Below are 144,179 nucleotides of genomic sequence, written 5' to 3'. Positions count from 1 at the left end.
CAGAGAGGATTATAGGGACAAAACTTCCTTCCATGGACTCTATGTACGCACAGCGCTGTAGGAAACGAGCAGAGGGAATCATCAGAGACTCACTCCACCCAGCTCACTCTCTGCTCAGACACAAACACTGCACGTACAACCTGAGACACAGCAGAGCGGACTGTATCATCACACATAAAACTCGCTTTTTCAGCAGCTTCTTCCCTGCCACAGTCAGACTGATGACAAAACAATAACTCCTGAACTTTTGCAAAAAATAACCAAACACTACCTCACTTTAATTACATGTGCAATAGTTGACTTAATATTAACTGTGAAATAGGACGATGTGCCATATACCCTCCTGTACAATGTGCAATTTCCTGATAAATGTGTAGTTCTCGGATAAATGTGCAATAGTTTATCAGTGCAATATTCCCAATACTCTCTCTTTCTCCCTCTCTCCTGTTCTCTCTCTCCTGCTCTCGTTCTCTCTCCTGCTGATGTTCAGGAACATGATGCTCCTTCATTTAAACTCTTTGAGCTCCTTTTCTATCTGACAGTCCCGACAAGAGAAATCATCTAAACCGGATCTCCATTCTTCAGAAGCCTGATAAGAAAATAAATGAAAACTGACCTCAGAGTCTCCAGTTTACAGTTTGGACTCTCCAGTCCAGCAGACAGATGCTTCACTCCTGAATCCTCCAGGTTGTTTCCACTCAGGTCCAGATGTTTCAGATGGGAGGGGTTGGACTTCAGAGCTGAGGCCACGACTTCACAGTGATTCTCTGAGAGCCCACAGTTAGAAAAGCTGTCATGAGACAAATAAATAAAATCTGCTATAAGGGAAGAAGACATTTCTATAAACATTCTATAAATTGATCAATGGACAGTTGGACACATCCTGTTGGACATTTTGTCTCCACATCAGTGGTTCAGCTCATCTCTTCTGACTGTGTTTGACAGGAAACAATCATTCTCATCATCTCTCGCAGACCTTTGTTTAGTTGAATGTGCAGATGAATGGAGACAACACTGAGTTACATTGAGGCTTCCAGACTGTCCACAGTCTGTCAGTGGATCTGATCTAGGGTTGCCAACTCCCTGAAAAATAAATAAGGAACACCTCATTGGCAGGGCCGGCCGACCCGGTTGCCTTCACCCTTCCCGGCGTGGTAAATTTTTTTTAGCCCTTTTTTGCGTATGTGAAACAATTTTTAACTATTTAATGCAAAGCTGAAGTGAATTAGATTCATATTTCTGAGTGATATGAACATATGGAAAACAAATTATTATTCAACTTTCAATTTTTAACACAAAATAACAAAATTAACAGAATAAAATAAATATCTTTCTTAAACAGAAACCTGTCCTGCTGAACTTAAAACTGTATAAATTAATATAAAACAATAGAAAGCAGAACATTCCTCTTGTAATAGTGCAATAAGAAAAGTGCAAACAGAAAGTGTGAGGAAAAGTTGCTGCTTTGTTGTCTTCTGGTATCTTCTTCATATGCAACAGTACCTCGACCAATGAGATGAGCGGGATTCCCGCTGTCAGCTCATTGGTCACAGAGCAGGAGACGACCTGGGAATAAGTTTACCATAAATGTTCATATAAAGCGTCCTGTTATTCATTCATTCCACTGACATTTTACACACTATTTTGGATTCTCACGGTAATACAGGACAAAGTGCATCCTGTTTCAGCTCAGTATGGGACGCGTACTTTTGTTTTGCTGTCTGCCATCACCTTCAGTCCACAAGTGGAACATTTAGTCTTTCGTCCAACACAAATGAAACCCATCACTTGACAACCTCAGACCTGGAGATCATTCAGTATGAACATGGTGAAATATTTCCATGTGGAGGACACAGGACTGGCTCAACTTTAGTTGTTCAGCACAAACACAATGAACAAACAATCAGGTTGAATTCTTTTCACCATCAAGTCATCACAAAGATGTTCTCAGGGTTTTATCTGTCAAACTAAACTCTGACCTTTGTGTGTTTCAGATCTGTTTAACAAGTCAGACTTCTACCGTTCTGCTCTTATATATTCAGACCTCTGAGCATTTCCTGCTTCAACTCTTCTCTACAGCAACAAGACAGGAAACAAATATAAAGATGTAAAAACAAGACCATGTGACTCGACTTCTCTCCTTAAAATGAAACGTTGAACTCAGTCAATAAAATGCTCCATTGATGGGTCAGTCTCTGTGTGGGATGATCAGTAGTTTACGGTGGCTCATGTTGATCTTAGCAAGCTTTAGAAAGATGTTGATGTGGAGCCACTTCACTGACTTCAGGATTATTCTGTACTCTAGAAACAGCTTTCAATATCCTCTCATCATTGTAACTTGAGGCCTCAGAGGCTGCTTCAGCTAAACTAACTTACCGATGGAGAGAATAATAAGACAGAGAAATAGAAAGAAAGAGTCAATAACTAGAAGAACAGCTGGAGAACATCTCGGACTAAATATAACTGACTGTGACTCTGTTAATGATCACATCAGGACTCACCGAGCCTTTCTGCAGTTCCTCACGACTGGGATCAGTCTCTGTCGTCCCTCCTTTGATGTGTTGTACTGATCCAGATCCAACTCATTCAGAACCTCCTTTGACATCTGCAGCATGTAGGCCAGAGCTGAGCAGTGGATCTCAGAGAGTTTCTTCTTTGATATGTTCTCTGACTTCAGGAACTCTTGGATCTCCTGATAAACTGAGAGGTCGTTCATCTCCATCAGACAATGGAAGATGTTGATGGTTCTGTCAGGAGAGATTTTATCAGTGTTCATCTTCTTCAGGTTGTTGATGGCTCTCTGGATGATTTCTGGATTGTTCTCTCTCTGACCCAGCAGGCGACTTAAGAGTCTCCAGGAGGACACTGTGTGACCCAGCAGGCCTCCTAAGAGTCTCTGGTTGGACTCCAGAGAGAGGCCATGAAGGAAGCGAACTAACAGGTCCAGGTGACCATTTTTACTCTCCAGAGATTTAACCACGACTCTGTTCAGAAATTCATCCAAAGGTGAGTTATTGTAGTTTCTTCTCAGGAAGTCCTTCAGCACCTCTGTCTTCCTGTTGGTGTAACAGTGGATCATGTAGACTGCAGCCAGAAACTCCTGAACGCTCAGATGGACGAAGCAGAACACCTTGTCCTGGTACAGTCCTCTCTCCTCTTTAAAGATCTGTGTCAACACTCCTGAGTACACTGAGGCTGCTCTGATATCGATGCCACACTCTGTCAGGTCTGATTCGTAGAAGATCAGGTTTCCTTTCAGCAGCTGATCAAAAGCCAGTTTTCCCAGAGACTCAATCATCTTCCTGCTCTCTGGACTCCAGTGTGGATCTGTCTCAGCTCCTCCATCATACTTGACCTTCTTCACTTTGGTCTGAACCACCAGGAAGTGGATGTACATCTCAGTCAGGGTCTTGGGCAGCTCTCCTCCCTCTCTGGTTTCCAACACATCCTCCAGAACTGCAGCAGTGATCCAGCAGAAGACTGGGATGTGACACATGATGTGGAGGCTTCGTGATGTCTTGATGTGGGAGATGATCCTACTGGCCCGCTCCTCATCTCTGAATCTCTTCCTGAAGTACTCCTCCTTCTGGGGGTCAGTGAACCCTCTGACCTCTGTCACCATGTCAACACACTCAGGAGGGATCTGATTTGCTGCTGCAGGTCGTGTGGTTATCCAGAGGCGAGCAGAGGGAAGCAGTTTCCCCTTGATGAGGTTTGTCAGCAGCACATCCACTGAGGTGTACTCTGTAACATCAGTCAGGATCTCAGTGTTGTGGAAGTCCAGAGGAAGTCGACACTCATCCAGACCGTCAAAGATGAACACAACCTGGAACTCTTCAAAGCTGCAGATTCCTGCTTCTTTGGTTTCAGGAAAGAAGTGATGAACAAGTTCCACCAAGCTGAACTTTCTCTCTTTCAACACATTCAGCTCTCTGAAAGTCAATGGAAATATGAAGAGGATGTCCTGGTTGGCTTTGTCTTCAGCCCAGTCCAGAGTGAACTTCTGTGTTAAAACTGTTTTCCCAATGCCAGCCACTCCCTTTGTCATCACTCTTCTGATTGGTCCAAGTCTTCCAGGTGAGGCTTTAAAAAGGTCTTCTTGTCTGATGCTTGTTTCTGGTCTGTGTGGTTTCCTGGATGCTGTTTCAATCTGTATGACCTCATGTTCATCATTGACCTCTGCAGTTCCTCCCTCTGTAATGTAGAGCTCTGTGTAGATCTCATTCAGAAGTGTTGAGTTTCCTGCTTTAGCAATCCCCTCAAACACACACTGGAACTTCTCCTTCAGAGCAGACTTAACTTTACGTCCACAAACTGGAGCAACAACTCCTGAATGAAGAAACAAGAAATAAGATGAATGAATAAACTCTCCAGTAAATATTTCACATGTAATTGCTCTAAAGAATGAGTGCGTGAATATATCTTGGTTCATCTCTGGAGACATTAGTAAATGTCCCATTTCTCCAGCAGCTTCAATGTTTAGAGAAATCCTCTTACTGCTCTGCAGACAGTCAGCCAGCTCCTCCTGCTTCATTCTCCTCAGGAAGTTCATTGTGATCTTCACAAATAAATCTCTGCTGCTCCTCCTCTGCTCTTCATCCTCACCCTCCAACACCTCCTCATCCTCCCTCTGACTCTCAGAGCATTCTGGGTAATCTGGACTCAGAACCTTCTGCATCTTCTTCAGCTCCTTCTTCACAAAAGTGATGATGTTGTCCTCCAGCAGCTGGAACAGAATACCATATGAATGACACAAGCAGACTGAAATCATGGAGACAAGCATCAGATCCATGTTGGACACACTGACAATCCACTGGTCTACAAAGTGCAGCATGGAGATGATGGAAAGTAGTTGTTGTACATGTACAGACCAGAAAGATGGAGTCCAGCTGTGTCTGATGCTGCTGGGCAGACTGACCACTGGGAACCTCTGAGCTCTGCTGGTGGACTCTGTGGACCAATCATCAACAATTAGCTCTCATCATGTCTGTCCACACAGAGACAAACACAAGGTAAATGTCCCTGGAGTGATATGTGGATGTGAAGAGTGAATCAGATGAGTCTCTGTAGTGGTAAAGGTTTACTAGTCCTGCTGATCCCACTGACCATCAACAGCTCAGTCTGCAGCTGTTTCATAAAGCTTTGCCTCCCTGATGAATCAGCTGAAGAAGGAACCCAGAGCCAGAGACTGAAGACTGTAAAACGTCCACCAGTCCACAGTGAGTGACTGACAGGCCATTATCAGCCACACAGAAAACAAACCAGACAGAAACATTGAGAAACCTCAGACTCTCTGACTGATCATGTTAGAGATGATAATCTTAGCGAGGCACATGTTCTTCACCTCAGAGCCATCAGCTGTTTCTTTGTCTCCTCCAACATATTTCACTATTTTAACTTTGGACACTTAGAAACAAAGTGTCTACACAAAATAGCGTGGATGTCTCATCCTGAGTTTATCTTCTCTACGACTCAAACAAGGTCTTCAGGTCAGGACTCAGCTGTCCACCTACACCTGAAGGACAAGGGACAACAATGTCCACATGTTCTGAACATCTGAGGAGTCTCTGGACATTAATGGATCATCAGAGAACCACCAGGTTCATCAGAACAGGTTCCTCCAGGTCCAGGTCCAGGTCCAGGTCCAGGTGAGTATCAGGTCATTAACAGACTCTCGTCATGTGACCTTCAGGTGATAAAAACCTAAACTCCCCACCAGTCATTTAGAGCTGAACACTTGGAGGAAACGTCTTCTAGTCCAGACGTCTTTGTCTCAGTTTAGTTTCTGGACATAACAATGTTCACTCTTTCAGGAATAAACCAAAGGTCACGATTGTCCATGAAGACTAGAACGTTGATGAACCAGGAGTTTTTATTCTCCAGCTCCACTTCCTCTGCAGCGTTACAGCTGATGAGTTTCATCTGAGTCTCTACCATGAAGAAGACCTGCAGGCCGAGGCCTCAGACGTGGAACTGCTGACTCTCTTCCTCAATGTTTCATACTAATGTGCAGACTGTGTCTATATGAACTCTGGTTAGCTTAGCATTAGTTTAGCTCCTCCTCTCCTCAGACACATCTCATCTTCTCTCTCTCAGGTCCACAGTCAAACACAATGAAGACTTGTCTCCATGGAAACAGACTGAACAGCTGATTAAAGACTGAAGACACTACTCTGCTTCAAAGATCAGTCTCTTATCTGTCTCCTCCTCTAAGGCCTGACACTTACTGTGTCGGCCATTTTAGAAGATCTTTGTAAAAGAAGCAAGAATTCAGCAAGTTACTCAAACCATGTGACTTGTATAAAGTTAGTGATTGTTCTACTGTATATCTATATGTTGTCTATCTTCTTCTTCCAGTGTGTCTGTGTTGTTTTAGATCAAAATCTGTTTATCTTCTGAGGAAACATCTACAACATCTAAGCAGCAGAGATGAAACAGACATGAGCAAGTCAACGTTTATTTATCCTCAGCTCCTCAAGTCAGACAGATTTACTGACACTTTACCTTTTTGGACCAGAACCACGTCCTCCTTTAAACTCTTCAGTAATTCCCTTGGACCAGTCGCTCTTCAAGGACACACAGCTGGCTCCAGATCCTGATCCAGATCCAGGTCCTGGTCCAGGAGAGTCTGGTCTCTGCGGCTGGATCCTGAAACTAAACCACCACAGATAAATGTGCATGTTGGATAAAAACTGATGATAATAAATTCAAAGCAGAGACGTCAGAAGTAAAAGGATGAAACAAACGCATTGTATAAACTCAGTGACGCAAGAGTGATGAACCAGCTTTAACCCAAAGAGGAAGAGAGATGAAAGTAAGACCATCAGCTCCTTATGTAAGACACATTTACTGACACTTTACCTCTCTGAAAGAGAATCATGTTCTTCTTCAAAATGTTCAAAAGTGTCCATTGACTGGTCGCTCTTAATGGACACACCACTGGATCCAGATCCAGATTCAGATTCAGATCCAGGTCCAGGTCTAGGTCTAGGTCCAGGTCCAGGTCCCTCCAGTCTGTCCTCTCTCTGGTCCATGCTGCTGAAACACTAATCATTCATGTTGTAAACAGATCAGCTGATCCTCCACTGATTGGCTCTTATTCATCAGCTGCTGTACTTCTACTATCCGTCCACCAGATGGAGCCATGGAGGACACACATGATGCGTTCACTGACACTGAGACTTTCAACAAACTCAGGTCCATCATGATCAACGTATATATTTTATACTATCTTCCAGTTCATAGACTTCTATATTTTATACAGACATTAAATATCTTGTATATATTTTTAGACACATTCTTCATATACTAGTAAACCTTCTGTTCATTTATTCCTTTTGTATTCTGTCTTGTAACATGTTGTGGTGTCTTGTCAGCAGATATGTAGCACAGTGGGACCTGGGGGGTATTCCAGAAAGCAGGTTTAACAAACACTGAGATAAAACTTAACCTCTGGGTTGTCTGAACCTGAGGCGACTAAACCCGAGCTGTCGGTTCCAAAACACCGGTTAGCAATCAGTTCAATCAACCCCGGATTGTTTAACCCAGAGTTGTGCGCGATCATGGCGAAGTTATAAAGGCATCATCTATTGAGAGTCGAAACCATGAGTAAAAATGGCAAAGCGCAGAGCAGCCTATTTTTCTGAAGCGGAGCAGCAAGTTCTGCTCGAGGCGTACGAGGAGGAAAGAGCGATAATCACGAAAAAAGCAATAGGCTACTTGCGCGTCTGCCAAGGAACGAGATCTTGCTTGGCAGAGAATTGCCGACCGCGTAAATGCGTAAGTTTAGTAGGATATAGCACACTAATGTGTCAGAAGCACAATAATTCAGTAGATATTAGGCTACATATTAACTGCTTTGTATGAGACTTTCTTATACTATAGACTACCTTGTCATATATTGTATTATTTTTAATTAGATGTAACCCGACTGCCCTCAAGAGAACGTGGCCGCAGGTCAAAACAAAATATAAAAACATTGTCCAAGTTGGTAAGATATATCTGGGTGCATCATCTTAGACATCACTTATCCAGTATTATATTCTTGAATTGCCATATTGCAACAAGTTACGTTCATTTCAAAGCCAATAGGAAGAAAGCAGAGGAGAGGAGGACTGGTTCTGGGCCAGCGGTGTCCCCCCTCACCCCTGTGGAGGAGTTGGCCATCAGTATCAATCGAGGGCGTCCGATGATGGAGGGGATTTCTGGGGGCACGTCATCGGAGCCTTCAACCTCCCAGGAGGAGCAAAATGAACAAGTGCAATGTATTTACCCTAATAGGCCCACGCCTAAATCACGTATGTCTAATTTGTGTAGCCTTGCATGTTCGAAAATGACCAATTTATAGCCAATATTACCGTTCATATAAATAATAGGAGGATGAAGAGACATTCTCAGCAGTCACGGAGGAATCAAATTAAAGATCGAGGTAAAGAAATGGGCTGTGCAGAGACTAGAGCATAGTTGCTTCATGTTTTCTGTCAGTGCATGAGAACACTGGATCAGAACATTTGCTCTATAATGAAGTGTTTTCTCTTTTCAGGCCATGAAACACGCAATGGGCAAATAAATGTGTGAAACAGTCTTACGTGCATTTATTTTATTTTTTTGGTTGAAGTGATTGTGACAGATTTCATCACGCATTCTTTGACCATCTCTGATGTCAAGTTGCTGAATGTGTTCCTATCTGCTCCTCAATAGCAGGAACTAATTCATTGCGCAACGTTGCAATGTTGTGCAATAAGTTATCGCACGCGCAACAATTACGATGAGCGAATCCACGATGCGTAACGTTCGAAATGTGGGGATGGAGAATGTTGTTTAAATAAATTAAAGATTCCGCAGAAAAACAGTAGTGCTCTGGCAAAAACTCATCAGGAAAAGAAAGGATATTAAGTCGTGGTCTTATACCCTCTCACGGTGAATAGCCCGAATGATTTGTGCTTCAATGTCAATTGGATCTTCCTCAAAAAGGAAACGTCATTGTGTGACAAGTGTGGAAACAGCGGTCTGGCTGAACGTGCCCTTAAATACCCGAACATAACCTGAACAAAACCTACCCCTACCAGGTTAAGTTCAGAGCCTATGTTACTATAGTTACTTACATAGCCTGATCATTTTTGAGCGTTCTGGAACCGAAATCCCAGGTTTACCGCTAACTCAGGGTTTACATACCCAGTTAAGTTCAGAGCCTATGTTACCATAGTTACTTACATAGCCTGATCATATTTGAGCGTTCTGGAACCGAAATCCCAGGTTTACCGCTAACTCAGGGTTTACATACCCAGTTAAGTTCAGAGCCTATGTTACCATAGTTACTTACATAGCCTGATCATATTTGAGCGTTCTGGAACCGAAATCCCAGGTTTACCGCTAACTCTGGGTTTACATACCCAGAGTTAGCGGTAAACCTGCTTTCTGGAATACCCCCCAGGAGAAACACAATCTCACACTAATATGTTTTCATTCATATACTGAGGAGGTGACAAGAAACACCACTTGAGTCTTTAATAGATTTACCTTCTAGATAGAAAACTCTAGATATCAGACATAGATTTACATATCAACACAACATATCTCATGTCCATTCCATGTTTTAAACTCTTCTATATTCCTGATAGAAATGTGTATATCATGTACAAAGCATCTCTACGTTGAACTGGAGTAAAAGTACTTAGTTACTTTCAGCGCTTCCCGTTAGAAAAGCAGATCAAACTTCTAGAGACAGATTTCAAATCAAAGACTGTGTCATGGATGGAAATAATCAAATAAGTTGAAATCATATTTAGGAAGCAGGTCTGGCGCTGATCACGCAGAGACTAGAAATGGCGGATCAGTTTCATACTAGTCCTCCTCCAGACTCTGGACTTTCAGCTCTGACTCAGATTAACGTGAATTTATGGAGCTGCAGATTTCTGCTGCTTCTGTTGGAGCTAAGCTGCTGACATCTGATGTTAACCAAGAAAACATTCAAAACTGCTTCATTACCTTCAGACGGAGTTTGACACGGAGAGAAAAATATCTGCGACACGATCCTGGTGAAAGAGAAACTAAACTGAAACCAGGAAACTATCTGCCAGGAATGCGGCTTAGTATTTTCAGGATAAACCTGTATGGTGAAGAACCTGCCAAAGCTGCTTTTCCAGTCACTGCTGCTCCAAAAGACGGGCTGGTCCTGGATTTGAACCTGGGACCTCTCCCACCAGAAGAGAAACCCTAAACTCCCACCAGTCATTTAGAGTTGAAGACTTGAAGAAAACGTCTTCTAGTCCACATTAGGGGTTGTACCGACTAGTGGACTTTACTGCTGTACCATGACTCTTTAGGCATCATGTGGACTAGTCACTGATCACATGACAATAACAACATGGACGCCTCCTAGAAGACAGGTGAGGAGCCCAGTGGGTCATTGGTTCATCAAGTGTGTGGAAATACTTCAGGAAAGATGAAGCCCATACTACCGTGACATGTCAGTCCTGAAATACAACTAAAGTACTACTGCAACAAAGACATGCTAAGGCTAACGCTAGCAGAGGAACGGTCCAAATCCTCTGGACAGCAGTCAGTTAACAACTTGACCAAATGTCCTGTGGTAACAGAGAGAAGGAGGCTGCACATCAACTATTTGATAAAGTTATTAGACCTTTAGCTGCTACACTATTTAGTTTTTAGTTTAGTTTAGTTTATTTCGAACATGTGCGGGTAACATAACAAAGTAAACTGAAAACAAACAAATCCAATAAGAATAGTCAAAACAACAATAAGAATAGTCAAAACAACAATAAGAATAGTCAAAACAAAAATAATAATGTGAACCCAACACATATGCTTATTGAACCTACCCCTTTTCCACTACTCAATTAACAGTATTTTCTCTCCATATATATATATTTACATAAAAAAATAAAAGAATTAGAGAAATAAATAAATAAATAAATAAATTCATTTTGATTAAATAAACAAATACATAAATCATTTATGAAAACACTGATTGTTAAAGCCCTTCTTCCTCCCTGTACCTTGTGAAAACCATGTGTTTGTAGCGCTTTTTAAACTGGATCATGCTTGGACATTGCTTGAGCTCCACACCCAGTCTGTTCCACAGCCTCACTCCACAAACTGAAACACAAAAACTTCTTAATGTTGTGCGTACCCGCTGATGTTTTAAGTTGAACTCGCCCCTCAGATTGTAACCCCCAACTCTGTGAAAAAACTATTTTTGAATATTTCCAGGATGTAGATTGTTTATTGCTTTGTACACGCTTTGTGCTGTTTGGAAATGAACCATCAAACAATACGCTGTGGAGTACTATTAAATGCTACTGATGGTGCTGAGGTACTGCATGTTTTTATACAGGCTACACCTATCTGTAGAGCACAGTATTGATAAACTCATGTGTTTATGTTCAGTTCTGAATCTTTAATCCCAGGACATTAGTCCATCAGTTCATCAGCTTCTTTCTGATCTGGGTCGATTTCCTCCTGATTTTACAATTAAAACATTTAGACACAGAAATGAGTTCAATTCTCTGGTTGATCAGCATCAAACCAGGAGAACGTTTTCCTTCTGAGATTTGATTATTCTGAATAAAATACATGAATAGAAATACTGATGATTAGAAAAGACTTGAATTAATCACTAAATGCTTCTAAGTTGCTGCTAAAATGATGAATTCTTAGTTCCAGTTAATGAGCAGCTTGTTTAGACGCTGGCGTCCACACAGCAGGGGGCGCTGCAGATAGAGGTTTAGACTTTCTTTGGCTCTAAAGCATCAACCTGGCTCAGCACTTACCTGTTCTGCAGCCCTTTTTAGATTTGGAACCAAAATCAAGCATGACTTTTGACCTTTACCAGCTTTGTCCAATGAAAATGGACTAAAATCACAAAGTAGAAACTGAATTTAACAGGAATGAAAATGGTTGATAAAGATAAAGCTTCTTAAAGAAAGTGAAAACTAAAACGCTGAGGGCGCTGAAGGACGAGTTCAAACAACATTTCTCTAGTGAGTGTGATAAAAAAGTGTTTGTAAGGATGTAAACATGATCAGCTTTAGTGGTTTTAAGATCATGTTGATATAGAAAGAGACGTGTAGATTTGAAGAGCTTATTTCTATGAAGGTTTAATTGTGACATATTTAAGGAGATGTTAGATCTAGTTTGTTTTTAACGCTGTAATCTGCTGTAGTTTAGTTCAGACACTGGATGATGAGTCTGTGAAGAGAAAGAACATTTAGCTTGGTTTATGGTGGAGGAGGAGGAGGAGGAGGAGGAAGAGGAAGAGGATTAGGAGGAGGAAGAAGAGGAGGAGGAGGAGGAAGAGGAGGAAGAGGAGGAGGAAGAGGAGGAAGAGGAAGGGAAAGAGGAGGAGGAGGAAGAGGCGGAAGGGAAAGGGGAGGAGGAAGAGGAAGAGGAAGAGGAAGAAGAGGAGGAGGAGGAGGAAGAGGAGGAGGAAGAGGAGGAAGAGGGAGAGGATGAAGAGGAGGAGGAGGAGGAGGAAGGAGAGGAGGAACAGGATGAAGAGTCCTGATGAAGAGCACACACCTTCAAATCATTGACCTTAAAGAAGAAGTGCACATTTTCTACCAGTTTGTGGTGTCGTCTCCAGCTTTGAGTGAAGTGTGTTTGATGTCTAGATTAATTATTAAAGATAAAAATGAAAATGTTAAAGATGACTGGTTGTTTATTCAAAGACAAAACTTCTGCAAGTTTCATTTTCTCAGTCAGAGCGAGTAGAAACTGTAGAAATGTTTTGTCCAGGAAGCTGTAAAATGAGAAGTGATCACCTGTCATCACCTGTCAACCATCTTTTCTTCTATTTAATAAAACATAGATGTAGACTTTAAATCACTTTGTTTTCTTTAACATCTGAACCGACACTGAGCAAAGTCAAACCCATGAGCTTCTAGAAGATGACCTACTATAATATATGGTTTTTATATCATACTATACTAGGATGGTTTTCTATTTCCTCCTTTACATTTCAAACTAATAACTAATACAGAATGTTGTTTTTGAAGACATAGACACAGATTGCACATTAACCCTCTGGAGTCGATGGTGCGTTCAAATCACATGAGCGATTTCAGACGACGAAGCATCACGATGCAGCGTCGTTCAGTCTCCGTTTCAACTTTTGTAGAAAGTGCCGACTTCAAACTATAGACCAGTTTTTAAATTGTGTTGAGATGTGTCTCCCTCTGGTGGTGAAACGATGAACTGCATGAAGTCAGTTTAATGATCCAAACACAGAGAAACTATGATGATCACTGCCCTCCAGTGGTCACTGTCACTAACTACAACTGTCCACATCCCATAATACTGATATTCATTGACTGCAGTATTTTAGCTCTAATGTTCATCAGGCTGATAATGAACACATATTATTACACTGATAGACTGACTGATGAGTGTTCACTGCCCTCTGGTGGCCACGCAGAGGAACTGCAGCTAAACAGCACATGAGTAACAGCAGATATGCTTAAACTACAACCAGGTGATACACTGTAAAAAATAACACCAGGAGCCATGCTGTAAAACAAGTGATTACTAGGAGATACACTCATATAAATGACTAAATGGAGACAGACAGTAGAAGAAAACAACCTGGAGATACGCTCTAAAAAATGACCACAAGGAGGAACACTGTACAAAATGTCCACCAGGATATACACTGTAAAATATGACCACCAGAAGATGTGGTGACAACAGTCACTAAGGTACTAATAGAAGCACACAGAACATTGATTTGTGACCAAGTGTTGAATTTAATATCAAAAGAAAAAAAATGTATTTTGAATAGATTCTTAGTTCATTAGTGTATGGTACCAAACCATTGGAGCATGTTGGAGCCCATTTGGATCCAGTTCTCTGTGTCTTAACAGTACTCACAGTTCCTGGGATGCAGAGTGCTGTTAGATATAGTTTGGTAAACCCTCCTTCAGCAGTGTCCCGTCACTGTGGTGTAGAAACATGTCCTCAGGCTCCGTCCACGTTCAGAAGCATCCAGTAGGTTCTCAGTAGCTTGGTGCATGAAGTATTTCCCAACAACAAGTCTCTCATACTGTTAGCATGAGGAGCTAACTAGCATCAGTCCTCAGTGTGGTCACGGTTTAGCATCAATTAAGTAGAATTCCAGACAGAAAAGGCTCCACTGAACTTCCAGTCTCTCCAACAAACAAATACACTAAGTGGTTCAGGCAGACACGGAACTAAATCACACTAACTTAAATAAATATAGATTATTGAACTAAGTTTTAGAGGTGACTTTCTGTCTCGCTCCGTCTCTTTCCTCTCAGTCCCACCCACCTGGTTCCCAGGTAGGTTAACTTGAACATCACTGATTGGCTAATCAAACAGATTGACACCTTTCCATACCATTAACGCCACAAGAAAATGGTGCGTTCAGGAACCATGTTGAACATACATGTTCATACATGTTGACATATATGATCATCTGACCTCGTCCATGAATGACCTGCAGTGATGTATTTGTGGATGTAACTGAAGAAGACTCATTCCAGCTCCAGCATGGATCTGATGGAGTCTCTGGTCTGACTGTGAGCTTTACAGTCGACAGCTTCATGTTTTATCTTCAGCTGCTTTTAAATCATCTTTTAGTCTCTAAACTCACCTGTTCCTACAGTTCACCACCAGTTCTACAAACAGGAAACACTCACCAACCAATAACCAATGACAGATAAAGCAGCTGCTGCTCGCTCCAACACAATAAATATGTGGATGTAACAGGAGTAAAAACATCTGGAATCTACTGTTTCTACAGAGACAAGAGAAGACATGGAACAAACATCTACACAACAACAGGAAGGACTGTTGATGCTGGCAGGTTGACATGTGTCTGAATCATTCATGAGGGACTGGACTTGATTTGTTGGAGCTCTGTGAAGAGTTGAAGTGCAGCTCTGTTGATGGTCTTAAATGGAGACCATGTGGATGAAGCTCTCCTCTCCACCTCCCAGTAACATGGTCCAGTCAGAGTCTGCTTCAACCTCTGGATCATCAGGACACAGCTCATCCTCTCACAACACACAACTACCACCTCCACCTGTAGAGAGGAGGAGAAAGAAGAGAGGAGGTAAAGGAGTGTTCCCAGAGTCTCCCTTCATCATCACATCCAGTAGAAAGAGCAGCAGGGACTTCAGTCCTGTTCAGAGCAGCAGTGGAGCAGCTGTGGAGCTCAGCCAGCTTCCTTTCAGCTTCATGTTAACGTGTTGGAGTGAACACACACAGACCTGCAGAGACTTTTAGCATCAAGTCTGTTTCCTCTGCAGATTTCACTAATAAACTGCTGAGAGTCCTGAACGCTTCATTACTGCACCAACACTTTAGTGATGGATTTACTGCTGCTCCATTTAAACAAAGATCAGCTGACTTATAAACATGGAGGCTGTCATTGAAGAGATCTGATCAAACTAATGACACATGTGATGACTCTGTTCATGGTTACTAAATGTAATGCTGGTTCTGTCATGTGCAGGCTTCAGTCAGACTGATCTCAGAGCTGTGATCAGTTGTTGATCAGATTTGATGAATGACCACCACTGTCTCTATACATCTTGGAAGACTGTCAGCTGGAATCCAGCTTTATTTCCTGGACACATCAACACAACAACAACAGTCGTCTTCACATCAACTCAAACACATGATCACAACAAGCTTCTGGCTCATCTGATTAGCTGACTGTTGTCTCTCTCTCTGTCTTTCTGTCCAATCCTGAAGCTTGTCTCCATTCTCCTCTCACAGCTTCACTGAGAAGCTGCAGGTTTACAGGAAACACTGGATCTTTGATACTAACTGTGTTTAGGACAATACTGATGACAGCAGCATGGACTGACTGGAACCCTCTACTCACGTCAGAGTCTTCAGTTTATAGTCTGGACTCTCCTCAAGATCAAGAAGCTGCTTCACATCTGAATCCTTCAGGTTGTTGATTCTCAGGTCCAGATGTTTCAGATGGGAGGGGTTGGACTTCAGAGCTGAGACCAGAGAATCACAGCTGATCTCTGACATACTGCAGCTCCACAATCTGAACAAAGAATAAAAGATGAAATGATTGATGATCAATCAGATGTGTTGAGGTTTTAAATGTGTCCTCATCAATGTGTGTGTTGACCAGGAATGAAGCTCAATATTATACAGTTATTTAAATGAGTCTGTATTTGTCTTCATTTTGAGGAACAATAAAGTTTTACATAAAATACATTAAATTCAGTTGGTGATTAAACATATCAGATAGGGCTGGGAGATATATCACATTAAAACATATATGGATATATGTTTTAACGTGATACGGTATTTAAACTACTTCTGCTTCGGTCAAGGACCAAATTTTGAATTCAGAGGTGGGGGGACACAAGTATTTTTAATAAAACTCTAATCTTTCAGTTGACTGTGTTTTCTAGTAGTTCTTCTAGTTTTCTATTGCTACTTTTAAGTTTAATGTTCCCTTTTTTGGTTTGACTGGTTGTAAAGCATGTAGCAAAACATTATCATCCAATTCTGTGTTTCACCTTGTTAGTCAACTTCACTCCAACTCAGTACCACCAATTTTACACTTATTTATGGAATATATGGTAAACAGAGCTCATTTACTATGGAAGCCCATTTCCGCCACTTGATGAAAAAAAATTATGAGATACAAAGTCATAATTATGAGATAGCTAAGTCAAAATTATGAGATGCACTCTTGCTGTGTCTTAAAGTCATACTACATTTTTGATGTGATGGGGTTTGTGTGAATCGGTCCAGCTCCTGTCATAATAATTAAGTGGCCTAAGTGATAAATCAGTGGATCACACAATGTTGTTCGGGATTTCTATTATATGTCCTGATAATGTCGCAATAATTCGGGGATCGCTGATGGTTTTGAACGCCTCGAGCCATATCATCTTCCTGGAGAAGCCATCTATGCACCCACTAACACATATGCCGTAAGGCTTCAACTTGTCATATCCGTCCACATGCCAAACATAATTCGGACCACGGCTGACGTAAATGCGCCGTCGTAAACGGTTGCGGGCACGGAGATCGACCCCATTTGGGTCCAGCAGTCTCATTATCTGGCGCACGGTTTCCCTGTCAGTAATCAGTCCGGCCATCCAACATTTCTGGTGCATCCAGCGGTACCCGTGCTGTTTGCCTGATGTTTGCAGCTGCTGAGATATAAAGGAGGCCACCTCTGCTTCATCTGCTTTGTTTTTTCTCCGCCATAGCTGGTTCCTCAGCACTTCCTGTTCCTGTTTGATCTGCTGTTGGTCTGCTGAACTAGGTAACTCAAATCTGCAAATATCTCGGCAATCCTTTTATATTTCATGCCAAAAGCTCACTTGAACTTAAAAACAAGTGGAAGAAAATCTTGCAAGAGTAACATTGAAAGGTTTGGGACTCTTTTTGGGACTTGTGTTTGTTGTTGGGCCTAGGCCTAAGACATAATGGCTGGTGGTAGGGGGAGAGACAAAGACAATGAGCAAATTGTATCAGTGACACAATTGCATGAACTCCTAGAACAACAAAAGGCTTTTTTATAAAGAACTTCTACAGCAGCAAGAGAGCAATTTTAAAGTTTGTGTTTTCACCATTATGGACACAGCCAATAAAAGAATAGATGATTTGTTAAAAGAACAGCAGGAATTACGGACAAGCCTGCAATTCACACAAAAGGAGGTGGATGACCTTAAAGCCATCAACAAGGGAATTCAGCTAAACTACAAATCACAAGAATCAGACATAGACCGACTGGCAGAATCCATGCTGGTATTGGACTCAAAAGCTGACTTCCTTGACGGCCAGGCAAGGCGAAATAATGTAATCATCGATGGCATTGTTGAGACAGAAAATGAAAACAACGTTGTCTCTGAGGAAAAAGTCTTGACACTTTTCAAGGATAAATTAGACTTGGACCCTAAGACAATTGGAGTCGAACATGCCATGCGGGCTGGAAAGATGAACAACTCGGGAGAAAGCAATCAAGGCAGACCACGTCCGATTATTGTGAGATTCCACCGAGCAAGGGACAGAGACATGGTTTTAAGGAATGCGAGAAAGCTGAAGGGGACAAGGGTCTTTATTAATGAGGACTATCCTGAGGCTGTGCGACAGAAAAGGAAAGAACTCCTGCCTAAAATGAGAGAAGCCAGAGAGAGGGGAGACATTGCCTAAGGCTAGACAGCAACACTTATCTGAAATGATTAATAAGAATATCAACAACACTCGCACTCTGTTTGCTTTGGTTGATAAGCTTACAACCCCCCCAAAAGAGATAGTTTCAGAACTTTCTTCCACAGAAAAATGCAATGAATTTGCTTGCTTTTTCAATGAAAAAATCACATCTATAAGACAAAATATCGACACAAATCGTCGAAATAATGTAATGACACCATCCTTAAACCCACCTAGGAATAAATCAGCTATGATGTCAGAATTTAATACAATTGAGCAAATAACCATAGAGCACACAGTTCAGCATCTTAAACCATCGACATACTGTCTTGACACAATGCCATCTGACTTTTTTAAAACTATTGTAAGCTCTGTCCAAACAGATCTGCAGCAAATAATAAATTGCTCACTTCAATCAGGCACGTTTCCTAAAGCCCTAAAAGTAGCTGCCATCAAACCACTCTTAAAAAAGACAACGCTGGATGCTTCCATGTTAACCAACTACAGACCTATCTCAAATCTCCCTTTTATAGCCAAGATCATTGACAAAGTGGTTTTTAATCAACTTAGCAACTTTTTAAACTCCAGTGGACTCTTTGATAAATTTCAATCAGGCTTTCGACCTCACCACAGTACAGAAACAGCTCTCATTAGAGTGTTGAATGATATAAGGTTGAACACTGACTCAGGCAAGGTGTCAGTTCTGGTCCTGTTGGATCTCAGTGCTGCTTTCGACACTGTAGACCACAGTATACTGCTGAACAGGTTGGAAACCTGGGCAGGACTCAGCGGAACAGTACTACATTGGTTCAGGTCCTACTTGGAGGAGCGGAGTTATTTTGTGACCATTGGAAGCTATCAATCCGATCCAGTGGCTATGACATATGGAGTTCCTCAGGGGTCAGTTCTTGGACCCCTTCTGTTCAGCCTATATATGTTGCCTTTGGGTCAAATTCTCCAGAATTCAAATGTCAACTATCATAGTTATGCAGATGACACACAGATATATCTTGCATTGTCTCCAGACGACTGCAGTCAAATAGAGTCGTTGTGTCACTGTTTACAGAAAGTCAAAAATTGGATGAACCAAAACTTCCTGCAGTTAAATCAAGAAAAAACTGAGGTCATTGTTTTTGGCAATAAAGAGAAGAGGGTTACTGTCAGTAAACACCTTGAGTCACTGTCTCTAGAAACTAAAAACCAGGTCCGAAACCTTGGCGTGCCGATAGACTCAGATCTGACCTTCAACAGTCATATCAAATCAATCACCAAAACAGCCTTTTATCAACTTAAGAACATATCCAGAATTAAGGGCTTTATGTCGCAAACAGATCAGGAGAAGCTGATTCATGCTTTCATTTCCAATAGACTTGACTACTGTAACGGTCTTCTGACTGGACTCCCCCAAAAAAGTATCAAACAGCTGCAGCTCATCCAGAACGCTGCAGCTCGAGTTTTAACCAGAACAAAGAAATCAGAGCATATCACCCCAGTTCTTAAGTCTTTACATTGGCTCCCAGTCAGCTACAGAATAGATTTTAAAGTTCTGCTACTGGTTTACAAATCACTGAATGGTTTAGGTCCAGAATACATGAATGACATGTTAGCAATGTATAAACCCAGTCGAGCTCTGAGATCGACTGACTCAGGTCAGATAGTGGAGCACAGAGTTAAAACCAAACACGGTGAAGCAGCATTTAGCTGTTACGCTGCACACAATTGGAACAAACTACCAGCAGAGCTGAAATCAGCCCCAACTGTAAGCACTTTTAAATCCAAGTTAAAAACATTTCTTTTTTCATGTGCATATGGCTGAGCCCTTTTAAATCATTTTAAATCGTAATCTTGGATTTACACTGTAAGTCCTCTTAATCGTTTTAATATATGTACATATATAATGCACTTTTCTTTTTCTTTTTTTTCTTTTTTTTCTTTTTTCTTTTTTTCTTTTTCTTTGCTCTTGCTTTTAACTGTGTGTTCTAATTTGTTCTGTTTTTATGTAAAGCACATTGAGTTGCCTCTTGGTATGAAATGCGCTATATAAATAAAAATGCCTTGCCTTGCCTTGCCTTGCCTATCTGCGATATGACAAACTTATCATTCGGCAAGGAGAAAGAAGAGCATCAACAGACTGATATGTATGGACACAAAACATTTTGATTTTGCTTTTTACATTTTATTGATGTTATCTACTGCAGAGTTACCAAAGAAAAGCTTGAAGGTGGCACACTTGAATATTTGTAGTTTGAGAAACAAAATTAATGACTTGTATGATTTTGTAACTGCTAACTCTGTTCACATTATTGCCATTTCTGAGACACATCTTGACGATACTTTTAGTAATGGAACTGTGTTAATGTCTGGGTTTAACATATATCGAAGAGACAGAAATTGTCATGGTGGTGGAGTAGCTTTTTATGTTCAAGATCATATTCCAGCAAAAATAAGGGACGATATTATGCCAAATGAAACTGAAGTACTGTGGCTGCAAGTCAAATTACCACATCAAAAAGATATACTGGTAGGCTGTTGTTACAGACCTGCAAACGTAAACATCAGCTACATTGAAGATATAAGTGACATGATTGACAAAGTATGTGACTTAAACATGGAGGTCATTCTGACAGGTGACCTTAATGTAGATTGGCTATTATCCAACTGTCCCTTAAAGCAGAGGCTCATGAACATAACCAATATATGTGGTCTACAACAAATGGTAAATCAGCCGACCAGAGTAGGTTTTAACAACAAAGGTATCACATCCTCTTGCATTGATCACATTTACATAAACAGAACTGGGTCTTACTCAAAAGCCGTATCAGTCCCTATAGGCTTTAGTGATCACAATGTTGTAGTCATTGCAAGGAAGGGTAGTATACCAAAAGTTAAGCCTAGAGTTATTCTGACAAGATCTTATAAAAGGTTCTCTGAGGAGGCCTTTGTGGAGGATATAAGTAAAATAAACTGGTCAAATGTTTTCAGGGAAGATGAACCAGATGCGGCACTACAAGCATTTCTGTCTGAGTTTGTACCAGTGATTGATTCACATGCCCCTGTGAGGAAAATGACAGTTAAAACTTTTGGAGCTCCATGGGTTGATGATGAATTGAAACAACATATGTGTCAGAGGAATGAGGCAAAGACTAGAGCAAACAAGACTGGGAGTGAAACCGACAGAAAGAATTACTGTAAGCTGAGGAATTTTGTTACCAAACTTAACTTGAAGAAAAAGAAAGCATATTTGACTCCACAGTTGAGTAAATTTAGCAATGATGGGAAAAAGCTATGGAGGATACTAAACAACATCATGGGGAGAAAAACATCTTTACAACCAAGCTATATTGAAAATGACGGGACTTTCATCACTAAATCAAGGGACATTGCCAACTATCTCAATGAATACTTCATTAAAAAAGTGGATAATTTGAGAAGGGAGCAGGTATCAGGGGGAAACAATGGCTCCATTCTTAATATACAACAGCTAATGAAAAATTATTCATGTTCCTTTCAATTTAACAAAGTGAAGGAAGATATAGTGAGCAAGATAATTAAGTCATGTTGCAAAGATGAAGAAGCAGGCATTGATTGTATAGATGGAAAATTGCTCAGAATGGTGGTTGGTTATGTCTCTGCCCCCGTCTGTCATATTTTTAATACTAGCTTGGAGAAATGTACCTTTCCCAAAGAATGGAAGGTGGCTAAAATCATCCCAATACTAAAGGACAAGAAAAAAAGTTTTACAACATCAAATAGTAGACCCATTAGCTTGTTATCAGCACTTAGTAAGATCTTTGAGAAGTTGGTATTTGATCAAATGCAACATTACTTCTCTGCAAATAACCTGATAACTGAGTTCCAACACGCATACAGGAAAGGACATTCTACATGTACTGCTCTTACTCAGATGACAGATGAGTGGCTGACAGAAATTGACCATCAAAACATCTGTGGTGCTGTCCTATTAGATTTTACTGCAGCATTTGATGTAATTGACCATGGCCTACTTCTCCAAAAGCTGGAAAGCTATGGTTTACAACCCCCAGCAATTGACTGGTTGAAGAGCTATCTGACACTAAGGTCACAAAAAGTATTTTTCAATGGTAGTTTTTCAGACAGTGTAAGTGTTGAGTGTGGTGTACCACAAGGAAGCTGCTTGGGCCCACTAATGTTCTCAATCTTTACTAATGATCTACCTTTAGCTCTACACAATACGAGGGTAGTAATGTATGCAGATGATACAACTGTGTATACAGCTGCAAAAACACCTGCAGACCTGGCTAACTCCTTGAATAGGGTGTTAGGAATCATAGAGGGTTGGGTAAAACAAAATAGACTGGTCCTAAATATAGCAAAAAAAAAAAGTATTGTATTTGGCTCTAATCATTCCTTAAGTCTTGAGCCAGTGCTTAATCTCTCTATTAACAAAACACCAATAGAACAGGTAAGGAAGTTAAGCTACTAGGTGTCATCCTAGACAGTAGACTGTCCTGGTCTAAACAAATTGACCAGACAGTGAAAAAAATGAGTAGTGGAATAGCCTTACTTAGACGCAGTAGCACATTTCTAACAACAGATTTAAAAAAGAAGGGAACAGAGACATTGGTTCTTTCTCAGATGGAATATTGCAGTATTATATGGTCAAATGCCACCAAAGAACATCTAGCTAAACTTCAGCGGGTCCAGAACAAAGCAGCACGACTTGTTCTTAGATGTCCATACAAGACAAATATTAACTACATGCACTAACACTTAAACTGGTTGAAAGTTGAAGATAGGCTGAATGCATCCATATTAACATCAACCTGGACAATCTTAAACAACAAAACACCATTGAGTCAATATAATCTGTTCTGCAAAAGTTCTAATACCCATAATCATAACACAAGGTATGCAGCTGCGGGGCGATTTACTGTACCTAAGGCTAATTCCAACTCCTTTCAACGCACAGTCAGATATAGAGCAATTGCAGCATGGAACAAGTTGCCAGCTTTTTTAACTAAAATAGATAAAAAACATGCGTTCAAAAAACACATGAAAAAACACCTTAGTCAATCATACATAACAGCTATGATCTGAGCAGTAGGGGGTATATATGTAAGAGAAGGTTTTTTTTTTGTGTATATATCTTGTGTAGGTGAATATGTAGACGTGTGTGTGTGTGTGTGTGCGCGTGGGTGTGTGTGTGTGTGTGTGTGTGTGTGTTTGTGTGTGTGAGCGAGCTTCTGTATACGCATATGTATGGAGTCTTGTCAATCTAAGGTTTGTTGATGTGATGTAATGAATTTTAAAATTATTTATTATTTGTCTGTATTGTCGGACCCCAGGAAGAATAGCTGGGACGTAAGCCCCAGCTAATGGGGATCCTATAAACAATAAACAATAAACTTCCTCTCCAGCGTCCGAAGGCTTAACGTAATATTGTGTCTTTCTTCCAGTAAGGTTAAAATCTCCCTATTTGTGAATCCACGTCTGAAGTAGTCCTCAATAATGGCATCCATTTTCGTTTTTGCCTAAGTATGACTTTAAGACACAGCAAAAGTGTATCTCATACCTATGACTTAGTATCTCATAATTATGACTTAGTATCTCATAATTATGACTTAGCTATCTCATAATTATGACTTAGCTATCTCATAATTAGGACTTAGTTATCTCATAATTATGACTTAGTATCTCATAATTATGACTTAGCTATCTCATAATTTCGACTTAGTATCTCATAATTATGAATTAGCTATCTCATAATTTTGACTTAGTATCTCATAATTATGACTTAGCTATCTCATAATTATGACTTAGTATCTCATAATTATGACTTAGTATCTCATAATTTTGACTTAGTATCTCATAATTATGACTTAGCTATCTCATAATTATGACTTAGTGTCTCATATTTTTTTTCATCAAGTGGCGGAAATGGGCTTCCATAATTTACAAAGCACCACCCAGTGGTGGGCAGGTCAAACTGGCATCACAGGTGGAGAGAAACTGAATCAAAATGTCCATTATTCAGTGGAAGTAGTCAAGTACTACATTTGATTTGAAATTAGTGTCAGAGAGAAGTTCTATTTATCAGCACTTTCAATCAAACTAATAGACTTTAAAGATTATTGAGAGCTTTGTAAATGATGAGGAGGATCTTGAAGTGGATATGCTGCTTTATTGGAACCAGTGAAGGTGTTGCAGGATGGCTGGAACGCATTTCTTTGAGGACCTTCCACTTTGACTTGTAAAGAAGTCTCTTATGTCCACTTTTCTTTTTTTAGACATCCTGGCTACGCCTTATTACCAAACACACATACACACGGACACCGATTCAAAGGTTAATGTAAATGAAAGCTCTGATATTACAATCCTTCTAGCTGACGTGACCCAGGCAGAACAAAGGAACAATTTACAGTAGCAGATTAACAAGGACTCCTGACCGCAGACTAGCAGACCCGTGTGACAGCAAGGTGGAGTGACAGCGGGGACGGCCAATCACACAAGAGACGGCAGAGCCAATGGAGGAGCTTGTGGGCGGGGCTAAACTAAGGGAAACAGGCTTCAGCTTGAGCGGCCGTGCAAAAAACTGCAGTTCATCGAGTGACCGCTTGAGGCTGGCTCCAAAAGGGAGCAGATTTTCTTACGGGGTGGCCACAGTTTTTGAGGTACACCGATAAGAAATATATAAAAACGTAGGGATTTTTGTTTGCTTTCAGATGGTGTTGGTTTGATTTGTGTGGGACGTACGGTTTGGACTGTAGCTTCCTCCGATTGAGGAGTGCGCCGACCAGTTTTCTAATTTTTCCCCATGTATGTGTATGTGGAATTTCAGACCCGTTTCTCGTCCCAAAATAAATTTCCCTCCTCGCCTTTCTCAATTGATTGTGGCCACAATTTTCACAGTACGTGCGTGGAAATACACAAAATCGTAGAGGACAAGCGGCTGACACTGACGATGTGTTGGTTTTCCCGATAGGGCTTGTAGTTTTTGATTTATGATCCCTAATCCAAGGGTCCAGTTTTTTTGGACCTCCCTCTCACTCAGGCAGAGGTGAGAGGGAGAAGGAGACTCCAGCAGCAGGTGGCCCTGGTAGCCATGACAACCGGACCCTAACGAGCTTACACACGCTTACACATGCAGCAGAAGAGGAGCACATTCACACAGACACAGAGTGCCAAAACATTATGACCCCTCAACCCATTACAGGACTATAGTAGGGAGGCAGAATCTGACACTATGACCCCCCCACTCCAACACCCCCCACTATAGCATTACAGACACAGACTGACAAAACATTAGGCAATCTCACATCATTACATTCACTACAGTAGGGAGGCAGAACCCCAATGAAGCAATGAATTAGCCTTAGGCTAGCCTTCCAGCATAGCTCCGGTATGTTAGCGAGGCTAGCCGTGGCTGCTAACCGTGAGCTAACCGTGAGCTAACCCGTGGACCGAGAAGGAAGGAGGCCCTTCTCAGTGTCTCTCTCTCAGCCAGGCCTACTTCATCCTCGTCATCCTGGTCCTTTGGTTTGTTGTACCCTCCAACATGCATGACATCAAACTCACACCCATCCAGTCACGGCACCAGCAGCATTTGGCACAGTCAAAATTTCCACAGGAATTTTCTAGTTTAATGTTATTTCTTTATTTTCATGATTATTTACGTTGTAGATTCTCACTGAAGACATCAACACTATGAATGAACACATGGAATTATGTAGTAAACAAAAATGTGTGAAATAACTAAATATGATTCATATCTTAGAGTCCTCAGAGTAGACACCCTTTGCTCTGATTACTGCTTTACACACTCTTGACGTTCTCTGGATGAGCTTCATGAGGTCGTCACCTGAAATGGTTTACCAACAGTCTTGAAGGAGTTCCCAGAGATGCTGAGCACTTGTTGGCCCTTTTGCCTTCTCTCTGTGGTCCATCTCATCCCTGAACCATCTGACTGGGTTTAGGTCAGGTGACTGTGGAGGCCAGGTCATCTGGTGCAGCTCCATCACTCTCCTTCTTGGTCAAATAGCCCTTACACAGCCTGGAGGTGTGTTTGGAGTCATTGTCCTGTGTCCTGGTTCAGTGTGCCTTCAGTTTTGAATAAATCCCCAACAGTGTCACCATCAAAGCCCCCCCACACCATCACACCTCCTCCTCCATGCTTCATGGTTGGAACCATTCATGTAGAGACCATCCCTTCACCTTTTCTGGGTCGCACAAAGACACAGCAGCTGGAACCAAAGATCTCAAAGTTGGACTCATCAGACCAAAGCACAGATTTCCACTGGTCTAATGTCCATTCCTTGTGTTTCTTGGTCCAAACAAATCTCTTCTGCTTGTTGTTTTTCCTTAGTGGTGGTTTTCTAGCAGCTATTTGACCATAAAGGCCTGATTGGTGCAGTCTCCTCTGAACAGTTGATGTAGAGATGTGTCTGCGACTAGAACTCTGTGTGCCATTGATCTGGGCTCTAATCTGAGGTGATGTTAACTTGTGATTTCTGAGGCTGGTGACTCGGATGAACTTATCCTCAGCAGCAGAGGTGACTCTTGGTCTTCCTTTCCTGGGGCGGTTTTTGTAAAGTTTTTGTAATTTTCTGGACTAACTGACCATCAGTTCTTAAAGTAATGATGGACTGTTGTTTCTCTTTACTCAGCTGATTGGTTCTTGTCATAATATGAATTCTAACAGTTGTCAAAAAGGGCTGTCAGCTGTGTACCAACCTGACTGATGGTCCCAACCCCATTAAGAAGGCAAGAAATTCCACAAATGAACTGTGACAAGCCACACCTGTGAAGTGAAAACCATTTCAGGTGACTACATCATTGAGAGAAGTCCAAGGGTACCAGGAAATCGTGCCCTGATAAAAGTTCCATGACGTTTGAAATGAAAAGTGTGATTAGAGACAAGAGACGATTAATAACGTCACTCACCACCAAGTGGTCAGGAGTGTGAACTGCAATCTGTCAAAATGACAGATGGGCTTCAGATTTCTCCATCACAGTTATAAAAAAACGGTCAATGACGGAAAATATTCAGCTAACGCGACCCCTGGTTGTATGTAGATAGTGCCATAAACAAGATACAGCCAAGGGTGGAAGCACTACAAATCTTTTTCACCACCTAAAACAGTGGCACAAACTGCAGTACGAAGAGTGTGTGAAACTGCACGCTGCAGAAGCCCCAGTCGTAAGCCATCCACAACCTGAAAAAGCTCCCTATCAGGATATATATCGTATATCGATATTCAGCCTAAATATATCAGGATAAGACTTTTGGTCCATATCGCCCAGCCCTAATATCAGATCTACAACAGTAACAGACAGTGAACTCACCCCAGAGTGTCCAGTCTACAGTCTGGACTCTCCAGAAAACCACACAGCTGCTTCACTCCTGAATCCTTCAGGTTGTTGGAACCCAGGTCCAGGTCTTTCAGATGGGAGGGGTTGGACTTCAGAGCTGAGACCAGAGAATCACAGCTGATCTCTGACAAACTGCAGCTCCACAATCTGAATAAAGAATAAAAGATGAAATGATTGATGATCAATCAGATGTGTTGAGATTTTAAATGTGTCCTCATTAATGTGTGTGTTGACCAGGAATGAATATCAGCAATGGAATCAGCAGCGCATTACATACCACCATCTATCCAAAACATTATCACAGAGTTTATAACAAAGTATTAGTTTGTATTATTTACATTTATATTTGATTTATAAACTCACTTCAGACCAACTAGTCGGGGGTCTCTGTACTGTCTGCGGTTGCGCACTAACCGCTTTTAGCCTGTACCAAAGACTTATTGGACCAAAGATGTTTAAATGTTTAAAATAATCTTAAATTAAAAATATATATTAATATCTACGTGGTCCTCTGTTGAGTTCAGTGTTGTAACTAAATGAGAAGTGAGTTATATCAGTAAAGATTAATTTTCCTTAAAGGAAAGATATAGCTCACTTGGCCCAAAGCCCAGATTTCCCATTTTCCCGGTGACACTTAAAGGCACCGTGCATTTGTGGATCTGTGGATCTGAGCAGCGTGAAAATAGTCTCAAAACTCCGTGTGCGTGCGCAGCCTGATCTGTCTGTATCTGCCGATCCGTATGCGTAGGCTTAGACACTCGTAAGCCAGGAAGTCTTTTGAAAACGAAAAGGATGAGCTTTGTGAAGTTGAACCATCTGATTTGTGAATTTGCAAAACAATCACACACGTTCAGATAGCCAGGTACGCATTGTGAATGTCATGTTTCACGTGTGGATCATGGAACATGCATTTGACCATTTTGAGACTAATTTCTCTCCATAAATGAAGCTCAACATTACACAGTTATTTAAATGAGTTTGTATTTGTCTTCACTTAGAGGAACAATAAAGTTTTATTTAAAATAAATTAGATTCAGTTGGTGATTAAACATATCAGGGCCCGTATTCCTAAAGATTCTAAGAATCCTCTAAGAGAGCTCCTATCTTAGCCTAAAAATTCCTAGCTAGGAGTCTTAGCTTAGGAGTGATTCCAGAAAATTCTTAGAGAACTCTTAGCAAGGAATGGACAGAAACTCTTATCTTAGTGAGGAGGTGTGGTTGACCCCGTTGCTAGGTATGAGTCATCATTTCAAGAGGTGTGATTGGTTGATCCTAAAAGCTAGATAAAAATACACTTTTGGTGATAATTGGCCTAGAATGGACGTCAAATTAATAGACTTAATAACAGAATCTAATCTCTATGAAGACTGTATAATTATAAATAATACTTTACATAAAAATAAATAAATAGTACGCTATACTTTAAAAAGTATCCTATAAAATGTGTGATTAAACTCAGGCCACTACCACAGTATTCACATGCTGATAGTTCTATTTATTTGCTTTCATTCATTTACCACACTGGTAACATTTTGCACTTCACCTATTTGGTATTAACGAGGGTAAAATGGCTCAGCTTTCATCAATTTCTGTGATTGCTAACCGGCCTAGAAGAAGCAGTGTTGGTTGATGTTCAAATCTTCCAAAAACCGAACAGCAGTGGAGAAGAAATGAAGTAGGAAACCCAACTGGACAGAGGAACAGTTTGCGTCTGGATCAACTGGTCAATGAGAATTAAAGTGTTTACAGACGTAGATTTGGCCCCAAGTCATCACTGCTGCATTGTTGCATTTTTCCTGTTGCTAAATACTTCAGTGTTGTGATGGCTTTATTTCCGATGATACAGTAGTCCCTCGCTATAACGCGGTTCACCTTTCGCAGCCTCGCGGATTTTTTTAGTGCAATTTTGCATGCTTTTTTTTTTTTTCTTTTTCTTTTACAGTGCATTGTTTTTTGCGTCCTGATTGGCTAAGGGACTGTAGCCCATTGTCAATCAATCTCCTCCGTACGGTGTCTCTTGTACAGTACAGAATGCGTTCAGCTTGCCAAATTTACATATACAGTATCTTTGATCGCTGGCAGTGTGACTGAAGTGCGGTATGTTTGCAAGTTATTGAGAAAAGTGTATAAAGTGTGTAGTGAGGGGTTTTGCAACCTTAAAACATTTATAATCATTGTAAAACATAAAGCTGACTACTTCGCGGATTTCGCCTATTGCGGGTTATTTTTAGAACGTAACTCCCGCGATAAACGAGGGACTACTGTATTGCGATTGTAACAAGCTTGATTGTCATTCAGTGTTTGGAGAATATCTCTCCTGTCTCTTCTTTCAGCCATTTTCTCCTCTGCTTAGGAAATTCCTAAGCCTCCTAAAAGTCCTCCTCCCTGCTCTTAGCAGATCTCACCTTAGGAGCACTCTTAAGAGCTAAGATTCTTTAGGAATAGCTTTTATCTTTACTAGGAGCTACTCCTAACTTTGAGAGGGAAACGTCATGATTCTAAGAATTTTCTTAGAATTTGGCCACTAGGAGTAACTCTTAGCGCTAAGAATCTTTAGGAATACGGGCCCAGATCTACAACAGTAACAGACAGTGAACTCACCCCAGAGTCTCCAGTCTACAGTCTGGACTCTCCAGAAAACCACACAGCTGCTTCACTCCTGAATCCTTCAGGTTGTTGTTACCCAGGTTCAGATGTTTCAGATGGGAGGGGTTGGACTTCAGAGCTGAGACCAGAGAATCACAGCTGATCTCTGACAAATTGCAGCAATACAATCTGAATAAAGAATAAAAGATGAAATGACTGATGATCAATCAGATGTGTTGAGGTTTTAAATGTGTCCTGATCAATGAGCTGTTCTCTAAAATGAGTAGAGTGACTTTGTCCTTGTGTTATTGTGGATCTTCATCATGTCAGCCTTCTACAGACATCAACACGTCAGCACAACATTCAGACAACTATTCATGTCAACACAGATCAACAAGATGCTGCTGACCTCATTACAGGATCAATATCTCCTCCTCACACATGTTGGACTACAAACTGTTGATTAGTTCTTTGATTCCAGGACCTTCTTCTTCCTGGATTTGGTGTCTCAGGAGGTTTGTGTCATTCAAATGTTAAAGGACAAGTTGACATGTTCAAGTGTGTCTTCCAACAACAGTCACATGTCATATGGACATTACAGAGTTCTTCAGATTCCTGCTGTCCACACTGACTGTGAAGTGGTCTCTTCCTAACACAACTCCACTGTTCAGCTGACACTAATATGAAGCTTCAGCAGTCTGACTGACACTAATCAAAGTTCCTCTTTGTGTTCCTGTCCCTCCACTGCAGCTCAGCAGGAAACACTGTGGAAACACAGAGATACTGACTGGATGTGCTGAAGAACAAGATGAGCTGAAGATCAACTTTACAATCATTCATCCACACAACAACACTGTGGATGTTGTCCTCCATCTTGTCTCACTGGAGTCAGACTAGAAGGGGATGTCTCCACAGACAGTATGGACAGAAAGAATGATTAGTGACACCAAGAACTCTGTTAATGATAGGGGTGTAACGGTACACACAAGTCACGGTTCGGTCCAACAGGAAAAAAGAAACAAAAAGTCACACATGTAGAAAACTAGCTTTATTCATTGATTTTGAACAGACACCAATAGACCGAAAAAACTAAAAACCACCTCCTGTTCTAAAAGTAAAAACTAGAATAAAACATCCAACAAATGCATTAGGAGGGTTCTCATACCATTCATTCATTTTGTTCATACAGAGGAAAAGAAAAAGCACAATTTCTTGTAGATAAACTGAGGTAGTCAGGTAGCAACTGGCAACTTTGGTAACTTCATTAGAAGAAACTAACTCAACTAACTTGTTGCACACACGTTTTTTTTCCTCGCACCAGTGACAGACATATCGGGGTGATGCCGTCTTATGTGCGTTAGCATGTTTGATGTGTTTCCAGCGACGTACCGCACCTCCGCCAAACATCGTCGGCAGACAGTCTTTGTCCGGTCCACCACTCGCGTGCCATCACCGTTATGTTGCACCGGGAAACCAAAGTGTTCCCACACTGGTGATTTAAATGAAGTTGATCCAGTCCGAGTCTGTGATGAAAGGGCGAGGCTGAAGGTAATGGCCCAATATGGAAGCAGACAGGTGAAAGAAAGATGGAGTCTCCACAGGCAACCCGCCTGAGACGACGTCCGACCGACAACTTGTCCCGGTACCGGCAGTGTTCCAGATAAATCCTCACGGTCCCGTGTAGAAACAGCAAGGCTCAGCCACAGAGTTAGCTGCTTTAGCTACGCAGCGGCTAATGCTCCATTCACTTAGCTAGCGAATGCTAATGACAAGAAGAAGCTAGCGAAACGTGCACAACTACAAAGAAACTTGGAGCAGAAATGTCTCTAGTTGTCCCCAATCAGGCGTAGCTCAGCTGTCCAGGTCCAGAATGTGGAGCAGACAGTCCTCTAGATACTGAAACTACCACTTTATCTCATTACATTACATTACTGCCAGGTGACTCGTCGGCGCTCGTTCCGATCGTCTCTCGTTCTCGTTCATTCTCTAATTCATTTTTACACTCACTCTCTCTTCCGGTCTGACCCCACCAATCACACACCTTTGACCAATCAGGGACCAGTATTACCAGAGCCCGTCTACGGAGAGCCTTCCCACTCTCTATTAAGTCCCATTGTAACGAATTTTGGTTGCAGTTCCACCAGATTTCCACTGGGGGCGATCGCCATGAGTGCAACATGAATGGGAGTCTATGGAGCTAAACGGCTAAATGTGTCTCTTTCACCCGATTGTCGTTGAGAAATCTCAGATTTGATTGTAGGTTTTGCAAGTTCAACATGGGTTATAGGTCAAAAGTTGAATGAACGAGAACTTATGTCCTTTCGTTTTCTTACAGGTTGAGTTGTTGTTGCCCATAACACGCTAGCATTGTGCTAATGAACGCTGATTGGTCAGTGAATGACTGATTACGACCAGATCCCGCTTGACGGCATCGTGGCATCCGAAGCGGGACCAGAATGTTAAGACGGACTTTTTCGCCCAAGTTTTTTTTTTTTTCGGCCCGGTCTTTTAAAACAACGAAACAGAAACTCTTCTAGCACGATTATTTACCCGTGTCAGCTGTGTTGTCCATGCCTCGAGAGAAAAGAAAGTGCAGAGCGCGAAAGCACCAAAGCAGTGACTGAAGGATTGCCGTAAAGCAGTATCTGGTCGTACGATGTGTATGACGTCATTGACATTTTAAAATACTTTTTAAAGCAAAATAAGTGACTCTAAAAAATCTAACACCCAGCAGTGTGTAATTTCTTTGCATCTCCTTTCAAATTCAATATTCAAATTACTGCACAAAAAATTATATCCTGAGAAAAGTGGATTTTGAGGGGTACTGCTCCATAGACCGCCATTCATTCTGCACTCGTCCTGAGAGCGCCCTCATATGGAATCAGAGTGGAACTGCAACAGTTCAGAACCCGGAAGTTCAGTGAGAGTGGAACTTCTCCCCATATTAGACGTTCTCTGGTATTACCCTCTTTCTCCATTGGTACTTCCTCTCTCACCATGAGCTCTTTCAAAATAAAATGAAAGATTTAATAATGCACTTCTGTGTCTTTTAAAAATAAAACATTTCAAACTTATTTATTACATTTTTAACCCATTCATCAAACTATTTTAACCTTCATGAAATGTTATTTTAACACTTTTAATAACAGTTTGAACTAAAACATATGTAACCCAGGTCCCATGCAGTTAAATATAAAGCTGGAGTGGTTAATACTATGAGACTGGGCCTGGGCTCCTTGTAGAAAGATACAACTATTTTATATGTCACTTTTATAACGTATGTAACTCTAATAATATAGGTTACTTTAATAAATGACCACAACTCTACTTTAAATGCAATAATCCTCCTCCTCAGGTATTTATTTACAAAATAAAATAAAATGTAAAGGTTTTGATCACCCAGTAAAAATAAAATGCAATATGTAAATAAAGAGGTTTTCAAAATAAAATTCACAGGTTCTCTTGGTTTCACACCTTTCCTTTAACTTAAAGAAAAAACTATTTGTAAGATACTCTTAAAACTAACTCTGATCTCTTTAGGATCTTCAAGTCACCTTTAAAACAGTGTGCTTTAATTCACAACTCAAAACTCAATATTAACCTGTGGCCCACACACATTCATTTATAAAACACACTATTAATGAGATTTTAACCTGTTGATGAAGCTTGTGTGCGGTGGGGCCTGCAAACTAGAACTATAACCCTAACCCTTTACACTAGAACAGTTAGATATAGAACAAGATACAAGCAGACGCATCATATTCACCTCTTCAGGTCACACAGAAGTTTATATCAGGACCAACGAGTAGTCAACCTCCACCACTAAACTTAAATGCTCCCCACACCACCATGCCTCCGTCTTAGCTCTCTGGTCGGTAGCGCCTGTCTCTCTTGTTGCATGCTCACTACACATCACACTAACCTGCACCATTAGTCCCTCACTTACACAATTCATTTATTCTGATGGGCTTGTGACTTTGATAACCAATGACAACACAGGAATGAAATGATTGACGTATGACAGCTAACAGGTTAGGTTACACACGTAAACACTACTTTTTATCTCTCATTTTCTCACATCACAGATATTTTATATAAACTTGATGAACTAAAAGACTTTTATATATTTATTCTTTTAACTGTAAATAGTCTAATTTATTAAACTGTAAATATTTTAAAGTAAGGCGGTGATGGAGACTTCCAATGAAGTAAAATCAGTTCTTTGGCTGCTACCGTGCCCGTTTTGAGAACCTGCTCACAGTGGGAAGGGAGGGTTGATATCCTACCAGAAGAACTAAAGATAGCCAGGTTACAGTCTGGTTGAATATTTATTTTATATTGCCTAGAGAACCAGTTAAATATGTCCCTCCAAAGGTTGTCCAGTGCTGGGCAGTACCAGAATAAATGTGAGAGTGAACCTTCAGCTCTCTTACATCTATGACACATGGAAGACACTGATCCAAATATTCTATTAAGTTTAGTTTTGGAATAATGCAGTCTATGTATGACTTTAAACTGAATGAACTGATATCTGGAGTTTATAGAACACTTCTGTACATTGGATTAGTTGTTTTAAAAAAAATGTAATGGCAAATAAATAGGGAGGTTTTGAAAGAGATACAAGAACCTTGGAAGTGCAACCATTTTAATGGCATTAATGCGGCCAATCATTGAGAGAGGGAGCAACTTCCAGTTTCTAATACTGGCTTTAAGTTTATCCACCATGTCCAAAGAATTCAATTTCAGTAAAAGTTTGGGGTTTCTGGAGATCTTAAGGCCAAGATAATTAACATGAGTAGTAGCTCATTTAAATGGCAAAGATTTCAAGAAAGTAGGACACGTGTTAGTCAATGGCATGAACTCACACTTGTCCCAGTTAACTGTGTCCCAGACAATCTACTAAATGATTTTCTATAATCCAGGAGGTTGGGAACTGAGACCATTGGGTCTGATAAACAAATCAATAAATCATCAGCATACAGATTAACAAGGCTTTCAGCATCACCAAACTTTACACCATGAATACCTGGGTGACCACTTATACCTATAGCAAGTGGTTCCAAGGTGATATCAGAAAGAAGAGGAGAAAGAGGGTCGCCCTGCCTTACACCCCGCTGTAACTCAAAGAGCTGAGATGTGTCTGAATTAGTGAGAATAGAAGATACTGGTTTAAGGTCAATTTTTTTTCACTCATTCAATCAAATTTTCTCCAAATCCAAATTGCTTCAGTGTCTTCAGCATGTACGGCCATTCGATCTGATCAAATGCCTTCTGGGCGTCAAGAGATAAAACAGCAGCCTGTGTACTTTTCACTACCACTGAGTATATCGTATTTAAAAGCAGACAGACATTACTAAAAGAAAACCAACCTGGGATAAATCCAGTCTGATAAGTTTGTACAGTGGTGGAAATATGCCTTCCTAATGTCGTAGCCAAGACTTTAGTTATTATTTTCAGATCACAATTTAAGAGAGCAACCGGTCTGTAACTTGCAGGGTCCAACGCTTCCCTTCCCCCTTTCAAAAGCAAGCAGATATGTGCCTCATATAATCAATTGGGGAGGGTCTTACTTCTCATAGAATCGTTCACCATCCTCAGCATCAGTGGAACTATTTTGTCATGAAATGATTTATAAAATTCACAACCAAAGCCATCTGGGCCGGATGTTTTTCCAGAGGGGAAGGCTCGAATAGCATTCAAGAGGTCAGTGTCAGAAACTGGAGCATCTAAGTCATCTCTGGCTGCAAAATAGAATCAGAGACTTCCCCATTATCATTGGTCGATGCGTGCAGTCATATGCTCAATAAAAGACTGATCCTCCAAAAGAAGAGGGTTGAAGCGCCAGCTATATTTTAGACAAGACACGATATTTCGGAAGTTGAGAGAAACTGGACTGTGATCAGATATTAAATATTATGAGAAGTAGAATCAGTAACACTGGGCAATAATTCAGCAGCCATCAGAAAGTAATCAATCCTGGTGTAAGACTTTGGACATGAGAATAAAAAGAAAACTCCTCATCTGTAGAATGCTGCAGTCGCCATATAGCAACCATATTCCTTGTTTTCATGAAATCATTCAGAATTCCTACTGAAGATATAGCAGGGGGTGGTTTTGTAGAAAGTCTATCTGGGACCGGGTCAAGATGACAATTAAAATCACCCCCAATAATGACATTCAGGGTAGAGTCCAGTATCAAATCAAATGCCTTTCAGAAGAAATCAGGATTATCAATATTTGGGTCGTAGATATTAACCATCGTTATCAGAAGGGAGTTTATGTTCCCAGATATCATCAAATACCTTCCATATGGGTCTGCTGTCATACAATCAAGGTGAAATGGTCATTTTTTTGTAAAAGAATACAAACCCCCCTAGATTTGCAGGTAAAAGGTGCTTGATAAACTTAGAAAATCCAACTTGCTCTCAACCTGCGCTGCTCATTTACACCAATGTTTCCTGAAGAAAAATTACGTCTGGTTTTATGACTTGAGATGCGAGAAGACGCGACTGAATGAATGAATGAACACTTCTACTTTACCAGTTATGGGCTCATTGTATTGATGTAGACACAACAGCAAAGAAAAAAAAAAAAGGCACTCTCTCCAGAGGGGCAGCTCAGCTACTAAGGGCAAACGGGCTGCTTCCTGAGCAACAATAGCCCGTACCTGTGCACGTCTGATGACTGAGGAGATACCTGCTGATGTTCAGGAACATGATGCTCCTTCATTTAAACTCTTTGAGCTCCCTTTCTATCTGACAGTCCTGACAAGAGAACTCATCTAAACTGGATCTCCATTCTTCAGAAGCCTGAGAAGAAAATAAATGAAAACTCACAACAGAGTCTCCAGTTTACAGTTTGGACTCTCCAGTCCAGCAGACAGATGCTTCACTCCTGAATCCTCCAGGTTGTCGTTTCCACTCAGGTCCAGACGTTTCAGATGGGAGGGGTTGGACTTCAGAGCTGAGGCAATGACTTCACAGTGACTCTCTGAGAGTTCACAGAAAGAAAGTCTGTCATGAGACAAATAAATAAAATCTGTTATAATGGAAGAAGACATTTCTATGAAAATGATGGGTTTGATGAGTGGACAGTTGGACACATCCTGTTGGACATTTTGTCTCCACATCAGTGGTTCAGCTCATCTTCTCTGACTGTGTTTGACAGGAAACAATCATTCTCATCATCTCTCTCAGACCTTTGTTTAGTTGAATGTGCAGATGAATGGAGACAACACTGAGTTACACTGAGGCTTCCAAACTGTCCACAGTCTGTCAGTGGATCTGATCTAGGGTTGCCAACTCCCTGAAAAATAAATAAGGGACACCTCATTGGCAGGGCCGGCTGACCTGGTTGCCTTCACCGTGGTGAATTTTTTTAGCCCTTTTTTGCGTATGTGAAACAATTTTTTAACTATTTGACTCAAACCTGAATTGAATTAGATGCATATTTCTGAGTGATATGAACACACGGAAAACAAATTATTGTTCAAGTATTTATTCTTAATACAAAATAACAAAGTTAACAGAATAAAATAAATATCTTTCTTAAACAGAAACCTGTCCTGCTGAACTTAAAACTGTATAAATTAATATAAAACAATAGAAAGCAGAACATTCCTCTTGTAATAGTGCAATAAGAAAAGTGCAAACAGAAAGTGTGAGGAAAAGTTGTTGCTTTGTTGTCTTCTGGTATCTTCTTCACAAGCAACAGTCCCTCGATCAAGGAGATGAGAGGGATTCCTGCTGTCAGCTCATTGGTCACAGAGCAGGAGATGGCCTGGGAATAAGTTTACCGTAAATGTTCATATAAAGCGTCCTGTTATTCATTCATTCCATTGACATTTAACACACTATTTTGGATTCTCACGGTAATATGGGACAAAGTGCGTCCTGTTTCAGCTCAATACGGGACGCGTACTTTTGTTTCTAAATACGGGACGATTCCGTTTTTCAAGGGACGGTTGGCAACCCTAATCTGATCCCATCATGAGGACATCTGGATGAGACAAACATCTGTACTGTCTTCACTGTTTAATGGACTCTGGATCTTTTGACTGAGTTCAGCTCAGTGAACAGTTCCAGTTGGAAAGATGATCTCTGCTGTCGACTTGCTGCCGTCAGCTTCAGTCCACAAGTGGAACATTTAGTCTTTAGTCCAACACAAATGAAACCCATCACTTGACAACCTCAGACCTGGACATCATTCAGTATGAACATGGTGAAATATTTCCATGTGGAGGACACAGGACTGGCTCAACTTTAGTTGTTCAGCACGAACACAATGAACAAACAATCAGGTTGAATTCTTTTCACCATCAAGTCATCACAAAGATGTTCTCAGGGTTTTATCTGTCAAACTAAACTCTGACCTTTGTGTGTTTCAGATCTCTTTAACAAGTCAGACTTCTACCGTTCTGCTCTTATATATTCAGACCTCTGAGCATTTCCTGCTTCAACTCTTCTCTACAGCAACAAGACAGGAAACAAATATAACTAGAAAATTCCTGCGGAAATTTTGACTGTGCCGATGATGCTGACGTCCAGTTTCAAGTGTGCGTGGTAAATCATCATATTATATCACATCACTCTGCAACAAAGTGACTGGATGGGTGTGAGTTTGATGTAATTCATGTTGGAGGGGGGGGAAAAGAGAGGGGGGGAGGGAGAGGAGGGAGGGAGAGAGAGGGGGGAGGGAGGGAGGGATAGAGAGGAGGGAGAGAGAGGAGGGGGGGGGGAGAGAGGAGGGAGGGACCTGAGGTAGAGGAGGTAGGGAGGGAGAGAGGGAGGGGGGAGAGAGAGGAGGTGGGGAGGGAGAGAGGGGAGGGAGGGAGGGCGGAGGGAGAGAGGGGGGGAGAGAAGGGAGGGAGGGGGGAGGGAGAGAAGGGGGAGAAGGGAGGGAGGGGGGAGGGAGAGAAGGGGGAGAAGGGGGAGGGGGGAGGGAGAGAGGGAGGGAGAGAAGGGGGGAGGGGGGAGGGAGAGAGGAGGGAGAGAAGGGAGGGGGGAGGGAGAGAGAGAAGGGAGAGAAGGGGGGAGGGGGGAGGGGGGAGGGAGAGAGGAGGGAGAGAAGGGAGGGGGGAGAGAGGAGGGGGGAGGAGGGGGAGAGGAGGGAAGGAGAGAGTCCCTAATGTTTTGTCAGTCTGTGTCTGTAATGCTATAGTGGGAGGGGAGGTGGGGGGTTGGAGTGGGGGGGTCATAGTGTCAGGTTCTGGCTCCCTTACAGCACTGGAAGGGGTAGTTTTAATGTATTGGCAGATCCTGTTATCCACTGAGAACCCTTTTCCCTCCACTTTCTGTGTGCACCTGTGCTGAGTCTGCTCGTCAGGATGGGTCATAATGTTTTGGCACTCTGTGTCTGTGTGAATGTGCTCCTCTTCTGCTGCGTGTGTAAGCTTGTTAGGGTCCGGTTGTCATGGCTACCAGGGCCACCTGCTGCTGGAGTCTCCTTCTGCCTCTCACCTCTGACTGAGTGAGAGGGAGGTCCAAAAAAACTGGACCCTAGGATTTGCCCTCCGAACAAATGCTCATAAATCAAAAACTACAAGTCCTATCGGGAAAACGAACACATTGTGAGCGTCAGCCGAGGGTTTTCTACAATTTAGTGTTGTTCCCACGCGCGTACTGCGAAAATTGTGGGCGTAGTCGTTTTAGAAAAAAAAATATGCGACGCGAAAAATCGTCGAAAATTTGCTCTCACTTTTCACATACACACACATGGGGAAAAATTTGAAAACTGGTCGGCGCACTCCTCGCTCGGAGGAGCCTGCAGCCCAAACCGTACGTCCCACACAAATAAAACAAAATAAAAGTTTTTATTGGTGTACCTCAAAAACTGTGGCCACCCCGTAAGATTGAACCTTTTTTTTTTCAGAATTTCGACGAAACTCTGAAGTTAGAGTGAGTCCATAGAGATCCATTATAAACGATGATTTTTTCAGATTTTTCCAAAATTTCACCAAAACGTAAACTGCGACCCTGACCAAACCGTGAAAGGTATCGAAATGCCGTTTTCAGGACTAAACAGCTACACTTCCCGTGCCTCGTACAAACTTCCAAGCAATTTTCTACTCCGAAGCACGGCCGAGTAATCGCTGGACAAAGCGAAGGAGGACATTTTGGAATGTTGGCGATTTTTTCGGGCTTCTCCATTCATTTCAATGGGCCAAAACGCCCGCTTTTTGCCCGATTATTCTCGCCCCGTTGGAAGAATCGCTTAGAAAAGTCATAGCACACTTGTCCCGATTAAGGCGCACGTCTGGATATACAATTTGTCTATTTTTTTTTAAGAACTCTGGGAGGAGAAGCGAACCGAAAAATTACGGAAGAAGGCGGAAGAAAATGAAGCCCGAGCAATAGTAATATATGTGACATGCACAGGCAGGCGCAGTCTAGCTCCCATTGCCTGCAATGGGAGCTAGTGCATCGGCACAGAAAATGAAAGATGTAAAAACAAGACCATGTGACTCGACTTCTCTCCTTAAAATGAAACGTTGAACTCAGTCAATAAAATGCTCTATTGATGGGTCAGTCTCTGTGTGGGATGATGAGTAGTTTATGGTGGCTCATGTTGATCTTAACAAGCTTTAGATAGATGTTGATGTGGAGCCACTTCACTGACTTCAGGATTATTCTGTACTCGAGAAACAGCCTTCACTATCCTCTCATCATTGTAACGTGAGGCCTCAGAGGCTGCTTCAGCTAAACTAACTTACTGATGGAGAGAATAATAAGACAGAGAAATAGAAAGAAAAGAGTCAATAACTAGAAGAACAGCTTTAAACAGCTGGAGAACATCTGGGACTAAATACAACTGACTGTGATGTTTGCAGTGAACAAGTGGAACACTGTTTGAAGAAGAATGAGAACGTCTGAAGAACTAAACCACTAATCTCCACTGACTGATTCTGTTAATGATCAGGACTCACCGAAATTTTCGGCAGTTCCTCACAACTGGGATCAGTCTCCGTCGTCCCTCCTTTGATGTTCTGTACTGATTGAGGTTCAACTCATCCAGAACCTCCTCTGACATCTGCAGCATGTAGGCCAGAGCTGAGTAGTGGATCTCAGAGAGATACTCTGATCTGTTCTCTGACTTCAGGAGCTCTTGGATCTCCTGATGAACTGAGAGGTCGTTCATCTCCATCAGACAGTGGAAGATGTTGATGCTTCCGTCAGGAGAGATTTCATCAGTGTTCATCTTCTTCAGGTTGTTGATGGTTCTCTGGATGATTCTTGGACTGTTCTCTGTCTGACCCAGCAGACCTTCTAAGAGTCTCTGGTTGGACTCCAGAGAGAGGCCATGAAGGAAGCGAACTAACAGGTCCAGGTGACCATTTTTACTCTCCAGGGATTTAATCATGACTATGTTCAGAAATTCATCCAGAGGTGAGTTATTGTAGTTTCTTCCCAGGAAGTCCTCCAGCACCTCTGTCTTCCTGTTGGTGTAACAGTGGATCATGTAGACTGCAGCCAGAAACTCCTGAACGCTCAGATGGACGAAGCAGAACACCTTGTCCTGGTACAGTCCTCTCTCCTCTTTAAAGATCTGTGTCAACACTCCTGAGTACACTGAGGCTGCTCTGATATCGATGCCACACTCTGTCAGGTCTGATTCATAGAAGATCAGGTTTCCTTTCAGCAGCTGATCAAAAGCCAGTTTTCCCAGAGACTCAATCATCTTCCTGCTCTCTGGACTCCAGTGTGGATCTGTCTCAGCTCCTCCATCATACTTGACCTTCTTCACTTTGGTCTGAACCACCAGGAAGTGGATGTACATCTCAGTCAGGGTCTTGGGCAGCTCTTCTCCCTCTCTGGTTTCCAACACATCCTCCAGAACTGTAGCAGTGATCCAGCAGAAGACTGGGATGTGACACATGATGTGGAGGCTTCGTGATGTCTTGATGTGGGAGATGATCCTGCTGGCCCGCTCCTCATCTCTGAATCTCTTCCTGAAGTACTCCTCCTTCTGGGGGTCAGTGAACCCTCTGACCTCTGTCACCATGTCAACACACTCAGGAGGGATCTGATTGGCTGCTGCAGGTCGTGTGGTTATCCAGAGGCGAGCAGAGGGAAGCAGTTTCCCCCTGATGAGGTTTGTCAGCAGCACATCCACTGAGGTGGACTCTGTAACATCAGTCAGGATCTCAGTGTTGTGGAAGTCCAGAGGAAGTCGACACTCATCCAGACCGTCAAAGATGAACACAACCTGGAACTCTTCAAAGCTGCAGATTCCTGCTTCTTTGGTTTCAGTAAAGAAGTGATGAACAAGTTCCACCAAGCTGAACTTTCTCTCTTTCAACACATTCAGCTCTCTGAAAGTCAATGGAAATATGAAGAGGATGTCCTGGTTGGCTTTGTCTTCAGCCCAGTCCAGAGTGAACTTCTGTGTTAAGACTGTTTTCCCAATGCCAGCCACTCCCTTTGTCATCACTCTTCTGATTGGTCCATGTCTTCCAGGTGAGGCTTTAAAGAGGTCTTCTTGTCTGATGCTTGTTTCTGGTCTGTGTCGTTTCCTGGATGCTGTTTCAATCTGTCTGACCTCATGTTCATCATTGACCTCTGCAGTCCCTCCCTCTGTGATGTAGAGCTCTGTGTAGATCTCATTCAGAAGGGTTGAGTTTCCTGCTTTAGCAATCCCCTCAAACACACACTGGAACTTCTCCTTCAGAGTAGATTTAACTTTACGTCCACAAAATGGAGCAACAAGTCCTGAATGAAGAAACAAGAAATAAGATGAATTAATAAACTCTCCAGAAAATATTCCAACATGTCATTGCTCTAAAGAATGAGTGTGTGAATATATCTTGGTTCATCTCTGGAGACATTAGTAAATGTCCCATTTCTCCAGCAGCTTCAATGTTTAGAGAAATCCTCTTACTGCTCTGCAGACAGTCAGCCAGCTCCTCCTGCTTCATTCTCCTCAGGAAGTTCATTGTGATCTTCATAAATAAATCTCTGCTGCTCCTCCTCTGCTCTTCATCCTCACCCTCCAACACCTCCTCATCCTCCCTCTGACTCTCTGAGCATTCTGGGTAATCTGGACTCAGAACCTTCTGGATCTTCTTCAGCTCCTTCTTCACAAAAGTGATGATGTTGTCCTCCAGCAGCTGGAACAGAATACCATATGAATGACACAAGCAGACTGAAATCATGGAGACAAACATCAGATCCATGTTGGACACACTGACAATCCACTGGTCTACAAAGTGCAGCATGGAGATGATGGAAAGTAGTTGTTGTACATGTACAGACCAGAAAGATGGAGTCCAGCTGTGTCTGATGCTGCTGGGCAGACTGACCACTGAGAACCTCTGAGCTCTGCTGGTGGACTCTGTGGACCAATCATCAACAATTAGCTCTCATCATGTCTGTCCACACAGAGACAAACACAAGGTAAATGTCCCTGGAGTGATATGTGGATGTGAAGAGTGAATCAGATGAGTCTCTGTAGTGGTAAAGGTTTACTAGTCCTGCTGATCCCACTGACCATCAACAGCTCAGTCTGCAGCTGTTTCATAAAGCTTTGCCTCCCTGATGAATCAGCTGGAGAAGGAACCCAGAGCCAGAGACTGAAGACTGTAAAACGTCCACCAGTCCACAGTGAGTGGCTGACAGGCCATTATCAGCCACACAGAAAACAAAGCAGACAGAAACATTAAGAAACCTCAGACTCTCTGACTGATCATGTTAGAGATGATAATCCTAGCGAGGCACATGTTCTTCACCTCAGAGCCATCAGCTGTTTCTTTGTCTCCTCAAACATATTTCACTATTTTAACTTTGGACACTTAGAAACAAAGTGTCTACACAAAATAGCCTGGATGTCCTTCCCCCCAACTCATCCTGAGTTTATCTTCTCTACGACTCAAACAAGGTCTTCAGGTCAGGACTCAGCTGTCCACCTACACCTGAAGGACAAGGGACAACAATGTCCACATGTTCTGAACATCTGAGGAGTCTCTGGACATTAATGGATCATCAGAGAACCACCAGGTTCATCAGAACAGGTTCCTCCAGGTCCAGGTCCAGGTCCAGGTGAGTATCAGGTCATTAACAGACTCTAGTCATGTGACCTTCAGGTGATAAAAACCTAAACTCCCCACCAGTCATTTAGAGCTGAACACTTGGAGGAAACGTCTTCTCGTCCAGACATCTTTGTCTCAGTTTAGTTTCTGGACATAACAATGTTCACTCTTCCAGGAATAAACCAAAGGTCACGAGTGTCCATGAAGACTAGAACGTAGATGAAGCAGGAGTTTTTATGCTCCAGCTCCACTTCCTCTGCAGCATTACAGCTGATGAGTTTCATCTGAGTATCTACCATGAAGAAGACCTGCAGGCCGAGGCCTCAGACGTGGAGCTGCTGACTCTCTTCCTCAATGTTTCATACTAATGTGCAGACTGTGTCTATATGAACTCTGGTTAGCTTAGCATTAATTTAGCTCCTGAACAGCTGATTAAAGACTGATGACACTACTCTGCTTCAAAGATCAGTCTCTTATCTGTCTCCTCCTCTAAGGCCTGACACTTACTGTGTCGGCCATTTTAGAAGATCTTTGTAAAATAAGCAAGAATTCAGCAAGTTACTCAAACCATGTGACTTGTATAAAGTTAGTGATTGTTCTACTGTATATCTATATGTTGTCTATCTTCTTCTTCCAGTGTGTCTGTGTTGTTTTAGATCAACATCTGTTTATCTTCTGAGGAAACATCTACAACATCTAAGCAGCAGAGATGAAACAGACATGAGCAAGTCAACGTTTATTTATCCTCAGCTCCTCAAGTCAGACAGATTTACTGACACTTTACCTTTTTGGACCAGAACCACGTCCTCCTTTAAACGTAACAATAATGTCCTTGGACCGGTCGCTCTTCAAGGACACACAGCTGGCTCCAGATCCTGATCCTGATTCAGATTCAGATCCAGGTCTCGGACTAGGACTTCGTCTGGGTCTAGGTCTAGGTCTAGGTCTATGTCCAGATCCAGGTCCAGGTCCCTCCAGTCTGTCCTCTCTCTGGTCCATGCTGCTGAAACACTAATCATTCATGTTGTAAACAGATCATTTTTTTACACAGACATTAAATATCTTGTATATATTTTTAGACACATTCTTCATATACTAGTAAACCATGTGTTCATTTATTCCTTTTGTATTCTGTCTTGTAACATGTTGTGGTGTCTTGTCAGCAGATATGTAGCACAGTGGGACCAGGAGAAACACAATCTCACACTAATATCTTTTCATTCATATACTGAGGAGGAGACAAGAAACACCACTTGAGTCTTTAATAGATTTACCTTCTATTTAGAAAACTCTGGATATCAGACATTAGAGTCCTCAAAGTAGCCACCCTTTGCTTTGTTGACAGCGCTGCAAATACGGCTGTGTGCTGAGCCCCTTTCTCTACTCCCTCTTCACCCACGACTGCAGACCTGTGCATGGATCCAACTCCATCATCAAGTTCACAGACAACACCACCGTGATTGGTCTCATCACCAACAACGATGAGACAGCCTACAGGGAAGAGGTACAGCACCTGGCCACATGGTGCGCCGACAATAACCTGCTCCTTAACACCAGCAAGACCAAGGAGCTCATTGTGGACTTCAGGAAGGAGAGAAGAAGCACGCATGACCCCATTCACATCAACAGGATGGCCGTCCAGTGTGTCTCCAGCTTCAAGTTCCTGGGGACCCACATCTCACAGGACCTGTCCTGGACCACCAACACCTCAACCTGGTCAAGAAAACTCACCAGCGCCTCTTCTTCCTGAGGACACTGAAGAAGAACCATCTGTCTTCAGCCATCCTGGTGAACTTCTACCACTGTGTGATTGAGAGCATCCTAACCAACTGTGTCACAGTCTGGTATGGGAGCTGCTCTGTCGTGGAGCACAAAGGACTACAGCAGGTAGTGAAAACTGCCCAGAGCATCACAGGAACTCCACTCCCTGCCACTGAGGACGTCCAGAAGAAGCGTTGTCTGCGTGGAGCTCTCAGTATTCTGAAGGACTCCTCCCACCCGGCACATGGACTATTTTCCCTCCTGTCCTCAGGCAGGCGCTTCAGAAGCCTCTAGACAAGGACCAGCAGACTGAGGAATAGGTTTTTCCCCAGAGCTGTGACCTTACTGAACTCTGACCCCTGCTGACCCCTGCCCCCCACTTCCCCCTGCTGACCCCTACACACCAATTCACTCACAGCCCTTAACTCCTCATTCCCTCACTGACCAAAGACTTTTACACCATCACCACTGCACTACTGGACTGCTCTACAGACACACACTTTAAACAATCTGTTTGTACAGTACTATATACTGAACATTGCATTAGTTTAGTAACATTAGGTAGCTACTGCTTATTGTTTATTCACTGTTTAATTGTTCACTTTATCTGTATTTTGTATCAACTAATTTATCATCTGCCCATCTCCTTTATTGTAAATGATGTTATAGTTCCTGTTTATAGTCTACTCACATTTAAAGAACAAATCCATCCCATCTGTATAATATGTTCATAGTACCTCATTCAATCATTGTGTATATCCTGCTCATTCACCTGTATATATGGTCTCACCTGTACATAGGTTTGATCTGTAAATATTGTCCATACGCTGTAAAAACAACCTGTACCATACTACTATGCACCACACTATTTATGCCACGTGCACTTACTGCCTATTGCACTTCTGGTTATATGCTAAACTGCATTTCGTTGCTCTGTACCTGTAAATGTGTAATGACAATAAAGTTGAATCTAATCTAATCTAATGTAACCCTTGGACTTCTCTCAATGAGCTTCATGATGTAGTCACCTGAAATGGTTTTCACTTCACAGGTGTGGCTTGTCAGGGTTACTTTGTGGAATTTTTTGCCTTCTTAATGGGGTTGGGACCATCAGTCAGGTTGGTACACAGCTGACAGCCCTATTTGACAACTGTTAGAATTCATATTATGACAAGAACCAATCAGCTGAGTAAAGAATAACAACTGTTCATCATTACTTTAAGAACTGAAAGTCAGTCAGTCCAGAAAATTACAAAAACCTTGAAGGTGTCCCCAAGTGCAGTTGCAAAAACCATCAAGCGCTACGATGAAACTGGCTGACATGAGGACCGCCCCAGGAAAGGAAGACCAAGAGTCACCTCTGCTGCTGAGGATAAGTTCATCCGAGTCACCAGCCTCAGAAATCACAAGTTAACATCTCCTCAGATTAGAGCCCAGATCAATGGCACACAGAGTTCTAGTAGCAGACACATCTCTACATCAACTGTTCAGAGGAGACTGCACCAATCAGGCCTTTATGGTCAAACAGCTGCTAGAAAACCACCACTAAGGAAAAGCAACAAGCAGAAGAGATTTGTTTGGGCCAAGAAACACAAGGAATGGACATTAGACCAGTGGAAATTTGCGCTTTGGTCTGATGAGTCCAAATTTTTGTGTCTTTGTGCGACGCAGAAAAGGTGAACGGATGGTCTCTACAAGAATGGTTCCAACCGTGAAGCATGGAGGAGGAGGTGTGATGGTGTGGGGGGGCTTTGCTGGTGACACTGTTGGGGATTTATTCAAAATTGAAGGCACAGCATGGCTACCACAGCATCCTGCAGCAACATGCTATCCCACCCGGTTTGCGTTTCGTTGGACCATCATTTGTTTTTTGACAGGACAATGACCCCACACACCTCCAGGCTGTGTAAGGGCTATTTGACCAAGAAGGAGAGTGATGGAGTGCTCAGAGCTTGCTCAGCTCAGTCCTGGGTTGAGGCTGGACAGTCTGCATATGTCCATGGAGAGGAGGACGTTGTCCAAAGTCCTCTCCATCATGGATTTCTCCCATTTTCTAAACAACATGTTCAGCCAAAAACTCCCAAAGACTAAATGTTGCCCTGAATATCCCAGGGGGTCTTTAACTGTCACTTCATTCAATAAATTCATCCTGTCTGCTAAAAAGAATAGAATCAAATAAAAACTATCAAAGGAATATTATCTAAATACGAACATGACCATCTTCTACTATTCCTAAAAAATAAAGTAACTGTACCACTTCAAGGATCAACAATGTAAAATATAATATTAAAGATATTAATGATTAATGGGCAACAAAACTGTGCAAGAGCCTGTCTGATGATATTAGTTGATCAACTTCAATATTTCCTCCTTTCTCTTACTTTGTTGTCACTGATTTTCTTTCAAATTATAAAATAAAATGACTTGAACTATTGTACAGTAGTAGTCAGGGTCACTATGAACAAGAATCAAGAAAATATCTGAGCAAACCTATGAAGGAAAGGGTTTTATGACTGTTTGAAGATGAAGAACTGAACTGTCAGGACGCCTTGAGGTATTTTTCTTCCACATTATAAAGTAAAATGACTTGAAATGTTGGACAGTAATAGAGAGGGATGTTGTGAACAAGAATCAAGTCAGGAATCGTGGTAATCTATGAAGGAAACCAGATTATTAAATCTGAACCAGAATCCACCAAATAAACAAGTAGAAGTAAAGAAAAATCAGAGCGAGGCTGAACTGACAACGACGGCTCACATGACCACAGTATAAAGGTCAAGGTGGAAAATACATGACCTGATACTGAGTAAAAGTACTTAGTTACTTTCAGCGCTTCCCGTTAGAAAAGCAGATCAAACTTCTAGAGACAGGTTTCAAATCAAAGACTGTGTCATGGATGGAAATAATCAAATAAGTTGGAATCATATTTAGGAAGCAGGTCTGGCGCTGATCACGCAGAGACTAGAAATGGCGGATCAGTTTCATACTAGTCCTCCTCCAGACTCTGGACTTTCAGCTCTGACTCAGATTAACGTGAATTTATGGAGCTGCAGATTTCTGCTGCTTCTGTTGGAGCTGAGCTGCTGACATCTGATGTTAACCAAGAAAACATTCAAAACTGCTTCATTACCTTCAGATGGAGTTTGACACGGAGAGAAAAATATCTGCGACACGATCCTGGAGAAAGAGAAACTAAACTGAAACCAAGAAACTACCTGCCAGGTGTTTGGAGGAGGAGTCAACACAAACGTTTCATGACCATGGGCGTGGTAGTCGGGGGAAAAGGGGACCGGACGACCCAGGGCCTGAGTAGGGAGAGCTGAATGCTTGTAAAGCCTTTGCATCCTCTGATTTAATTGCTGCCCATGACAATATTTTATTCATGTATCAGATCAATTACATGATCATTTCCAAAATGTTCCTGGAGCAAAGCCTTTGCTGTAGCATATCCATTTCCATCAGTTATATGTTGACAGCTTTGGATCAGCTGTTGTGGCTGCCCCCTGGTGTATTGCTCCAGGTAGTGAAGGCAGTCCACCCCATTGTTGGCCTTTGGTTCTAGTGTTTGTTCTAATGACTGCATAAAGGCATGATATTGCAGTGGATTGCCATCAAAGATCTGAACGTCCCTTTTAGGCAGTGATGCTAGACTTTGCTGCTGCACCAGCATTGATGTTATTTCATGTTGTTCTTCCATTCTAGACAGCATGTTATGTTCACTGCTGATGTTCCTGAAAGAGGGTACATTTGCATCTTTGAGATGAGACACTGGAGGTGCTGCATCCTTAGGAGCTGTGCTCTGTGCTTTTGTTGGCACCGAGGGCCCCTGTTGTAAATAACTGGCTCCTTCAGATTGCTTTGACCTTGCGCCCCCAAAATATGGATGGAAACTTCTTACTTGGGGCGGTGGTCCTCCTCCATCCCTTCCATCTTGATGTGGTACAAAAGGCTCTGCATGGATATTAAGTCTCTGTTCAACAGAAGACTCCATGCCATCTAGATCATTTATTTGGAAAGTTTTCTCCACCACCACACTGGATGTAATGTCTTTAGATTTCTAGTTTTCTCTCCAGATTTTTCAGAGTCTTGTTATTTTTTGTAGATATTTTTGCCAAATTCTGCGCTACTGTGACAAGGTCATTTCCCATACGTGGGATTAATAAACATGTCTTATGTCTTATGTCTTATCCAGTTTAATAGAAGAAGCACTCCTCACACTTGATCCAGAGGTTCTCAAGACATTCACTGTTGCCATGGATGCAGATATCTCTGTTTCAGGTTGAAGCTGTTCCTTTCATTTCCTTCTTTTCTCTTCCTGCTCTTCAACAGCATGTTTTTCCTTGAGCAACTTTTGCCGTGCCAGTAAAGCAGCCATTTCAGCCTCAGCTCTGAGACGTGCAGATGCAGTAGATGACACATTAGACTTTGTGCCACATTTCACGCTGCCTTGATTTGAAATGCTGTCACATAGTGCTATTTCATCCTGATCATCATTTTGAAGAGTTTGGTGAAACTGAAGCTTTTCTCCATTGTTCCCATTCTCCTGTTCATCCTTCTCCACTGATGAGGCCTCCTGCTGATGGGGCCTTCCAGGCATGTGAGTATGTTGATTATTTTAAAGCATACTTCAACATCCTCAATGCATCCTTCTGGATGTTTATTAACCTTTGAAAACCACACCGTTTGCTTTTGTTATTCATCAGTGGGAATGAATGACATCAGAGATTCATGCAAAGCAGTAGCATCATCAGATAGTTGCATCAAAACATCCAACTGAGATCTGACCAATAAAACATTGTTCTCATCCCTCATGAGCTCTTTGAGAGACAAAATCAGGCCTTTTATTTCATCCACTTTCCTTTTACGGTCCTTTTGAATTCATTCACTTTTATTCATCATGGCCTTTTCACTGAGGATTATTTTTCTTTTCTCTTCAAGTTCACCAACAGTTGAAGCAGCATTTGTAGCACTCGTTCTGCACGCACAAAGGAATGATCACATGAGAATCCAATCCAAAGCCAGCAGTATCAACAGCCACAGGTATCGCGTGAGATCCCAACTTCATGAAATCCAGCGCTGCGTAACAAAGCACACACTGAGCGGATGCATCAATCCAAACATTGCATCACAAGTCCTCTCATCATCGTCAATCAACGCATCAGACAACACGTCACTTTCCACTCAGCAGCAACCAGTTCAAAGTGTTTCCAACAGACCAACGTAACAGCAGAAATAGGTTACATACCGCTGATCACCATGTCATGTTGCCCGGTTGATGCGCTGTGAGGCGTCCGTGTGAGCGATCAATTATTCCATTTATCCATTTGGCTCCGAGTCCAAAGCGTACGTGGCTTGTTGACTCCTTCACGGCTCCAGTCCAACTTAGTTTGTCTGTTTTACTGACAATGTTGGGCGACTATCAAACAAACCTTCTAGTCACCGAGAGGCTAAGCAGGGGAACAACTTTAGCTGCCGGATGCGCTGGCTGTTCAATAAAACATCTCTGGAGTTCTGCTTTGTACATATTTATTGCTGTTAAAACTCAAGCGGTGAATATTTAAACAATCCATAAAAAACATCCAGTCACTTTTCATGAGATCATGCGGTCAGCAAAAGTACGACTTCCCCCCTCACCCTCTCACTTCATTCATTCACCAGGTGAACAGCTGATTTTACTACCTGGCTGATGCACCACCACGTGACCCACATCCCTGTATGTGACCATAGCAACAAACCCTGAACCAGTTCTTGCGGGCGCCTCCACCATATATATGCTAAAATATCCATCTCCAATCAGATATTCATTTGGGACACTGATGACCCTATGGAGGGCACTTCTGAAAGAAACAACACTGTTCCAAGGTACTGAGTTGAGCCATGGATCTTCATTCTTCTTCTTCTTCTTCCATAAGGCAGATACCCTATACTAATGATTAATGAGTAGTGTTGCAGATGCAGCCCTTTCCACCATCAATGCTGGGAAGTCCACAGAGAACACATTATACAGGTTATGTTAAGTTGAAGGTAGTCACTTCAATGTGGCTGTCATACAAGATTAAAGATGGACACCAAAAAGTGTTCTGGCACATTGTTTTCATTCCATTTTGTTTGTTGAAGCAAATCCAGCCACATTTATGCACCTATTGTTATTGAGGATGAGGACGGGAGTGAAGATTTCCATGTTCAACCCAGAAGCTCTGACCCTGCAAAGAAAGCTGAGGAACGTTTTCTTCTTATGGTTTGTCATCTTTAAACTGACGTTTTGTGTGGTGTTGGAGGTCAAGGTTCCACCTATTAAAAACATTCTAATGACAAACTGAAGAAAACATCCAAAAACACTGATATGGTGTTAAAAATCATTGTTCCAGAGTGTCTGGAAGAACAGTTCTTTTCTCTGCTTCATTTGATTCCATTCTGTTCGGTATGGTTACAGGGACACAAGTATATCTGCAGCCCAGATCATTGAGGAATTAGCATGTGCCATAGACCACAAAACTGTCAGCAGATTCAACAGAACACGCTCAAATGTTTGGGATGGAGCTGTCAGAGGGTTCAGATGTTCAAGCTTCTCTGAAAAATTCACTGATGATGCAGGCTCTTTAGAAGAGGGGATAGACACAGGTGGACCAAAGCCAGAGTTTCTCCCACTTCTTATGAGCCTCTTGCAGTCACCAGTCGGTACTTGGTGTACAATGCTACAGGTTTGTTGTCAGGCCAGCCCTTGCTTGCATAGTTTGATTTAATCATGCCTATTTCTCATATGTATCAGCAAAGGCAAGAAAGAAGAAAAGTCAGTAAACATGGCTGTGAACAATGTTCAGCTTCGCAAATAGTTTTTCCATTCATTTGAGTTTTAAAGTAACACTTCATAGAAACATTCTCTACAAGAAAACTCAGGTCATATTGTTAAAGCATTATTTTTGTGCCAACTGTAAAGAGTTATTTAACTCCGATTGATTTTTGTTGGAATGTGATGTACTGTACTGTAGGTTTGTCTCCACCATGAGCATTCCCCCAGCAATAAGAGAGGATGAGTATGTCTTGGCAGGGAAGATGATAGCTGTGTCCATTGTTCATGGAGGACCAGGCCCACATTGTCTCTCAAGGGACCTGGTCAATCACATAGTTGGACAGCCTGGTTTCTGTGCACAGGTGAAGGATGTGACAGATGATGAGATAGGTAGAGCTCTCCATGAGGTATGGCCAGAGAGTACACTGGTCATTAAATGAATGAAATACTTACAAGTGCAGTATATCTGGTTAAGTGTACAGTAAAGGCCCTTATTCAAATGCTTAAGAGGAATCATTAGTGAAAACACTGAATGAAACAACATTCATTCAACTACTTGTTCCATTTATTTTTTGTCTCAGCAGTATAGTGATATCCAATATTAGAATTAGCAGTTGTATACATTTCTTTGATGGTTACTGCGTGAAGATTCTCCATTAAGATTGAGTCTGCACTTTCTTTGACTCCGTCTCTGCAAGATGCGCTACTGAAACACAGCTCCTTGCTTCAAACTGCTGGATGCTTCAGACACATCAGCTCTTTGGATGAAAAACACACCATTGTGGCAGAATACCTTCCATGGTACATCATGGGCACCAATCACAGCACAATAGAAAGGTAATACTAGGTATTTGAATGAAATGGCTTGAGTGTTGAGTGGGGCCTGCTGCACTATTAATATTAAGTACTAGTTAAGTTGAGTCAATGATTTGAAAATTGTTATCCAAAGATTATGGGGAAAAAGTCTTCCATAGTTTGGGATTTCTCAGCCTTTCTAAGTCATAGACAACTTCATTTGATTGCATTTGATAGTTTTCAAAAAGTCAAATGTTCAAAACCTTGTTAACATGAAAATTGTCCAAGTTTTCCTGCCTGTACCCTTCAATAGATTCAAAGAAGGACTGGCCAGCCTGCACCTTTTGAATGCCCTTTGCCAACATCCCACTGTACTGGCTCCAGTGCTGTGTCATAAGGACAAGAGGCTGACTTCTGCACAACTTGAACAACTCTTTAAAGCACAGCTCAGTCCTACAGGGAGCAACAGGAAGACTGCAGAAAACTTTACACTCAGCTTCTGGGCAGACTATCTAATGGACTGTAAAATGCTATTGTGATTCTAAAAGATCTACTCTTATTACATCAATGGAAATCTATTTCAAAACACTTCTTTGTTTTACAGAGCAAGGACCTGTGTCGCTGGAGGAGCTGTTTCTGTTCAGAACTGGGCCCTCATTAAATTATGGAATAATTAAAATAAATTAATTAATTAAATTAGGCCTATTTGTGGAAAAAAATGTATAATATTTGATTTACACAAAAGCTTTTTATTTGTTTTCTTCCTAATTGTCCTTGAAATAGTGGTCAAGAACCCCCCCACCCCCAACACAAAAATGGTTTGGCCACTGATCCAAATTTGATGTTGCCGTTTGATTTGAAGTTCAGTACGCTCAAAATGTCCGGTCAGCATTAGTCCGGTGCTCAGAAAAGGAAAGAAAAGAGAAGAAGAGAAGAGAAGAAGAAAATAGATGCCTTAAAGACTTTCTTAACAAATATTTTAAAAAAAAGTTGGTGACGGTGAAGCTGGGACTAGTAAAGTGAACGTAGAGCAAGCACAGCGCAGCCAACGTTTACCAGCCTTGTAACGTAACCTAACAGGCTAGCTCTAATGTTAACGTCCATTAGCTTGTATAAAAGCCCGACACAACACGTTATCTTTGACAGAAACAGGATGAGAGAGATCCAGCTGCAATCAGGTGACAGAGAGAATGATGCGGGGGGGGCCCGCTGTCCCTGGACAGAGTCAGGCTACCGGTGAGAGAGAAGAGCGCGATAGAGAGAGTCACAGTGATGCGTGCGTGCAGGGGGGCAGCAGCATCGCTGTCAAATCTGTCCCTGGGAAAAGTAACGTTGCCCCGATTTGAAAAAGGAACTACGTTACGTTACCAAATTTTCAGTAGTAGCGCGTTACCCTACTTTTTACCCGAAAAAGTAGTTACGTTACTGTAACGCGTTACACACAACACTGCTGGTTACCAGGAAATACATGATCACCAAGGTACTAATAGAAGCACACAGAACATTGATTTGTGACCAGGTGTTGAATTTAATATAAAAAGAAGAAAATGTATTTTGAATAGATTCTTAGTTCATTGGTGTATGGTACCAAACCACTGGAGCATGTTGGAGCCCATTTGGATCCAGTTCTCAGTGTCTTAACAGTACTCACAGTTCCTGGGATACAGAGTGCTGTTAGATATAGTTTGGTAAACCCTCCTTCAGCAGTGTCCCGTCACTGTGGTGTCGAAACACGTCCTCAGGCTCCGTCCACGTTCAGAAGCATGGTGCAGGAAGTGTTTCCCAAGAACAAGTCTCTCATACTGTTAGCATGAGGAGCTAACTAGCATCAGTCCTCAGTGTGGTCACGGTTTAGCATCAATTAAGTAGAATTCCAGACAGAAAAGGCTCCACTGAGCGTCCAGTCTCTCCAACAAACAAATACACTAAGTGGTTCAGGCAGACACGGAACTAAATCACACTAACTTAAATAAATATACATTATTGAACTGAAGTTTTAGAGTTGACTTTCTGTCTCGCTCCGTCTCTTTCCTCTCAGTCCCACCCACCTGTTTACCAGGTAGGTTAACTTGAACATCACTGATTGGCTAATCAAACAGATTGACACCTGTCCATACCATTAACGCCACAAGAAAATGGTGCTTTCAGGAACCATGTTGAACATAGGACATTCCAGATACTTAATGAACCTTCCCAAATACCAGTAGTCTTCTACGTACTTTACAGATTCATCCTGTGGGCCAGATTATTCAATTTTATTAATTTAGCGTCAATAACAATACAAATTGTCTCAAGACGCTTTACAAAACCCGGCCTGAAACCTCCAGAGCAGCCTGAAGGAGACGGTGGCAGGAAAAACTCCCTTTTAACAGGAAGAAACCTTGAACAGAACTCAGCTCATATGGAGGAACCCATCTGCCTAAGGCCAGCCGGGTAGAGACAGAAAAGAGATAACCTCTGGAGGGCCGGTTTAGGCCTGAGGGCCATATATATGATCATATATATATATGATCATCTCACCTCGTCCACGAATGACCTGGAGTGATGTATTTGTGGATGTAACTGAAGAAGACTCATTCCAGCTCCAGCATGGATCTTATGGAGTCTCTGGTCTGACTGTGAGCTTTACAGTCGACAGCTTCATGTTTTATCTTCAGCTACTTTTAAATCATCTTTTAGTCTCTAAACTCACCTGTTCCTACAGTTCACCACCAGTTCTACAAACAGGAAATACTCACCAATCAATAACCAATGACAGACTGCAGCTGCTGCTCGTTCCAACACAATAAATATGTGGGTGAAACAGGAGTAAAAATATCTGGAATCTACTGTTTCTACAGAGACAAGAGAAGACATGGAACAAACATCTACACAACAACAGGAAGGACTGTTGATGCTGGCAGGTTGACATGTGTCTGAATCATTCATGAGGGACTGGACTTGATTTGTTGGAGCTCTGTGAAGAGTTGAAGTGCAGCTCTGTTGATGGTCTTAAATGGAGACCATGTGGATGAAGCTCTCCTCTCCACCTCCCAGTAACATGGTCCAGTCAGAGTCTGCTTCAACCGCTGGATCATCAGGACACAGCTCATCCTCTCACAACACACACCGTCCTGTTTACCACCATGAGACCCATCTGTAGAGAGAAGGAGAAAGAAGAGAGGAGGTAAAGGAGTGTTTCCAGAGTCTCCCTTCATCATCACATCCAGTAGAAAGATTAGCAGGGACTTCAGTCCTGTTCATGTTAACGTGTTGGAGTGAACACACACAGACCTGCAGAGACTTTTAGCATCAAGTCTGTTTCCTCTGCAGATTTCACTAATAAACTGCTGAGAGTCCTGAACGCTTCATTACTGCACCAACACTTTAGTGATGGATTTACTGCTGCTCCATTTAAACAAAGATCAGCTGACTAATAAACATGGAGGCTGTCATTGAAGAGATCTGATCAAACTAATGACACATGTGATGACTCTGCTCATGGTTACTAAATGTAATGCTGGTTCTGTGATGTGCAGGATTCAGTCAGACTGATCTCAGAGCTGTGATCAGTTGTTGATCAGATTTGATGAATGACCACCACTGTCTCTATACATCTTGGAAGGCTGTCAGCTGGAATCCAGCTTTATTTCCTGGACACATCAACACATCAACTCAAACACACGATCACAACAAGCTTCTGGCTCATTGGCTGACTGTTGTCTCTCTCTCTGTCTTTCATGGACTGACTGGAACCCTCTACTCACTCCAGAGTCTCCAGTTTATAGTCTGGACTCTTCACAAGATCAAGAAGCTGCTTCACATCTGAATCCTTCAGCTTGTTGAGACACAGGTACAGATATTTCAGATGGGAGGGGTTGGACTTCAGAGCTGAGACCAGAGAATCACAGCTGATCTTTGACAACCAGCAGCCACTCAATCTGAATAAACAATAAAAGAAGAAATGATTGATGATCAATCAGATGTGTTGTGGCTTTAAAAGTGTCCTCATCAATGTGTGTGTTGACCAGGAATGAAGCTCAACGTTATACAGTTATTTAAATGAGGTTGTATTTGTCTTCACTTTGCGGAACAATAAAGTTTTATTTAAAATAAACTAGATTCAGTTGGTGATTAAACATAACAGATCTACAACAGTAAGAGACAGTGAACTTACTCTAGAACCTCCAGTCTACAGTCTGGACTCTCCAGAAAACCACACAGCTGCTTCACTCCTGCATCCTTCAAGTCGTTGTCACTCAGGTTGAGATGTTTCAGATGGGAGGGGTTGGACTTCAGAGCTGAGACCAGAGAATCACAGCTGACCTCTGACAAACTGCAGTCAATCAACCTGAATAAAGAATAAAAGATGAAATGACTGATGATCAATCAGATGTGTTGAGGTCTGAAATGTGTCCTGATCAATGAGCTGTTCTCTAAAATGAGTAGAGTGACTTTGTCCTTGTGTTATTGTGGATCTTCATCATCTCAACTTTACAATCATTCATCCACACAACAAACACTGTGGATGTTTTCCTCCATCTTGTCTCATTGGAGTCAGACTATAAGGGGATTTCTCCACAGACAGTATGTACAGAAAGAATGATTAGTGACACAAAGAAGTCTGTCAATGTACATGTGAACACTGGACTTGATCTGGTTTGTGATCAGACCCACCACAGATGACTGAGGAGTTACCTGCTGATGTTCAGGAACATGATGCTCCTTCATATAAACTCTTTGAGCTCCTTTTCTATCTGGCACTCCTGACTTTTATCTAAACTGGATCTCCATTCTTTAGAAGCCTGAGAAGAAAATAAATGAAAACTGACCTCAGAGTCTCCAGTTTACAGTTTGGACTCTCCAGTCCAGCAGACAGATGCTTCACTCCTGAATCCTCCAGGTTGTTGTTACTCAGGTCCAGATGTTTCAGATGGGAGGGGCTGGACTTCAGAGCTGAGGCCACGACTTCATAGTGACTCTCTGAGAGTTCACAGTGAACAAGTCTGTGATGAGACAAATAAATAAAATCTGTTATAATGGAAAAAGACATTTCTATGAACATGATGGGTTTGATGAGTGGACAGTTGGACACATCCTGGTGGACATTTTGTCTCCACATCAGTGGTTCAGCTCATCTTCACTGACTGTGTTTGACAGGAAACTATCATTCTCATCATCTCTCTCAGACCTTTGTTTATTTGAATGTGCAGATGAATGGAGACAACACTGAGTTACATTGAGGCTTCCAGACTGTCCACAGTCTGTCAGTGGATCTGATCCCATCATGAGGACATCTGGATCAGACAACAATCAGGTTGAATTCTTTTCACCATCAAATCATCACAAAGATGTTCTCAGAGTTTTATCTGTCTGAAGAACTAAACTACTAATCTCCACTGATTGATTCTGTTAATGATCACATCAGGACTCACTCAGCCTTTCTGCAGTTCCTCACAGCTGGGATCAGTCTCCGTCGTCCCTCCATTGATGTTCGGTACTGATCCAGGTCCAACTCATCCAGAACCTCCTCTGACATCTGCAGCATGTAGGCCAGAGCTGAGCAGTGGATCTCAGAGAGTTCCTTATTTGATCTGGTCTCAGACTTAAGGAACTCTTGGATGTCCTGATGAACTGAGAGGTTGTTCATCTCCATCAGACAGTGGAAGATGTTGATGCTTCTGTCAGGAGAGATTTCATCAGTGTTCATCTTCTTCAGGTTGTTGATGGTTCTCTGGATGATTTCTGGACTGTTCTCTGTCTGACCCAGCAGACCTCCTAAGAGTCTCTGGTTGGACTCCAGAGAGAGGCCATGAAGGAAGCGAACAAACAGGTCCAGGTGACCATTTTTACTCTCCAGAGATTTAATCATGACTCTGTTCAGAAATTCATCCAGAGGTGAGTTATTGTAGTTTCTTCCCAGGAAGTCCTTCAGCACCTCTGTCTTCCTGTTGGTGTAACAGTGGATCATGTAGACTGCAGCAAGAAACTCCTGAAAACTCAGATGGACGAAGCAGAACACCTTGTCCTGGTACAGTCCTCTCTCCTCTTTAAAGATCTGTGCGAACACTCCTGAGTACACTGAGGCTGCTCTGATATCGATGCCACACTCTGTCAGGTCTGATTCATAGAAGATCAGGTTTCCTTTCAGCAGCTGATCAAAAGCCAGTTTTCCCAGAGACTCAATCATCTTCCTGCTCTCTGGACTCCAGTGTGGATCTGTCTCAGCTCCTCCATCATACTTGACCTTCTTCACTTTGTTCTGAACCACCAGGAATTGAATGTACATCTCAGTCAGGGTCTTGGGCAGCTCTCCTCCCTCTCTGGTTTCCAACACATCCTCCAGAACTGTAGCAGTGATCCAGCAGAAGACTGGGATGTGACACATGATGTGGAGGCTTCGTGATGTCTTGATGTGGGAGATGATCCTGCTGGCCTGCTCCTCATCTCTGAATCTCTTCCTGAAGTACTCCTCCTTCTGGGGGTCAGTGAACCCTCTGAGCTCTGTCACCATGTCAACACATTCAGGAGGGATCTGATTGGCTGCTGCAGGTCGAGAGGTTATCCAGAGGCGAGCAGAGGGAAGCAGTTTCCCCCTGATGAGGTTTGTCAGCAGCACATCCACTGAGGTGGACTCTGTAACATCAGTCAGGATCTCAGTGTTGTGGAAGTCCAGAGGAAGTCGACACTCATCCAGACCGTCAAAGATGAACACAACCTGGAACTCTTCAAAGCTGCAGATTCCTGCTTCTTTGGTTTCAGTAAAGAAGTGATGAACAAGTTCCACCAAGCTGAACTTTCTCTCTTTCAACACATTCAGCTCTCTGAAAGTCAATGGAAATATGAAGAGGATGTCCTGGTTGGCTTTGTCTTCAGCCCAGTCCAGAGTGAACTTCTGTGTTAAGACTGTTTTCCCAATGCCAGCCACTCCCTTTGTCATCACTCTTCTGACTGGTCGATGGTTTCCAGGTGAGGCTTTAAAGAGGTCTTCTTGTCTGATGCTTGTTTCTGGTCTGTGTGGTTTCCTGGATGCTGTTTCAATCTGTCTGACCTCATGTTCATCATTGACCTCTGCAGTCCCTCCCTCTGTGATGTAGAGCTCTGTGTAGATCTTATTCAGAAGGGTTGAGTTTCCTGCTTTAGCAATCCCCTCAAACACACACTGGAACTTCTCCTTCAGAGTAGATTTAACTTTACGTCCACAAACTTCATGAGCTTCAAGTCCTGAATGAATAAACAAGAAATAAGATGAATGAATAAACTCTCCAATAAATATTCCAACATGTCATTGCTCTAAAGAATGAGTGTGTGAATATATCTTGGTTCATCTCTGGAGACATTAGTAAATGTCCCATTTCTCCAGCAGCTTCAATGTTTAGAGAAATCCTCTTACTGCTCTGCAGACAGTCAGCCAGCTCCTCCTGCTTCATTCTCCTCAGGAAGTTCATTGTGATCTTCAGAAATAAACCTCTGCTGCTCCTCCTCTGCTCTTCATCCTCACCTTCCAACACCTCCTCATCCTCCCTCTGACTCTCTGAGCATTCTGGGTAATCTGGACTCAGAACCTTTTTGATCTTCTTCAGGTCATTCTTCACAAAAGTGATGATGTTGTCCTCCAGCAGCTAGAACAGAATAGGATATGAATGACACAAGCAGAGTGAAATCATGGAGACAAACATCAGATCCATGTTGGACACACTGACAATCCACTGGTCTACAAAGTGCAGCATGGAGATGATGGAAAGTAGTTGTTGTACATGTACAGACCAGAAAGATGGAGTCCAGCTGTGTCTGATGCTGCTGGGCAGGCTGACCACTAAGAACCTCTGAGCTCTGCTGGTGGACTCTGTGGACCAATCATCAACAATTAGCTCTCATCATGTCTGTCCACACAGAGACAAACACAAGATAAATGTCCCTGGAGTGATATGTGGATGTGAAGAGTGAATCAGATGAGTCTCTGTAGTGGTAAAGGTTTACTAGTCCTGCTGATCCCACTGACCATCAACAGCTCAGTCTGCAGCTGTTTCATAAAGCTTTGCCTCCCTGATGAATCAGCTGGAGAAGGAACCCAGAGCCAGAGACTGAAGACTGTAAAACGTCCACCAGTCCACAGTGAGTGACTGACAGGCCATTATCAGCCACACAGAAAACAAACCAGACAGAAACATTAAGAAACCTTTGTCACCTCAAACATATTTCACTATTTTAACTTTGGGGGCTGTCACTGACAGGACTATCACGTGGTCTGATCTATGGAAGTTGCCCCAAGCAAGGCTGAGCTTCTTGATCAGAGCCACTTACGACAAAACATGCACCGCTGGTACAGCACAGAACAGCCATGCCAACTTTGTGGCCACCAAAATCCCAGTCTCCCAGCCAACACACCCTCTCTGGCCGCAAGACTGCGCTGACCCAGGGGCAATATGGGTGGAGTCACAACAGGGTTCTGCGAAATCTAGCTGAAGCCATCGAAGCACGCAGACTCGAAGTGAACCATGCCAGCCCACCAGCATCACATCAGCCCATCCAATTCGTTAGACAGGGGCGAGAGGCTTTCAGTAGTACTGAAAGGTGAGACCAGGTGGAAGGTGGTCTCACTTGTGCTTACAACTGGAAAATTAGAAACAAAGTGTCTACACAAAATAGCCTGGATGTCCTTCCCCCCAACTCATCCTGAGTTTATCTTCTCTACGACTCAAACAAGGTCTTCAGGTCAGGACTCAGCTGTCCACCTACACCTGAAGGACAAGGGACAACAATGTCCACATGTTCTAAACATCTGAGGAGACTCTGGACAGTAATGGATCATCAGAGAACTACCAGGTTCATCAGAACAGGTTCCTCCAGGTCCACGTCCAGGTCCAGGTCCAGGTGAGTATCAGGTCATTGACAGACTCTAGTCATGTGACCTTCAGGTGATAAAAACCTAAACTCCCCACCAGTCATTTAGAGCTGAACACTTGGAGGAAACGTCTTCTCGTCCAGACGTCTTTGTCTGAGTTTAGTTTCTGGACATAACAATGTTCACTCTTCCAGGAATAAACCAAAGGTCACGAGTGTCCATGAAGACTAGAACGTAGATGAACCAGGAGTTTTTATTCTCCAGCTCCACTTCCTCTGCAGCGTTACAGCTGATGAGTTTCATCTGAGTCTCTACCATGAAGAAGACCTGCAGGCCGAGGCCTCAGACGTGGAGCTGCTGACTCTCTTCCTCAATGTTTCATACTAATGTGCAGACTGTGTCTATATGAACTCTGCTTAGCTTAGCATGAGTTTAGCTCCTCCTCTCCTCAGACAGATCTCATCTTCTCTCTCTCTGGTCCACAGTCAAACAGAATGAAGACTTGTCTCCATGGACACAGACTGAACAGCTGATTAAAGACTGAAGACACTACTCTGCTTCAAAGATCAGTCTCTTATCCGTCTCCTCCTCTAAGGCCTGACACTTACTGTGTCGGCCATTTTAGAAGATCTTTGTAAAAGAAGCAAGAATTCAGCAAGTTACTCAAACCATGTGACTTGTATAAAGTTAGTGATTGTTCTACTGTATATCTATATGTTGTCTATCTTCTTCTTCCAGTGTGTCTGTGTTGTTTTAGATCAACATCTGTTTATCTTCTGAGGAAACATATACAACATCTAAGCAGCAGAGATAAAACAGACATGAGTAAGTCAATGTTTATTTATCCTCAGCTCCTCAAGTCAGACAGATTTACTGACACTTTACCTCTCTGGACCAGAACCACGTCCTCCTTTAAACTCATAAATAATGTCCTTGGACCGGTCACTCTTCAAGGACACACAGCTGGCTCCAGATCCTGATTCAGGTCCAGGTCCAGGTCATCAGCTGCTGTACTTCTACTTTCCGCCCACTAGATGGAGCCATGGAGGACACACATGATGCGTTCACTGACACTGAGACTTTCAACAAACTCAGGTCCATCATGATCAACGTATATATTTTATACTATCTTCCAGTTCATAGACTTTCTATATTTTATACAGACATTAAATATCTTGTATATATTTTTAAACACATTCTTCATGTACTAGTAAACCTTCTTTTCATTTATTCCTTTTGTATTCTGTCTTGTAACATGTTGTGGTGTCTTGTCAGCAGATATGTAGCACAGTGGGACCAGGAGAAACACAATCTCACACTAATATGTTTTCATTCATATACTGAGGAGGTGACAAGAAACACCACTTGAGTCTTTAATAGATTTACTTTCTATATAGAAAACTCTAGATATCAGACATAGATTTACATATGAACACAACATATCTCATGTCCATTCCATGTTTTAAACTCTTCTATATTCTAGATAGAAATGTGTCTATCATGTAGAAAGCGTCTCTATGTTGAACTGGAGTAAAAGTACTTAGTTACTTCCAGCGCTTCCCGTTAGAAAAGCAGATCAAACTTCTAGAGACAGATTTCAAATCAAAGACTGTGTCATGGATGGAAATAATCAAATAAGTTGAAATCATATTTAGGAAGCAGGTCTGGCGCTGATCACGCAGAGACTAGAAATGGCGGATCAGTTTCATACTAGTCCTCCTCCAGACTCTGGATTTTCAGCTCTGACTCAGATTAACGTGAATTTATGGAGCTGCAGATTTCTGCTGCTTCTGTTGGAGCTGAGCTGCTGACATCTGATGTTAACCAAGAAAACATTCAAAACTGCTTCATTACCTTCAGATGGAGTTTGACACGGAGAGAAAAATATCTGCGACACGATCCTGGAGAAAGAGAAATGAAACTGAAACCAGGGAACAGCCTGAGAGGAGGAGTCAACACAAACGATGTTCCGTGTGAATGCGTGTGTGTGCGTGTGTGTTTATGCGTCTTATTATTTTCAGGATAAACCTGTATGGTGAAGAACCTGCCAAAGCTGCTTTTCCAGTCACTGCTGCTCCAAAAGACGGTCTGGTCCTGGATTTGAACCTGGGACCTCTCCCACCAGAAGAGAAACTCTAAACTCCCACCAGTCATTGAGAGTTGCCCTTAGCAAAAAGAAGTTTATTCAAGTGTACTACAAGTATACTTATTTTATACTAAAATTGAGGTAGTATACTTGAAGTTTACTTGTTATATACTATATTTCATATACTTAAGAATAGTATAGTGAAGTATACTTAGCTTATAGTGAAAAGTATAAAGAAAAGTCTAAGACTAAGTATATATAATAAAGACGTACACTTATACTTTAAAACTAAAGCTTATACTTGTACTTTGGTATACTTTTTACTACTTTCTGCCACAAAGTACTAATACTTAGTATATCTTAGTCCAAGTACAGAATAAGATCAAGTCATTGACTTGTGCATATATTTAATTTAGCAGAATAAAAATGTTTTTCCACTACACAATTTGTTTGTGGTATTACCTGTTAGAAACTTACATGTTCAAGATCATACAGTGTTGAACTTTAAAAGTTTACAGTAAATAGTTTGTGTGCTCACTAGCATTATCTTTATGTACCTTAAACACATACACAACAACAGAAACATTGACTTGACTTTATTGATCAAGTTCTAGTCCCTTTCATAAGAGTTTGGCAATGGTGTTATGTACACATCATCATCTGTTTCAACAAGAACACATTTAGTTTTAGTCATGTCAGGCCACACAGCATTAACAGTTTAGTTTTTTACCCTCATGTATAAAGTACTTTGTACAGTGAATCTTTACATACAGGCCTGTCTGATTCAGTAAGTACCTCAACCAAAACACAACATAGTTTGGCACATGAACAAAAAGCAGAAATGTGATGTCAACACGTTTGTTTAAAAATAACCAAGTCATTAATTAAACTAAATGTATCATCTTTCAAGCATACAGTACTGTTGTATCTCTTCTTTAGTCTGAAATGTCCACATCTAGTTTGCTTGTGGTAGGGTTCTTAGTGTTGACTTTATCATCTTCTTCTTCACTGTTGGAATAGTTACTCCAGTGTTCTTCTGTGTTGATTTGGTTATCTTTATTATCATTCTACATGTGAACAAAAGAAAGAGAATGAAAAATGTAGTTAATAAAATGATGACTTTTGCCTTGTGCTGACAATGTTGTCATTCATCTACACTTGGGTTAGACTAGAAGATAGGTCAAAATGTACCACAATTAAGATAAACTGTCTGTTAGATGGTATGAATGCACTCAACTATTACAGCAAACCTCTAACTACATGTACGGTAAACTACATGTGTGCACTGTTGACACTTTTTGAGGGTGTCACTGGAAGCCCTCTGATGAATATTATATAAATCAGTGACGTGGCATATGACATGTGGTAATGATTATACCTACCAGGGGAGCTGACAGCACAGTTTAGGAAAGATTCTTAAAAGTCAATCAAGCAGGATAAGAAAGTTACCCAGATATATGGGGGAATGTATCCTGGCAACAGAAGATGTCCTGACATAATTCAAGATTTGATGTCTGTAATAACTTGGACAAACTGTGTCATTGTGTATTTACCTGTTGAAAGGCAGTATCCAAAAGCCTAGGTGTGGAGGAGCTCTGTGTGTGTGTTCTGATCTTAGACATCATGAAATCATAACAGTCTTAATTCGTTATCTGTTACTTACTTTTACTTTCCATCTGAACTTGGTAGTCCTTGGAATCTCTGCTCTGTAATCCTCCAAATATCTTTTATAAGGTCTACGACATTTCTCCATGTTAGCTCTAATGAGCTAATTCAGAAGCTTCTCCAGCTCTCGCTGTCACAGTGTCGCGCACATAAACTGTACAGTCGCGCTCTGCACTTCCGGTCCATGTTCCCGCCTCCCTACCTGGCAGCCAATGGGAGCCTAATTTCAAGCTGGCGTCCATCGCTGCAGGTAACGATCTTGTTCTCCAAAGAAAAACCAATGGTCCCGTTCTCAACAAGGAAATAAGGAGAAAATGACATGGAGGTGAAGTGGAACATTAAAGGCAGAGAAAAGTCAGACGGTCCAGCCTTTTTCCCAGCAAAGGTTTTAATGTTTGGTGGTAAGTTGTTGCATTTTATTTCTTCCCAGTTACCTTGATAGCATTGATTTAATCTGTCACTTTGTCATAGCCCAGTTGTTTGCACGTGACGTCACCGCCGGCATGCTGCTCATTGTTTTCCATCAGTTACCACTCTGTCATATTCTAGATCAGGGATGGGCAACTGGCGGCCCAGGGGCCGCACACGGCCCGCGACCTCACTCGAAGTGGCCTTTAGATTAATTTTTGATAATTATAAAAATGTGTCCTCTGCGGCACTGAATCAGTTGTAATCACACAGTTGGCCACAAGATGGACTAGATGTTCACAGAATTTAAAAGCAAACCTATGTGCTTAGTCTGTTTAGAGACGTTATCTGCCATGAAAGATTTCAATTTAAGTTGCCACTACAACACGTTGCACAAAGATAAATAGGAGGAGTATACTGAAGCTGCAAGGGCTGCTATCGTAACGGACCTTAAATCAAATGTAGCAAACAACAGCGACTTTTTACCAGTGCTCACTGCTGGTAGTGGTGAGGTAGAAGAGTACAGGAGACATGTTAAACTCTTTCTTAGTGTAAAAATTCACAAATAAATTCTTGCAATTAATGTTTGTCTAATGTTCTGCAGGTTTCTGCCATCCTTGAAGAGGATGGTGATTTGTATGTTTTATTTTCATGAGCCCTTTGCACTGAAAAAAATAACTTAGTGGTTATTTTTGTTTGCTTCAATAAACATATATACATACATACACAAACATATTTAAAATGTCAGTTTTATCATATCTGGTTAAGTGTGCAGTCCTATGTGGCCCTCTGGTAATGTCAATGAAAGATTGTGGCCCCCTCCATCATTTGAGTTGCCCATCCTTGGTCTAGCTGATTGGGGTGTGATGTATGTGCATTCCCTCTATAGAGTTTTTTTTTTTTTCCTGATTGCATTTAAGTTCAGACATGTACCTGATAAACCATCCTTCATGCCTCTTTAACAAGTGTGTTAATTGTGGATGGTGAATAAAAACAACACTGAAGTAATGTTTTGTGTTTTTCCCTCACAGTCCATGTCCAGGCCAAGTTCCCAGACACCACCATGCAAGATGTGAGACCAATCAGAAGAAAGAAATGCAACAGTATAAGCTATGCCAAGCAAGTAGCTGAAAAGAAGTTATAAAAGTAACGTTTTTGTTTCTGTCAAGGTATTTATTATTTTTGGTTCCAAAGACGTGCACTTTTCTTTTACCTTTTTATGACAAGGAAGGACTTCAGTTCTCAGTTGGAGACACTGTTTTGGTTACATTGTTACATTGTTACATTGTTTCATTTTTCAGCAAAGAAGGACTTAATTTCATAGAAGCGCTTTGTTTTTGAAATGCACATCTTTTAGCAGGTATTTGTAAATACACTGTATGGTATGTTATACAATGTTCTATAAATATATCAAACTTGTTCTCAACATTCTCTCTTGTGATTTTGTAAATACATTGCAGTCTAGTGTACACACAGTACGAGTTAACTTTAAGCATACTTTAAGAAGTATATTTCAAGTATATAAATAGTATGCTACAAGTGATATGCTAAGCAAATTTACAAGTATACTTGTAGTTTAACGAAAGGGAAACTAGTAAAATAGCAAAAAATTGTGTTTTTCAGTTTTAGTAATTCCAAGTTCATACTTACCCTTAGCAAAAAGTAGTATACTTAAAGTTCATTTTATTAAGTATGCTTGAGTATAAGTACACGTATAGCAAGTATACTACAGACCATGTACTTGTAGTGTACTAGAAGGTAAACTAATTTAATACTTGTTCAGACTAAATTGGAACATTTTTAAGTTCATAAAAGTATACTTTAAGTATACTTTATAAGGTAATTTTAAGTTTACAAAAGTGCACTTTCAAGTATACCACAAGTACACTCATCTATATGCTACTAGTAAACTACGTATATACTTCTAGTCCACATTTTAGTTTATAAAAGTATACTTTTATAAGTAAACTTAAAGTATACTTTTATATACTTAAAACGTTCCAATTTAGCCAGAAGAAGTATTAAATTAGTATACTTTCTAGTACACTACAAGTACATGGTCTATAGTATACTTACTATACTTATACTTATACTCAAGTATACTTAATAAAATTAACTTCAAGTATACTACTTTTTGCTAAGGGTGAAGACTTGAAGGAAACGTCTTCTCGTCCACATTAGGGGTTGTACAGACTAGTGGACTTAACTGCTGTACCATGACCCTTTAAGCATCATGTGGACTAGTCACTGATCACGTGACAATAACAACATGGACGCCTCCTAGAAGACAGGTGAGGAGCCCAGTGGGTCATTGGTTCATCAAGTGTGTGGAAATACTTCACTAAAGATGAAGCCCATACTACCGTGACATGTCAGTCCTGAAATACAACAAAAGTACTACTGCAACAAAGACATGCTAAGGCTAACGCTAGCAGAGGAACGGTCCAAATCCTCTGGACAGCAGTCAGTTAACAACTTGACCAAACGTCCTGTGGTAACAGAGAGAAGGAGGCTGCACATCAACTATTTGATAAAGTTATTAGACCTTTAGCTGCTACACTATCCCATCTAACAACACACTGTGGAGTACTATTAAATGCTACTGATGGTGCTGAGGTGCTGCCTGTTTTTATACAGGCTATACATATCTGTGGAGCACAGTATTGATAAGCTCATGTGTTCATGTTCAGTTCTGAATCTTTTATCCCAGGATATTAGTCCATCAGTTCATCAACTTCTTTCTGATCTGGGTCGATTTCCTCCTGATTTTACAATTAAAACATTTAGACACAGAAATGAGTTCAATTCTCTGGTTGATCAGCATCAAACCAAGAGAACGTTTTCCTTCTGAGATTTGATTATTCTTAATAAAATACATGAATAGAAATATTGATGATTAGAAAAGACTTGAATTAATCACTAAATGCTTCTGAGTTGCTGCTAAAATGATGAATTCTTAGTTCCAGTTAATGAGCAGCTTGTTTAGACGCTGGCGTCCACACAGCAGGGGGCGCTGCAGATAGAGGTTTAGACTTTCTTTGGCTCGAAAGCATCAACCTGGCTCAGCACTTACCTGTTCTGCAGCCCTTTTTAGATTTGGAACCAAAATCAAGCATGACTTTTGACCTTTACCAGCTTTGTCCAATGAAAATGGACTAAAATCACAAAGTAGAAACTGAATTTAACAGGAATGAAAATGGTTGATAAAGATAAAGCTTCTTAAAGAAAGTGAAAACTAAAACGCTGAGGGCGCTGAAAGACGAGTTCAAACAACATTTCTCTAGTGAGTGTGATAAAAAAGTGTTTGTAAGGATGTAAACATGATCAGCTTTAGTGGTTTAAGATAATGTTGATCTCGAAAGAGACGTGTAGATTTGAAGAGCTTGTTTCTATGAAGGTTTAATTGTGACATATTTAAGGAGATGTTAGATCTAGTTTGTTTTTAACGCTGTAATCTGCTGTATTTTAGTTCAGACACTGGATGATGAAGAGGAGGAGGAGGAGGAAGAGGAATAGGAGGACGAAGAAGAGGAGGAAAAGGAAAAGGAGGAAGGAGAGGAGGTAGAGGAAGAGGAAGAGCACACCTTCAAATGTGTCTGATTGTGTTCTCTTTGTCGACTTTCAGGATGTTTTGAGTCATCCTGATGCAGAAATGTTGAAAACGGTGAAGGACACAAAAACCCTGCAGCTCTGAACTTTGTAGAATTGTTTTATTAATTCAGACTGTGACGGTAAAAGTCTGATCTTTGCTCCAATCCTCCAGAGAACGGAGCCTCTCAGGTCGCTGAGGAGGGAGGTAAGAGATTCAGAGAGAGGTTGATGACTTCAGTCAGCTTTAAAAAGCAGCAGATTGACTATTAACAATGGACATAGCTTCATAGAACAAGGTGTAGAGTGAAACATCATGGAGTCTGCCTGGGCGGAGAGAGAATGTGGCATTCAGTCCATTTCTTCCTCACACCCCCTACATGACTTCCTGAAGGAGCATTAAAGATGAACATTGTTTATCAGCTTCAAGTTGGTGGGGATCACATTCATCAGACATTCCAGCTCTTAAACCTTTAAGACTTGTTCATTTAGGAGATTGAACTCCAGGTGTCATGTAGTGTGTTTGTCCTTTCTTTATTATTCCAGTCCAGTGTTTCACTGCCTGTGTTGCACCTCCAGAGATTAGACACTGTCTTTTACTTGGTCATCTTGGTGGAAGATGTAGACTCGGCTGCTGGTCTCCGTTGATGATGTGAGATGGTTCAGACGTGGTGGTTTTCTCTGTAGCTGTCCCTTGGAATCACTGAATGAGGCGGAGAGTCACGTACTGGTGCTTAAATGGCTTTTATTATCCAGCACCATGAAAACTAGAAAGAAGAAATACAAGAAAGGAAAAAACAATGAGTTCATGTACAAGCAAGTTGAACCAAAACTACAAACAAAACCTTTGAACAAACTCCCATTTGATTTCAGTCAAATCTTTTCTGTCCAATCATCATACTTCCACTAGTTGATATAAAACACATTTATTCATTTCCATCTATTTAACTATAGGAGAGGTGATTGTTAAAATTCAACCAAACATTTCATCATCATGCACGAGGGAATAAGCACTACGTACTAGAGATGTTATGCTCCAAGCAGACGCTCGACACAGTGTGGAGCTTTCAAAGCACAAGTATCACCACCAGATGTTTGGATGCCTGGCTTCTTCAGTCCAAACATCACGTGACTCCCCAAATGAAGCTTCATCACGTCACACGCGTATCGGCCGTCATCAGCCACGTGTCACTCCAGGTTTGAATGCAGGGTGGGATTGTCAAACTCACAATGATTATAAATGAACACAGTCCCTCAGATGGTTGTGGGTTTTTGAGAGGAGGAGAGTTTTTCATACGTTACGTAGTTTCATTGATTTAGAACCAGGGAGAGTGAAGTTTAAGGTTTTAGTAGAACATTAGATGAACTTGGCACATAGACATTCACACACTATACATTGATTTACATACCTGTATACATATTTATTTAGTTAGTTCATTAGTCAGTTGTGAAAGTGTGAGTGTAAAGCCAGTGTGAGAGCATTAAGTGTTTGTGTGATAGTCTGAGTGTTTGACAGTGAGGAAAGGAGAGATAGGGAGAATGGATGAGAGGCCCCTAAAAGAACCAGATCTTATGTGTGGGAGCACTTTGACATTATTACCCCAACAAAGGTCAAGTGTCTGATCTGTGCTCCAGAGCTGGCCTTTAATAAAAACACCTCTTCAATGCCGAGGCACCTGCACTCAAGACACCCTGAGACTACACCCAATCCAGCTGCTCCTGCTGCTCCTGGAGTAACTGGACATGGTTAGCCTATGGCAACTAGCATGTATTAAAAAGACAGAGCAAGATTAAAATGGAAAAGATACAAAACAACAATATTTACATTTGAAAAAGTTCTGTGTCAATAACTATTTCCATTTTCTGCTTTAAAGGGCGACAAGCTGAACTGGATGAGGCCTTGGTAGACATGATGGTGCAGGACTGCCAGCCATTTTCTGTGCTTGGGGATAAAGGCTTTAAAGCCTTTTTTAACAAGCTTGACCCAACATATGTCCTGCCCACAAGACAAGCACTGAGAGCCATGGTGGAGACAAAGTAGAAAGAAGCCAAGGAGAAAGCTAGAGCAGAGCTGGAGAAGACTGTGGCAGTCAGCTTGACAGCAGACATGTGGACATCGGGAAATATGGATGCCTTCCTCTGGGTCACCTGTCATTATAGAAATGAGGAAGTGAAACTGTCATGTGTTCTGTTAGGTGTCACGAGAGTCCCTCAGTCCCACACAGCTGAAAACCTAAAGAATGCCAAAGAACTCTTAACTGACGAATGGAGCCTTAAAAACAAGATCCACTGTCTGCTCACTGACAATGAGGCAAATGTGGTGGCTAGTGCTCGGCTTCTTAGACTACACAACATACCTTGTTCTGGGCATAGTTTAAATTTGGTGGCAAAAAAAAAAAAAGGCACTGGAGGCAACAGCAGAACTAGCAGAGATCTGTATGTGAGCCAGAAAAGTTGTTTGTTTCTTCAAAACCAGCACAAGGGCCAAGGAGAAACTGACAGAGGTTCAGGAACAACTTGAAAAAGCAGCTCATAAGCTGATTGAAGAGGTTGAAACCAGGTGGAATTCCACTTTCCTCATGTTCCGACGTCCACATGAGCAGCGTGAGCCAGTGGGAGCAGCACTTGCATCACTAACAACAGATGTGGTGCCACTAAACTGTGTGGACTACGAGGCTGTGGCTGAATGCCTTGAGGTTCTGGGGCCGCTGTCTCTGGCTACTACTGAGCTTTCAGTAGAGAAGAAGGTGTCAGCATCCAAGGTCATGCCCATCATTCCTATCAAGTCCACATCCCTGCTCCATCCATGCTCACGGCTACTGAGACTAAATCTGCTGCACTTTTTATTGGCAAGGTGCAGTGTGGAAAAAATTCAGGTCCTGTCAACGGCAACTATTCTTGAGCCAAGGTTCAAAACAATAACATTTGGCAACCAGACCAATGCACAGGAGGCAGTTACCAGAGTCAAAGCAGAATGTGCAGGACTGAGGAGATCAGAACATGTCACACCCTCAACATCACAGCTAATAGCTTTCTCTTTATTTGATCATTGCTTGTATATATGCTCTATCAAACAACTGGATGGATTTCCATTTGTTTTACAGTCCACAACAGAGGAAGTCCCTGGTCCCTCAACACAAGAGGCTGACCCTGACAACCTGTGGGAACTTCTGGACTGCTGAGTTGCTTGGTTGCATTAGTCTGTAGAAAAACCTTCTTTGAGACAAAAACACATACAATGGATTTCACCTTCTTCTGTTCTGATTTCTTGCAGGTGCAACTCAGAGTCCAAAATGCTACGGCAGAAGCAACAGTGGAGGTTCAGTGGTATTTGTCTGAGTCCTACCTCTCCAGAGGAGAAGACCCTTTAAAATACTGGCACTCTAGGGCGGCAGTTTATCCAAATCTTTACAAGCTTGACAAAGAATATTTTCATATGCATGCAACTTCTGTGCCGTGTGAAAGGGTCTTCTCCAAAGCTGGAGAGGTGATAACCAAGAAGAGGAACAGACTAAAGCCTAACTCAGCTCAAATGATCTGGTTTTTAAATCCTCTTCCCAGTTTCACAAGCATTTTGTACAACTACTGTCATCACAGTCCCTAGATGAACAAGCATTTCACTTTTTTATTTTGGAAATATATTTTTGTATTTCTATCAATCTTTTAAAAGCATATATCTAAAACATACAGTATTATATGATGGCAAACTCATACAAGTATATTATTATTTTCTCTAAAAGAAAAACAATCAAGCATTTCAAGATGCACATACTGTAGATCCTTTATTGTTAAACAAACAACAGTGTCTTTCTGTCTGACGAATGCTATGTATAATTTTATCCAGCAGATGTCGCCACATTTCATTTGATCAAATGCTTCCAAACACTTGCTTCAGATTGATTCAGTGGTTCAGAAAGCTTCAGTTCCTCCATCACTACTGCATACCTCTTTCCACACCAAGGGAGATAAATTACAGTTGCATCAGTGATATTACCTTCACAGACACGTCTGCTTCCTAGCGAACCCAACAAACCAAGCATAAGATTAACATTGCTAAACACAGCGATCGTCAATAATATGCAGAACAAAACAGAATCACATATAAACTTCCATCAGAATAAACCTGGAGATAGCCGAAACAAAGGAGAAACTGCTGCACAAAGTAACGCCAGCCAGGAGTCTACAGGAACAGTAGTGATGGACACACGTGTCCAGGTGTTAAGAATTGCATTGATTACAGGCTTCAGGTTTTCCTCATCATCTGACTTCCTGGCTGACGCTAAAGTTGGCCGCTAGGTGGCAGCAAAGAATCTAACTGTCATTTACATACCTTAAAGAAGAAATGCACATTTTCTACCAGTTTGTGGTGTCGTCTCCAGCTTTGAGTGAAGTGTGTTTGATGTATAGATTAATTATTAAAGATAAAAATGAAAATGTTAAAGATGACTGGTTGTTTATTCAAAGACAAAACGTCTGCAAGTTTCATTTTCTCAGTCAGAGCGAGTAGAAACTGTTGAAATGTTTTGTCCAGGAAGCTGTAAAATGAGAAGTGATCACCTGTCATCACCTGTCAACCATCTTTTCTTCTATTTAATAAAACATTGATGTAGACTTTAAATCACTTTGTTTTCTTTAACATCTGAACCGACACTGAGCAAAGTCAAACCCATGAGCTTCTAGAAGATGACCTACTATAATATATGGTTTTTATATCATACTATACTAGGATGGTTTTCTATTTCCTCCTTTACATTTCAAACTAATAACTAATACAGAATGTTGTTTTTGAAGACATAGACACAGATTGCACATTAACCCTCTGGAGTCGATGGTGCGTTCAAATCACATGAGCGATTTCAGACGACGTAGCATCAAGATGCAGCGTCATTCAGTCTCCGTTTCAACTTTTGTGGAAAGTGCCGACTTCAAACTATAGACCAGTTTTTAAATTGTGTTGATAGATGTGTCTCCCTCTGGTGGTGAAACGATGAACTGCATGAAGTCAGTTTAATGATCCAAACACAGAGAAACTATGATGATCACTGCCCTCCAGTGGTCACTGTCACTAACTACAACTGTCCACGTCCCATAATACTGATACTCATGGACTGCAGTATTTTAGCTCTAATGTTCATCAGGCTGATAATGAACACATATTATTACACTGATAGACTGACTGATGAGTGTTCACTGCCCTCTGGTGGCCACGCAGAGGAACTGCAGCTAAACAGCACATATGAGTAACAGCAGATATGCTTAAACTACAACCAGGTGATACACTGTAAAAAATAACACCAGGAGATATGCTGTAAAAAAAAAAGGGATTACTTGGAGATACACTCCTAAAAATGACTAAATGGAGACAGACAGTAGAAGAAAACAACCAGGAGATACATTATAAAGAATGACCACAAGGAGGAACACTGTACAAAATGTCCACCAGGATATTCACTGCAAAATATGACGACCAGAAGATGTGTTGTAACAAGTTGACTACAAATGTGTACATTGTAAAAAATAAAAACCAGGAGATTTACTATTTTTTTTTTACTAAAAATTAATACCAGAAGATAAACTGTAAAAACATCCACTGTTAAAAAAATACGATGGGGTACACTGTAAAAAACGATCACCAAGAAATACACTGTAAAATTGTCCACCGTTGTTTCAGAGCAAAGAAGAACAAGTACATTCTGAAAATATTTAGAATTAAAGAGCTATCCTTTTACTAAACATTTTATGAACAACCTGGAATTTCTTTCAAAAAATAAAGTGCAGTTTTATTGATGTTTGCCATTTAGTTCTGGATGTTATGTTCTGTTCACTACTCTGACTAAAACAGTGGATAAATTAGCAGTTACTTTGGTAGCGCTCTGTTCTCTTATTTTTACATGGGAGGTGAACAGATGATAGGTCTACTAAAGTATTAAATTAGGGATGTGTGTATAGCAGCAGTTAGAACGTCTGACTCATTCTAGGGAGCAGAGAGACCTGGTTATCTTCATATCCAGCTATGCTGCCCTGGAGAGCTCAGCCTCCCATACATTAACTAAACCACTGTGGCCCCATAGGTCCCTACTAGTTACCAGGAAATACATGATCACTAAGATACTAATAGAAGCACACAGAACATTGATTTGTGACCAGGTGTTGAATTTAATATCAAAAGAAGAAAATGTATTTTGAATAGATTCTTAGTTCATTAGTGTATGGTACCAAACCATTGGAGCATGTTGGAGCCCATTTGGATCCAGTTCTCAGTGTCTTAACAGTACTCACAGTTCCTGGGATGCAGAGTGCTGTTAGATCTAGTTTGGTAAACCCTCCTTCAGCAGTGTCCCGTCACTGTGGTGTCGAAACACGTCCTCAGGCTCCGTCCACGTTCAGAAGCATCCAGTAGGTTCTCAGCAGCTTGGTGCAGGAAGTGTTTCCCAACAACAAGTCTCTCATACTGTTAGCATGAGGAGCTAACTAGCATCAGTCCTCAGTGTGGTCACGGTTTAGCATCAATTAAGTAGAATTCCAGACAGAAAAGGCTCCACTGAGCGTCCAGTCTCTCCAACAAACACACTAAGTGGTTCAGGCAGACACGGAACTAAATCACACTAACTTAAATAAATATAGATTATTGAACTAAGTTTTAGAGGTGACTTTCTGTCTCGCTCCGTCTCTTTCCTCTCAGTCCCACTCACCTGGTTACCAGGTAGGTTAACCTGAACATCACTGATTGGCTAATCAAACAGATTGACACCTGTCCATACCATTAACAACACAAGAAAATGGTACGTTCAGGAACCACGTTGAACATAGGACATTCCAGACACTTAATGAACCTTCCTAAATACCAGTAGTCTTCTACGTACTTTGCAGATTCATGCTGCGGGCCAGATTATTCAATTTAGTTTTATTTATATAGCGTCAATAACAATACAAATTGTCTCAAGACGCTTAAAAAAACCCGGCCTGAAACCTCCAGAGCAGAGTGAAGGCGACGGTGGCAGGAAAAACTCCCTTTTAACAGGAAGAAACCTTGAACAGAACTCAGCTCATATGGAGGAACCATCTGCCTAAGGCCAGCCGGGTAGAGACAGAAAAGAGATATCCTCTGGAGGGATGGTTTTGAAGAAGACTCATTCCAGCTCCAGCATGGATCTGATGGAGTCTCTGGTCTGACTGTGAGCTTTACAGTCGACAGCTTCATGTTTTATCTTCAGCTGCTTTTAAATCATCGTTTAGTCTCACCTGTTCCTACAGTTCACCACCAGTTCTACAAACAGGAAACACTCAACAACCAATAACCAATGACAGATAAAGCAGCTGCTGCTCGCTCCAACACAATAAATATGTGGATGAAACAGGAGTAAAACATCTGGAATCTACTGTTTCTACAGAGACAAGAGAAGACATGGAACAAACATCCACACAACAACAGGAAGGACTGTTGATGCTGGCAGGTTGACTGAATGTGTCTGAATCATTCATGAGGGACTGGACTTGATTTGTTGGAGCTCTGTGAAGAGTTGAAGTGCAGCTCTGTTGATGGTCTTAAATGGAGAATATGTGGATGAAGCTCTCCTCTCCACCTCCCAGTAACATGGTCCAGTCAGAGTCTGCTTCAACCTCTGGATCATCAGGACACAGCTCATCCTCTCACAACACACACCGTCCTGTTTACTGCCACGGTGTCTCCCATCTGTAGAGAGGAGGAAAAAGGAGAGAGGAGATAAAGGAGTGTTCCCAGAGTCTCCCTTCATCATCACATCCAGTAGAAAGAGCAGCAGGGACTTCAGTCCTGTTCAGAGCAGCAGTGGAGCAGCTGTGGAGCTCAGCCAGTTTCCTTTCAGCTTCATGTTAACGTGTTGGAGTGAACACACACAGACCTGCAGAGACTTTTAGCATCAAGTCTGTTTCCTCTGCAGATTTCACTAATAAACTGCTGAGAGTCCTGAACGCTTCATTACTGCACCAACACTTTAGTGATGGATTTACTGCTGCTCCATTTAAACAAAGATCAGCTGACTAATAAACATGGAGGCTGTCATTGAAGAGATCTGATCAAACTAATGACACATGTGATGACTCTGCTCATGGTTACTAAATGTAATGCTGGTTCTGTGATGTGCAGGCTTCAGTCAGACTGATCTCAGAGCTGTGATCAGTTGTTCATCAGATTTGATGAATGACCACCACTGTCTCTATACATCTTCAAAGGCTGTCAGCTGGAATCCAGCTTTATTTCCTGGACACATCAACACAACATCAACAGTCTTCTTCACATCAACTCAAACACATGATCACAACAAGCTTCTGGCTCATCTGATTGGCTGACTGTTGTCTCTCTCTCTGTCTTTCTGTCCAATCCTGAAGTCTGTCTCCATTCTCTTCTCACAGCTTCACTGAGAAGCTGCAGGTTTACAGGAAACACTGGGTCTTTGATACTAACTGTGTTTAGGACAATACTGATGAAAGCAGCATGGACTGACTGGAACCCTCTACTCACTCCAGAGTCTCCAGTTTATAGTCTGGACTCTCCTCAAGATCAAGAAGCTGCTTCACATCTGAATCCTTCAGGTTGTTGATTCTCAGGTTCAGATATTTCAGATGGGAGGGGTTGGACTTCAGAGCTGAGACCAGAGAATCGCAGCTGATCTTTGACAACCTGCATCTCCTCAACCTGAATAAAAAATAAAAGATCAAATGATTGATGATCAATCAGATGTGTTGAGGTTTTAAATGTGTCCTCATCAATGTGTGTGTTGACCAGGAATGAAGCTCAACATTATACAGTTTGCACTGCTCCCCCCCGTCCCTCCTCTTTCGTGTACTACAAATACATTGCAGTTCATAAAAATAATAATAATTTAAAAAAAGGCTGCAGTATCGCGATAATACCTGGAACCGTGATAGACCCCTTTTCAGCTGACTTTTTAGACTTAGACAGACTTTATTTGTCATTTTGATTTTCATCAAAAAGAAATTTCGGTACATCTAAGAAACTTAAAATGTAGATAAATATTATTGCACTTTTTTAATTGCAGGGTAATGGGAGTGGGTGGAGGGGGGTACTGTTTATAGTGCGTTGAGCAGTCTTATGGCATATGGAAACCTCCTTCCAGAGGCCAACAGTGAGAACAGTCCATGTTGGGGGTGTGAGGGGGCTGAGATGATGTTTTTAGCCCTTGTCAGACAGCGTCTTTTGGCAATGTCCTGTATGGAAGGAAGTGAAGACCCGATGATTTTCTCCGCTGTCCTCACCACCCTCTGTAGGGACTTCCAGTCAGAGGCACTGCAAGCCCCTGACCAGACAGAGATGCAGGTGGTCACTATGCTCTCTATAGTACCTCTGTAGAAGGTGGTGAGAATGGGAGGAGGCAGGTTGACTCTCCTCATCCGTAGCAGAAAGTGCATGCGCTGCTGAGCCCTCTTTACAAGGGATCCGGTGTGTTTGGACCAGCTCAGAGTGTTCGTTATCTGCACCCCCAGGAACCTGGTGCTGCTGACGATCTCCACTGCTGAGTTATTGATGGTGAGAGGAGTGTGGCTGGACTGGTTTTTCCTAAAGTCTATGATGATCTCTTTGGTTTTTGAGACATTCAGGATCAGGTTGTTGGTCTCACACCAGTCCACCAGATGTTTCACCTCCTCTCTGTAAGCCTGGTCATTATTATTGCTGATGAGGCCCACTACTGTCGTGTTGTCTGCAAACTTCACGATGTGGTTAGTAGTGAACCTAGCAGAGCAGTCGTGGGTCATCAGTGTGAACAGCAGAGGACTCAGGACGCAGCCCTGGGGGGAACCGGTACTCAGGGACATGACACTGGAGATGTTTTTTCCCACCTGCATACACTGAGGTCTGTTGGTGAGGAAGTCCAGCAGCCAGTTACACAGGTGGGTGCTGAATCCGAGGGGGGCCAGTTTGTTGATCAGATGCTGTGGGATGATGGTGTTGAACGCGGAGCTGAAGTCCAGAAACAGCATCCGCACATGTGTGTTTCTCCCCTCCAGATGCTCCAGGCTCCGATGGAGTGCAGAGGAGTTGGCATCCTCTGTGGAGTGGTTGGGGTGATAAGCAAACTGGTACGGGTCGAATGTTGAGGGTCGCCTGGAGGTGATGTGGTCCTTTACCAGCCTCTCAAAGCACTTCATCATGATGGGGGTGAGTGCGACTGGGCGGTAATCATTGAGGGAGGAGGTTGTATTTCTTTTGGGTACTGGTACAATTGTGTCAGTCTTGAAGCAGGTTGGTACCACAGCCTGGTGCAGTGAGGTGTTAAAAATGTCTGTGAGAACCCCCGTCAGTTGGTCAGCACATTCCTTAAGCACCTTTCCTGGTATGTTGTCTGGACCCGCTGCTTTCCGGACGTTGACCTTCCTCAGGGTTCTTCGGACATCAGCTGGGTCCAGGCAGAGTGACTGCTCATCTGGGCGAGGAGCCGATTTTATTCCTGCTGTGTTGTTTAATGCCTCAAACCTCCCAAAGTAGTTATTTAGTTCGTTGAGGAAGCTGGTGTCATCCTCACAGGAGGGGGGTGGGGTTTTGTAGTCCCTGATGACTTGGATATATATGACTTGGACGTCATATAATATGTGCGCGCGCATTTTGGCAACGGAAGTGGTGTTGTTTTTCAGCAGCTCTGACTAACAAACACGAGGTAGCAACTGGTTAGCAAGCATTTACAAACTGTTCCTAGCATCAACATGTCTGGTTGTTGCGTATACGGTTGTACGATCGCTAATTCCACTGGTGGACTAAAGTTTTATAGGATTCCGACAGAATCACGACCATTTCAGAGCAACCGGCGGCGTCTGTGGCTGCAGGCGATTAAACGTGTGCACTGGAATGAGGACATAATCAAAAATGCTCGCGTCTGCAGCGCCCACTTTATATCAGGTGAGGTTATAACACTATCTAGCCTAATCTTTGATTTTACATTAGTGATTGTCTGTATGATATAGAATAATAATCAAATGCAGCTAAAGTTTGATAAGCTGGCGTTAGATTTACCTAGTAGCTTGCTAGGCTAAGGTTTGTGTTGTATTTTATTAATAATAATAATAATAATAACAATTACATTTTTCACTTCTCTATATTAAAGCTGAAGAGGATATCCCAGTTCCAAAGAGAGAGTATGATGATCTGAACCTGAGATACAGTCAACTTCATGAGGACTATTAGCATGGGACTAGTTTTACCTGGGGAGGTCATGTGATTCAGAAACGACCCCCCCACGTCTGTTACTTTGTGAATTCTAATTGATAATAAAAAATATATACAGTATATTTTTACAAATAAGACATGATGAGACTATCGATCCCGGGAAAGAAATTACTAACGACCTGTCAGTATTTAAATCAGCTCCACCTTTGTCGATGAACATATTCATGCTTGATTTAATGATTTCATCCGTCTAAATGGGTGAATGGGTCAGACATCCTGACGTTGTACCCTAACATCTGTCCAATTCACAGGGATGCTGATTCACACTGGGTTGTATTATCACACGACCTCTGTGTTACGTGTGATATAACTTTTACTTTACGGACATGGCCGATTCACACGGGATTAAGATCACAGACGACCTCCGCTATAGGGCTTATGTCAACCTGCGACAAGAGTTTGACGCACTACAAGCAGAAAATGTAAAGCTGTTGTAAAATGAATGAATGAATGTCAATGAATAAATAAATGTAAAGCTGTTGTCACTGAGTTGTTCATGTTTCAATCCCTGGTTATGAGAAAGTTACAGGGCAAGGCATACGATTTGTGATATGGAAAGGAGAGTATTAGCCAGATGAAAGGACAGTAACACAAAAGCATAATTCATCTTTACATAACAGCTACGTATATCATAGAGCTCTGAACTGTTATCTAAGCCCACAACACAGAAATAATATGCTATTTAACCCGCCATACAGGTGCAATTCGCTGTGAGGACGTAGTTTTCTCGTTGGTTGATTACAACCCAAGCCTCGTACATCGTTGTCTTGTGTCCATGTCTTTGACTAGGGAGAATTTCTGATCTCAAAACACAAAACTCTGAGTCTATGTCATGGTATCAGACAACGTATTCATCCAGTGATTTATAGGCTCGTCGTTTCTCTCTGGTGTACACTCTCGGTTTCTCAGTTAAATAGGTTTATATATATATATATATGGCCACAGTATATTCGGCCACTTGCTAACGTTATCAACCCACTCATTAATAGAACATGGATCTGGAAGTCGGACACCATTTGTCAAAGTCAACTTGTTAAGGTAACATTTACGATCTTTAGTTGATAATCCCCTTGCATAACTTAACAAGCTGTTTATCTCCGCCATACTTCCGTTGCCAAAATGCACGCGCATACAGTTCCACTTCATCAATGTTTACAAACCGAAAAAGGGTCTATACTTTGTCTGGTATAGTATCGTGGTTACTCATTTTGGTATCGTGACAACTCTACTTCAACCACACTTCTCCCTCATCTGATCTGCCCACATACACTCAGTATGTCACCTGCCCCACAAGAGACAATAAGACACTGGACTGGTTTTATGTCAACACCAAGGAGGCATATTCTGCATCCCCCCTCCCTCCCCTAGGAAGAGCTGACCACAACATTGTTCACCTGCAGCCTGTGTATAAGCCTACTGTTCACCTGCAGCCTGTGTATCAGCCTACTGTACACCTGCAGCCTGTGTATAAGCCTACTGTACACCTGCAGCCTGTGTATAAGCCTACTGTACACCTGCAGCCTGTGGTCCCATGCACGGTGAAGAGGTGGACTGTGGAGAGTGAGGCAGCTCTCAGGGACTGCTTCAACACCACTGTGTGGACAGAACTCTGTGATCCACATGGGGAGAACATCAATGCCATGACAGACTGCATTACAGACTACATTAAGTTCTGCTTTGAGAACACTGCTCCCTCCAGGGTGGTACGGTGCTTCTCACATAACAATCCGTGGATTAACCCTGATATTAAAGCTCTGCTGAAGGAGAAGAAGAGAGCTTTCAGATCAGGGAATAAGGAGGAGCTGAGGACTGTACAGAAGGAGCTGAGAAGGAAGATCAGGGAGGGAACGGCCAGCTACAGGAGGAAGATGGAGGAGCAGCTGCAGAGGAAGAACATCAGAGGGGTGTGGAGAAGCCTGGAAACCATCTCAGGCTACAAAACACCCCATGAACAGGTTGAGGGGGATCAGCTGTGGGTCAACGATCTAAATCTACATTTCAATAGGTTTGATCAAGCACCCACTCCTCCCCTCATGCAGCTGGTCCCTCACTTGCCAACACCTGGCTTATGCCCTCCTCACTCACCTTTGGCTCACCAGACCATGTACTCACATCTTCATACCAGGATGGAGCCACTCATCCCCCACCCCTGTCCTTCACAGCAGAGCAGGTGAGAAAAGAGCTCAGTAAGATAAAAGCGAGGAAAGCAGCTGGACCGGATGGTATCAGCTCCAGGCTCCTTAAGTCCTGTGCAGATGAACTGTGTGGAGTTATGGAGCATGTCTTCAACCTGAGCCTTGAGCTGAGAGTGCTACCACAGATTTAGAAGACCTCGTGCATGGTACCGGTGCCCAAAACATGGCACCCTAAAGACCTCAGCAGCTACAGACTGGTGGCTCTAACATCCCACCTGATGAAGACACTGGAGAGACTGATACTGGGACATCTCCACTCTGAGGTGGGCCCCTCCATGGACCCACTACAGTTTGCCTACCATCCTAATGTTGGAGTGGAGGACGCCGTTATCTTCCTGCTACACCGAGCTCTCTCTCACCTGGAAGAGCCTGGCAGCACTGTGAGAATCACCTTTTTTTATTTCTCCAGTGCGTTCAACACCATCCAGCCGCTGATTCTGAGGGACAAACTGGAGAGGATGGGTGTGGACCACCAGCTGTCTACATGGATCCTGGACTACCTCACAGACCGACCACAGTTTGTGAGAAACAGGAACTGTGTGTCTGACCTGCTCACCAGCAGTATGGGTGTCCCCCAGGGGACTGTCCTGGCCCCCTTTCTTTTCATTTTCACCCTCTACACAGCAGACTTCAGACACAACACCGACAGCTGTGTACTGCTGAAGTTCTCTAATGATTGATGATTGTTGGCCTCATCAGAGATGATTACGCAGAGTACAGAGGACTGACGGAGAACTTTGTGGACTGGTGTCAGCGAAACCACCTCCTGATCAACGTGGGGAAAACCAAGGAGATGGTGGTGGATTTTCACAGACGCCGTTCTGCCCTCCCCTTGCCAGTGAACATCCAGGGAATGGACATTGAGCGTCCTGGCTAAACTGTCCTCCATGCTGGACAATGAGTCCCACCCCCTGCATGGAGACATGACAGGACTGAGGAGCAGCTTCAGTGACAGACTGCTTCACCCTCCATGTGTGAAGATACAGAAGGTCTTTCCTTCCTGCTGCTGTTAGGCTCCACAACCAACACACCTGATATATGTGCAATAGTATTACACCATAAGGTGTAAAAACTCCAAAACAGCAGTTTGATAGCAGTCTATGCAATATTTTACAATTCAATCCGTGCAATATTTTTATCCTATTCTATTTCATTATTTATCTTTTATAAGCTGCTCTTTTTGCTCGTTATTTTTTATTCTGCCTTTTCTGTAAGCTGTTGTAAACTGTAATTTCCCTATTGTGGGACTAATAAAGGTTTTCTTATTCTTATTCTTATATATCGTATATCGATATTCAGCCTAAATATATCAGGATATGACTTTTGGTCCATATCGCCCAGCCCTAATATCAGACCTAGAACAGTAACAGATAGTGAACTCACGTCAGAGTCTCCAGTCCACAGTCTGGACTTTCCAGAAAACCACACAGCTGCTTGACTCCTGAATCCTTCAGGATGTTGTTATTCAGGCACAGATGTTTCATATGGGAGGGGTTGGACTTCAGAGCTGAGACCAGAGAATCACAGCTGATCTCTGACAAACTGCAGCTCACCAATCTGAATAAAGAATAAAAGATGAAATGATTGATGATCAATCAGATGTGTTGAGGTTTTAAATGTGTCCTCATCAATGGAGGAATGAAGGAATGAAGCTCAACATTATACAGTTATTTAAATGAGTTTGTATTTGTCTTCATTTTGAGGAACAATAAAGTTTTACGTAAAATACATTAAATTCAGTTGGTGATTAAACATATCAGATAGGGCTGGGTGATATATCACATTAAAACATATATGGATATATTTTTTAATGTGATACGGTATTTAAACTATATCTCGTATATCGATATAGTTCAAATTAGCGCTGTGATCCTTGCTCCATCAAGCTGCTGACCCGGAGCTCTCTGCACTGCTCCCCCCGTCCCTCCTCTTTCATGCACAGAGGAGGAGCAACAACGTCTGCAGAGTGTGTGGAGGAGAAATTGGTTAGAAAAAGAAAAAGCAGTGGCTCAGTAATTTGGAGATGGTTCAGATTCAAAGTATCAGATGAGCAACAAAATTACGTTATACGCAGAGGTTGAGCTAGACTTTTTCGTTGTCTCTCATTTTGACTGACAGGGTCATAAAACTCCCGTCATAATCTATTTTCACCCGTCACTTTCATTTTTTAAAATGATAATAATGTAATGCTGCCGACACGTCTTGTCCGTACTGGGACCGGGACTGCTAGCGCTAACAGCTCTTAGACGGTACCGTAGGGTTGAAGTGCTTCGGTCAAGGACCAAATTTTGATTTCAGAGGTGGGGGGGGACACAAGTATTTTTAATAAAACTCTAATCTTTCAGTTGACTGTGTTTTCTAGTAGTTCTTCTAGTTTTCTATTGCTACTTTTAAGTTTAATGTTCCCTTTTTTGGTTTGACTGGTTGTAAAGCATGTAGCAAAACATTGTCACCCAATTCTGTGTTTCACCTTGTTAGTCAACTTCACTCCAACTCAGTACCACCAATTTTACACTTATTTATGGAATATATGGTAAACAGAGCTCATTTACAAAGCACAACCCAGTGGTGGGCAGGTCAAACTGGCATCACAGGTGGAGAGAAACTGAATCAAATGTCCATTATTCAGTGGAAGTAGTCAAGTATTACATTTGATTTGAAATTAGTGTAAGAGAGAAGTTTTATTTATCAGCACTTTCAATCAAACTAATAGACTTTACAAGATTATTGAGAGCTTTGTAAATGATGAGGAGGATCTTGAAGTGGATATGCTGCTTTATTGGAGCCAGTGAAGGTGTTGAAGGATGGCTGCAACGCATTTCTTTGAGTAACTTCCACTTTGACTTGTAAAGATGTCTCTTATGTCCACTTTTCTTTTTTTAGACATCCTGGCTGCGCCTAATTACCAAACACACATACACACATGGACACCGATTCAAAGGTTAATGTAAATGAAAGCTCTGATATTACAATCCTTCGAGCTGACGTGACCCAGGCAGAACAAAGGAACAATTTACAGTAGCAGATTAACAAGGACTCCTGGCTGTAGACTAGCAGACCGGTGTGACAGCAACAATGACAATGAGTCCCACCCTCTGCATGGAGACATGACAGGACTGAGGAGCAGCTTCAGTGACAGACTGCTTCACCCTCCATGTGTGAAGATACAGAAGGTCTCTCCTTCCTGCTGCTGTTAGGCTCCTCAACCAAAACACCTGATATATGTGCAATAGTATTACACCATAAGGTGTAAAAACTCCAAAACAGCAGTTTGATAGCAGTCTATGCAATACTTTACAATTCAATCCGTGCAATATTTTTATCCTATTCTATTTCGTTATTTATCTTTTATAAGCTACTCTTTTTGCTCTTGTTATTTTTTATTCTGCCTTTTCTGTAAGCTGTTGTAAACTGTAATTTACCTATTGCAGGACTAATAAAGGTTTTCTTATTCTTATTCTTCTTATTCTTATATATCGTTTATCGATATTCAGCCTAAATATATCAGGATATGACTTTTGGTCCAAATCACCCAGCCCTAATATCAGATCTACAACAGTAACAGACAGTGAACTCACATCAGAGTCTCCAGTCTACAGTCTGGACTCTCCAGAAAACCACACAGCTGCTTCACTCCTGAATCCTTCAGGATGTTGTTATTCAGGTCCAGATATTTCAGATGGGAGGGGTTGGACTTCAGAGCTGAGACCAGAGAATCACAGCTGATCTCTGACAAACTGCAGCTGTCCAATCTGAATAAAGAATAAAAGATGAAATGACTGATGACATGTCCCCCACGCTGCAGAAGCCCCAGTCGTAAGCCATCCACAACCTGAAAAAGCTCCATATCGGGATATATATCATATATCGATATTCAGCCGAAATATATCGGGATATGACTTTTGGTCCATAACGCCCAGCCCTAATGTCAGATCTACAACAGTAACAGACAGTGAACTCACCTCAGAGTCTCCAGTCTACAGTCTGGACTCTCCAGAAAACCACACAGCGGCTTCACTCCTGAATCCTTAAGGTTGTTACCACTCAGGTTCAGATGTTTCAGATGGGAGGGGTTGGACTTCAGAGCTGAGACCAGAGAATTACAGCTGATCTCTGACAACCTGCATCTCCACAATCTGAATAAAGAATAAAAGATGAAATGACTGATGATCAATCAGATGTGTTGAGGTCTGAAATGTGTCCTGATCAATGAGCTGTTTTCTAAAATGAGTAGAGTGACTTTGTCCTTGTGTTATTGTGGATCTTCATCATGTCAGCCTTCTACAGACATCATCCAAACGTCAGCACAACATTCAGACAACTATTCATGTCAACACAGATCAATAAGATGCCGCTGACCTCATTACAGGATCGATATCTCCTCCTCACACATGTTGGACTACAAACTGTTGATTAGTTCTTTGATTCCAGGACCTTCTTCTTCCTGGATTTGGTGTCTCAGGAGGTTTGTGTCATTCAAATGTTAAAGGACAAGTTGACATGTTCAAGTGTGTCTTCCAACAACAGTCACATGTCATATGGACATTACAGAGTTCTTCCTGCTGTCCACACTGACTGTGAGGTGGTCTCTTCCTAACACAACTCCACTGTTCAGCTGACACTAATATGAAGCTTCAGGAGTCTGACTGACACTAATCAAAGTTCCTCTTTGAGTTCCTGTCCCTCCACTGCAGCTCAGCAGGAAACACTGTGGAAACACAAAGATACTGACTGGATGTGCTGAAGATGAGTTGAAGATCAACTCTACAATCATTCATCCACACAACGACACTGTGGATGTTGTCCTCCATCTTGTCTCATTGGAGTCAGACTAGAAGGGGATGTCTCCACAGACAGTATGGACAGAAAGAATGATTAGTGACACCAAGAACTCTGTTAATGATAGGAGTGTAACGGTACACACAAGTCACGGTTCGGTACAACAGGAAAAAAGAAACAAAAACTCACACATTCATAAAACTAGCTTTATTCATTGATTTTGAACAGACACCAATAGACTGAAAAAACTAAAAACCACCTCCTGTTCTAAAAGTAAAAACTAGAATAAAACATCAAACAAATGCATTAGGAGGGTTCTCATACCATTCATTCATTTTGTTCATACTAGGGTTTAATCCCGGGAAACGGGATTCCCGGGAAATCTGATCAAGACTATTTCCCGATTCCCGGGAAAGGTTATGACGGGAAACGGGAAATATATATTTATTTTTTGTTACACGTGCGCTTCTATTGTTGTCTTACGTTAACATTGAATTCAGTGCAGCAGTAGGCTATAGCCTAGAAATCCACGCACCCTAGCGGCAGCAAATGTCATTTGCAGCAGTAGGCTACCAACCTCCTAATGATGTCTGCAGCCAGCTTTGTTAGGCCGTAAGGTGAACCCTGTTATCGTTTCATCCCATTCCACAGTCTGGCATCTACACAATCTTTAGTTCATAAAACATAACGAGCAGTGGCGGCTGGTCAATAGAGGGCGCTAGGGCGCCGCCCCTCCTGTGAAATATTGACTGTTTTATATATCTACCAAGATCAACCATGAATCAATCAAACCTAACAAATACGAAATAAATACACAAAAATACATCGCGTTTTTACTTGTGCAATGGTGTAGTGGTACCCGCCACACTGCCAGCAATCATTAAATGCGTCTGACTTTAGGCTAAGCTTGCGATTTGCCATTCGATATAAAGCCCTCCTCCAGGTCAAGGGCGCCGGTAATGCTGGAGTCTATGAGAGCTAGCAAACTTTTTTACTGTTTACGAGCAGAAACAGCTTTTCATTGGCGCATGAAAATTCGATTCTGGGTCGCAGCTCTCTGCGCCCAGACCAATGGCATTGTTTTCTATTTTTTTAATCTTGGCATGATTGGACAATTCATCAATCAATCACGCCCACAGCCAAAGAGCGCGGTGGTGCCGGAAGTACGGTTCCCATTCATTTCTCCCATTGACGTTTGGAAAAATCCGTATCTAAAGAGTTTTAGAGCATGTCTTAGGATAACCAGCTACGGCTGAACTCATAAGCATATAACATATCATCTCGAGTGAAAAAACGAAGAGAAAGTCCAAAAAGGTCAAAGGTACAAGACTGAGTACATATTTTCATTTCCGAGAGAAGGAACTACTCATCCCATAAACTACCGCGCCTCACTGAAGTCGACTTGAAGCCACAACCTCGAAAGAGCCTTTTCAGCGACTTCCAAATCTGACGACGGCCACGCGAACTTTTTCCTCCAGTGATTTTTATATAGTGAATGTGCAGTTAATATCAGTTCTTTCAGTAGTAATCATGTCAATAATAGCGTTTTATATAGGTATTGTGTATTGAATTGTATATTTAGCATCGTGTATTTTATCGTGTGTGCGTGTGTGAAAGCGGTTAACGATAACGTTAGCAACATGGTGCAGTGCTTTGTAGGTCTTATCTCTCATGCTCGCCCTTACAAACCCCACAAGCTGACCTTCGGACACGCTACACTCAACAACATGACCCGATTTGAAGTCGTTTTCACCCCTCTGGTCACTCTTGTTTTCATCCTTGAAAAAAGCCAGCATTGGCAGCCAAGGAGATCATGATTGCACTGATGAGTCTACCGTGCAAAAACGCAACACAGGTTCTTTTTTATTTATTTGTGATCGTACAGTAGACAGTAACGTCACAGTAGCCCACACAGCAGCACAGACTCTTCAGTCTTCACGGAGCTTCGCGGGGTTTAACCAGACGAGTTCCACCAATCAGATGCATCACTGTGGGATTGTTCAGGATTGTGGGTAATGAAGTACTTATCCAAGACATCGCGAATGTCCATGGCCCCATTTGTCTTTGTAAGGAAATGTTCTATTTTGTCTTTATTATTTTGTCAGAATGCACCAGAATGCTTAGTTTGTATGTGAAAATCACAAAAAAAATCTACTGGGGGAGGATGTCCCCAGACCCCCCTACAGGGGTTTGATTTACAAACTTTGCGCCCCCCCTAACATAAAATTCACCAGCCGCCACTGATAACGAGTCATGCTAAGCTACCCAAAAAAAGTTCGTCGCAAAAATTCCAGTCGATTGCCGATGCGTCTATGTTTTATGCAGAACTAGTTTCTTCAGAGCGTAATAAGATCTTGGTTGCGAGTTGTGGCACGGTTGGTCACGTGATCGTTCTACACCAATACGGTAGCTGCTTTTTGGCAGATAGGCTGTCACGCACGCAGCTCACTTGATCACGCAGCAGAATTGATCATTGCAAACTTTGTTGATATGGACATAAACTGTGTTTCTTGCCCTAATAATGTTACAAATAATATAAAACATGCTGGGAACGCATATTTGAATGATATCGATACATTACTTGGGCAAAAACAACAACAACAAAAAACAGCTGTTTCCCGGGATTCCCGGGAAATGGGCTGTCTTTTCCCGGGATCTGATTCATCTAATTTTCGGGAAAAATATTAAACCCTAGTTCATACAGAGGAAAAGAAAAAGCACAATTTCTTGTAGATAAACTGAGGTAGTCAGGTAGCAACTGGCAACTTTGGTAACTTCATTAGAAGAAACTAACTCAACTAACTTGTTGCACACACGTTTTTTTTCCTCGCACCAGTGACAGACATATCGGGGTGATGCCGTCTTATGTGCGTTAGCATGTTTGATGTGTTTCCAGCGATGTACCACACCTCTGCCAAACATCGTCGGCAGACAGTCTTTGTCCGGTCCACCACTCGCGTGCCATGACCGTTATGTTGCACCGGGAAACAAAAGTGTTCCCACACTGGTGATTTAAATGAAGCCGGCGGCTCTTCCAACTCCACACTTCTCTTCAGGAAGGGATGTGCACAGACATTTGGAGGGGCTATTGGTTAACTAAAGCCACTTAGAAAAAAATGTTTAAACTGACAAACTGACAATGAACATATGATATAAAATTATAGCAAAAGAAATGGCCCGTTCATTGGAATTAAACTATAAGTGTAATTTCTTTCCTCACAGTTCATACACAAATAAAATAAAAATATCTTAATTAACATTTGTTAATAAATAACAAATTAAAACAATGAAAGTCTAAATAATGAAATAAAAAAGGGGCCTGTTGTCTCGTCAGTTTAGAAAAAACTACAAAATGTATTTAAGCTAGTCGTTGAACTAGCCTACATGCAGTTGACGACTCCCCAACACTGGATATACTATATCACATCACATCCAATGGAGGAGATTCATTGTTTTATTCTGTCATGGGATTGGGACGGGACCAAGTGAAAATCCACTACCGTGTCTCCCGGTAGCTCCATGGTGTTTTGTGCCCCAAACGCAGACTTCAAGGCAGTGCTGCATGGAAGGCACTCCCCGCCCCCACACACTAACACACGCACGCTAACACACAAACTCACGTTTCTACCGTAGTGAGGAGACTCATTAAATGAATGCATTCCCTAGCCCTTTACCCTAACCTTAACCATCACAACTGAATGCCTAACCCCAACCCTGCACTGCCTTGAAGGCTCCGTTGGGTACAGTGGCCGAGAGGTGCAAACCAACATTACAAAATGTGAAACACTTTTACAAAGCTTGAGACAAATTTACAAACCTCAACCATCAACCAGAAAAGGAATGTACCAACTCTGGGGTTGAACAGGAAGTGATAACGGGAGCGGCCAACACCAGTTGTTGTTGAGGTTGATGGAGTTCATGGTGTAATGTGCAGGGAAAAAAACTGTCCTTAGGTGATGCTTTGGTTTTGTTCTTTTATTTCTCATTTATTTACAAACTAAGCTTGGGGGGAAGGGGAAACAAAGGAATCTAAGCAATCTATGGAGCTCAGCTTTAAACACTGGGAAAACCCCTCACCCTGAGTGCCACTTCCATATAAGGGAAAATACATCACAAAACAGGTGAAGGCAACTCTCCTCATGGAAGCTACCACTAGACTCAACACATGGTGACCCAAGATGGACAGAGATCGACTAATGTTTTGCCGTTTTGTGGCAAACACATGAGCCGCGTAACGTGGACTTGTTTGAGGGGCCATAACATTGCTGTTGTCATTGGTTCACCTAAATGTGCAGTTGCTTTTGTTAAAGAGGTTTTCATAATGTTAAAGTATGTGAACATGTGTTTTCTCAGTTGTTATAGATCCACGATTCTCGAACTGTGGTCTGTTTATGAATCATGAAAAAACAAACAAGTATTTCAAGAGGTTTTGTTCTCTATAATACAAAAATGTAATAAATACCGGTTACTAGTTTTTATTCATATATTTCCCACTTTGAAATAATGAAGCTGTGGGTGACAAATTCAGCATAGGGTGAACTGAATTGAGGCCATGGTCCCGTTCTCCATGCTGCAGTCGGTCCTCAGTCTCATGGGAATGAGACACATGACATAAAATAGTGAGCGATCACCAGAGGTGGTAAAAGTATTCACATTCTGTATGTAGCCCACTTCTCCTGATTAAGTCAGAGGGACTTGTAAATGTTTTATGACAATTTTATGATATATAAAAATGTTTTAAATGTTTTCTAAAGTGTAAATTTGTCTGAAACTTTGTAAAAGTGTTTCACATTTTGTAATGTTGGTTTGCACCTCTCAGCCACCGTAGTTGGGGGCACAAAACACCATCCAGGCTCTGCTCATGGGATGTTATTAGCTTCCTTTGGTTCATGTTACTAACATATATGCTAACGTTAATAAAAGGCAGTGTTGCGTGACATGAGGCAAACGTTAAGAACTGCACATTATTGGAGGCCTGGTGGAGACTTTTTTGTATTATTCACAGAGCATTTGTGATCTCCATAACTTCTAAAACTCACCTGGCTGACAAACTTTCCCTCTCGTACACCCACCCACAGTGTTCAGTGTGTCAGAAAGTCATGTGACGAGGGGCAGAGGGCGTCGCTGACGTTGTCAAGATAAAATAACTTTTAGATTACAGACTAAAATATTTGAATTATGTTGTGATTTAATTTGTTTAACACTTCTACTTTACCAGTTATGGGCTCATTGTATTGATGTAGACGCAACAGCAAAAAAAAAAAAAAAAAGCACTCTCTCCAGAGGGGCAGCTCAGATACTAAGGGCAAACGGGCTGTTTCCGAGCAACAATAGCCCGTACCTGTGCACGTCTGATGACTGAGGAGATACCTGCTGATGTTCAGGAACATGATGCTCCTTCATTTAAACTCTTTGAGCTCCTTTTCTATCTGACAGTCCTGACAAGAGAACTCATCTAAACTGGATCTCCATTCTTCAGAAGCCTGAGAAGAAAATAAATGAAAACTCACATCAGAGTCTCCAGTTTACAGTTTGGACTCTCCAGTCCAGCAGACAGATGCTTCACTCCTGAATCCTTCAGGTTGTTTTCACTCAGGTCCAGATGTTTCAGATGGGAGGGGTTGGACTTCAGAGCTGAGGCCACGACTTCACAGTGACTCTCTGAGAGTCCACAGTGAGAAAGTCTGTCATGAGACAAATAAATAAAATCTATTATAATGGAAGAAGACATTTCTATGAACATGATGGGTTCGATGAGTGGACAGTTGGACACATCCTGTTGGACATTTTGTCTCCACATCAGTGTTTGACAGGAAACAATCATTCTCATCATCTCTCTCAGACCTTTGTTTAGTTGAATGTGCAGATGAGTGGAGACAACACTGAGTTACAGTGAGGCTTCCAGACTGTCCAAATACAAAATTAATAGAATAAAATAAATATCTTTCTTAAACAGAAACCTGTCCTGCTTAACTTAAAACTGTATAAATTAATATAAAACAATAGAAATCAGAACATTCCTCTTGTGATAGTGCAATAACAAAAGTGCAAACAGAAAGTGTGAGGAAAATCTGTTGCTTTGTTGTCTTCTGGTATCTTCTTCACAAGCAACAGTACCTCGACCAATGAGATGAGAGGGATTCCCGCTGTCAGCTCATTGGTCACAGAGCAGGAGACGGCCTGGGAATAAGTTTACCATAAATGTTCATATAAAGCGTCCTGTTATTCATTCATTCCATTGACATTTTACACACTATTTTGGATTCTCACTGTAATACGGGACAAAGTGCGTCCTGTTTCAGCTCAACACAATACATTTAATCAGCTCAATTCAGCGTACTTTTGTTTCTAAATACGGGACGATTCTGTTTTTCAAGGGACAGTTGGCAACCCTAATCTGATCCCATCATGAGGACATCTGGATGAGACAAACATCTGGACTGTCTTCACTGTTTAATGGACTCTGGATCTTTTCACTGAGTTCAGCTCAGTGAACAGTTCCAGTTGGAAAGATGATCTCTGCTGTCGACCTGCTGCCGTCAGCTTCAGTCCACAAGTGGAACATTTAGTCTTTAGTCCAACAAAAATGAAACCCATCACTTGACAACCTCAGACCTGGACATCATTCAGTATGAACATGGTGAAATATTTCCATGTGGAGGACACAGCACTGGCTCAACTTTAGTTGTTCACCACAAACACAATGAACAAACAATCAGGTTGAATTCTTTTCAGCATCAAGTCATCACAAAGCTGTTCTCAGGGTTTTATCTGTCAAACTAAATTCTGACCTTTGTGTGTTTCAGATCTCTTTAACAAGTCAGACTTCTACCGCTCTGATCTTATATATTCAGACCTCTGAGCATTTCCTGCTTCAACTCTTCTCTACAGCAACAAGACAGGAAACAAATAGAAAGAAAGACATAAAAACAAGACCATGTGACTCGACTTCTCTCCTTAAAATGAAACGTTGAACTCAGTCAATAAAATGCTCCATTGATGGGTCAGTCTCTGTGTGGGATGATCAGTAGTTTACTGTGGCTCATGTTGATCTTAACAAGCTTTAGATAGATGTTGATGTGGAGTCACTTCACTGACTTCAGGATTATTCTGTACTCTAGAAACAGCCTTCAATATCCTCTCATCATTGTAACGTGAGGCCTCAGAGGCTGCTTCAGCTAAACTAACTTACTGATGGAGAGAATAATAAGACAGAGAAATAGAAGGAAAAGAGTCAATAACTAGAAGAACAGCTGGAGAACATCTGGGACTAAATACAACTGACTGTGATGTTTGCAGTGAACAAGTGGAACACTGTTTGAAGAAGAATGAGAACGTCTGAAGAACTAAACTACTAATCTCCACTGATTGATTCTGTTAATGATCACATCAGGACTCACTCAGCCTTTCTGCAGTTCCTCACAACTGGGATCAGTCTCCATCGTCCCTCATCTGATGTTCTGTACTGACCCAGGTTCAGCTCTTCCAGAACCTCCTCTGACATCTGCAGCATGTAGGCCAGAGCTGAGCAGTGGATCTCAGAGAGTTCCTTCTCTGATCTGTTCTTTGACTTCAGGAACTCTTGGATCTCCTGATGAACTGAGAGGTCGTTCATCTCCATCAGACAGTGGAAGATGTTGATGATTCTGTCAGGAGAGATATTATCAGTGTTCATCTTCTTCAGGTTGTTGATGGCTCTCTGAATGATTACTGGACTTTTCTTTGTCTGAGCCAGCAGACCTCCTAAGAGTCTCTGGCTGGACTCCAGAGAGAAGCCATGAAGGAAGCGAACTAACAGGTCCAGGTGACCATTTTTACTCTCCAGAGATTTAATCATGACTCTGTTCAGAAATTCATCCAGATGTGAGTTATTGTAGTTTCTTCCTAGGAAGTCCTCCAGCACCTCTGTCTTCCTGTTGGTGTAACAGTGGATCATGTAGACTGCAGCCAGAAACTCCTGAATGCTTAGATGGACGAAGCAGAACACCTTGTCCTGGTACAGTCCTCTCTCCTCTTTAAAGATCTGTGTCAACACTCCTGAGTACACTGAGGCTGCTCTGATATCGATGCCACACTCTGTCAGGTCTGACTCATCGAAGATCGGGTTTCCTTTCAGCAGCTGATCAAAAGCCAGTTTTCCCAAAGACTCAATCATCTTCCTGCTCTCTGGACTCCAGTGTGGATCTGTCTCAGCTCCTCCATCATACTTGACCTTCTTCACTTTGGTCTGAACCACCAGGAAGTGGATGTACATCTCAGTCAGGGTCTTGGGCAGCTCTCCTCCCTCTCTGGTTTCCAACACATCCTCCAGAACTGTAGCAGTGATCCAGCAGAAGACTGGGATGTGACACATGATGTGGAGGCTTCGTGATGTCTTGATGTGGGAGATGATCCTGCTGGCCTGCTCCTCATCTCTGAATCTCTTCATGAAGTACTCCTCCTTCTGGGGGTCAGTGAACCCTCTGACCTCTGTCACCATGTCAACACACTCAGGAGGGATCTGATTGGCTGCTGCAGGTTGTGTAGTTATCCAGAGGCGAGCGGAGGGAAGCAGTTTCCCCCTGATGAGGTTTGTCAGCAGCACATCCACTGAGGTGGACTCTTTAACATCAGTCAGGATCTCAGTGTTGTGGAAGTCCAGGGGAAGTCGACACTCATCCAGACCGTCAAAGATGAACACAACCTGGAACTCTTCAAAGCTGCAGATTCCTGCTTCTTTGGTTTCAGGAAAGAAGTAATGAATAAGTTCCACCAAGCTGAACTTTCTCTCTTTCAACACATTCAGCTCTCTGAAAGTCAATGGAAATATGAAGAGGATGTCCTGGTTGGCTTTTTCTTCAGCCCAGTCCAGAGTGAACTTCTGTGTTAAGACTGTTTTCCCAATGCCAGCCACTCCCTTTGTCATCACTCTTCTGATTGGTCCATGTCTTCCAGGTGAGGCTTTAAAGAGGTCTTCTTGTCTGATGCTTGTTTCTGGTCTGTGTGGTTTCCTGGATGCTGTTTCAATCTGTCTGACCTCATGTTCATCATTGACCTCTGCAGTCCCTCCCTCTGTGATGTAGAGCTCTGTGTAGATCTCATTCAGAAGGGTTGAGTTACCTGCTTTAGCAATCCCCTCAAACACACACTGGAACTTCTCCTTCAGAGTAGATTTAACTTTACGTCCACAAAGTCCTGAATGAAGAAACAAGAAATAAGATGAATGAATAAACTCTCCAGTAAATATTCCAACATGTCATTGCTCTAAAGAATGAGTGTGTGAATATATCTTGGTTCATCTCTGGAGACATTAGTAAATGTCCCATTTCTCCAGCAGCTTCAATGTTTAGAGAAATCCTCTTACTGCTCTGCAGACAGTCAGCCAGCTCCTCCTGCTTCATTCTCCTCAGGAAGTTCATTGTGATCTTCACAAATAAATCTCTGCTGCTCCTCCTCTGCTCTTCATCCTCACCCTCCAACACCTCCTCATCCTCCCACTGACTCTCTGAGCATTCTGGGTAATCTGGACTCAGAACCTTCTGGATCTTCTTCAGCTGGTTCTTCACAAAAGTGATGATGTTGTCCTCCAGCAGCTGGAACAGAATACCATATGAATGACACAAGCAGACTGAAATCATGGAGACAAACATCAGATCCATGTTGGACACACTGACAATCCACTGGTCTACAAAGTGCAGCATGGAGATGATGGAAAGTAGTTGTTGTACATGTACAGACCAGAAAGATGGAGTCCAGCTGTGTCTGATGCTGCTGGGCAGACTGACCACTGAGAACCTCTGAGCTCTGCTGGTGGACTCTGTGGACCAATCATCAACAATTAGCTCTCATCATGTCTGTCCTCACAGAGACAAACACAAGGTAAATGTCCCTGGAGTGATATGTGGATGTGAAGAGTGAATCAGATGAGTCTCTGTAGTGGTAAAGGTTTACTAGTCCTGCTGATCCCACTGACCATCAACAGCTCAGTCTGCAGCTGTTTCATAAAGCTTTGCCTCCCTGATGAATCAGCTGGAGAAGGAACCCAGAGCCAGAGACTGAAGACTGTAAAACGTCCACCAGTCCACAGTGAGTGACTGACAGGCCATTATCAGCCACACAGAAAACAAAGCAGACAGAAACATTAAGAAACCTCAGACTCTCTGACTGATCATGTTAGAGATGATCCTAGCGAGGCACATGTTCTTCACCTCAGAGCCATCAGCTGTTTCTTTGTCTCCTCAAACATATTTCACTATTTTAACTTTGGACACTTACAAACAAAGTGTCTACACAAAATAGCCTGGACGTCCTTCCCCCCAACTCATCCTGAGTTTATCTTCTCTACGACTCAAACAAGGTCTTCAGGTCAGGACTCAGCTGTCCACCTACACCTGAAGGACAAGGGACAACAATGTCCACATGTTCTGAAGATCTGAGGAGTCTCTGGACATTAATGGATCATCAGAGAACCACCAGGTCCATTAGAACAGGTTCCTCCAGGTCCAGGTCCAGGTCCAGGTGAGTATCAGGTCATTAACAGACTCTAGTCATGTGACCCTCAGGTGATAAAAACCTAAACTCCCCACCAGTCATTTTATAGTGTTCTGTTGCAGAGTGTAGCAAGTCTGGTTAAACACCAAGCTAAACCTTCGTCAATGAACACAGGGGTCCGGGTAGAGTTGACTTGTTACTCTCTGAATCTTCAGTTGACAAGCGATGAAAACTGTAGTTAAAAGAAATATAAAATAGAAATGTACTGTACTAATATTGCATTATGAAACAACTCAAAATATGAATTTACATCTTTGTATGTACCCTTGAGCAACAGTAATGATCATCAGAAGAATGCTCTTTAAACATGTACAAAATGACCTTTCTAAATTAAAAATGAAATATAAGTTTTTTAACAATTACCGCTATTTATGCCTTTTAACATCTTCATCATGAAATATATACACTTACGGCATTGCCCGAACAATGTTTCCAGGTGGAAGACTGTGGATAAGTCTCAGTGCATGAACAGCATGTCAGTTTCCCTCTCAGAGCAACCAGGAAGAGAAAGTAAACAAGGAAGTGATGTCGCTAGCAAGTCGACCTTCAAAATAAAATCTTCTCAAACCATTTTACCCTTTTACTGCTATTTATAACTTAAACACATATAAATTAATTATTTTTAAAGCAAACAATAAAGATAAACGACATAAATGCCTTAGAGGCAACACACATTTAGAGCTGAACAATGTCTTCTTTTTCAGACGTCTTTGTCTCAGTTTAGTTTCTGGACATAACAATGTTCATTCTTCCAGGAATAAACCAAAGGTCACGAGTGTCCATGAGGACTAGAACGTAGATGAACCAGGAGTTTTTATTCTCCAGCTCCACTTCCTCTGCAGCGTTACAGCTGATGAGTTTCATCTGAGTCTCTACCATGAAGAAGACCTGCAGGCCGAGGCCTCAGACGTGGAGCTGCTGACTCTCTTCCTCAATGTTTCATACTAATGTGCAGACTGTGTCTATATGAACTCTGGTTAGCTTAGCATTAGTTTAGCTCCTCCTCTCCTCAGACAGATCTCATCTTCTCTCTCTGGTCCACAGTCAAACACAATGAAGACTTGTCTCCATGGAAACAGACTGAACAGCTGATCAAAGACTGAAGACACTACTCTGCTTCAAAGATCAGTCTCTTATCTGTCTCCTCCTCTAAGGCCTGACACTTACTGTGTCGGCCATTTTATAAGATCCATGTAAAATAAGCAAGAATTCAGCAAGTTACTCAAACCATGTGACTTGTATAAAGTTAGTGATTGTTCTCCACTCATTCATGTTGTAAACAGATCAGCTGATCCTCCACTGATTGGCTCTTATTCATCAGCTGCTGTACTTCTACTATCCGTCCACTAGATGGAGCCATGGAGGACACACATGATGCGTTCACTGACACTGAGACTTTCAACAAACTCAGGTCCATCATGATCAACGTATATATTTTATACTATCTTCCAGTTCATAGACTTTCTATATTTTACACAGACATTAAATATCTTGTATATATTTTTAGACACATTCTTCATATACTAGTAAACCTTCTGTTCATTTATTCCTTTTGTATTCTGTCTTGTAACATGTTGTGGTGTCTTGTCAGCAGATATGTATCACAGTGGGACCAGGAGAAACACAATCTCACACTAATATGTTTTCATTCATATACTGAGGAGGTGACAAGAAACACCACTTGAGTCTTTAATAGATTTACCTTCTAGATAGAAAACTCTAGATATCAGACATAGATTTATATATGAACACAACACATCTCATGTCCATTCCATGTTTTAAACTCTTCTATATTCTAGATAGAAATGTGTCTATCATGTAGAAAGTGTTTCTATGTTGAACTGGAGTAAAAGTACTTAGTTACTTTCAGTGCTTCCCGTTAGAAAAGCAGATCAAACTTCTAGAGACAGATTTCAAATCAAAGACTGTGTCATGGATGGAAATAATCAAATAAGTTGAAATCATATTTAGGAAGCAGGTCTGGCGCTGATCACGCAGAGACTAGAAATGGCGGATCAGTTTCATACTAGTCCTCCTCCAGACTCTGGACTTTCAGCTCTGACTCAGATTAACGTGAATTTATGGAGCTGCAGATTTCTGCTGCTTCTGTTGGAGCTGAGCTGCTGACATCTGATGTTAACCAAGAAAACATTCAAAACTGCTTCATTACCTTCAGACGGAGTTTGACACGGAGAGAAAAATATCTGTGACACGATCCTGGAGAAAGAGAAACTAAACTGAAACCAGGAAACTACCTGCCAGGTGTTTGGAGGAGGAGTCAACACAAACGTTTCATGACTCAGATTAAAAGTCTGAAGATTTCTTCAAATCAATCAATAAATAATTTGTCTCATGGACTAAAAACTAAATAATATTCCAGGTTGTATGAAGATGACGGAGCTCTCAGCTGGACTCGAACCCGGTCCTGAATGTTTGTGGATGTTTAGCGTGAGTTCAGCCTCTTAACGTGTTGTCTTCGTGTTCACTGAACCTTCTGTCCTCCCGCCTCAAACTGACTGCTTGTAAAACACCAGTTAGAAAATGATTAGTATTATTATTTGGTTCACCTCTTTAGTCAACTTGTTTCCAACACATTTACATTTAGTTTACATTGATTTTAGTAGTTTCTTATATAGTTGTGACCAGTAGTCAAGTTGTAAACAACATTTTACAACACAAGATCTTCACTTGTTTTTGTTGCCTGATGAGCAGTGTTGAGGTTACTTCAAAAACGTAATACATTATGTATTACTTGTTACTGTCATTTCAAAGTAATTCGTTACATTATAATATTACTGTCTCTGAATTGTAATGCGTTACACTACTACTGCATTACTTTGAAGTTACTTTCATCAAAATAACTGGAAATATATATATACTTATTCTAAATGTGTAAGTGGCCGCTTGAGCAGTTATTAACGACTCATTCATGTAACGGGGTCGGAACTGTGGTTTGTTGTTTACGTTTTGGGGCGGTCACGAGTTAAGGTGACACAGAGCGGGAGATCGGCAAGAATAAGAGTTTGCCCCTCAGTTTGTTTTTATGCCTCTGTGGAAATTTACATGGTACGTTACAGAAATTTATTGTCAGTTATACATTATGTTACATTGAATGTGGAAATGTGCGCACAGTTGTTGAATGTGTTTTATTTTGTTTGTTTAGCATGTGCGAGTGTGCGCTACAGGGAACATTTGACACTAGCGGTCGCGGGAGTTCGCATCCCTTGGTTAAGCGGAGCAAGGTATAAAATGTAATATGTATTTGTACTGTGAAGCCATGTCAATATGAGATATATGTGATATTGTTCTATGAACTGGAAATGTTTAAGATCCCAGTTTTCACATTTGAATATTTGAACTATATTAATTTTGAAGTTCAATTCTTGAACGGGTGAATTTGAATACGTGTGAAATATTTCATAGCAATCTTATGCATTGTTTACATGGGTAGTGAATATTTATTTTGTTTTCTTCAGTTTTCACGGTGCTTAAAGACATTCCAAAGGAATAAAAACGTGCACCCGTCAGAAACTCTCCACTGTGGTTCTTCTTAACGCCGGGGGCTGCTACAGTGAAAACTTGTCGCTGTATCGGAGTTATCCATCGCGCCTAGCAACAGCAAGGAGACGCAAGACACCCGAGGTCCTGGATGCCACCGCTGCAGTGTGAGACTTTGACAACATGTATTCTATTCTCTAATGTACTCACGTTTGTGTCAGAATGTTAAAAAAAAAAAAAAAATGAAAATGATGCAGACATATGCATAATCAAACTGGTGCGGTAAAAAGAATTAAAGCTATTCAACATCATAAGATGTGGGACATTTAAGAAACTCAGTGACTGTTTTTTTTTTGAACCACTTAAAGAATGTCAAGTGCTGTGTATACAACAATACAAACAAAGGTTGTAATGTAATAGTGTTTAAGGGCAGATAAGATCATTCAGCTCATGCAGATTGACTCCTGTGCCTAGTGACAGTTCAAGAAAAAGGGAAAAATTATTTGACACTAAGTGGCAAGCAATCTTCTGGTTTATGACATTTGTGCTATCCTTTTCTGGGACCCTAGTGTGTGTTTAAAGTGTTAATGTCTCTCCTGAGTGGTAATATGTAGTTTAAAAGCCATCGCTCATGTAGTTTTGGTCTAGATATTAAAAAACAAAACAAAAAACCCCACTACAATAGTGTAAACAGTTATACTAGAACAATAAGATGTCATTGCCTGCAGAAGAAATAGAGATCCCCCTAGAAACACAACAGGTCAGGTCCAGCTCTCGTGAGCGAAGTTTGACAGTGAAGGGCCAAGAGTTGCATGAACAGGAAGCAAAGAAAAATGAAAAGGCTTTCAATAAAGTCTATGATTCCTGGAGACATGCAGCCAAAGAGATCAGAGTGAGACTAAAGACCTTCTGCTCACTTGAAGACCTTGATGTGATGCAAAGCAATATAAAATCCAAACACGCTGTTGTACTTCAACACTATGAACCAATTCGACGTAACCAAACTACCACTCCGGATATTGCTAAGAAGATGGATGCATGTGCAATTCTGACAACTGAGATTTGTGAACTTGTCAGCAGACGTTTAGAGAGTGTAAGTGAGACTTTCAAGGACCATCTCGAGAAAGAAAGAGTGAGGATGGTGTTAAATAAGAATGAATATGGGTCCATCTTTGGGAATACAATAACAGAAACCGTGGGCTCAAAGTCTTTACAAGAATCAGACACCAACTCAAGCACCCCCTCCAGAGCCTCCAGCAAACGTGCAGACGCAGAAGCGGAATTGGCTGCTAACTTAGAACGAGCAAAAGTCATGGAAGAATTACATGCACAACAGGCAAAACTTGACAAGCTCGAGAGTGAATGGAAGATAAAAGAGGCACAAATGCTGGCAGAAATGAAGCAAAGGGAAGCTGAAATGAGACAAAGACTAGAGGAAGAAAAATCAAGATTACAAAAGTTGCAAGCAGACAATGAGGTAAAGGTAGCAGCAGCCCGTGTACGAGCATACAACAGTTTTGACAGTTTGGCACACTGTGAAGAAGAGATTCAGCCCAAATCATTATATAGCTGCCATAACACTGATTTAAAAACATCTCTAGATCCAGAAGCTGCACCATTCCAGCCCCATCCTAAACCCCCTGAACTGACAATGACTAAGGAGGAGGTGAGCTTAGCCCAGGCAATTGCAAGCACACTCACTTTAAACCGTCTTCCAGTCCCAGAACCAACAGTTTTCTCTGGAGACCCTTTAAAGTTTATAGACTGGAAAATATCCTTCATGGCTCTTGTTGATCAGAGGCCCATCCCAGAGGGTGAAAAAATGCTTTACTTGAAAAATTATCTGGCAGGAGATGCGCGCAAGGCCATAGAAGGTTTCCTCTTTCGAAACTCAGAAGATGCATATCGAGGAGCCTGGGCTGTCCTACAAGATAGGTATGGAAGTCCATTCATTGTCCAAAGAGCCTTCAGAGAAAGACTTACAAAATGGCCCAAGATCGCTGCAAACGATCCCACAGCACTAAGAGAGTTCGCTGACTTCCTTCAAGGTTGTGTTGAGGCTATTCCTCATGTCAAAGGCCTGGCCATCCTAAATGATTGTGAGGAAAATCACAAGCTTCTTAAAAAACTGCCCGACTGGATAGTGCGCAGGTGGAGTCGTATTGTTGTGGAGGAGTTGGATAAATCAGGAGATTATCCGAGTTTCGCATGCTTCACAGAGTTCATGCAAAGAGAAGCACGTATAGCGTGCAACCCAATTGCCTCCCCCCTTTTGATGAACGTTAAAGCAACAGATGAGAGACTCCCAAAAAGAGTGAAAGTGCTTAATACAAGCATTCAAAGCAAAAATTCAACTTCAAGGCTATTAGAAAGCTCAAAGTCCAAGCCACCTTGCTTAGTTTGCAAAGATGAAACTCATGGTGTAGCTAAGTGTCCCACCTTTGCGAAAAAGACCGCAGATGAGAAGAAAGCCTTCATTCATGAAAATCATCTTTGCTTTGGATGTTTAAGAAAGGGTCACGTCACCAAGGACTGTAAAAGGAAACACATATGCAGCACTTGTGGTAAGCGTCATCCAACTTGCTTACACTTCGAGAGACCTGCTGAAAGGGTGAGTGAGAATTCCGTTGCCACAGAAAACAATAGCAAAGAAAGAGAAATCAGCAAGGTCATGACTCATGCACTGACGCAACACACTTCCGCCACCTCTAGCATAGTACCAGTTCTTGTGTCATCAAAGTTAGAGCCCCAAAGAGAAATTCTCACTTATGCTCTGCTCGACACACAAAGCGACTCAACATTTATCTTAGAGGACATAGTCACTGAATTAAACGTGAACACTCAGTCAGTGCAGCTCAAACTCAGCACAATGACAGCTGTTAACACAGTTATAGCGAGTGAAATTGTCAATGGGCTTCAGGTTCGTGGTTTCAACTCTGAATTTAGTGTTCAGCTGCAACAAGCTTACACACGAGACTTCATCCCGATCGATAAGTCCCATATCCCTACTGAAGCTACAGCACTCCAGTGGCCTCATCTACAACACTTAACCACTGAGTTACCACCACTCCAAGACTGTGAGGTGGGGTTGCTAATTGGCTATGATTGCCCTTCAGCACTGGCTCCCTTAGAGGTCATCATGGGTGATGAAAATGAGCCTTTTGCACAAAGAACTGTGCTGGGATGGAGCATTATAGGGTCTGCCAATCCCCACTTAGATAGACAAGGAAACCAGAGTTTCGTGCATAGAGTCGCAGTAAAAGAAATACCAGTACCATCTACCACAGACGTACTGAAGGTCCTGGAATCTGATTTCAATGAGAGAAGTTATGAAGACAAACATGTGTCTCAAGAGGATGTTCACTTCTTGCAATTTCTCAATGACAACATTAAGCACAAGGAAGATGGACATTACATGATGCCACTTCCTTTCAAGAGCAGCATCCCACCATCATTGCCCAACAACAGAAGGCTGGCTACTGTTCGGTTGCAACACCTTAAGCGAAAGTTAAAGGCCAATGAACAGTATCGCAACCATTACATATCCTTCATGGAGGATATCATCAGCAAAGGTAATGCTGAGCCGGCCCCTGAGGTCTCTGAGGGGGAGCCTGTGTGGTACATCCCACACCACGGGGTGTACCACCCCAGGAAGCCAGACAAATTGAGAGTTGTTTTTGATTGCTCAGCGAAATTCAAAGGCGTCTCTCTCAACGATACTCTGCTAACAGGCCCTGACCTCATCAATCCTCTAGTGGGCGTTCTTTGTCGATTTAGAAAAGAAGCAGTTGCTGTGACCTGTGACATTGAAAGAATGTTTCACCAGTTTTATGTCTCACCAGAAGTTCGCAACTACTTAAGATTCCTTTGGTGGGAGGGCGGAGATTTGGAAGCCGAGCCGAAAGAATATAGGATGACGGTCCATCTTTTCGGTGCTGCTTCCTCCCCAGGATGCGCCAACTTTAGTCTGAAGTATCTAGCCCAACAACACAAGGTGGATCAACCTGTTGCATCAGCATTCATTGAAAAGAATTTTTACGTGGATGATGGTTTAACTAGTGTAGCAACAGTTGAGGAAGCTAAAGAACTGATTGTTAACACTCGAGAGTTGTGCAAAGGTGCAGGTTTACACCTGCATAAGTTCAACTCAAACCAAATGGAGGCCCTCTCTTGTGTTGCACCCTCTGAAAGGGCAACAACCACTGACCCTCTACCTCTCCATCCAGATGCAGCACCAGATGGGCATGTGCTTGGCATACAATGGTCGATGAAAAACGACACATTCAGTTTTAACATGAATGCAAAGGACCACTCCCCAACTCGCCGAGGTGTCTTATCAGTTGTCGCTTCCCTTTATGACCCACTTGGGTTCGTAGCTCCCTTCACCCTTAGTGGGAAGTCCATCCTACAGGAGTTGTGCCGCCGAGGCATCAACTGGGACGATCCAATCCCAGAGACCCTACGTCCACGGTGGGAAAAGTGGAAAAAAGGGCTGAGCCAGTTGAAAGAAGTCACCATACCTCGATGTTACCGCCCTCTGAACTTTGGTGAAGTTGTTAAAGCGGAGTTACACCACTTTTCTGACGCCAGTAACACTGGATATGGCTCCTGTTCCTACCTTAGATACAAAACCAGCAAAAATGAGGTTCACTGCAGTCTGGTAATGGCAAAAGCAAGAGTTGCACCAACAAAAATCACCAGCATCCCAAGATTGGAGCTGTCGGCTGCGGTTACTTCATCCAAAATGAGTGTCATGCTGAAATCAGAGCTTGAGATGACAATCGACGAAGAATTCTTCTGGACTGACTCTCAGGTGGTGCTGGCCTACATTAACAACGAGGCAAGGAGGTTCCATGTGTTTGTCGCAAACCGAGTTCAACTGATCAGAGAAATTACCAATCCAAATCAATGGCACTATGTAGATACTGCGCAAAACCCCGCTGACCACGCCTCCAGAGGTCTTGATGCTACAGACATCTCCTTAACCAACTGGTTGTCAGGACCCAAGTTCTTATGGGAACAAGAGGTGTGCCCATCACCTAATCCCTCCACGTATCTTCTTGTTGGTGACCCAGAAGTTAAGTCAGTTCATGTGTTTACAACACAGGTCAGAGAGTCAAAGGATGTCCTAAGTCGCCTCAACCGGTTTTCCACCTGGACAACACTTGTTAAAGTCATCTCAAGGATTAAGAGACTTGGATCCAAGGCGAAAACCCATGGTGATCTGGTGACTGTTGAAGAGCGTAGGAGAGCCATTGAAACAGTCATTAAACTTGTCCAGCAGCAAGCGTATGCTCAAGAATTAAAGGTGCTGCAGAGTCCACATAAAGACTGTCTCCCAAGCTCAAGCCCGCTGTACTGCCTTGATCCCATCCTTGAAGCAGGACTCATTTGTGTCGGTGGGAGACTAAAAAACTCAACAATAAGTCAAGAACTAAAGCATCCTGTTATTCTCCCAAAGGACTGTCACATCACAAGGTTGATCTTGGCTCACTATCATGCCCAAATCTGCCATCAAGGCCGAGGCCAAACACTAACGGAGCTCAGAGCTAATGGATTTTGGGTTGTTGGTGGGAGCAAGATGGTGGCCAAAATGATACAAGAATGTGTGCAGTGCCGAAGGCTCAGACGACCAGTTGAAGAGCAAAGAATGTCAGAACTTCCCAAGGAAAGGTGTGAAGCTTCAGCTCCCTTTACATTCTGCGGAATGGATTGTTTCGGCCCATTTGTGATAAAAAGGAGCCGCAAGGAGTACAAAAGATATGGACTTATTCTGACCTGTTTGTCATCTCGAGCAGTCCACATCGAGATGCTAGAAGATTTGTCCACAGACGCTTTCATCAACGCTCTGAGATGCTTTATTAGCCTTAGAGGAGCAGTGTCCCAGCTCCATTGCGATCAGGGCACAAACTTTGTGGGGGCTAAGAATGAGCTCAAGGAAGCCCTCAAACAGTGCAACACCAAGGTACTAGAAGCTTTCCTGGCAGACAGACAATGCGAGTTCATTTTCAATGCTCCTTCGGCAAGCCATGCAGGAGGAGTCTGGGAGCGGCAAATTCGTACCATCCGCAACGTGCTTAAGGTCACAATCGCTCAGTGTCCAGGTAGACTGGACGATATCTCACTGAGAACACTGTTTTATGAAGCAATGGCCATCGTAAACAGCCGTCCTTTAAGTGTTGACTCAATCAGTGACCCCAAGTCACTGGAACCCTTAACACCTAACCACCTGATCTTGATGAAATCAAAGGTTGCCTTGCCACCTCCTGGAAAGTTCGTGAGAGAGGATATGTATGCTGCGAAGAGATGGCGTCGAGTACAGTACTTGGTGGAGCAGTTTTGGAGCAGGTGGAGAAAAGAATATCTCCTGAACGCATCTTTAAGGCAAAAGTGGCATATACCTCGACGCAACCTGAAAGTGAACGACATAGTCATTATCAAGGAAGACCTACTCCCAAGGAATGAATGGCACCTGGGAAGAGTGGTTGAAACCCTAGAAGGGAGTGATGGTTTAGTTCGTCAAGTCAAGGTGCAAGTAGGGGATCGGAGATGGACAAAGAAAAAAGACTGTCCCTCTAAACCCTCATTTATAGTGAGACCAATCCAAAAATTAGTTCTCCTCATTGAAAGTGCATAATCAACTGTCACTTTAAGCACACACTTTGATATGATGTGTTAATTTGTTTATTACACCCATTCAAAGTCTGTCTTTATGTGATTCACCAATAGGTTCATGTGTGTCATGTTATAGTCAAGAAATCATATATGCTTCATTGTTTATTCACCTTGTTGAGTTCATTCATCATAATATGATTTGGTGGGAGTGTAAGTGGCCGCTTGAGCAGTTATTAACGACTCATTCATGTAACGGGGTCGGAACTGTGGTTTGTTGTTTACGTTTTGGGGCGGTCACGAGTTAAGGTGACACAGAGCGGGAGATCGGCAAGAATAAGAGTTCGCCCCTCAGTTTGTTTTTATGCCTCTGTGGAAATTTACATGGTACGTTACAGAAATTTATTGTCAGTTATACATTATGTTACATTGAATGTGGAAATGTGCGCACAGTTGTTGAATGTGTTTTATTTTGTTTGTTTAGCATGTGCGAGTGTGCGCTACAGGGAACATTTGACACTAGCGGTCGCGGGAGTTCGCATCCCTTGGTTAAGCGGAGCAAGGTATAAAATGTAATATGTATTTGTACTGTGAAGCCATGTCAATATGAGATATATGTGATATTGTTCTATGAACTGGAAATGTTTAAGATCCCAGTTTTCACATTTGAATATTTGAACTATATTAATTTTGAAGTTCAATTCTTGAACGGGTGAATTTGAATACGTGTGAAATATTTCATAGCAATCTTATGCATTGTTTACATGGGTAGTGAATATTTATTTTGTTTTCTTCAGTTTTCACGGTGCTTAAAGACATTCCAAAGGAATAAAAACGTGCACCCGTCAGAAACTCTCCACTGTGGTTCTTCTTAACGCCGGGGGCTGCTACAAAATGTATCTTATTATGCTCCTAGGCTTAAGGCTAACAACTGAAGAATGTAATAGGCACAGTTTACAAAATAAAGAAAAAATTGCATTTAAATAAGAAGATGAGGTAGGAACAATACGTGCAAAACAAACTTAAGGTCAATAAACGTCAAAAAAGCAACCCCTAGACTACCAGGAAGAAAAATATTATCCAATCACAATTTTTCTTAATTTCCCAATCTTCCTAAGGGGTAACACTTTATATTAAGGTACACCTATTCATCATTAACTAGTTGCTTATTAGCATGCAAATTAGTAACTTATTGGCTCTTAAATAGTCATTATTAAGAACTTATTAATGCCTTATTCTGCATGGCCTTATTATACAACCAGTAAGCCATTAACTAAGAGTTTTTCCTCAATAACCTCAGAATTATTATTTATTCGTACTAAGTTAAGAAGTTGTTGTATATGAATTACGATCTCAATATGCTTTGCGTAGTATGGACTTTCTAAGGTGGTAGTACCACAACAATAGTTAATCTCCCTTTATAACACTTAATGAATATGGTCTGTTCTTACATAACAAAACACAAAACTACAAATGTTAATAGTGTCCAAATAACTCCAAATTAAGTCTTTGTTACTTAGAATATGTTCCCATACTAAAGTGACATCCTGATCATTACTAATTCATTAATAGTTGAACACTTATTACCCAACACATGTTCCCTAATCTAAAGTTGCCTCCTTTTCACACTTACAGTTAATATATTATAGCGCATAACTACTGCAATGAACAAGTGATGGGTTACACCTTTGAAAAAAACTGATCCATCTATAGGTTCCCTCTCATTCAGTGGTAGAATAACAAAGACAGCACAAGTACAAATACCTCATTTATTAAACTACTGGTTCAGGTTTTCCCAAGGCTGACGACAAATACTGTGTGAACTTGCTGTGTAGTTTAACTTACAGGTAATGGGGTCTGCCTGAAAATTCAAACACTGACAAGTATCAGTGTATATAAACATGTCATACAATATGGTATCAAATGTATAAGCAGGTCATACTGTATGATGATAATACAGGTACTCTTGCTGAAAATCTGCCTGCTTAAAAACAAAACAAAACAGGACAATATAAAATACTGCACAATATTAAGTACAAAAATACAAAATATTGCACAATCTAAAAAATATAAAACCTGCACAACTCAATATGAACTTGCTCTTTATCATCTAAACTACACTTGTCAGCGCTTAGAACAAATGTACTGAACTGTACAAACATTGCACTTTCACAGCCTAAACTTGCTCTACAATTACTGCATCAGGTCTTAATATTTCATCAATAAGGGGAGGAGTTGACTTTTAACCTTCATGTCCTCGATAATGCTCTTCTTCTCAGGGGTAATGTGGGTTGCACATCTCTGAGCAAAGGACTGCAGGGTCTCAGTTGCAGGATCATACTTCAAAGTCTTGAAGGTTTCAGGATCCACAATGCTGAGCTCTGCAATTGCAGCAGTCATCTTGATGGTTCCCCGGTCCACGCCGTTGATTCTGAAGGCTGCAGTCATGGTGCAGACTTTGCTTAAGCTTTTCAAGACTTTTTTATATCTGCTGATAACCTCAGCTGGCCCTTTCACTAAAAATATATATAAAACAAAAACAAAAGAACACGAGAAATGAGCACAAACAACGGCTTAAGGTCAGCTGAAATTGCTAAAACTGGTAATTTCTCTTTTGATAAAAGTATGAAGCATATTCTAGGAATGAGACAATCTGCTCATCTCCTGATATGATTCCATGCACAATATGTGGTTCAGAATTCAATACAAAAATGATACTCTGTAAGATCTGTTTAGTTGGTAAGTCTTACGGTTCAGAACTATGTTTACTTCTGAGAGACAAATCTTTCTAGCAATACATCTGTCTCAAATTCCTAGTATATTCAGAAACTAGAACTGAAGATCTGTATTTTTGCCTCATAATTACTTCAGGACATATTTTTAACAGTTCTTCCAAAGCTTTTATTAATAATTACTTTTCATGACCACTTGTTGCTAACAGGGCGGGTGGTTGAAGTTATGCCATTCTTACCTCTCACATGAGCTTTTCCAGGCACAGCCACAGTTGCAGATGCAGGTGGCTGTGTCCGACGTGTCTTCTGTTTTTGGATGACAACATCACTGTCTGAGGACTCACTGATGTCTGGAGAAGATTGGGGAATGACGTCATCTTCCATGTTGCCATCGTCATCCTTATCGTCGTCTTCCAAAGTAAATACTTTTGGTTGAGCTTTGATCAAATAGAGGATAGATGAGACAAAGATCAGATTGTTATGAAGATATATCACACCTTTCATTACAATTACATTATATTTTGCAGATACAAGTTGCTCCAAAATCACTCACATGATCTCTTCTTTCCCATTATTTGCTCACGCAAGAAATTGTGCTCTTGCTCAAGATCCATTATTAATTTTTCTTGCCATTGGATCCTGACTTCTAGGAACAAAAATGAGAGCAGGATACAAAAAAGATTATGATTTGACAATCATAATCATGAGAGAGAGAGAGAGAGAGAGAATGACATGCATGCAACAAAGGTAGAGGACCAGATATGGTAAATCTGCCAACAACTTTAATCTCAGGCAGAAGAATCACTAGCAAGAAATTAAACTTTATAATTTTAGACCACAAAGATACACTGCTAGAAAATGAGAAATCATTACCTGATCCAATGCTGCTTATACTGCTGCAACTTGGAGCAGAGCTTCCTTTATCTTCAGGACCTACAGTACGGCATAGGTACAACATATCAACATATACATAGAGGACTTTAAATGTTTAAACATATTTGGACAGGCTAGTATTAGTATTAAAGTTCCTTGAGTGTTGACAAAGAAAAATTTACCATCCAGATCATTTTTGGTCACCTTCTTCTTGGCCTTAGGCTGTAATAATATAAAACAAATTCATGTCACTATAACCGGTAAAATGTAACTTAGATAATCTACACAAGATTCAAAAGCTCTTCTTGTACTAATGACTGCATAGTGCATAATTTATTTTTCATTAAATAAAGCATTACATGCACCTACATTCACATTTTATGTTAATGTTACTGTTTCTTTCCTACTATTCACCCAGCTCACGTGCACATTCACGCACTCGGCTAGCTTAACATTACATTAGCTAATTAGCCTACACTGCAGATAAATAGGAGGATTTACTACTCATTAACTATGTAAACGGCCCGGAGACGGGTGTTATGATGCGCTTACAAAAACTCGGGGGGAGTTTCAATTAACAGGCTCGCGCTTCACTTACCATTTTTGTTACACGAATTTCCCTCTTCACTCTCGAAGTGGTGAACGAAACGGCAAATATCTCCAGATCTTTGACGTGACTGGTGGCTCCCTTTGGATGAGGATGTCACATGACAGCATAGTAACAGTCAATGATTGGATAAGAGCAACACATCGGAGGAGCACGGCTACGGATTGGTAGATTGTTATGTCAGTCATTACTCTACAAAGCGGGTCACTTTGCGCCTTTTTCCGACCGATGCAGTTGTTTGCAAATCGGGAATGAAAAGAATCAGAAGAGGCAAGCAGACTGTTGGGCGAAGAGAGATTTGTTGTGACAGATGAAAGCAAATTTGGCCATAAAAGAAAGGTATGAAAGTTACTTAAACACTTGTGATTATTACTTTGATGCCAAATATATGATTTTGTGTCTAAAAATGTGTATTTGTTGTTGGTTAAGTCTGTGCTAAACTCAGCTACTGAAAGTAGAGACAATATACATTTTAAAACCTGTTTTGTCTGAGGTGCTTGGCGGTGTATCTCCTGTATCTCGAGAAGTAACTCCATTATGGGATAAGATACATTTTAGTTCATTGATGCAATTGAGGGGAATGTCGGTTTTAAGAAACCACATTATTCCTACCCAGAACAGTTTAATATTTGTAAGCATGCACCACTACTCCAAAGCTAGAGAGAACTTTTGAATTTTTGACTTATGATCCATTTCCTACCATTATTGCAGAATCATTGTATTGTAAGTGCCATTGTCCTCATTCTGAAGTATTTTCTCTTGTGAATTTCAGTACAACAGAGGACGGGCAAGTAACAGGAGTTCCTGGGTGTTTGGAGTGCTAGGGATTAAGGATGACAGGAGGAGACCCATTCTTAAGATTGTGCATCACCGTTCAGCCAGGCATTTCTTGCCTCTAATAAAGAAGCACGTTCGTCGTGGAAGCTCAATCATTTCAGATGGGTGGAGGTCTTATCGCCGTCTTCAGGATGAAGGTTACAATCACCTGACTGTCAACCATCAAGATTTTTTTGTCGACCCTGTTACAGGTGCACAGACACAAAACCTGGAGAGATTTTCAGGTATTTGCAAGTCAACTATCTGAAGACAAAGAGGGAACCGCACACAGAAACTGATGAGGGATCACTTAGATGTAATTGAGTGGACTTATTGGCATGGAAACCATCACAGTAACGAAACACTTGGAATGCTTTCGCATGACGTTAGGAAAAAATATCCAGTATGAAAAATGAGTTGTGCAGGTTTTATATTTTTTAGATTGTGCAATATTTTGTATTTTTGTACTTAATATTGTGCAGTATTTTATATTGTCCTGTTTTGTTTTGTTTTTAAGCAGGCAGATTTTCAGCAAGAGTACCTGTATTATCATCATACAGTATGACCTGCTTATACATTTGATACCATATTGTATGACATGTTTATATACACTGATACTTGTCAGTGTTTGAATTTTCAGGCAGACCCCATTACCTGTAAGTTAAACTACACAGCAAGTTCACACAGTATTTGTCGTCAGCCTTGGGAAAACCTGAACCAGTAGTTTAATAAATGAGGTATTTGTACTTGTGCTGTCTTTGTTATTCTACCACTGAATGAGAGGGAACCTATAGATGGATCAGTTTTTTTCAAAGGTGTAACCCATCACTTGTTCATTGCAGTAGTTATGCGCTATAATATATTAACTGTAAGTGTGAAAAGGAGGCAACTTTAGATTAGGGAACATGTGTTGGGTAATAAGTGTTCAACTATTAATGAATTAGTAATGATCAGGATGTCACTTTAGTATGGGAACATATTCTAAGTAACAAAGACTTAATTTGGAGTTATTTGGACACTATTAACATTTGTAGTTTTGTGTTTTGTTATGTAAGAACAGACCATATTCATTAAGTGTTATAAAGGGAGATTAACTATTGTTGTGGTACTACCACCTCAGAAAGTCCATACTAAGCAAAGCATATTGAGATCGTAATTCATATACAACAACTTCTTAACTTAGTACTAATAAATAATAATTCTGAGGTTATTGAGGAAAAACTCTTAGTTAATGGCTTACTGGTTGTATAATAAGGCCATGCAGAATAAGGCATTAATAAGTTCTTAATAATGACTATTTAAGAGCCAATAAGTTACTAATTTGCATGCTAATAAGCAACTAGTTAATGATGAATAGGTGTACCTTAATATAAAGTGTTACCACTCCGGTCATGTGTTGGTGCTGAGTGATAAAGTAAATAGATCGTTTGGTAACTTACAGGAGCCACGCCCCTCAGGTGGTCAGACAAACCTCAGGTGTGTGCGGGAGGGAGGGGTAAACGAGAGAAGTGGATCATATCACTGGGGGGTGTGTGTGTATTGTTTTTAAACCACAAACTTTCTTCGAATGTTTTATTTTTGTCATCTTATCATAGACAAACCCTTTCAAAATAAAACAACCATTACTTTTAGGGGTGTTGGGACAAAGTTTAGGTTTGAGCACCCCTATAAACGGGCTACTGTCCGACGTCGAGCCTGATTCAGCCGTACAGGAAGAAACGTTTTACAATTTGCGCCAATTAATTTCGGGTTAAAATGCATTGTAACGCGCGATACTGACTGTACCGAGTAAAATATTACCCTTTTTTTTTTTTTTGGAATGCCTTACATTACAACGTTACAGCAAAAAGCAATACATTAGGGTAATTAAATTACTTTTGTAACACGTTACTCCCAACACTGCTGATGAGTTTGGAAAAGTAACGTTAGCTGTGTTGTTATTGTGCATGCAACCTGTGGCGAGTCTGTGGACTTTTACAGATTAATAAAAAGTAATGAGATTCCCGAGTCTTGATTTATAGCTCACCTGTAATTTTCTTCTTTTTAAAAAAAGTCTCTGACATCGTGTTGACCAGCCGCTCGTTTCATGCTGACTTTGCAGTGCTATTACTCCTCCTCAAGATGTCGCTCTTGCTGCATCTTTATGCCGCTCCCTCTGGCATCAGGCATCAACCAATTGAAAATAACAATCATGTTGCTCATTGCATGTTTGCGTGCTCAGTTGTGCCCTCAGATGACTGCATACTCCCTAATGATGAAATAATTAGACTATATCATATAATTATAAGTTATATGTCCAACATTTACTGTAAAAATGGGAGTGATGGAGAGGGGGGCAGTTTTACAGGGGGGATGATTTTGATCGTTTTTATTTCAGGGGGGAAGTCATCCCCTCTCATCCCCCCTCATCCCCCCTCAACTGGACTACTGGTTGTGACTCCTTCAGCAACACTGAGTATGGATGCACTTGGTTTATTTTAGTTGTTTCATGGCACTGTGACCTTCAAGGTGGTGTTTGAGGCATTTATTTTAAGTTACGAAAACCGTGCTAACTGCTAATATTAATCGCGAAGCTAACCGTTAGCAAGAGGCTAGTTAAGCTGCTATGGCTAATTTAATTCATTGTTGAGCTTCATTTGTGCTGTATTGGTGAATTTTCATCTTTATTGCTGCATTTTATATTATGATTAGTTTGGTGTGGGTACATTAATGGGATAATGGTGTGTGTTTACTGGAATGTAATGAGTGTTAAACATATTTCATGTATCTGTACTCTAACGTGTTGTGTATTTCATCTGTGTTGCAGTTTTACGAAAAATAACTGAGAAAATTCAGTAAAGCAACCTCAGTCAAATCTACTGGGTCTCTCATTTTGTTGGCTATCTGTCAGCCAGGACAGAACAGTAAAATGTTGACCACTCAGCGGGAAAAGACAATTGAACAACTGTGAACAGTGCGCAGAAACATCGCAAGATGAGCAACAATGACAAAGAAGAACGTCAGTCTCAGCCGGAGATGAGGTCTCGAGTCTCAGCTTCCTCCAGAACGCCATCCCGGACATCAGTGAGTGCTAAGGCCAGGGCCAGAGCTAAGGCCCAAGCAGCAAAAGTTAAAATATCCTTTGTAGAAAAGGAGGCAGCCATGATGAAAGAAAAGGCTTCAATAGAGGCCAGTCTGCACGTGTTAAAAAAGAAAAAGAGACTCTCTTGGTGAGTTACAGGATTTAGCTCTTGAAGATCCAATATAATGCACCAAAGACTATATAGAAACTCAACAATTTGATACATGTGTTCATCAAGAGCTTCGAGATGCTATGCTGCTGCCACCAATTGTTCATCATGAAACTCTGAAAATCCGACCCCTTAGTGACAAGGCTATATGAGTCCTTTAAGGAGGAAAGTGAACGCAGACCTATTAATGGTGAATGCTATGAAAGGTATTATTTAACAAAGCAGAACTATTCACCTTTTATTCCTGATGCTATAAAATATACAGCAGCTACTCCTCCAGCCTCTCACCCTGCCCAGTGTGACAAATACTCACCTTCAACACCTCAAACCTGTGACTTAGCCTGGTATCTCATGAGAAGAGAGATGGTGAGCTCTGGGCTCCTCGCCTTTGATGATAGCCCAGAAAATTACTGGGCATGGAAAGCGTCTTTCCTAGCAGCTACAAGGGAGTTAAACCTATCTCATCAGGAAGAGCTCAACCCCCTGGTCAAATGGCTCAGCCCGAGTCATCAGCTCAAGCCAAGCTGGTAAGGTGAGTACATGTAAATAATCCTAGAGCAGGTGTGTTTATGGTGTGGGAGCGCTTGGAGGAAACATATGGAAGCCCAGAGGGCCAACTATTTTTAACAAAGACATGCACAAAATCAGAGTTGGAAGACTTGTTAAAAGAACTAGAAGCTGCAAAGGCTGAGGGATTCTTATCATTTCTCTCTGAGGGAACGCTGGATCACACAAAAAGATTTGGAGCTAATCATCCATGTTTAGCTCACCAAGTGAAAATAAATTAGATTTAAACATCTAAAATCTAAAGGAATAGTGATATAGTAAAATATTTGAAATAAAAGAAATTTCACGGTAAAATGTTCCTTTTTTGACTTTCTGTTATAAAATGAATTAAAAAAGAAATGAAATTAAAAACAATTGAAAGAAAAACTTTTAAATGAAGTAAAAAGTTTAAGAAGAAAACTGAGAAAAAATGAAAAACATGAGAGAAAAAGTAAAAAATAAGAGTGAAACAGTCAAAATCATAAAAATCCGTCTCATGAAGTGAAAACAAATTAGATTTAATATTAAAAGAAATAATGAAATGTTTGAGAAGAAAACTTTTGACAGAATGTCTTTTGTTTTAACTTCCATGTAAAAATAAATAGTATCAAATGTTTTAAAGGAATACATAGAAATGTTATGTAGTAAAAGGCTTTAAGATTAAAACTATATAAAAAAAATATAAGATATGAGACATGAGATCAAAATAAAAAAGAAAATAAACTGACCAACTAAAAATAAATTGGAATAGAAAAATAATAAATACTTTAAAGGAACAGTATGTTGAATTGTGGCCAAAACTGGCCAAAACTGGTACTGCAATCACTTTCAAAATACTGTAGAACGGTGTATGCCCTCCCCCTCCCCCCTGACTCGAGGTTGCCAGCTAAGCTGCAGGATCCAGCAGGAACGTAGGCTGCTACAAAGGAGCTTCCAATGGCAAGTGACGAGTCCTACACAGTAAGTTTTTTTTTCTGTTAATAAAGTTTATGCTTCATGAGAGATGTTTTGCGAAGTAATTATGTATCGCAAAAATTTACTAATGGCGATTAGCCAAATATTTCGGAAAGATGTACTGTAATACCACATTTCAGTCGGAACATAGATTGTTTTCATACCCTGCTAGTGGTGCGATAGCGCTTCTTATGAACGCATTTAGCACGGGCGACCATGGAAAATCCACTGTCTATATGTACGGAAGCACGGGGCTTTTAGCCTCTACCAACAAACATGGTAGAATATAGCATCCAAAAGTTGAGGGTCAATTCCATGCCATTACGGACTTTGTCACGACGTATTTCGGATTCATAATACGTCTTTTAGGTTTAGTAACGTTATACATGTTTTATCCGACACGTTCGTAGCTGCAGCTGTGGTAACTAGAGCAGAGCTGGCAACCCGGAAGACGAAACTCTACTGACTTCGTGATTAGTAGATAGCTTGAGGGTGGCGCCTCAGGCCAAAACACAACATGACAACAATAACATCAGTTGAGGGCTGCAACTTTCACTTTTAAATGACAATATCCTGGCCGGACCACTGTTGTCAGTGATATAAGTATTTGAAATGAACATGATTTCTTCATGTCTAGTGACATATCAGGGCCATTTTATGATTCATTGAAATACATTTCATACATACTGTTCCTTTAAATATAAAATATTTGAAATAAAAAGAAAGTTTATCGCATAGTAAATACAGATCATCATCTAAATGTGTTTGTTTACAATTAAAAAATAGATAAACACTGAAACATCTGATAAAGTCAAAAGTTTGACATGAAAGTAAAAAATAAAAAGTCAAAAACTAAACTAAAGTCAAAACGGTGAGACAAAAAGATGAAACATTTTTGTGTTGGTGGCAGAGAACAGGTGGAGCTGATCACCTCTGATTGGTCGATGGTCAGCAGGTGAACTACAGGAAGTCAGACTAAACACATGTCCTGAGAATTTCTGAGGAAGATAAAAGAGCTTCAGCATCAGGTGAGTCACATACACCTGATGAACGTGAACTAGATGACTAGAACTGGACCAAGAGTTTAGAGAACTACCAAAAAGGTTCTAGTAAAAATAGAACAGGCCCACTCTCCATTTGGACATTTGGAGAACCAAAGAACCCAAAGTGTTCCACATTGGGTTTTTACCTCTTGAAAGGGAATCTGGCTACAAAATACTACTGATTCCACTACAGGAGGCAATGTACACACAATTCAACCTTTGGACATTTTATTTAGCCTGGACATCATCACATTCTACCATTGTGCACATTATACAATCCAGAAGAAGATTGAGATTTCCTCCATGTTGTTCACACATGGAACTCTCCAGGGAAGCCAGTCACCAAGGCATGCTACATATCAATGCTAAGCTAACTTTCACTACCAGATGGCTGGATTGTATTTATTATCTGTAGTACCACAGTTTGTCCACCAGATGAAGGCAAAATACCATGTTTGAAATTAAGGCATGTGGCACATAGGTCCTGCTGGTCTCCTGTTGAACACACACATCTGAGTAGATTAGATTAGATTAGATTAGATTAGATCAGATTAGATTAGATACTTTAGTCATCCCGTGGGAAATTCCGTGTCCAGTAGCTTCATCACATAGAATTAGTTGTATAATAATATAAATGTTAGTTCTGTCAAATTATTCAAAGTTTTAATCAGATTAATGACAGGGTTGCTGTGGATTAATTTCAATTAATCCCGATTACATATCATTCATTTTTAATCTATATTAATGTAATTTCATTTTGCATGAGCAAACAGACTCAAGAAAGAAGGGAATATATATGCACTTAACGTGTTTATTAAACACCTTCAACAGTTTCGACAAAACAACTTGAAACAACTTAACAACTTTTTGTCTCTTTTTAAACATTTATCCACATTAATGTGGCCCTGTTACTCCTCTTTCAACCAGCTACTAAGATAAACTAATTTGTTGACATTGTCCAAGGGGAGAGCTCGCTTCTTATTTACAATGTTACCTGCAACTGACAACACTCTCTCACAAGGAACAGTGGTTGCAGAAGTGGTGAGATATTTACAAGCCAGCATTGTCAGCTTATCATGAGCTCCCGAATGAGCCGACCACCACTCCAAGGGACAGTCCTGCATACTAAAAAGAAAGAAGAAAAGAAAACTCCTTCCTGCAGAGTGTACATAATATATAAACTGTTCCGTCTTGTTTTTTTTTGTTTTTTCAAATTTTCCATTGAGAGGAACAACGTGCTGTTTAGCGTTTTCCATCTTTATCGGTTGGTTCTGCTGCCTGTCACTACCGGATCAGCTGCCCATTTGTGCGACGGTAACTCTACTTGGACAAACTGCCTGAAAAGTGTTGCGAGTCATTCTGAGCTGCAGATGGATTAATTGTGGTAAAATTTTGAATCAGAATAATCATGATGATGGAGGGACAAAAAAAAATTTGAAATTTGTCCTGAGGGACAAATGACCTCCTCAGCTTGTCCATGGAGAAGGACAGAGACAACAGCCTGTCACTGAACGAGCTTCTCTGTTTGACTATGGTGTCCTGTAGAGGGTGGTGGACATTGATCATGATGGACCAGAGTTTGTTCAAGGTCCTTGCATCGACCACTGATGTCAGGGATTCCAGCTCACTGGAGCACCACAGTCCCCTGTGGTGCTCCAGTGATCCCCTCTAAGTCCTCACTGCAGGCCTCCTGCAGCTCTCCACAGTCCATGGACTGGAAGCAGTCCTTCAGAGCTTCCTCTGCCTCAGGCGACCATTTCCAGAAGGAGCATTTGGTGGTGGGTTGCCTTGCAACCAGTGGCCTGTAGTGAGGTTGGAGCATCCAGCATGGATCTGATGGAGTCTCTGGTCTGACTGTGAGCTTTACAGTCGACAGCTTCATGTTTTATCTTCAGCTGCTTTTAAATCATCTTTTAGTCTCTAAACTCACCTGTTCCTACAGTTCACCACCAGTTCTACAAACAGGAAACACTCACCAACCAATAACCAATGACAGATAAAGCAGCTGCTGCTCGCTCCAATACAATAAATATGTGGATGAAACAGGAGTAAAAACATCTGGAATCTACTGTTTCTACAGAGACGAGAAGACATGGAACAAACATCTACACAACAACAGGAAGGACTGTTGATGCTGGCAGGTTGACATGTGTCTGAATCATTCATGAGGGACTGGACTTGATTTGTTGGAGCTCTGTGAAGAGTTGAAGTGCAGCTCTGTTGATGGTCTTAAATGGAGAATATGTGGATGAAGCTCTCCTCTCCACCTCCCAGTAATATGGTCTAGTCAGAGTCTGCTTCAACCTCTGGATCATCAGGACACAGCTCATCCTCTCACAACACACACCATCCTGTTTACCACCACTCCCACCTGTAGAGAGGAGGAGAAAGAAGAGAAGAGGTAAAGGAGTGTTTCCAGAGACTCCCTTCATCATCACATCCGTAGAAAGAGCAGCAGGGACTTCAGTCCTGTTCAGAGCAGCAGTGGAGCAGCTGTGGAGCTCAGCCAGCTTCCTTTCAGCTTCATGTTAACGTGTTGGAGTGAACACACACAGACCTGCAGAGACTTTTAGCATCAAGTCTGTTTCTTCTGCAGATTTCACTAATAAACTGCTGAGAGTCCTGAACGCTTCATTACTGCACCAACACTTTAGTGATGGATTTACTGCTGCTCCATTTAAACAAAGATCAGCTGACTAATAAACATGGAGGCTGTCATTGAAGAGATCTGATCAAACTAATGACACATGTGATGACTCTGCTAATGGTTACTAAATGTAATGCTGGTTCTGTGATGTGCAGGCTTCAGTCAGACTGATCTCAGAGCTGTGATCAGTTGTTGATCAGATTTGATGAATGACCACCACTGTCTCTATACATCTTGGAAGGCTGTCAGCTGGAATCCAGCTTTATTTCCTGGACACATCAACACAACAACAACAGTCGTCTTCACATCAACTCAAACACATGATCACAACAAGCTTCTGGCTCATCTGATTGGCTGACTGTTGTCTCTTTCTCTGTCTTTCTGTCCAATCCTAAAGCCTGTCTCCATTCTCCTCTCACAGCTTCACTGAGAAGCTGCAGGTTTACAGGAAACACTGGATCTTTGATACTAACTGTGTTTAGGACAATACTGATGAAAGCAGCATGGACTGACTGGAACCCTCTACTCACACCAGAGTCTCCAGTTTATAGTCTGGACTCTTCACAAGATCACGAAGATGCTTCACATCTGCATCCTTCAGGTCATTGTAACTCAGGTCCAGATGTTTCAGATGGGAGGGGTTGGACTTCAGAGCTGAGACCAGAGATTCACAGCTGATCTCTGACAAACTGCAGTGAATCAATCTGAATAAAGAATAAAAGATGTGAGGTTAGAAGACAAAGTTCCTATAATCATTGAGAGTTTCATCTTCTGTTCAGAGCTGTAGGAGGTTCAGACTGATCTTCACTGATCTTTACATTCCTCTGATAAGTTGTCAAACCAAATCCAAATCAAAAAAACTGAGACGTGTCCATTACAGTTTCAGAGGACAAGGTGAAGTCTTCAATCTAAAGAGACTTTCGTCTGAAATAAGAGAAACCAGAGAAAAGAAGAAAATCATCAAAAACTAGAAGCATGGAGTCAGACCTCAGAGTCTCCAGTCTACAGTCTGCACTCTCCAGAAAACCACACAGCTGCTTCACTCCTGAATCCTTCAGACTGTTGTTAGTCAGGTCCAGATGTTTCAGATGGGAGGGGTTGGACTTCAGAGCTGACACCAGAGAATCACAGCTGATCTCTGACAAACTGCAGTTAATCAGTCTGAATAAAGAATAAAAAATGAAATGATTGATGATCAATCAGATGTGTTGAGGTCTGAAATGTGTCCTGACCAATGAGCTGTTCTGTAAAATGAGTAGAGTGACTTTGCCCTTGTGTTATTGTGGATCTTCATCATGTCAGCCTTCTACAGACATCATCCAAACGTCAGCACAACATTCAGACAACTATTCATGTCAACACAGATCAATAAGATGCTGCTGACCTCATTACAGGATCAATATCTCCTCCTCACACATGTTGGACTATAAACTGTTGATTAGTTCTTTGATTCCAGGACCTTCTTCTTCCTGGTTTTGGTGTCTCAGGAGTTTTGTGTCATTCAAATGTTAAAGGAGAAGTTGACATGTTCAAGTTTGTCTTCCAACAACAGTCGCATGTCATATGGACATTACAGAGTTCTTCAGATTCCTGCTGTCCACACTGACTGTGAAGTGGTCTCTTCCTAACACAAATCCACTGTTCAGCTGACACTAATATGAAGCTTCAGCAGTCTGACTGACACTAATCAAAGTTCCTCTTTGAGTTCCTGTCCCTCCACTGCAGCTCAGCAGGAACACTGTGGATACACAAGGATACTGACTGGATGTGCTGAAGAACAAGATGAGTTGAAGATCAACTTTACAATCATTCATCCACACAACAACACTGTGGATGTTGTCCTCCATCTTGTCTCATTGGGGTCAGACTATAAGGGGATTTCTCCACGGACAGTATGGACAGAAAGAATGATTAGTGTCACCAAGAACTCTGTTAATGTACATGTGAACACTGGACTTGATATGGTTTGTGATCAGACCCACCACCGATGATTGAGGAGATACCTGTCAGGAACATGATGCTCCTTCATTTAAATTCTTTGAGCTCTTTTTCTATCTGGTAGTCCTGACAAGAGAACTCACCTAAACTGGATCTCCTTTCTTCTGAAGCCTGAGAAGAAAATAAATGAAAACTGACCTCAGAGTCTCCAGTTCACAATTTGGACTCTCCAGTCCAGCAGACAGATGCTTCACTCCTGCATCCTCCAGGTTGCAGTTTCTGCTCAGGTCCAGATGTTTCAAATGTGAGGGGTTGGACTTCAGAGCTGAGGCTACAACTTCATAGTGACGCTCTGAGAGCCCACAGTCAACAAGTCTGTCATGAGACAAATAAATAAAATCTGTTATAATGGCAGAATACATTTCTTTGGTTTGATGAGTGGATAGTTGGACATTTTGTCTCCACATCAGTGGTTCAGCTCATCTTCTCTGACTGTGTTTGACAGGAAACAATCATTCTTATTATCTCTCTCAGACCTTTGTTTAGTTGAATGTGCAGATGAATGGAGACAACACTGAGTTACACTGAGGCTTCCAGACTGTCCACAGTCTGTCAGTGCATCTGATCCCATCATGAGGACATCTGGATGAGACAAACATCTGGACTGTCTTCACTGTTTAATGGACTCTGGATGTTTTGACTGAGTTCAGCTCAGTGAACAGTTCCAGTTGGACGGCTGCTGTTGACCTGCTGCCGTCAGCTTCAGTACACAAGTGGAACATTTAGTCTTTAGTTCAACACAAATGAAATCCATCGCTTGACGACCTCAGACCTGGACATCATTCAGTATGAACATGGTGAAATATTTCCATGTGGAGGACACAGGACTGGTCAACCTTAGTTGTTTAGCACAAACACAATGAACAACCTATCAAGTTGAATTATTTTCACAATCAAGTCATCACAAAGATGTTCTCAGGGTTTTATCTGTCAAAATAAACTCTGACCTTTGTGTGTTTCACATCTCTTTAACAAGTCAGACTTCTACTGTTCTGCTCTTATATATTCAGACCTCTGAGCATTTCCTGCTTCAGCTCTTCTCCACAGCAACAAGACAGGAAACAAATAGAAAGAAAGACGTAAAAACAAGACCATGTCACTCGACTTCTCTCCTTAAAATGAAACGTTGAACTTAGTCAGAAAAATGCTCCATTGATGGGTCAGTCTCTGTGTGGGATGATCAGTAGTTTACGGTGGCTCATGTTGATCTTAACAAGCTTTAACTTACTGTACCTAACTTACTGATGGAGAGAATAATAAGACAGATAAATAGAAAGAAAAGAGTCAATAAGTAGAAGAACAGCTTTAAACAGCTGGAGAACATTTGGGACTAAATACAACTGACTGTGATGTTTGCAGTGAACAAGTGGAACACTGAAGAATGAGAACGTCTGAAGAACTAAACTACTAATCTTCACTGATTGATTCTGTTAATGATCACATCAGGACTCACTTAGCCTTTCTGCAGTTCCTCACAGCTGGGATCAGTCTCCATCGTCCCTCCTTTGATGTTCTGTACTGATCAAGGTCTAACTCATCCACAACCTCCTCTGATATCTGCAGCATGTAGGCCAGAGCTGAGCAGTGGATCACAGAGAGTTCCTTCTTTGATCTGGTCTCTGACTTCAGGAACTCTCGGATCTCCTGATGAACTGAGAGGTCGTTCATCTCCATCAGACAGTGGAAGATGTTGATGCTTCTGTCAGGAGAGATTTCATCAGTGTTCATCTTCTTCAGGTTGTTGATGGTTCTCTGGATGATTACTGGACTGTTCTCTGTCTGACCCAGCAGACCTCCTAAGAGTCTCTGGTTGGACTTCAGAGAGAGGCCATGAAGGAAGCGAACTAACAGGTCCAGGTGACCATTTTTACTCTCCAGTGATTTAATCATAACTCTGTTCAGAAATTCATCCAGAGATGAGTTATTGTAGTTTCTTCCCAGGAAGTCCTCCAGCACCTCTGTCTTCCTGTTGGTGTAACAGTGGATCATGTAGACTGCAGCCAGAAACTCCTGAACGCTCAGATGGACGAAGCAGAACACCTTGTCCTGGTACAGTCCTCTCTCCTCTTTAAAGATCTGTGTCAACACTCCTGAGTACACTGAGGCTGATATAATATCGATGCCACACTCTGTCAGGTCTGATTCATAGAAGATCAGGTTTCCTTTCAGCAGCTGATCAAAAGCCAGTTTTCCCAGAGACTCAATCATCTTCCTGCTCTCTGGACTCCAGTGTGGATCTGTCACAGCTCCTCCATCATACTTGACCTTCTTCAGTTTGGTCTGAACCACCAGGAAGTGGATGTACATCTCAGTCAGGGTCTTGGGCAACTCTCCTCCCTTTCTGGTTCCCAACACATCCTCCAGAACTATAGCAGTGATCCAGCAGAAGACTGGGATGTGACACATGATGTGGAGGCTTCGTGATGTCTTGATGTGGGAGATGATCCTGTTGGCCTGCTCCTCATCTCTGAATCTCTTCCTGAAGTACTCCTCCTTCTGGGGGTCAGTGAACCCTCTGACCTCTGTCATCATGTCAACACACTCAGGAGGGATCTGATTGGCTGCTGCAGGTCGAGAGGTTATCCAGAGACGAGCAGAGGGAAACAGTTTCCCCCTGATGAGGTTTGTCAGCAGCACATCCACTGAGGTGGACTCTGTAACATCAGTCAGGATCTCAGTGTTGTGGAAGTCCAGAGGAAGTCGACACTCATCCAGACCGTCAAAGATGAACACAACCTGGAACTCTTCAAAGCTGCAGATTCCTGCTTCTTTGGTTTCAGGAAAGAAGTAATGAACAAGTTCCACCAAACTGAACTTTCTCTCTTTCAACACATTCAGCTCTCTGAAAGTCAATGGAAATATGAAGAGGATGTCCTGGTTGGCTTTGTCTTCAGCCCAGTCCAGAGTGAACTTCTGTGTTAAGACTGTTTTCCCAATGCCAGCCACTCCCTTTGTCATCACTCTTCTGATTGGTCCATGTCTTCCAGGTGAGGCTTTAAAGAGGTCTTCTTGTCTGATGGTTGTTTCTGGTCTGTGTGGTTTCCTGGATGCTGTTTCAATCTGTCTGACCTCATGTTCATCATTGACCTCTGTAGTCCCTCCCTCTGTGATGTAGAGCTCTGTGTAGATCTCATTCAGAAGGCTTGAGTTTCCTACTTTGTCAATCCCCTCAAACACACACTGGAACTTCTCCTTCAGAGTAGATTTAACTTTACGTCCACAAACTGGAGCAAAATGTCCTGAATGGAAAAAATAAGATGAATTAATAAACTCTCCAGTAAATATTCCAACTTGTCATTGCTCTAAAGAATGAGTGTGTGAATATATCTTGGTTCATCTCTGGAGACATTAGTAAATGTCCCATTTCTCCAGCAGCTTCAATGTTTAGAGAAATCCTCTTACTGCTCTGCAGACAGTCAGCCAGCTCCTCCTGCTTCATTCTCTTCAGGAAGTTCACTGTGATCTTCAGAAATAAATCTCTGCTGCTCCTCCTCTGCTCTTCATCCTCACACTCCAACACCTCTTCATCCTCCCTCTGACTCTCTGGGCATTCTGGGTAATCTGGAATCAGAACCTTCTGGATCTTCTTCAGCTCGTTCTTCACAAAAGTGATGATGTTGTCCTCCAGCAGCTGGAACAGAATACCATATGAATGACACAAGCAGACTGAAATCATGGAAACAAACATCAGATCCATGCTGGACACACTGACAATCCACTGGTCTACAAAGTGCAGCATGGAGATGATGGAAAGTAGTTGTTGTACATGTACAAACCAGAAAGATGGAGTCCAGCTGTGTCTGATGCTGCTGGGCAGACTGACCACTGAGAACCTCTGAGCTCTGCTGGTGGACTCTGTGGACCAATCATCAACAATTAGCTCTCATCATGTCTGTCCACACAGAGACAAACACAAGGTAAATGTCCCTGGAGTGATATGTGGATGTGAAGAGTGAATCAGATGAGTCTCTGTAGTGGTAAAGGTTTACTAGTCCTGCTGATCCCACTGACCATCAACAGCTCAGTCTGCAGCTGTTTCATAAAGCTTTGCCTCCCTGATGAATCAGCTGGAGAAGGAACCCAGAGCCAGAGACTGAAGACTGTAAAACGTCCACCAGTCCACAGTGAGTGACTGACAGGTCATTATCAGCCACACAGAAAACAAAGCAGACAGAAACATTAAGAAACCTCAGACTCTCTGACTGATCATGTTAGAGATGATGATCCAAGCGAGGCACATGTTCTTCACCTCAGAGCCATCAGCTGTTTCTTTGTCTCCTCAAACATATTTCACTATTTTAACTTTGGACACTTACAAAGTGTCTACACAAAATAGCCTGGACGTCCTTCCCCCCAACTCATCCCGAGTTTATCTTCTCTACGACTCAAACAAGGTCTTCAGGTCAGGACTCAGCTGTCCACCTACACCTGAAGGACAAGGGACAACAATGTCCACATGTTCTGAACATCTGAGGAGTCTCTGGACATTCATGGATCATCAGAGAACCACCAGGTTCATCAGAACAGGTTCCTCCAGGTCCAGGTCCAGGTCCAGGTGAGTATCAGGTCATTAACAGACTAGTCATGTGACCTTCAGGTGATAAAAACCTAAACTCCCCACCAGTCATTTAGAGCTGAACACTTGGAGGAAACGTCTTCTCGTCCAGACGTCTTTGTCTCAGTTTAGTTTCTGGACATAACAATGTTCACTCTTCCAGGAATAAACCAAAGGTCACGAGTGTCCATGAAGACTAGAACGTAGATGAAGCAGGAGTTTTTATTCTCCAGCTCCACTTCCTCTGCAGCGTTACAGCTGATGAGTTTCATCTGAGTCTCTACCATGAAGAAGACCTGCAGGCCGAGGCCTCAGACGTGGAGCTGCTGACTCTCTTCCTCAATGTTTCATACTAATGTGCAGACTGTGTCTATATGAACTCTGGTTAGCTTAGCATTAGTTTAGCTCCTCCTCTCCTCAGACACATCTCATCTTCTCTCTCTCTGGTCCACAGTCAAACACAATGAAGACTTGTCTCCATGGAAACAGACTGAACAGCTGATTAAAGACTGAAGACACTTCAAAGATCAGTCTCTTATCTGTCTCCTCCTCTAAGGCCTGACACTTACTGTGTCGGCCATTTTAGAAGATCTTTGTAAAAGAAGCAAGAATTCAGCAAGTTACTCAAACCATGTGACAAAATAAAAAAAAATAAAACCTATTCTTTCTAGGCAGCACTTTGAGACTGTAGTCCACGCTTTTGTAACCACTTGGCTGGATTACTGCAACGCACTATATGTGGGGGTCAGTATGTCGGCCATCTCTCGGCTCCAGATGGTACAGAACGCTGCAGCTCGTCTTTTAACTGGCACAAGAAAACATGAGCACATTACCCCCATTTTAGCCTCACTTCACTGGCTGCCCATACATTTTAGAGTTCACTTTAAAATTCTTTTATTTGCTTTTAAATCCCTCAATGGTCTTGCCCCGCCGTACCTCTCTGAGCTTCTACACTTTTACACTCCTTCCCGGTCTCTCAGGTCAGCTGATCAGCTGCTCCTGAGAGAGCCTAAAACAAAGCGGAAGCTCAGAGGGGATCGTGCCTTCGCTGTGGCAGCTCCAAAACTTTGGAACAATCTGCCTCAGCACATCAGACAGGCCTCCTCTCTGTCTCTTTTTAAATCCCACCTAAAGACCCACCTCTTCTCCTTGGCTTTTAACACCTAGTAGGAAGTTGACTTCATTTATTTTATTTTAAGGATTTTACTGTGTGTTATCTGTTATCTCTTTTATCTCATTTGTATTTTACTGTGAAGCACTTTGGAAACCTTGTGTTTGTTTAAATTGTGCTATATAAATAAAATTGGATTGGATTGGATATAAAGTTAGTGATTGTTCTACTGTATATCTATATGTTGTCTATCTTCTTCTTGCAGTGTGTCTGTGTTGTTTTAGATTAACATCTGTTTATCTTCTGAGGAAACATCTACAACATCTAAGCAGCAGAGATGAAACAGACATGAGCAAGTCAACGTTTATTTATCCTCAGCTCCTCAAGTCAGACAGATTTACTGACACTTTACCTCTCTGGACCAGAACCACGTCCTCCTTTAAACTCAAAAATAAATCCCTTGGACCGGTCGCTCTTCAAGGACGCTCCAGATCCAGGTCCAGATCCAGGTCCAGAGGATTCTGGTCTCTGCTGCTGGATTCTGAAACAAAACCACCACAGGTAAATGTGCATGTTGGATAAAAGCTGATGAGAATAAATTCAAAGCAGAGACGTCAGAAGTAAAAGGATGAAACAAATGTGTTGTATAAACTTAGCAGAGGTTGCGCTAGACTTTTTCATTGTCCGTCATTTTGACTGACAGGGTCATAAAAATCCCATCATTATCCATTTTTACCCGTCACTTTATATTTTATTTTTTAAATGATAATAATTACATTCAATAGCATTTAACTTTCATTAATTTTCAATACAGTCAATGACAATAACCGCGGTTATATGAGCCGAATCTTTGGCCGGCCATTAAAGGCGACTCTAGAATCATGAATCTAGAACCTATTTAACCGGCTCAGTTGAGTCCTACCACGTTTGATTGATACATAATCAATAAACTGCACCATTCAAACAACTTACATCTCACTCGGCAGAGAATCAAAACTTACTACCCGACGTGACCACGAGCAAACTAAGACACTCAGACACTCACTCACTTAAGCACAATATGCAGTTCGGTTAACGCGACCCCTGAAACTTCGTGATGCAAGAGTGATGAACCAGCTTTAACCCAAAGAGGAAGAGAGATGAAACTAGCACCATCATATCCTCAAGTCAGACAGATTTACTGACACTTTACCTCTCTGGACCAGAACCACGTCCTCCTTTAAACTCAAAAATAAATCCCTTGGACCGGTCGCTCTTCAAGGACACACAGCTGGGTTCATGGTGATCAGACTCTGGTCTCTGGTGGGTCCTGATAGAAAAACATCACTGATTAAATTAGATCAATTATTCAGGAAAATTCTCTTTGATTAAAATCCTTTAATTCTGATGAAATATTAACAACTTACCTTTGACTCTGTTTACGTTCAGTAATAATTACTTTGGACCGGTCCCTATTAAAGGACACACAGCGTTCTTCAGGTTCAGGTTCTGGTTCAGTTTCTGGTCCAGGTCCAGGTTCAGGTTCTGGTTCAGTTTCTGGTCCAGGTTCAGGTACAGACTCAGGTCCAGGTCCAGGTCCCTCCAGTCTGTCCTCTCCCTGGTCCATGCTGCTGAAACACTAATCATTCATGTTGTAAACAGATCAGCTGATCCTCCACTGATTGGCTCTTATTCATCAGCTGCTGTACTTCTAATATGCTGCTGTACTACTACTAATGATACAACGTCCTGTTTTATTGCATATCCATATGAAGTTGATGGTTTCTCTAGCAGTGGTGTCTCAATGATCATATTAAGACGTCTTTTGAATAAGATTGGAGGTCATTGAAGGACTGAGTTCATGTGAACCTTCGTTCGTAGAAAATGAGTCAAGTCAGTTGGGGTTAGATTTTTCCTACACGTCTACTTGTTTATTTACGGTACAGGTGCCGGGACAGGCCAAAATGCAAAAAGACAAAAATAAATAAATAAATTTATTTGGAGGATCTGGTTTCCTCATAGATTACCACAATTCCTGACTTGAATCTTGTTCACAACATCCCTCTTTATTAATGTTATTTTGCTGTATAATTTGGAAGAAAAATAGCACACAGCACGCAGGAGGTTCCCACTCGGGAGCTAGCACCATAGCCGACAATGTAGCAGATGCTAGCTTACTGGCACTTTGTTAAACATGGGGTGAAATTACAGCCAACATTTCCAGAGTCATCGACGAAAAACTAGGCCCACTGTCTGAGCTGTTAAAAACACACCGAGAGGAGCTCAACAGCCACGAAAAGCACATAACCGAGGTTGAACAGAGGATTTCAGCGCTAGAGGATAACACAGACCCGGTCAATGGAAAACTGAAAGCGCTAGAAAAAATGGTACTTCAAGAAGTAGAGGTGTGGCCATCTTAATTCAGAGAAATCTACCATTCAAATTTATAGACTGTACAAATTAATTTTACTTTATGGGTGTGTAAGTGTGTTTGTGCACAGTTTGGACACACCCTCTCATTTAATGTTTTTTCTTTATTTTCATGATTATTTACATTGCAGATTCTCACTGAAGACATTAAAACTATGAATGAACACATATGGAATTATGTAGTAAACAAAAAAGTGTGAACTAACTCTAAATATGATTCATATTGTAGAGTCCTCAAAGTAGCCACCCTTTGCTTTGTTGACAGCGCTGCAAACAAGGCTGTGTGCTTAGCCCCTTTCTCTACTCCCTCTTCACCCCTGTCTGCGTCGAGCTTGCAGCATTCTCAAGGACTCCTCCCACCCGGCACATGGACTATTTTCCCTCCAGCCCTCAGGCAGGCACTTCAGAAGCTTCTGGACAAGGACCAGCAGACTGAGGAATAGCTTTTTCCCCAGAGCTGTGTAAATATTGTCCATATGCTGTAAAAACAACCTGTACCATACTACTATACACCACACTATTTATGCCATGTGCACTTACTGCCTATTGCACTTCTGCTTAGATGCTAAACTGCATTTCATTGCTCTGTACCTGTAAATGTGTAATGACAATAAAGTTGAATCTAATCTAATCTAATGTAACCCTTGGACTTCTCTCAATGAGCTTCATGATCTAGTCACCTGAAATGGTTTTCACTTCACAGGTGTGGCTTGTCAGTGTTCATTTGTGGCATTTCTTGCCTTCTTAATGGGGTTGGGACCATCAGTCAGGTTGGTACACAGCTGACAGCCCTATTTGACAACTGTTAGAATTCATATTATGACAAGAACCAATCAGCTGAGTAAAGAGAAACAACTGTTCATCATTACTTTAAGAACTGAAAGTCAGTCAGTCCGGAAAATTACAAAAACCTTGAATGTGTCCCCATGTGCAGCTGCAAAAACCATCAAGCGCTACGATGAAACTGGCTGACATGAGGACCGCCCCAGGAAAGGGAGACCAAGAGTCACCTCTGCTGCTGAGGATAAGTTCATCCAGTCACCAGCCTCAGAAATCACAAGTTAACATCTCCTCAGATTAGAGCCCAGATCAATGGCACACAGAGTTCTAGTAGCAGACACATCTCTACATCAACTGTTCAGAGGAGACTGCACCAATCAGGCCTTTATGGTCAAACAGCTGCTAGAAAACCACCACTAAGGAAAAACAACAAGCAGAAGAGATTTGTTTGGGCCAAGAAACACAAGGAATGGACATTAGACCAGTGGAAATCTGTGCTTTGGTCTGATGAGTCCAGATTTGAGATCTTTGGTTCCGACCACCGTGTCTTTGTGCGACGCAGAAAAGGTGAACAGATGGTCTCTACATGAATGGTTCCAACCGTGAAGCATGGAGGAGGAGATGTAATGGTGTGGGGGGGCTTTGCTGGTGACACTGTTGGGGATTTATTCAAAACTGAAGGCACACTGAACCAGCATGGCTACCACAGCATCCTGCAGCAACATGCTATCCCATCCGGTTTGTGTTTAGTTGGACCATCATTTATCTTTCAACAGGACAATGACCCCAAACACACCTCCAGGCTGTGTAAGGGCTATTTGACCAAGAAGGAGAGTGATGGAGCTGCACCAGATGACCTGGCCTCCACAGTCACCTGACCTAAACCCAATGGAGATGGTTTGGGATGAGATGGACCACAGATTGAAGGCAAAAGAGACAGCAAGTGCTCAGCATCTCTAGGAAGTCCTTCAAGACTGTTGGAAAACCATTTCAGGTGACGACCTCATGAAGCTCATCCAGAGAACGTCAAGGGTGTAAACAACCAAAAACTCCCAAAGACTAAATGTTCCCCTGAATATCCCAGGGGGTCTTTAACTGTCACTTCATTCAATAAATTCATCCTGTCTGCTAAAAAGAAGAGAATCAAATAAAAACTATCAAAGGAATATTATCTAAACATGAACATGACCATTTTCTACTATTCCTAAAAAATAAAGTAACTGTACCACTTCAAGGATCAACAATGTAAAATATAATATTAAAGATATTAATGATTAATGGGCAACAAAACTGTGCTAGAGCCTGTCTGATGATATTAGTTGATCAACTTCAATATTTCCTCCTTTCTCTTACTTTGTTGCACTGCATGTCAAAATATATGCTTTTTGTGTTTTTGTTTTTATTATCATTTTTAATTGTCTAAAACTCAACTTTAATATGATTGTGCTGTTTTACATCTGCTTGAATGTTACTGCTTTTTATTTCTTATTTATTAGTATATTCTCAGCAGTTATTGTGTCACTGTGATATTTAAAGGTTACATTTGATAAAACTACATTTCTAATATTTCCATTATTATTTGTAGAGACTATCTTTTTATTGTTCTTATTATCATTTTTTTTGTCAGAATACCTTGAAATGCAACAAAGATTTGAAAAAAGAAAATGAAACATGTTGGTGTGAATTGAACTTTTTCTTCCAAACTGTAAAGTGAAGTGAATTGAGGACAGTAAGGATCACTGTTAAGAATCAAGTCAGTATTTTTGTGGAGTTATTAAAGGTTGTTTTATGACAGAATGTGTCAGAATGCTTTCAGATAGTTTGGATGACTTTGTCATTGATTTTCTTCCAAATTATAAAATAAAATGACTTGAACTATTGTACAGTAGTAGTCAGGGTCACTATGAACAAGAATCAAGAAAATATCTGAGCAAACCTATGAAGGAAAGGGTTTTATGACTGTTTGAAGATGAAGAATTGAACTGTCAGGATGCCTTTCTTCCACATTATAAAGTAAAATGACTTGAAATGTTGGACAGTAACAGAGAGGGATGTTGTGAACAAGAATCAAGTTAGGAATCGTGGTAATCTATGAAGGAAACCAGATTATTAAATCTGAACCAGAATCCACCAAATAAACAAGTTGACGCACAAGAAGAATCAGGCCGCGGCTGAATTGACGACGGCGGCTCACATGACCACAGTATAAAGGTCAAGGTAGAAAATACATGACCTGATACTGAGTAAAAGTACTTCGTTACTTTCAGCGCTTCCCGTTAGAAAAGCAGATCAAACTTCTAGAGACAGATTTCAAATCAAAGACTGTATCATGGATGGAAATAATCAAATAAGTTGAAATCATATTTAGGAAGCAGGTCTGGCGCTGATCACGCAGAGACTAGAAATGGCGGATCAGTTTAATACTAGTCCTCCTCCAGACTCTGGACTTTCAGCTCTGACTCAGATTAATGTGAATTTATGGAGCTGCAGATTTCTGCTGCTTCTGTTGGAGCTGAGCTGCTGACATCTGATGTTAACCAAGAAAACATTCAAAACTGCTTCATTACCTTCAGATGGAGTTTGACACGGAGAGAAAAATATCTGCGACACGATTCTGGTGAAGGAGAAACTAAACTGAAACCAGGAAACTACCTGCCAGGTGTTTGGAGGAGGAGTCAACACAAACGTTTTATGCAGTGGCAAAGTTCAGTGAGTCTGTCAGAGTTATTACAACAACAGATTGAGTAGAGTGCCTCCTAGTGTTGGTCAAAATTCCCGCACTTAAAAGACATCGTGTCAATTTGACTCTGGAAAGCCCCGCCCACCTCCACTTCCTTCCAACTGTTGAAGATTTTTCTGGAAGCCAGTTTTTTATTTTAATATATTAATCCAATTTTACTTTGTAATTTCAACAGAAGTTGTTTTAGAATAACATTGTGTTGTTGGCCCTGTATTTGAGTGGGTTTTGTATCTTAACACCAAATTCAAGACGGCTAACATGACCGAGTGAATTCCTAGCTTAAAATGCGCGTGTCCAACTTGACCATATCCACAAAAGGTAATTAACTTAGCAATATGATGTGGAGAGAAATTTTTGTTTTATTGAAACATAAATCCTGCTGAAATTTTTAAACTGGTGACCAAACAAATCCATCAGCTAAGTTAATAAATCATATTATATCAGCATTTGCCTCTGTTGGTGTGGAGAGTTGGCTAAACTAGCTAACGTTGGCGGTAATAACTAGTCTAACCTTGATATTAGTCTCACAGTGATTGAAATGACTTTGCGGCCAAGGCATTAACATAACTAATCATGAATGGAGTGTCTGTTTTTGTTAGGAGCATTATTATGATGGTGAGAGTGGCACTGGGTACTTGGCCTAGAGGATTAAAACTATTCAGAGATCCACTGCTAGAGACAGACGATGATCATATGGAGGTAACGCTATAATAATACTAGAAGAAGATCTGAAACATTGTTTTTTGTTGTTGTTGTTGTTGTTTTTGCCTGTATGTTTATATGGTTTTCAAAATATGGTATTTTTCTGTATTGTGTAGAATCATCTGAAGGAGCATCTCATGAAGATGGGCTTGGAGGACCAGCTGCCAGACAAGAGCCCCAGTTTGTTCCAGAGACTGTCCTGAGTGAAGATGAGTGTAAGGAAGCAGAAGGTGAGCTTTCTTAAGTGCTTTTGTACGACAAATGTTAAATGCATCTTCAAAAGGTGCTTTTGTACAAAAAATAGTGAAAAGTTAAATGCATTTTTGTGCTAACTTGTTATTATTCAATGGTCCATTTTCAAAGTATTTAATTATTATGGATTGAGGCAATTTAACACTGCAAAAGTGTAAAAATAGCACTACATATTTATGAGCCTCCAGTAATAACTCAATGCAGTGTAAAAAAGCATTAGAATCAGAGTTAAATTGTCACTACAGTAGAGTAACTTATCAACACTGCTGAGAATCATATTTACTCTCAGAGTTATTTAACCTGTGGTGTTAAGTTTCATTAACACTGTACAGTGTTAGCCAGTGTTCATTTTTTACTCAATTTTGAGTTAATTTGACTCTGAAACTTCAACACTATTCTGATAAGGAGCAAATACACCCTGACACAATTTAACTCTTCAAGTGTTGATTTAACACTGCAAAATTTACTGTGTACATGTCAGTGTTCACACCTGTTGTCATCCCTGGTCAGTCTGACCTGGTTATGAAACACAATGTGTAAAAGGATCACATGGTTGTGTGTTCACACATTTAAACTTCTTTTATTCTGTATTTATGGACAATAAATCTAATTTCCATGAAATGATAAGTTGTTTGTTATAAACACTGACTGATGGATGTCAAACATTAGCCAGGACCCCCCCAGGTCCAAACTGACTGATGCAGCTGTTTCATGTTGTATCATTAGAAAAGTGCAGGATTTATTTTAAAAACTCTTCTTTGACATTTGACTTTCTTTATAAGATAAGGGGATGCAATAAAATGTAAATTTTTGGATATTTCTTTTAAACTTTAGTGTCTTTAATCAGAGGTGATTGGATATGCACATACAGATGTTTCTCTTGACATTATTCATGGTGTCCTCTGCAAGTCTTTCTCTTCATCAACAGAACAAAACTGACTTTAAATTTAAAGGAACCGTATGTAAGAAATGTATTTCAATTAATCATAAAATGGCCCTGATATGTCACTAGACATGAAGAAATCATGTTCATTTCAAATACTTATATCACTGACAACAGTGGTCCGGCCAGGATATTGTCATTTAAAAGTGAAAGTTGCAGCCCTCAACTGATGTTATTGTTGTCATGTTGTGTTTTGGCCTGAGGCGCCACCCTCAAGCTATCTACTAATCACGAAGTCAGTAGAGTTTCGTCTTCCGGGTTGCCAGCTCTGCTCTAGTTACCAGCTACAAACGTGTCGGATAAAACATGTATAACGTTACTAAACCTAAAAGACCTCGTTATGAATCAGAAATACGTCGTGACAAAGTCCGTAATGGCATGGAATTGACCCTCAACTTTTGGATGCTATACTCTACCATGTTTGTTGGTAGAGGCTAAAAGCCCCGTGCTTCCGTACATATAGACAGTGGATTTTCCATGGTCGCCCGTGCTAAATGCGTTCATAAAAAGCGCTATCGCACCACTAGCAGGGTATGAAAACAATCTATGTTCCGACTGAAATGTGGTATTACAGTACATCTTTCCGAAATATTTGGCTAATCGCAATTAGTAAATTTTTGCGATACATAATTACTTCGCAAAACATCTCTCATGAAGCATAAACTTTATTAACAGAAAAAAAAACTTACTGTGTAGGACTCGTCACTTGCCATTGGAAGCTCCTTTGTAGCAGCCTACGTTCCTGCTGGATCCTGCAGCTTAGCTGGCAACCTCGAGTCAGGGGGGAGGCTGAGGGGATACACCGTTCTACAGTATTTTGAAAGTGATTGCAGTACCAGTTTTGGCCAGTTTTGGCCACAATCCTACATACTGTTCCTTTAAAGCTGTGCTGTGAGAATGCGGCCACTGGGGGGCATCTAATACTGAAACATCTGATAAAGTCAAAAGTTTGACATGAAAATAAAAAATAAAATCAACAAAAAGTCAAAAACGTGAGTGAAAAACTAAACTAAAGTCAAAACACTGAGATAAAAAGATGAAACTCTCTTGTGTTGGTGGCAGAGAACAGGTGGAGCTGATCACCTCTGATTGGTTGATGGTCAGCAGGTGAACTACAGGAAGTCAAACTGAAGACATGTCCTGAGAGTTTCTGAGGGAGATAAAAGAGCTTCAGCATCAAATAAGGTGAGTCACATACACCTGATCTACCTGAACTATCTACCTGTCTGTCTGCTGGGACTCTAGGAGTCCATGTGATGTTGGAGTCAGTAACATTGTGTCTGATTAATTAGTGATAAACTAAAATGTCTTCTAGATCAGATAGTAGAAAACACCCTGATAGCAATGATATGATATCATTGATATCATTCTGAACTCATTTAGCAACCCCTTGACTAGAACTGGACCAAGAGTTTAGAGAAATACCACAAAGGTTCTAGTAACAATAGAACCAGGCCCACTCTCCATTTGGACATTTGGAGAACCAAAGGACTCAAAGTGTTCCACATTGGGTTTTTACCTCTTGAAAGGGAATCTGGCTACAAAATCCTACTGATTTCACTACAGGAGACAATGTACACACGATTCAACCTTTGGACATTTTATTTAGCCTGGACATCATCACATTCTACCATTGTGATCATTATACAATCCAGAAGAAGATTGAGATTTCCTCCATGTTGTTCACGCATGTAACTCCCCAGGGAAACCAGTCACCAAGGCATGCTACATATCAATGCTAAGCTAACTTTTACTACAAGATGACTGGATTGTATTTATTATCTGTAGTACCACAGTTTGTCCCCCAGGTGGAGACAAAATACCATGTTTGAAATTAAGACATGTGGCGCATAGTTGATGTAGAATCATGTGGATAGACTCTAAAGGACCAGAGAAGATAATAAAAACTATATTAGTTACATGTGTTGTCAGTTGTTTTAGGATTTGATGAAATATTGAGACAGAAGAAGAAATTGTGACATAATGACTGAGACATTTAAAGTTTGTGTGTTTTCTCTGTTAGCTGATGCTAGCTGGTTAGCTCCAGCTATGTGATGCTTGGTATCAATGGAAAGAGCAGCTTCTCTAGTTTCTAATGACACCCAGCATGGTAGAGTGGAGCAGAGGATTGTGGGTACTGCTGCATTTTACTTTGACTGTTTTGACTCATATTTTACAGTTGTTGTTTTTTTTTACTAAAATATTCAAATTAGCAACAACAAAGTCTTCAAATCTACTTGGACAGTTGTTTTTTATGGATTTAAAGTCTGATTTTTTAGAGAAAAAATCATGGGGTTGGTCGGTTTGAAGGATTAATACGTCGTTTAAACTCTGTGACGTCTGAAGCGTCCAATTGTTTCACACTGAAGTCTGAAAAACTACTTGTTGACGTGAACCAGTGGAACAATTCATCTTGGAACGTTTCTGTCATGGTGTTGAGTTTGGAACGGTTTCTGTTTGGTTTGATCTGGTTTCATAGTGAAATCATTTTCTGGTTGTACTTCCTGTCTTTGTCTTTTTCCTCCTCTGTGATAACTATATATCTCTAAAGGGTGTGGTTACTGAGCTTCAGGGAACTCCAGCTTTTTGTCTTTATATTCTCTGTTTTGTTCGACCCACAGAGACACGACAATAATAGAAATACAGCAGAACCAAACAAAGCAGGAGTTTTACATCAGGACCTTTATGATGTGACTGATCGGTGTTTCTCATTCTGACACTTTAAACTGTCGTCAGTGAGGATTGTGATGTGATGTGATGTGATGTGATGTGATGTGATGATGATATTGTTCAGACGTAGAAAGGAGGAGCAATGGAGGAGTTGATGAGAAAGGAGAGAGAGGTTGAGCAGGATGAGTGTCGGTCTGAACGAGAGGAAAACGAGTGAGTGTGAGAACCAACGACAGGACGATGCTACGACCATGAATATTCATGAAGACATCTACCAGCTCTCAGCCTCTTTGTTTTTTTATGAAGTTGTGAGGACCAAACTCTGAAAGAATACTAATGTTGTGTTGGGGCCATGTTGGGCACAACTTCACCAGGGTTAAAACTAGTTCAGACCTTTAACATCAACACCTGATCTCACCTGGGTTCACACATGGTATTAATAAAATGAGTCTCCACATCCACAACCAGCACTTTGAGAGAAGAAAGGAAGAATACAAGGAAGGAAGGAGGGGAGGAAAAAAGGAGAAGGAAGGAAGGAAGGAAGGGAGGAAAGAGAAGGAGAGAAGAAGGAAGGAAAGAGGGAAGGAAAGAAGGAAGAATAGAAGGAGGAAAGGATGGAAAGAAGGATGGAAAGAGAGGGAAAGGAGGAGGGAAGGAAATAAAGAAGGATGGAAGGAGAGAAGGAAAGAGACAAGGAAGGAAGGAACAAAGGGAGAATAGAAGGAATGAAGGAAAGGAGGAAGAATAGAAAAAAGGAAGCAGGAAAGGAGGGACGGAAAGAGAAGGGAAGGAAGGGATGAATGTTCATTTCCTGAGTTGATTCTAGTTCAGATTAGTTTCTGGTTTAGTTTAGTTCTCAGCTCTAAAGCCAGAATCTTCTCATTACTAATGAACAGGACTTTAACCTGGACACTTGTGATCAGATCAGGATGTAAAGTCTGAACAGAGCCTTAGCTGTGATGGTTAGGGAATGCATGAAGTCAAGGGAAGGTCCTCACAAAGATAGAAATACGTGCGCGTGTGTGTGTGTGTGTGTGTGTGTGTGTCCTCCATGTTTATTCATAAATCATCTCATGTTTATTCATGCTGGATTATGGAAACAAGTAAGGAGGCGTATTCACACTCAGGTCCTGCTGGTCTCCAACTGAACACACACATCTGAGTACACACTGAGTGTGTTTAGTGTGTGTGCGTTTAGTGTGTGTGTGTGGACTCATGTCTGCTGTGGACTGGAAGCAGAGTTTGAGTTGAATGAGTGAATGTAACTCTGGATCTGGTTTGAACGTCGCTCTTTGAATATGGAGGTTTTTCTCCGTGGTGACGGAGCAGCAGCTGATTTATTTTAACCAAACTATATTTATTAGATTTCAGATGTTAAGGTTTCTGTCTGACTGGAGGTGCAGACTATCCTGGTGTAGACGGACTCAGTTCTTATTAGAATCACAGTCTTTATGTGGATTAAATTCTGAGGCGTGTTCAGTGTTTCAAGCATAGACTGTATATAAATATGGACAATACGTCTCCTCTTCCTCTCATTGGTCAAACTGACTCTATTTTCCCGGGAATACGGGCGGCGCCATCTTGTGAGTTTGTTGCCAGAGTCTGATCAGTGTGGTCCGAGGGCGGAGCCACGTGGAGCCGTGATATTGATGCCCCGCCCACACTTCCTCCAGACTCACTCATGTTTTAGTTTAATTAATACTACGCTCTGCTCTACCTCCACCTGGTACAAGGACATGATGGATTATACTCTGGACTAGTTTATTTGATTTATTTTTTCCAACTCTCACGATCCCATGAGACTGCTATATGGAGTGGTTGTCATGGTAACTGGTGGTCACCATCATGTCACATCCTGTTTCTATAGCGTCAAATAACTAAAACTTGAAAAAAATTGACGCTTGAACATTTTTCAACATTATTTTAACTCCCTAAAATGACAGAAACCATCTTTTAAAAAAAAAAATTAACATGTATTTTAGTTTGGCACAAGTCCCGCCCACTCACATGGAGGGGGTGGAGCTTATGACCTATTTGTCTTACTGGTCAAACTGACGCTATTTTCCCAAGGATATGGGAAACTCTTGTGAGTTATCGATGCCCCGCCCACACGTCCTCTAGCCTCACTGGTGATTGGTTAATACTACGTTCTGCTCCACCTCCACCAGTTACTAAGAGATGTTGGATTATACACTGAAATTATTTATTTATTCACTGTTTGTGCTACTCTCATGTTCCTATGGGCTTGCTTCACAGAGCCGTTGTCATTGGCAACTGTCAATCATCATGATTTCACTTCCTGTTTCTGTAGTGTCAAATAACTAAACTCTCCTCCTGGACTCCAGGACTCCTGAACAAACATCAGCTTTATATTAACGACCTGAAGTGTGTGTGACGCGTATTAACATGGAGCACAACACTAACATGGAGGGGGCGGGGCTTATATGACCTTATATGACCCCAAGTTTCTCTTTCAGCTCTGGTTTTGGTCTCCACCACAGAAATATTTTGTGTCTTTAGCGTCTAACTGCTAACTGAGCCCCTGTGCTGTTTGGTCGAGCTAACAGAGGCTAACTGGCTCAAACCTCCGACCACGTCCTGCAGCCTTCTCAGCCGCCACGCTGACATCACAGTTGGCCTCGGTGTTTAAGCCGACATGAGGAGCGACGGCGTGAATGCTTCCTGTCGCCGACATGATGGGATTTCTTCCTCCAGTGTTTGTGTCTGAGGAGCTCAGACCGATTTAGACCTTTCTGTCAAAAAAAGAAAAAAAAAAAAGACGCTCTGACACAAAGCGCTCATTAGCCATGTATGGTGTGTGTGAGCCAGAAGTCATTTGTTTATCTTTAAGCAGCTAAACTCCCTTTTATCCGGCTGATAATAGAAAGATTAGCATCTCAAAACCACAAAAGAGCTTTTTAATCAAACCTCAGGCTCCCAGGCCTCCTGCTGTGTAGCGTGTGATGATTACAAAGACCAATGTGTGAGTGTTAGCGTGTGTGTGTTAGCATGGATGCTAATGAGCAGATCAGCTTTAGAAGATGAAGACTCAATCTGCTCCACTTTGACTTCTGATTAGTTTACTCCAGTTTTTTGACCGAAGACATTCGTCATTTAATGTCTGAATTAAAATCTGCTGGAAATACAACAAGAGAAGAAGAAGAAGAAGCCTTCAGCTGCTCTGCTCCCCAACTCTGGAACTCACTCCCACCAGACATCCGAAACATTGACTCTTTCCCTATCTTCAAATCCAGACTCAAAACCCACCTGTTCCAGAAAGCTTACTCCCCGTGACTACACTGTTCCATTTTTTATTAATTTTTTTTCTGCTCTGTCTTGTTTTGTGTCCTTGTGTGTCTTGAAAGGCGCTTATAAATGAAATGTATTATTATTATAAGTTTTAACTCACCAGCTGTTATTGACTATTAGAGTAGAAGAAGATGATAGAGATGTCTCCACGTTCCAGATGCTGCCCACACGAGTTCTGACTTCATTCAGGGAGATGAGGAAGAAGAAAGAAAAAAAGAAGAAGAAGAGGAGGAGGAAGACGACGAGGAGAAGGAGGAAGTAGAGGGAGATGAAGAAGGGAGGAGGAAGGAAGGGGGAGAGGAAGAACGGGGCAAGAGGAAGAAAATAAGGAGGAGGAATAAGAGGAAGAAGAGGAGGAGGAGGTGGAGAAGAAGGAAGTAGA

At 41.6% G+C, this 144,179-nt stretch overlaps 6 protein-coding genes across 7 annotated transcripts in view; all 6 read right to left on the bottom strand.

Annotated features, from left to right (window-relative positions):
* The window catches only part of LOC311494577 (protein NLRC3-like), a 23,126-nt gene extending 15,733 nt beyond the window's left edge, over positions 1-7,393 (bottom strand). Inside the window, exons 1-6 of the mRNA XM_084553675.1 lie at positions 6,862-7,393; positions 6,505-6,654; positions 4,872-4,950; positions 4,498-4,726; positions 2,502-4,329; positions 617-790 (exon numbers count right to left, since the gene is read on the bottom strand). Coding sequence (XP_084409801.1) covers positions 617-790; positions 2,502-4,329; positions 4,498-4,726; positions 4,872-4,950; positions 6,505-6,654; positions 6,862-7,034 — 2,633 coding nt within the window. The 5' untranslated portion in view covers positions 7,035-7,393. The remainder of the gene's footprint in view (positions 1-616; positions 791-2,501; positions 4,330-4,497; positions 4,727-4,871; positions 4,951-6,504; positions 6,655-6,861) is intronic.
* A 19,831-nt stretch (positions 7,394-27,224) lies between these two features.
* On the bottom strand, positions 27,225-49,888 carry LOC311495005 (NLR family CARD domain-containing protein 3-like; the record flags this gene model as incomplete). The annotated part of the gene is made up of 7 exons (XM_084554287.1): positions 27,225-27,669; positions 30,124-30,297; positions 36,945-37,121; positions 41,033-42,815; positions 42,985-43,213; positions 43,359-43,437; positions 49,791-49,888. 7 exons carry the CDS (start codon positions 49,886-49,888, stop codon positions 27,492-27,494), a joined length of 2,718 nt encoding a protein of 905 aa, XP_084410413.1. The 3' UTR covers positions 27,225-27,491.
* A 5,094-nt stretch (positions 49,889-54,982) lies between these two features.
* LOC311495004 (protein NLRC3-like) lies at positions 54,983-66,294 on the bottom strand (the record flags this gene model as incomplete). Its single annotated transcript, XM_084554286.1, has 9 exons — positions 54,983-56,613; positions 57,224-57,397; positions 57,634-57,807; positions 58,289-58,462; positions 58,892-60,680; positions 60,850-61,078; positions 61,224-61,302; positions 63,187-63,277; positions 66,255-66,294. 9 exons carry the CDS (start codon positions 66,292-66,294, stop codon positions 56,595-56,597), a joined length of 2,769 nt encoding a protein of 922 aa, XP_084410412.1. The 3' UTR covers positions 54,983-56,594.
* An 8,263-nt stretch (positions 66,295-74,557) lies between these two features.
* On the bottom strand, positions 74,558-98,981 carry LOC311494578 (NLR family CARD domain-containing protein 3-like). Of its 2 annotated transcripts, XM_084553676.1 has the most exons (8): positions 97,584-98,981; positions 95,641-97,414; positions 93,751-93,924; positions 87,424-87,597; positions 87,040-87,213; positions 84,845-85,018; positions 78,549-78,722; positions 74,558-77,741 (listed from the first exon to the last, which is right to left on the bottom strand). In XM_084553676.1, the coding sequence occupies exons 1-8, from the start codon at positions 97,918-97,920 to the stop codon at positions 77,720-77,722; spliced, it is 3,003 nt and encodes a 1,000-aa protein (XP_084409802.1). In that variant the 5' UTR covers positions 97,921-98,981; the 3' UTR covers positions 74,558-77,719. The 2 variants fall into 2 exon arrangements, with proteins under 2 accessions (XP_084409802.1, XP_084409803.1); XM_084553677.1 differs by lacking the exon at positions 78,549-78,722.
* A 12,107-nt stretch (positions 98,982-111,088) lies between these two features.
* LOC311495003 (coiled-coil domain-containing protein 106-like) lies at positions 111,089-121,563 on the bottom strand (the record flags this gene model as incomplete). The annotated part of the gene is made up of 4 exons (XM_084554285.1): positions 111,089-111,396; positions 111,852-112,049; positions 112,166-112,258; positions 121,362-121,563. The coding sequence occupies 4 exons, from the start codon at positions 121,561-121,563 to the stop codon at positions 111,089-111,091; spliced, it is 801 nt and encodes a 266-aa protein (XP_084410411.1).
* A 458-nt stretch (positions 121,564-122,021) lies between these two features.
* LOC311495002 (NLR family CARD domain-containing protein 3-like) lies at positions 122,022-129,168 on the bottom strand (the record flags this gene model as incomplete). The annotated part of the gene is made up of 7 exons (XM_084554284.1): positions 122,022-122,052; positions 122,859-123,032; positions 123,316-123,489; positions 124,465-124,641; positions 125,780-126,351; positions 126,511-127,518; positions 129,037-129,168. 7 exons carry the CDS (start codon positions 129,166-129,168, stop codon positions 122,037-122,039), a joined length of 2,253 nt encoding a protein of 750 aa, XP_084410410.1. The 3' UTR covers positions 122,022-122,036.
* Positions 129,169-144,179: the final 15,011 nt, after the last annotated feature.

This window comes from Chelon labrosus, assembly GCF_963514085.1.
Source record: "Chelon labrosus genome assembly, chromosome: 10".
NCBI classification, from domain to species: domain Eukaryota; kingdom Metazoa; phylum Chordata; class Actinopteri; order Mugiliformes; family Mugilidae; genus Chelon; species Chelon labrosus.
Note: the sequence above shows the minus strand (reverse complement) of the source record. Positions and strands in the feature narration are given on the sequence as shown.

What these genes read in the sequence shown, in the direction of transcription:
- LOC311494578 (XM_084553676.1), bottom strand. Translation starts at nt 97,920, where the DNA reads ATGCTGCACTTTGTAGACCAGTGGATTGTCAGTGTGTCCAACATGGAT. An exon ending in TGTGGACTGGAGACTCTGAC is followed by an intron (nt 78,723 to 84,844) that starts GTGAGTTCACTA and finishes TTTTTTATTCAG; the next exon opens with GTTGAGGAGATGCAGGTTGT. An exon ending in TATAAACTGGAGACTCTGGA is followed by an intron (nt 77,742 to 78,548) that starts GTGAGTAGAGGG and finishes TCCTCTCTACAG; the next exon opens with ATGGGAGACACCGTGGCAGT.